Below are 132,627 nucleotides of genomic sequence, written 5' to 3'. Positions count from 1 at the left end.
GACTTTAGCCCAACCAAACTTCTGATCTTTATAGACAAGGAAACTAAAATCCAGAGAGGACAGGTAACAGCTCTTCCTCCCTGCTGCATAAAAACTAGAGGATTTTAGTGCATAACATTGATGACAAATCTTTCTCTTTTGAGAGGGGCTTTTCTTTCACTCATTTGGGTTGGTGATTTGGAATAGAATGTTTTAAGAAAGCAAACTTCTGGTTTTAGGGGCATTAGAGTTAGGAAAGTTTTTCAGGAAGTATGGCTCCAAATTAGATAAGCAGTTTGTAAACAGTTTTCAGGAAGAAGAATGCATATTATTAAAAAAATAAAATGCTCCAAATAATTAATAATGAGAAAACTACAAATAAAAGCATCTCTGAGGTTTCATCTCATGACCATCAAATTGGCAATGATGATAAATGACGGAGATTGTCAGCAATAGTGCATCCTAATACACCATTGGTGGAACTGTAAATTGGTCCTAACCATTTTGTAAAACAACTTGGAATATGCAAGAAAAGTCATTAATGTGTTCATACCCTTTGATCTAGAACCCTACAAGGGATATATCCCAGGGAAGTTAAAGACAGAGGGAAAGTTCTCCCACATACAAAATACTAATAGCAGTTTGGGGATAGCAAAAATATGGAAATAAAGTATATACCCATTGATTGGAAATGGCAGAAAAAATTAAGACATCTGAGCACAATAGAATCTGACCATGATATAAGAAATGACAAATATGAGGAATTCAGAGAAACGTGGCAAGACTTTTATGAACTGATAAAGAGCAAAGTAATCAGAGCTAAGAGAATATGTCCATAGACTATAATAGCAGTTGAAAGCAAGACTAAAAGGTAGCAGAAATCAGGTCAATTGCAATGACAAATTTTGACTCCAAAAACCAGAAGATAAAACATATATCCCTCCTCTCAGTCAAGAGGTGAAGGACTACAAGTGAAAAGCATTTGCTTTCCAATAAAGTTGCTTTATGGCCCAGTTTTGCTGAATTGTTTTTCTGTTCCAAGAAAGACAGGGATTAGATATATCATGAAGTAATTGTGATATTTTTAAAAACATAAAATACAACAACAAGAAAGAATAAGTATGAACATAGTCCCATTTCAGAAAAAGTCTTCAGAAAATAGAGATGCTAGCTGACAACTGTATTCGAACCACAAGTGATGTTAGCAATACTCTAAGGAGCCTTCTGAATAACATAATTGATATGCAAATGGAAGAATGGGTGACATTTCTGAGCCTCGTCACATTTAGAGTGGATACAGTGCTGGACCTGGAGTTAGGAGGACCTGAGTTCAAATCCAGCCTCAGATGCTTACTAGCTGTATGACCCTGGGCAAGTCCCTTAATTCTGCCTCAGTTTCCTCATCTGTAAAATGAGCTGGAGAAGGAAATGGCAAACCACTCTAGTACCTTTGCCAAGGAAACCCCAAATGGGATCACAAAGAGCTGGACACAACTAAAACAACTGAACAACAACAACAAAATGAATATTCCACTAATAATATAGGTGAAAGAGAAATAAATGAATAGGTAATTTTGGCTGGCTTCCTGGCCAGATAAAAGGCTTACTGATGATTCAGCTCAAGTTTCAACTGTTCCATGAAATCTTCCTTGGCCGTTTTAGTCCTCACTAATCTTTCTGTCCCCCATTTTACAATCTGTGCCATACAATTTAGCTCTTGGTTACACTGTCTTGTTTGCTTTTTTTTTTTTTTTCTGTTTTCCTAACTAGTCTGTAAATTTCTTGAGGGCAAAGAACATGTCATTTCCTCACTGTGAGTCTTGGTTTCTTCACTTCTAAAATGAAAGCTGAATTAAATGATGACTAAGGTCCTTTCCAGCTCTGACATTGCGAGTTCCAAGGTCCCTTCCAGTTCTAATATTTTGTATTCTACACTTGGTTCTATGTCAATGTCAGTCCATTAAACTATGACTGATCACCATTGCCTTCCTTAACCACCATTCCTCTTTATGTGTCCCTTTTCCCTATTACAACGTTGGCTCCTTGAGGGCAAGGGCTGTCTTTCTTGCTTATTTTTGTATCACTAATACTAAGTGATACCTCTTAAGTGCTTAAAAATGCTCCCTCCTTCCCCATTCACTGACTCTAAGCACATTCCTCACTCGAGTGTATTATTTCTATGTTCTCTGTTCTCTGTTCTAAGGACCCATTTTATGATTCTATGAGAAGAGTTCTTAACCTGGGGTTCATGAACTTTTAAAAATATTTTGCTAACTGTATTCAATATAATTGCAATCCCATGTACTTTATGTACTTAAAAACATAATTCTGAGAAGGGCACCATAGACTTCACCAGACTGTTAGAAGAGGCCATAACACAAAAAAAGATGAAGATCCTCTGCTCTATGATCTAAAGTCTTTTCTAACTCTAACACTGTATTTTTTATATTTCTTTTTAATGATACCCACACTGTTGAACATACTAAATACTCAACATAGACTTAAGAGAATCATAGAACCTTAGATTTAGAAGAGAAAATTAGAAGTTCTCTATTCCAAACCCCTGTCTGAAGCAGGAACTTCCTTAAATCATTTCTAATAAGTGCTACAGGGCTACTGCTAAAACATCTTAAATAACAAGAAACTCACTACATACCAAGGCAATCCATGTTAATGTAGGACAATTCTTAACTCTAAGGAAGTTTTCCTTTATATTGAACAGAAATCTGCCTCCCAATTCTACACACTCATCCTTGTTCTGCCCTTTGAGGCCAAAGTGGGAGGACACATCTAATATTTTGTAGCTAATGCTGTGATTATTTCTGCATGACTTTCTGAAATGGATCTTGTCAAATAACTGAGATTTAGTCCATATTCTATTTCTAAGAGACAAGTAGATAACCACAATGCTGCAATATGTAGCATAGTAATAATAACAACTAGCATCTATATCATGTTTTGAAGTTTGCAAAATGATTTACAAATGTTATCTCATTTTATCCTCAAAATAACCCCAGAAGGTAAATGCTATAATTATTCCCATTTTAGAGATGAGGATAAATCATGATACTTTGAGCAGGACTAGAGGTATAAAAATTCAACTCAAAAAACATTTCTTTCTTTCTTTTTTCTCCCAAAAACATTTAATAAAGGGCAGCAAAGGAGGGAATTTAAAATTGGGTGTCAACCACTTTCTGGCAAATCTAGAAATCTAGATGTCTCACATTCTTTTCCTGTGCCTCACTTTGTATCTTAGCTTCCAGATCAGGCTCACATCAGCTTAAACAACTGCAAAACACCTGACAAAAAGTCACAGACTTATTTGTCCTGAATTTAACCTTTAGTAGCAAACCTTCCTTACATAAGATTAAATTAAAATTCAAATAGAAACTGCCCATTCAGTTTCCTACTGCCTCAAGAAGGAGCTAACGTAACTTATTCACAGTAATAGCATTTTGGAGATGAAATAGATTTTTTTATTAATTTATTTTGATGTATCAACAATCACTTCCATAAGCTTTTGAGTTTTAAATTTGATATGGGCTATACATACACATTCCTATTAAAAATATTTTCACATTAGTCATGTTGTAAGGAAGAATTAGAACCAATAGGAGGAACCCCCAAGAAAGAGGAAACAAAACAAAACGAGAAAAAAAAATAGCAAATAGTGTGCTTCGATCTGCATTCAAACTCCATAGTTCTTTCTTTGGATGTGGATAGCATTTTCCATCATAACAATTTAGGAGATGTCTTAGATCCTTGCATTGCTGAGGAGGGCTAAGTCTATCAAAATTAGTCATGGCACAATGTGGCTGTTACTGTGTACAACATTCTCCTGGTTCTGCTTACTTCACTCAGCATCAGTCCATACAAGTCATTCCAGGTTTTTCTGAAATCCACCTGCTCATCATTTCTTATAGCACAATAGTGTTCCATTACATTCATATACCACAAGTTGTTCAGCCATTCTCCCAATTGATGGGCATCCCCTCAATTTCCAATTCTTTGCCACCACAAAAAGAGCTGCTATGAATATTTTTGTACATGTGGGTCCTTTTCCCATTTTTATGATCTCTTTGGGATACAGCCCTAGAAGTGCTATTGCTGGGTCAAAGGGTATGCACATTTTTATAGCTCTTTGGGCATAGTTCCAAATTGCTCTCCAAAATGGTTAGATCATTTCACAACTCCACCAACAATGCACTAGTGTTCCAATTTTCTCATATCTTCTCCAACATTAACCTGTTTTGTCATGTTGGCCAATCTGATAGGTGTGATGTGGTAGTTCAGAGTTGTTTTGATTTGCATTTCTCTAATTAATAGTGATTTAGAGCATTTTTTCACATGACTATAGATGGCTTTAATTTCTTCATCTGAGAACCATCTGTTCATATCCTTTTACCATTTATCAATTGAGAAATGACTTATATTCTTATAAATTTGACTTAGTTCTCTATATATTTTAGAAATGAGGTCCTTATAAGAGACACTGGTTGTAAAAATTCTTTCCCAGTTTTCTGCTGATGGAATTGATTTTTGAGATCATTGGATTATCCAGAGGTTTCCAAACTTATTTGGCCTACTGCCCTCTTTTCAAAAAAAATTTACTCAGCAACCCCCTGGGAATCTACTTTCTTTAACCCTTTCAGGTTTTTTTTTTGTTTTTTATTTTTTAATATGTGTCATTTCAAACTACTACTGCCCTTCTCGATTGTTGTAGCACCTAGTAGGAGGCAGTATTTCTCACTTTGGGAACCTATGAATCTGATTCACTGATTTTACAGAGGAGGAAACTGAGTGCTATAAAGTTTAAATGCCTTGGCCAAGGTCATGCAGAGAGCCAATGGAACTCATATGCTCTCAATCCCAGTCTGCTACTATGCAGTGTAAAGATTGATAGATTCAGAGTTAGAAAACCCAGGTTCAAATTGCAGTGATGCTGCTTTCTCGATGTTACTCTGGACAAAGTCCTTTGGTCGCAGACCTTGAGTTTCCTCATCTGTAAAATGAGGAGGTTGGGCCAGATGACCTCTATATTCCAGTTCTAAATTCTCAGCCTAGCTACATCAAAGCGCACAACCTGGGGGTTTGTTGTTCAGTCGTTTGGGTCATGTCCGAAAACCTATTTGGGGTTTTCTTGGCAAAAATATTGGAGTGATTTGCCATTTCCCTCTCCAGTTCATTTTACAGATGGGGAAACTGAGCCAAACAGGGGTAAGTGATTTGCCCACAGTCACACAGTTAGTATCTGAGGCCAGATTTAAACTCATAAAGATGAGTTTTCCTGACTCCAGATCCAACACTCTATCCACTATGCCACCTGGTTGCCCCAAGCTGGGGTTAAGATGTTCTATTAATTTTTTCCCATTTGGGAATTTTGCTGTTAGAAGCAAAACTCACTAAGAGCAACATCTTACTTTTTAAATGATGCCACAGTGAATATACTTAACTTTCACAGTACCTCAATAGGTAAAAGGGAGAAATTGGTATTTTCCATTTATCCATGGGGTCAAAAAAGGTCAAATTACCTGTCAAAAGTCACAGTATTTAAATGAGTCACCTGCTTTCCTGTTCCTGTGGAATACCACACTTCAGCTCTCATGGGGTTTATTCACATAAGTACTGCAGTGGTATTGAAGGAAGAAGCTAAGCTTTTTGCTGAAGTAGGCAATGTGAAGCTGATAGTAGGTATTTAAGGATTTGATAATGACAAAAGTAGTTGCTATTATTGACATAGATAAGAATAGCTCACATTTCTGTAATATTTTAAGGATTAAAAATGTTTTCATCACAATAACAGTACTATCCTCATTTTACAGATAATGGCTCAGGGAAGTTCAATGGCAAGGCAGCCTATGTAATGTAAAAGAACACTAGATTGAAGAAAGGTCTGAGTTTTAATTTCATCCCCACAGTTACTGTGATATAACCTTGGGAGGTCACTTCATCTCTCTAAACCCTAGTTCCCACACCTATAAACTAAAGGGCTTGGAGTAGATTGGGGAACACAAAACGATTTACTCAGATGAGTTCGAAGTTACCAAGGTATTCAATTCAATTTCAAATAAACAAATATTTGTTAAGCATATGCAAGGCATTGTACTTTATGCTAGGGATAAGCACCCATCCTGCTTTCAAGGAGTTCATAATCTAATAGATGAGAAAGACCTATGAAATTATGGTACAAGGTAGAGTGAAATAAATGAAAACTGATATGAGAAATTTATGAAAGAACACTTTCAACTGGGGGTAGGAGTTATGAAAGGGAGGAGTCAGAGAAGATACCTGAGTTAGGGTTTGAAGGAAAGGCCTTTAATAGACAGTTATGGGAGGGGAGCAGAGCCAATAAGTCCATTACAGAAATGGGGATGCCATTAGCAAAGTTACAGAGATGGAGGAAAACAAGATGAGAACAGAGGATAGCTAGCCTACCTAAGTAGGATTTTAAATATGTGAAGAGGAATAGCGTCAGACAATGCTGGACAGATAAATTAGTCAATCAACAAGTCTTTATCAAGACCTACTAAGCGCCAGGAACTCACCTATGTGAGGCAGCTAGGTGGCTCAGGGAATAAGGCTCTGGGCCTGAAGTCAGGAAGATAAATTAAGATAACTAAAAGATAATTTATATTCTATTTTTAAAACTACATTTTATTTTTTTAATTAACAAAAATCAATTTCTCTTCCTCTTACTCCAACCTCCATTAAAAAAGAAAGAAAAATACAATTCTTGTAAAATATGCACAGTCATGAAAAATGAATTCAAGCCCTGACCATATTTTTAAAAATCTGTTCTGTACCTTAAGTCCATCACCACTCTGTCAAGATGCAGAGAGCATGCTTTCTCATTGATCCTCTGGAATCATGGTTGGTCTTTAGATTGGTCAGAGTTCTTAAGTTGTTCATAGTTTTTTTTGTTTTTGTAGTATTGCTGTCATTGCATAACTTATTCTTGTTCTACTATGCTCTCCCTGGCCACCCACTCCACTCTCTTAGTAGAAAGCTTGATATATCTTTTCCAGAAGCAGTGGTTGTATTAATTTGCTTACTAAGTTGAAGGCAAGAGATGAAAGGCTATGGTTGGGGGTGGGGAGAGCAAATGGCGTGGGTCTGGATGGCTAGATGGGTGGGATATTGGTATGGTCTGGAGTCAGCTAGACACCGTAGACTTGTAAGTTTGCACTCAATCACCCAAACAGCTCAATTAAAAGGCATCCCAAAACTGAATGGATTAATTGCCCCAAGGACTAGGAATATTGTTTTTAAAGCTCTGGTAGAAAGGGTGTTGCTATTTCACATGGAGAGAAGTGGGGACAGTGGCAAGGCAGATGGTAGAATGGTGGATGGTGGATGGATGGCTTTTTTCCCCCAGTTTTGTAAACAAAGCAAAAGGAGTTTCCTTTTTTCTTTTTTTGGATTATACATGTTCAATAATGCAAAATATATTACCATATTAGTTATGTCCTGAAAGAAGATACAGACCCAAATGAAAAAAAAAATTATGAAAAAATACAGAAAGTGAAAAATAGTATGCTTTGATCTTCATTCAGACTCCACCAGTTCTTTCTCTGGAGGTGGACAGCATTTCTTACAGAGTCCTTTGGAGCTGTCTTGGATTCATTGTATTTCTGAGAATAGCTAAATCATTCACACTTAATCATCATACAATATTGCTGTTTCTGTGTACAATGTTCTCCTGGTTCTGGTCACTTCACTTTGCATCAGTTCATATCAGTCTTTCCAGGTTTTTCTGAAATCTGCCTGCTCATCATTTCTTACAACACAGTAATATTCCATTATAGTCATATACCACAACTTGTTCTGCCATTCCCCATCGCCTCAATTTCCAGTTCTTTGGATGGATGGCTTTTGATGTTATTTTTCCTTCAAGGCTTTGTTAAGGTACCACCTCTTCCATGAAGTCTTTCCTGATCACTGTAGCTGAGAGTTTTCTCCCACTTTGAATTTCTCAAAAGCAGTTTGAATGGATGTCAATGTCGATCCATCATAATCTATACTGATTCCTATCCCCTTGGGTAAACTGTAAACTCCTTGAAGTCAGGGGCTGTATTGATTTTCACACTTGAATTCTGAGAAACTAGAATAATGATTTGAACATTGTAAACATCTAAGAGACATTTCTTGAATTTAATTATGATAGTGCAAGTAAGTAGTAATGAGGGCCTAAATTGAGATGCTGGCAGTGGGAATGGCAAAGAAGAAATAAGAGAGAAATATTGTCAAGGTAGAACGAGCAGGATTTGGCAATATGTGAATGAGAGAGAAGGGAAAGTTACAGTTGACTCCAGGATTAGGAGAATGGGAGAATTTCAACAAAAATAGGAGAGTTGGGGGAGGGGCAGAATTTGTTAGAAAGATAAAGAGTTCAGTTTGGACGTGCTGAGTTGGAGTTTCCAGTGGAATATCCAAATACAGATGCCTAAGTAGACAATTGGAAATATGAGAATGAAGCTCAGGGGAGAAAGTAGAGATATATACATTTGGAGATAATAAAAATGATAATAAAAGCCCTGGGAGTGGATAAAATCACCAATGAGAGTGCTGACAGAGAAGAGTCAAGGACAGATCCGTGAGGGTACATTTCCATTTAAAGAATCAGAGGATTATGAGGAACCAGTTAGGAAGACTCAGAAGGAACAGTCAGAAAGCTAGGCTCAAACTAACAAGACTGTAGCATCACAGAAACCAAGGGAAAAGAGGGCATCAAGGAAAATGGAGGGAGGTAGTAGACAGTTTTTATACCACCAAGAAGAGATCAAGGGAGATAACAGAAAAAAGGATTTTGTTCTACTTTTTATTTAATAATTATTTTCATTTTTTCAATGAAGAAGCATTTTAAATCTGTCTTACTATCCCTCATAGAACAATTTTTTAAAAATCAAAGAAGCAAAGCCCTCAATGTGCAATTGCATAGTACAGCAAAACAAATTCCCACATTAGCCACATTCTGAAAATGTATATCTCTTTCTACATTTTCAATTTATTCACTTCTCTGTCATGAGGTCAGTGGCATGTTTCATCTTTACTCTCTGTTTATCATGCATTCATCAGAGATTTAAAGTTTTTCAAAGTTTTTTTCTCTATAATGTTAACATTGTATAAATCATTTTAATTCTGCTCACTTCATTTTGCCTGAGTGCCTAGAGATTTTCCCAGTCTCCTCTGAAATTATACATTCCATCATTTCTCATAGCACAATAATATTCCATTAAATTCATATGCCATAATTTGTTTAGCTCCAATAGGAGCACATCTCCTTAGTTTCCAATTTTTGGCTACCATGAAAAGAGCTGATATAAATTTTTTGCATGTATACATCCTTTTTCTCTTTGATTTCTTTGAAATATAGATAGGCCTACTAGTAGTAGTATAGTTGAGTCAAGGGTATACACAGTTTGGTAACATTCTGGGCATAGTTCCAAATTGCTTTCCAGAATGGCTCGATTAATTTACAGCTCCACCAACTTTTGTAGTTATTTGAATGAAAATTTGTAGTTTTGTAGTTATTTGAATGAAATTTCTCTTTCTAGCTCTTCCTGCTGTTGTTTATATATAAGAATACTAATGATTTATATGGATGTTCTGATATTAATCAGATTAACAAATCTGTGTAGTGAAATGAAGATTTAGACAGTAGTAGAAAAAGTATTGTAGGAAGAGTAGTAGCAATAGGAGGAGTAGCAGCAGCAGTAGCAGCAGCAGTAGTACAAAGAGTTTAGTGCTATAAACTCAACTCAGGGAATTTTAGTTTGAGACAACTTAGTTGGTTATATCTCAAGTCTCTTACACTACTGTCATTCTATGGGTCTAGCAGGTGGTAATGCTAAGTGTTGCTTGACAGTATCAAGGCTCACTCAGTTAAGCCAAAATGCCAATGGTCACTGCTCTCCTGACAAAATTACCACTACCTTTATATTTCAGAGGCACAATGGACATGCTTACCTCTTAAACAACGGGTATTTATCAAATGCAGTTGTTCTAAATATTCCTCCATCTTAAAGCCCCTAATCCTACCCCTCTTTCCCAAAGTCAATAATAGCAGATGATCTTATCTCCTACATAATGTGCCCTTACTCATCTCTCTTCTCTCTCCCCCATTCCTCCCATAAATATTTCTAATGTCATCTTATTTTATGAATGCCTTTTGTTTTTACATCACATTTATTTCTGAATATATCCCTTCCTCTTCCTCTACCCAATGATCCATGTCTTGTAAGAAGAAAGAAGAAAAAAGCACAATTCATCAAAACTAACCAATACTTTAAATATTACTGTCACCATAGTCAACAGGCAAGAAGGTAGCACAGTGGATAGAACGCTGGACATGGAGCCAGGAAGACCTGGATTCAAATCTGGCCCAAGACAGTAATTGGGTGGCCCTGGGCAAGTTGTTTAACCACTGTCTGCCTCAGTTTCCCCATCTGTAAGATGTGGGATAATAATAGCACTTGACTTGCAGGATTGTTATTAGAATCAAATGAGACAATTTTTGGAAAAGCCTTAGCAAACCTTAAAGTACCATATAAATGCTAGCTATTATTGTACACACACAGTCTCCTCTCCCATCTCCACAATATACCCCTCACAAATATTTATTAAACTCTTATTATGTGAAGAGCACTGTGCTAGGCACTTGGAAAAAGATAAAGATAAGCATGATATAGTTCCTGACCTTTAGGAGCTTAAAATATTAAACACATATAAAACACATATACCAAACAAAACGTAATATAACTATAGAACATGATAAACGCATAAGGAAGAATGTGAAAGAGATGGAGGAGGGCCAGACAAAATGGTACACACTCACACACACCTTGAAAAGGGAGAGATCACTTTCCCTGCAGAAGAACAGAGAAGGCTTCATGAAGAAGGTGGCAGCTGGGCTGGAACTTCAAGGAAAAGAAAGTCCAACAGGTAGAGATGAGCAGACTGCTTATTGAGACATAGGAGGTGATAGGGCAAAAGTGGTGAAAAAAAAATTAGTCCAGTTTGGATTGGCATGTGCATGTGAAGACCTATAATGTAAAGAAGGTTGGCTAGAGCCAGATTTTGGAACGCTTTAAATGCCAGGCTAAGGACTGTGTATTTACTCCTAGAAGCAATAAGCCACAGCAGGTTTTTCCCCTGTCAGGCAGACTTATGCATTATAAAGATTAATTTGGCAGATATGTCAGTCAATAAACACCTGCCATGTGACAGGAACTGTGCTAAGTAACGGGGATATAAGATTTGGCAACTGATTATGAGGGGCAGGGGAGGGAGGGACAGGAGAGTGAATTCATCTTCCTTATCACTCACATGTGTCTCTTCCCAACCACTCATAAAGCTACCACCCTCGTTCAGGCCCTTATCTCTTGGCCCCTGGAATACTACTACAGTAGCCTTCTAATTGCTTCCAGTCTCTTCTTTCTCCAATCCTTCCTCTGCACAGCTGCCAAACTAACATTTCTAAAGCACAGGTCTCAATATTGTCACTCCCTTGCTGAGGAAGTCTCAGTGGCTCCCTTTTGCCTACAGGATAAAACACAAGCTACTACGTCTAGCATTTCAAGCCACAGTCGGAATTTTTTCAGACTTATTTCACATTATTCTCTGTCACGCACTTTAGGTTCTAGCCAAACTGACCAAGTTGCTGTTCTTTGCCCACAACAACCCTTCTTGCACTTCTGGACCCTTTGCAGAGGCTATCACTCCCTGGAATGCTCTCCCTCCTCTCTTCTATCCCCTGGAATGCCTAGCTTCATTTAAGAGTCAGCTCAAGAGCCGCCTTCAACATGGGGCCTTTCCTGAATCCCTTCCCAAGTTGTTAATGCTTCCTCCCAAATTATATGGTATTTACTATGTATATATTTTGTTATTATCTAAATCTATGGGCACACTATTTCTCTCTCCCTTCCTTGAATGTAAAGTTTTGACAGTAGGAACTGTCTTTTTTTGTAGGGGGGGGTGGAGGTGGGCCCAAGGTCTTTGTTTCCCTAGGACCTTGCATAATGTTTGGCACAGCAATGAGGCCAGGGTCACTGGATTGATGAGTACACACAGCAGGGGACGGGGGAAGAAGGGGCTGGATCATGAGGGACACTGAAAGCCAAACAGAGAATTTCATATTTGATCCTAGAGGTAATAGGAGCCGCTGGAGTTTGTTGAAGAGAAGGAAGACATGGTCAGACCTACATGTTAGGAAGAGAACTCCGGCAGCTGAGCAAAGGATAGACTGGAGTAGGGAAAGACTCATGGCAGGGAGACCGCTCACAGATTATTGTGAGAGACCAGGCATGAGGCGATGATGAGGGCCTGCACTAGGCTGGTGGTAGTGTCTGAGGAGGGAAGGAAATATATGTGAAAGATGTTCTGAAAGCAGAAGAGACAAAACTTGACAATGGATTGGATATGAGGGCAGGGGCAGGGTGAGAGAGAAGCTGAAGACAAAACAAAACAAAAGTTGTGAGCCTGAGGTTCTGGAAGGATAGCAGCACATTTAACAATGACAGGGAAGTTAGGAAGAGGGGAAGACTTGGTGGGGAAAGAAAATGAATTCAGTTTTGGACATACTGAGTTTAAAATTTCTCCTTTGAGATGTCCAACAGGCAGTTGGAGATATGACACTGGAATGTAGGTTAGGACCATATATGTAGATATGAAAATCATTAGTAGGCAGATAACTGAATCCATGGAAGCTAATGAGAAGAAAAGAGGGCCTAGGACAGAGCCCAGTGGGACAGCCACAATTAGTGGGCATGACTGGGATAAAGAGTCAGTAAAGGAGACTGAGGAGTGGTCAGGAAGCTAGGAGGAGAACCAGGACAGTAGTGTCATGAAAACTTTGTGAGAAAAGAGCATCAAGGAGGAGAGGGTGATTGACAGTGTCACAGACTGCAGAGGTAAAAAAAAAATATGGATTGAGAAAAGGCCATTAGATTTGGTGATTAAGACACAACTGGCAATGTGGGAGAGAGAAGTTTCAGGTAAATGATGAAATCAAAAGCCAAACGGCAGAAGGCTAAGTAAGAAGAGAATGGAGGGACTAATGTATAGTCTTCTCAAAGAGTTGACCTGAGGAAGGGAAGAAAGCTACAGAATAACTAAGAGGAATGGTGAGGGCAAGAGGTTATTTTTTTGGTCTCTACTCCATGTACTCATGACACTGACTTCCTCGTTGTGCCAGACATTATGCAAGATCCTAGGGAAACACACAGACACAGACACACATATACACACAATTCCTGCTGTCAAAACCTTACATTCAAGGAAAGGAAAGTGAGGGAAATAGTGTGTCCACAGATTGAAATAATACTAAATATATACAAAGCAAATACCATGTAATTTAGGAGTTAGAATTAACAACTTGGGGGGGGGGATCAAGAAAGGCTCCATGCTGAAGCTGGCACTTAAGCTGACCTTTGAATGGGGCTAGGCATTCCAAGAGATGGAAGAAAGGAGGGAGAGCATTCCAAGAAGGGAGTGTCTTTGCAAAGGGCCCAGAGGCACAGCAAGGGTTGTGGACAAACAACCCTCAAGTGAGGTTTTTTTTGAGGATAGGGAAGTATAGGTATGTTTGTAGGTAATAGGGAAGCAGCCAGTAGACAGGGAGAGACTGAAGATCAGTAAAGAGGAGAGTGATGATAGGGCAGCTAGGTGGTACCGTGGATAGAGTGTTGGGCCTGGAGTTAGGAAGACTCATCTTCATAAGCTCAAATCTTGCCTCAGACACTTACTAGTGCTGTGACCCTGGACAAGTCACTTGCCCCTATTTGCCTCAGTTTCTTCACCTGTAAAATGAGCTGGAGAAGGAAATGGCAAGCCACTCTAGTATCTTTGCCGAGAAAACCCCAAACGGGGTCACAAAGTGTCAGACACAATTGAAACAACAGAACAACAACAGCAGTGATGATAGAGGCAACAATATGCTGGAGAATATGGGATGAAATGGGATGCTTTGTGCATGCTCTGGTAAGGAGGATCCCCTCATGTGAGATATGGTTGGAGGAGTTAGTAACAGAAGGTATCTGAGTACTATGTGAGGAGGAGGGGAGCTCTTGGTGAATTTTTAAGTGAAATATGAGGCGAGGTACTCAGCTGAGAGGGTAGGGGGAAGGGGAAGTCACAGGAGATTTGAAGAGGAATGAAAGAGATTTGAAAAAGCCACTGAAGTTATAGTGAATTAATCAGGGTATAAAAGGATTCCCTAGCAGCAGTGAGGGCCAGTGGAGATTATAGGGCATAAATCTGTCATGGACCCAGTCAACACAGTTTGATGATTTTCTTCAGCTTTGCTCAGTAGACCATAAGTAGGAACAAAGACAGAGGATGGAGGGAGTGATCTAAGGTTGAGCCTTGGAAGGGTAGATCAGTGATAGGGCAAGGGGACAAGGGACTTGAGGACAGTATATAGTTGAACTGGTTTATTAAGGAGTCAGATGGGTAAGGGAGGAGTGTGGCCAGTACAAGTGGGATGGCCTCTGAAAAGAACTGAAAAATGGAGGAATTAGAGGTCATGGTGAGAACACCATGGTTAGGGCTAAGAGTTGCAAAGCAAAGAGAGAGATGGAATGACAAGAGATTATGATCAAATAAAAGAATTTCAGAGTTCATAATCATGGAATTAGAACATTTGTGGATGATGGCAAGATCAAGACCATCTTTGTGTGTAGCTGTGGTGGGGTGGAAAAATACTAGGTCATGGGAAATAAGTAAGGTGAGGAACTGGGAGATTGGGGTGTTTGAGGGAGTATCAATACATATGTTGAAGTCTCCTAGTATGAGGGCAGAAGTTGGGGAGGTGAGAAAGACTGTGAGCCAGGCACTGAATGCATTAAGGAAGAGTGTCTCGTAGGTTGATAGAGAACAGCCACCAGAATTTTGATTTAGTAACAAATACCAATTGAATGAACCTCAAAAAGGAGAAGTTACTGAGTGACGGTGATAAAGGGGAGAGCCTGGAAATGGCAATGGGGAGCAAGATATATTCCAACTCCACCTCCTCCTTCCAGACCATTGAATCACAGGTGACTAAATGTACAAATCTGCTGGAAAAGAGTGGCCAGGAAAGTAAGTCATCCAGTTCATAACTCAAATTGTTCCAAAAGGGAAAAAGTGCTGAGACACGTAGTAGGTTTTTCACTTATAAGTAAATAAAAGTACTTTTCTGTAAACTTTTTTCAGACATGAGTATGTTGTCATCTAAGTCTGGCTCTAAAATCATGAAGACATAACACTAGATCCTTGACTACATTTTACAAATACTTGATATTGTAAGAATTAACTGAAAAAAAATTTTTTTTTTTGCTTTTTTAGTGAGGCAATTAGGGTTAAGTGACTTGCCCAGGGTCACACAGCTAGTAAGTCTCAAGCGTCTGATGCCAGATTTGAACTCAGGTCATCCTGACTCCAGGACCGATGGTCTATCCTGAATTAACTGAACTTTCAAGGATAAAAAATTGTATTTTATTTTTTAAAATTTATTTATTTTTAGTTTTCAACATTCATTTCCATAAGATTTTGAGTTTTAAATTTTCTCCTCCTTCCATTTCTTCCCTCTCACCCTGAGAAAAAACGGTATTTTAAAACAAATATTTTACTGGTTTGGACATACTTGAGAAAAATGGGTTATTAGCAACCTGTATTTTATGACAATAATTCACAGAACTTTTAGCAAGACTCCTAAACAGGAATCTATATTCACATTCTTCTCTATGCTTCAGAAAATTCCTCTTCTCTTTTTTTAGTTAATGTACTGTTTTCTGTAAATTCAGGGTTGAAGAAGAGTGTTTTTTATTAAAAAAAAAAAGGAGGGGAAAACTGTGCAGGTAACAAAAAATAAATTAAATGCAAGGCTGCCATTAGTAGATACTAGTAGACTCCCTAGCCTTATCTAACCTTGCTTTGAGGCAGGGCTCTATGTGCAGTGTAGCAATGCTGAGTTTCCAGAGAAAAAGCCACTGAAGATAAGGCACTAGATGGCTCTTACTTAACTATTATTATAGTCATACAATAATGCTGAATGACAAAACTGCTGGAGGATCAAACAAATCAGGGACTCTTTTTCAAGTCTAATTTTCAAGTCTAATTGAGCATATAGGGATCCAAACTGCCTAAAGAAAGAATACAAAAATTACTGAAGCACAAAACAACCACAAAAAGGAAGACCATATTTTTAGGCTTTTCCCTTTGACTGACATTGATGAAATATTCTTTGTAAAATGGAAATGGCATTTGCTGTTATCTACAGTGTTGTGAGAAAAATCAGAACACAGCACAGAAATGGGAGCTACTATTCTCCATTCTTTCTTGCTCTAATACTAAAGCTCAGAATTGTAGTTCTCCATTTACCAAAATGCAGCTAAGAAAAATTTCAGCTCTCCAGCGTTGTGCAATGGAAAGAGAATGCATTTGGAATCAGGGCTCATCTTTAAATATTGGGTGTGTGAACTTACACAACTACGTTTACAGATCTGCACCTCAGTTTCTTAATTTGTAAAAAGGTTGTTGGAATAGACAACCACTAAAGTCTCTTCCTACTCTAATTCTTCTGATCTATGATTTTAAGGTACTTTGGGCTTCTGATGGTTTCAAAGTAATTATACGCACATATGCCTCTTTGTGATGGTATGAGTTGGCCATGGGAAGGAGACTGAGAAAATATATTATTACTAATCAAAGCTCACATTTTTATTGATTTTTACAGTTTACAATGGGCTTTATGCACAACTCTATGAGATGAATGAATAAAGCATTGTTTATTTTACTGATGAAGAAACAGGCACAGAGAAGTTAAGTAACTTGCCCATCAGAATAAAATTAGTAAGTGGCATAGCTTACTTTCAAATCCCAACCAGAGAATTATAGGATTTCAGTTAGAAGGGACTTGAAGGCTATTTAGTCTAACCCATATTAAAAAAAAATGAATACCTTTTACAACATAACTGACAAGTTGTCATCTAATTTTTGTTTGAAGATCTCCAGTAAGGAAGAAACCAAGACATGCCAAGGCAGACCATTTGACCTTTTAAAGAGCTGAAGTTTTCTTTTTTTAATATATTTTATTGATACGTGTTTTTGAAATATTTATGTATATATGTGATATACACAGATACATTAATATATCCCTTCTCCTCCCAAAGAGCCATCTGATATAACAAGGAATTTTTTTAAAAAGGGGAAAAATCAGCATAACTGATCAATACATAAATAAAATATGAAAATATGCACAATGTTCCTGGCCTCCTTATCATCTTGGATTCCTTGCTGTCTCTCAATTCCCCATGTTTCCATGCTGTTGCCAAGGTTTGTTCATTTCACCTTTGCAACATCGTTTGAATACACATCGCTTGAATACACCTCTTTCTCTCCTCTGACAATGCCACCACTCTGGTGCCAGTCCTTATCATCACATACCTCAATTACTGTAGTAGCCTGCTGGTGAATCTGTCTACCTCAAGTCTTTCTCCCCACTTCAATCCATCCTCCATCTAGCCACTAAAGTGATTTTCCTAAGGTACAGGTCCAATCATGTCATCCTCCTACTCAAGAAACTCCAGTGGTTTCCTATTGCCTCCATGAACAATACAAAATGCTTTGTTTGGTATTCAAAGCCCTTCATGACCTAGCCAACTCCTCCCTTTCCAGTCTTCTTACACCTTCCTCTCAGACAGGTATTCCTCAATCAAGTGACTTTGGTCTCCTTGTCATTTTATGAATAAAACACTCCATCGCTTGGCTCTGGACATTTTCTCTGACTGTTCCCCCATGACTGGAACACTCTCCCTCCTCCACTCTGACATCTGACCTCCCTGGCTTCCTTTAAGCCCCAACTAAAATTCCCCTCAACAGGAAGCCTTCCCCAACCCTTCTTAATTCCAGTGCCTACCCTTTGTTAACTATTTCCTATTTATTCTGTATATAGCTTGCTATGTATATATTTGCATGTTGTTTCCTCCCATTACATTGTAAGCTCCTTGAGGGCAGGAACTGTCTTTCCCAGTGCTTAGAAATGCCTGGCACATAGTAGGTACTTAATAAATGTTTATTGGACCCTTCCACCTCAGCAAAGGAGTAGGAGAGATTTCTTCTCATACTTTAAAGTTAATCAGATTTACTTAGTTTAGTTGGGAAAAATCAGTGTTAGGCATTCAAAAGAGGATATTATACCTTAATTACACAATAAGGACCACTTAATAAGCCATTTTTCATTTTGAAGAAACAAACTTCTAAGCATTACTGACAACTCACTATATCTGATGTTTCAAGGATTTTAAGTCTTTGCTTTTAAAGCTTTACATTAAAACTCTTTCCACACCAAAAACAGAAAATACTCCTGTCCTTTACAAAATAGAACTGCGAAATTAACGAAAAACCATTTTCATATTTTTTTCTAATAACCTGAAATATCCATGATATTTCTTATTCAGACTAGTTTTTGGAATTTGGGATGATGCCAGCAAACACTTTGCCCTGGTTGCTATTTCATCTACCATCATTTACACCACTTTGGAAAAATGTTATTAATATTACTTTGTAGTCACTGTTCCTACTTTGTCTGAAATATGTAGTATTATGAGATTATCATTTGGCTAACGGTACAGATTTTGTTGAGATGAATATTGTCTCATTGAAGCACTCCTCTTGATGTTTCTGATAGTAAGTGAGTCCAAGCTCTTAAGATGCAATATGTTTTCCTAAGACCCTAAGTCTATCACATCTGCCATAACCTTTAGCTGAAAGATCATAAAAGTTGTTTATAACGTTAACTCTTTATTCAGACATATCAATCTGTATACATGCACATACATGAACATTACATAACTAGAATCATTTATTTTCTAATCCATGAAATCCCTGACCATATTTTTTTCCCCCACAGCTCTTCATGCTGCCTGTTCACATGGGTATGTGGAAATGCAACAGGCTCTAATTTGGCCCCAACCTGCTTTTCCAACACTATCTCACAATCTTTCCCTTCAGGCACCATAACTAGATTTGGTATTTCTTCATTTACCTGAACAAACCCTAAGTTTTCTCATTTTTATGCCTTCTGTTCACTGTTTACCATGTCCCCAAATACCCCCTACAACTCTAACCCACCTCCCGATTCCATGCTCCAAAACCTAGTTCAAATGCTACCTCCTCCTCCCTGCCCCATACCAGAAGTAATTGTTTCTTCCTTGAATTACCATAAAACTTCATTTTCATTGGACTTTAAAATTTTGCCTTATACAATTGTTTGGACATGCATTTTATTGCCATTAGATTATAAACTCTTTGGGAAAAGGAACCATATTTTTCTTATTTACTTTGTATCCCCCACTCTTTGCCACCTCTGACTCTACCTACATAGTAGATATTCAATAACTATCAGATAAATGATTGAAAATCATATAAAATTTCATTAGGTTCTAATTTCCTCCTGTATAAAATACATGTCTGTTTTGCCTTAAACTTGCAGACAGTACCAACATTTGAATTATAAAATCATACTTCATGACAGTAAAAGATGTTATCAGAAACAAACAAGACTTCAGAAAAGAGATTCCTATATAAATCACTAAATATGACATGTCACAAGTGGCAAGATGATACTTTTCAATCATTAAATTCTTGGAAAATTGAAAATCACTTTTTAGAAAAATCAATCTAGAAAAAACTTCATTCCTTTCTAGTCTTATCTAGTCCATCCACCTTTGACTGCCTATTTCATAGATTAGGAAACAGAAACTTAAAAAACATGACTTGTTGGAAGTCACACAGCTCATTAGAGTAGACCTGGAACTAGACTACAGGGGACCTTGCTTCCCAATCAAGTGTTCTTTTCCCGATATTATATTGTCTTCTACATGGAACTTTTAATTACTGTTAAAAAAAAATCCAAAAAATTATTACAGACAACTTTAAGCAAGGTTAAGACCAAATAAACATTTTAAAAATAAACATTTATTTTTTTCAAACTAAAATTCAACTTTCTCCCTCAAACTCCTTCCCTCCCTTTCCTCACCTCCTTACTCCACACTGAGAAAGCAAGAAAAACAAAACCCCTGTTACAAGCATGTATAATCAAGCAAAACAAATCCCCACATTCACCTGTCTAAAAAACTGTCTTAATGTGTACTTTGAGTCCATCCAGGAGGTGGTTTCATTATTATTTATTATATATATTATATACATATTATATGTATTATAGTATGTTTCATTATTAGTCCTCTGGAATTGTGGTTATTCATTATTGAGTTGATCAGAGTTCCTAAGTCTTTCAAAGCTGTTTGTCTTTACAGTATTATTGTAACTCAGACCTGCACAACTTGTAAACTTCTTCAGGCCACAGATAGCTTGAGACAGAGTGATGATGGTTGGTGGCTGTCACATGACAACCACCTGAAATCCTCTGGCAGGCTGCAAGCAGATCTGTGAGCCATATGTTATGCAGACCTATTGTAACTGGATATAGTTTTCCTGGTTCTGCTTACTTCTCTCTATATCAGCTCATATAAGTCTTCCAAGGTTTCTCTGAAACCATCCCCTCTATAATGTCTTACAGCACAATATTATTCCACCACAGTAAATAGACATTTGTAACTATTGCGTAGGATGTCCCACATGCCTGGAATGATCTCCCGTTTCCCCTTGGCCTACAGCACCCTTGGTTCTTTCAAGGTTCAGTTTAGGGGCCATATATAAGGTCTTTACTGATTCCTTCAGTTAATGCTCTCCCCCAATCCCAAGTTAGTTTGTATTTACTTGTTCATGTGTTATTGGCGCCCTGCCCCCCCCCCCCCCCGAGTAAAGTATGACCTTGAGGGCAGGGATTATTTTGTTTTTGTCTTTGTACTCTCAGCACCTTATACATTATCTTTTCTTTCTTAATATCTTTCCTTAATTTCTTTTATTTTTACAATTAATAAGCATTTATTTTCTCTCCCTCCAACTCCCAAACATCATGACCTGTGGTACTGCTAGGCCACCTTCTTTCCCTTCCATTATTTCCCTTGAGATTTATTCTCTTTTATTTCTCCAGATGAATTTCATTATTATTTTTTCCTAGCTTCATAAAGTAATCCTTTTGTGATTTGATTGGTATGGCACTGACTAAATAAATTAATTTAGGTAGTTTTGCCAGAGCAACTAATATTCCTCCATTACTTAGATCTGTATTTCCATAAAAAGTGTTTTTTAGTGGTATTTATAAAATTGCTGTTTATGCATCATGGTAAGAAATCTCAATTATTTTATATATTCCGTAATTATTTTTCAACAAAACTTATCATTCCTTTTTTAAATATGCAGAAATGCTAATGATTTATATGCATTTATTTTTTATCCTACAACTTTGAAGTTATCGTTTCAATTACTTTTTAGTTGATTCTTTAGCATTCTTTAAGTAAAACATTGTGTCATCTACAAAAAGCAACAGTTGTTTCCTCTTTGCCTATGTTTATTTCCTTAATTACTTTTTCTTGCTTTATGGACATTGCTAGCATTTCTACCACCATGTTTAATAATATTAGTGATAATGTACATCCTTGCTTTACCCTGATCTAACTGCAAAGGTCTTTTTAAAAATTTTAACTCCATTATATATAATGCTGGTTCTTTGTTTTAGATAGAAACTACTATGCAAAGGGAAAATCCACTTATTCCTATTATCTAATTGTTTTAAAAAATAGAAATGGATATTGGATTTTGTCAAGACTTTTCAGCATGCACTGATATAATCATTATGTTTTTATTCTTTTTGTTATCAAAATGGCCTATTATCTAACAGTTTTCCTTATACCAAACCAACCCTGTTTTCCTGGTATAAATCTAACCTGGTCATAATGTATAGTCTTTTTAATATTTGCAGTATTCATTAGGGATAGTAGTTTATGACAGATAGTTTTCCTTCTATATTTCATTTCTCCCTGGTTTAAGTATCAAGAACATATGTATATCATAGAAAGGGTTTGGAAGCATTCCTCCTATTTTAAAAACATTTTATATAATACTGGAATTAACTATTCATTGAATATTGCTTAAAATTTGCTTTAACATTTATCTGACACTGAGGTTTTGTTTTAGGGATCTCATTTATGGCTTGTCAATTTACTTTCTCCAATATTGAGCATTTAAATATTTCATTTTCTGTTAATCTGGATATTTTATATTTTTTAAGCATTCATTAATTTCATCTAAATTACCAGTTTTGCTGTCATATGACTGGGGAAAATACTTCCCTTTATTTCCTTTTCAATTGTAATGAATTATTTTAAATGAAAATTTTGATTTTCCTCTTTATTAAATTAGACTAGCTACTTATTTATTTCATTAATTTTTGACAAAACTCTGTTCTTAGTTTTACTTCTCAACATCAAGACTTTGTTTTGAGCTGTCAATTTTATTAATCTTTTCTTTGATTTTTTTCTGAATTTCTACTTTGGTGTTTATTTGGGGGTTTTGATTTGTTGCTTTTCCAGTTGTCTTTTTGGTAAGGAACTAAGAAACAAATGTCTTCTCATAACCCTAATGTCTTCAATAAGTTAACACAGGCAGAGGGCCCGGGAGTGTTTTTGTTCTATATTGATGATTTTTAAGAGAAGGAAATTAGAGGAATGAGAGAATATTCTGGGGAAGAATGGAGTAGGATGCCCCTCAATTTCTTATTTTCTTTTCTTGAAGAAAGCACTAGATATGAGTTCTCCCTTAAGGGCTGCTTTAGCTGTATCCCTTAAGTCTCAATATGCTGCCTTCTGGGTATAATGTTGATGAAATTTCCTATTGTTTCCATGACTTATTCTTTGATCCACTAATTCAAGATTAAGCGATTTAGTCTCCATTTATTTTTTAATTTTTTAAAAGATCTTTTAAAAATATAATTTTAAATTGCATCATGGCCAGAAAAGGATGCAGTTAGTATTTCTGCTTTTCTGCATTTGTGAGATGTGTATGCCTCTAATTCATGGTCAATTATTGTAGTGGTGCCATGCACAGTGAGGAAGCATGCAAATTCTTTTCTGTTCCCATTTAGTAATCACTAGGGAACTATCATCTTTAATTTTTCAAAAATATTATTTATATCCTTAAATTTGTTCTTGTTTGTCTAGGTCTGAAATGGCTTCATCATTATGCTTCTCTGCTATAGTTTGACTATAATCACTACTGTCTAGTCTTCCCAACAATTTGATATATATTTTCTTTAAGTATTTAGATGCAATACTATTTGATGCATACATGCATATATATATAGACATATGTATATGTATGTGTAGAGAGAGATACATATGATGCCTTTAAGGATAAGTAGTTTTCCAGATGATCTTTTATTGTCTATTTTTACTTCAGGTTGTCAAAAATTAAGATTGCTATCACTTTTTTGAGTTCAACCGTATCATAATAGATTCGGCTCCAGCTCCTCATTTTAATGTTATGTGAATCTTTGTTTCAAGTGTGTTTCTTATAACAAACACATTGCTCAATTTTACTTTCTAATCCATTCTGCTACTCTCTTCTTTCTTTAACAGGTGAATTCATCCTATTCACATTGTTATAACTGTTCATTGTATATTGCCCTCTATTCTTATCCTATTTTACTTTTTTCTCTCTTTGCCCCCCCTTTACAAAGGAAGTGTTTAAGCATTTACCTAATATTTGTGATCTATAAATGATAGTATCTTTTTCTCTGTTCTTTGTTTCATACTCAATCACAGATTCTTACTATTTTTTTTCCTTTTAATCCTCCTTTCATGCCTCCAACTCTAATACAGGGAGGATTTTTTTGGGGGGAGGGGGCTATTCCCTCATATTTCTTGCCCTTCTTTTGAACTCTCCCCTTTCCTCTCCTCCATTAGGTTTAATTGTATTTACGCACTTCACTTTGTATATACTCAACCCTCCTTTATTTAGTCAAGATGAAAGTGAAATTCATAGAAATCTGGTTCCCCCTATCCTTTCCTCCATGTCTGCATATGCTTCATTTCATGTTCTACTATAAGCTGAGACAGTGAATTCTCCTCCTTTTCTCCTATTTTCTTCCCCAGCTATTTTCCCATTTTTCTGATTTTTCTCTTTAAACTATCAATGCAGAGCAAAAATACCACCAGGCCCTCTTCCTGTGTTAATTTTCTATATGTCCTTTGAAGACATTAGGGTTCTGAGAATATATTTGTTTCTTAATATTCTACTAGGATGTGAAAAATGTATCCTCACAGTCTCTCCTTCTAATTCATCAAACTGTATACATCTCTTATTTTTCTTGTCACTTATGTTTACATTTCAAAGTGTTTATTCAATTCTGATCTTTTCATCAGGAATGCTTAAAAATCTCCTATTCGTTACTGTAGAATTACAGTGAGTTTTGCTGGACACATTATTCTTGGTCATAAGCTTTAGATTTTATCTTTTGCAATACATTTTTTACAAGCTCTCTTCTCCTTCATAAAGCAACTGCTAAGTCTTGTGTGATCCTAATTTTGGCTCTTTGGTATTCAATTTCCTGCTTTCTGGATGTTTGCAGTATTTTTTTTTTTGGGGGGGGTGAGGCAACTGGGGTTAAGTGACTTGCCCAGCATCACACAGCTAGTAAGTGTCAAATTTCTGAGGTCACATTTGAACTCAGGCCCTCCCGACTACAGGGCCAGTGCTCTATCAACTGTGCCATCTAGCTGTTTCCATTTGCAGTTTTTTTTCCCTTTTAACTGGAAGCTTTGTATTTTGGCTCTGACGTTCCTAGGATTATTCATTTTCAAATTTCTTTCAGAAGTGAACAGTGTATTCTTTTCATTTTCACTTTGCCTTCTGATTCTAAGAGACGTGGACAGTTTACATATATGATTTCCGGAAATATGGTATCCAAAGTTGGTGGTTGTTTTTTTTTGGGGGGGGGGAAGGAGAAATTACGATTTTCAGATAGTCTGAGGATTTTATTTATCCTTAATTTGTTTCATAACATCTTATATTTTCTTCTATTCTTTTAATTTTTTGATTTATCTTATTGCTTATTATCTCAGGGAGTCACTGATTTGTTTGGACCAACTCTTCTAATTTTTAGGAGTTAATTTCTTTGATAAGGTTTATCACCATCTTTTCTAAGTTATTAATTCTCCTTGCCATTCTTTCCTCTTTAGCTATTTCTATTTTATATCTCATTTCATTTCTTCCAGGTACTCTTGTAATCCTTGTGGCTAGGATATTCTTTTTTCCAAGTCTCTACTTGGACTCGTGGAATTAACTCTCTTCTACTAAGTTTAACCACTGGGTATTTCAGTCCAGGGGATTTCTCCATTGGGTTTGGTATTTTCCTTCATTAATTTCCAGTTTCTGCTTCTGGAATTGTGGTTTTGTGTCTGGGTCAAACTCTATTTCCATCCTTCTGAATGGTGCAGGCAGGTCCTTCTTGCTCCTAAGTACAGTGGCTAAGAATAGGGCCTACATTTTGTAGGAACTGTCTATCTTTGTCTTCCATTGTGGTTCAGGGCCAAGCTACCTGGATGCCAAATAGGCATTCTGCACAGGCTGCTTGGATGAATCAGGTGTAGGTTTGCCTGGATCCTGGTCCGGCCCTATTTCTTGCTGGTGCTGGAACTCTAGGGTTGTTCCATGTTGGGCACTGTTCTAAGTTGCTCCATCTCCTGCTGGTCTCTAGGGTCACCCTGAACCCAATGTTCCTATGGTCTGGCTTCCTGCTATGCCTGAGCCTCTCTGGGGTTGCCCTTAGCTGGGCATCGCTCCCGTTGTGGAGTCTGGCTGCTTTCACCTACTGTGGCTTAGCTTGATTATATTAGTCTTTTGATGTAACCCTGTATTGAATGGAAGAGTTTTACAGTTAAATTTCTGACTTTCTTTTTCATTATTCCTTCTGGGGCATTTTTAGAATTTAACTTGGGTTTTTGTGGGGGATCTGGGCTATTCCAGAACCTATCACACTGCCATCTTTCCACAATCTTCACCAGTGCTCCTTCAAGGAGAGAAATGATATGCTGGTTAGGTAAAGAGGAATTATAATTATATACATTTACTATCACATCCTCTAAAGTCTTCCTCTGCCTCCTCCTGGGGTAGAGGAGACTTTATGTTCTGAAAGGTTATGTCAACTGAATACAAGGCCTGGCAGGTCCTATATAAAGCTGGAGAGCTTCTAACATGAGCCCAATGATGTACTGTGTATCTGTTATCTGAGGACCTACTAGTAGCAATGAGATTACTGAGTGAAAGTGTAAAAATTTCTCACTTTTGTTGTGTATATTTTATTGCCCTCTACAAACTAAATCTTCTGGCAATGTATGGGCATATGTATTTTTCTAGGAACTATCTACTACTGAGTTTTGTCACTTTTAGTTATTTATGTCAGTGTAATCAAGTATGAAATGGTAACTCAGAGTTGTTTTAATTTATGCTTACTAAGGTTGAAGATTTTTTAGTGATTCAATTTGACATTTTAAAAATGTCTATGCTTTTCCTCTCTTGTACACTGCCTATTCATACTCTTTCACTACTTATCCAGTAATAACTGAGTAATGCTTTATTTGTATGCATTCTTTATAAATTTTATATGTAAAGTTTTATTGTATTTGCTGGATATTTTATGCAAACTTATTTTTTTTATATTATGTTTTTGTTGTATAGAATTTAAATTTTTTTTGCAATCAAATCCATCTGCACACCTTTAATTAGTAATTAATATAGTAAATAGTAAAGCACAGAATCTGCATACTAAGGGACTACCAACTGATCAATCAATTGCAGCCTACATTTAGATGACAAAATCAGGTACAGAAGACACCGGTTAAAAAAAATTGCAACTACTTGAGATTTCTTTTTATCAATGTGAACTAGAAAATACCTGATATCCACTTACAGACCGACAGGTCCCAAGCTACCAAAATGAACATACTGCCTGAATAAATCACAATTAAAAGACTGAAAGATAAATGAAGCTTAAAAAACAGTCTCATTTCAAGGGTCAGCTCTCCGAGAACCAAAGAATCTCAGAGCTAACAGGGATCTCTAAGGCTTTTCAGTCCAACTGAGATACCTTTCAAGTGAAAGCTGAGAAAAGATATGCAGAAAAGCTGTGGGAGACAGGAGAGTATTTTGGCATCTCTTTTACAGTTAAGAGAAAACACTTAAAAATCAAGCAATGCCTTTTACAAATATGAAAAGTGTCAATTACTGGAAAGTTAATACTGTATTCCTGATATTCCTTTACCAAGCTTATAAACAGGTTTATATGAATTCAACTGGATTCTAGAAACATCTCCAAAGTTTTTCTTTATTCTCTTCTTTTCCAATTACATTCATTCTCCAATTCATAGTCAAAGAAATGTGGCTATCAAGATTGACTCAAGATACAACAATAGTTTTCTCACATTCTTAAGAGGCCTGCTTTGGACTAGAGCTCCATAAATGCAAAGACTATATAGAAGCCAGTTGTATGCCTCCCTTATGCTTCATATAATACTTCATACTATTTCATAATACCTAGATTCAAATGAAAGTTTTCTATTTTAATTCTTTAACAATTTTAATTTTGCTTAAAAATGAATACAATTTTTAGATATAGTCTTTATATGACTCCTGTGGCACTCATTTCCTGAAAGAACATTTCTAAATAGTTCAAATTAGACACAGGTTTTTTTTTAATACAGTACAACTGTTATTCCAATACATAAGTCTGTGAGCACTGTCAATCAGTCAAGTCAACAAGCATTTATAAATCAGTACTTCCTATGCGTGAGGCACTGAGCAAAGCCCTGGTAATTTTAAAAAAAGCAAAAATATGGTCCCTGCTCTCAAAGACCTCATAGACTAATAGAGGAGAATGCAAATAATTATGTTATTTTAAAGACTACCTATAATTTCATCGGTATAGGGAGTCTCAGTGAGGAAATTCACCAATGCAGACCATGATTTGCTCTGCAACTCAGAGTCTTAGTTCCAGAGGCACTAAGACATTAAGTGACTTCACATAACTAGGATGTATCAGAAAAGGGACTTTAACTCAGGTTTTTCTGACTTCAAAGATGGCCCTCTATCCACTACACCACAGCTATATGTGCATGAGTGCACATGTATACACATATACAAAGATATTAATGTAACACTATGTTACATATGTACATTTGTATACATACATGCATATATAAATGGATTTTTAAAAATCTTTCTTACGTTAATTCAACACATGATTAAGTTACAAGTCACAATAATTTTCCCCCATCTGTTTTAATTTGGTTCAACAAACATTTATTAAGGTGCAAGCTAAGCACTAGAGGAAATACAGAGGTAAGACATTCTTAATGTTTGCTTCACAGGTGAATAAAAACATAATCTCACTAATATTTTGCTATTCCTCAATAATTTATTTAAATTTTTAACATAAAGACTTTATAACAATATTATTTCCATTAAGTCCTTCTTGATGCTTCTTCGTGGTGTAGAGGTGACTCTGAATTCTCTCTGACAGCAGAATACCAGCTCTGGCAGGTAATATCAAGCTGACAACACTTCAAGGATGGGCCTGGCAGCAGGCCTAAGGATCATCCTGGCTAAGTTTGAAGATGTTTATCACAGGAATGCTGGGTACCAGGATTTACTTTTGACTTACAGCAACTCATGAAAATGTCTAAGATACATACAACTTGTCATCTGCAGTAATGAATGGAGTGTGTACACTGAAACAATAAATCTTTTGAAGTAATAAAGTACAGTTTTGTGGCAAAAACACTGTGAAGATATGTAGAAGCAAATTTCTCAAAATCATTTCCACTTCTGTCTTAAGATCTTCTTGCTTTTTTGGATTTAGAGGCTTTACTTTTATTCTCATATTTTTTGTAAAAAAGTCTCTTTTCAATTAAGCTTACCTCTTCATGAAGAAGTGAAGTCTTTATTCTCAGTAGGAAGGAGAAAAAATTTAGTACAAACTGGTAGCTCACAGAAAAATTTGATTCTTCATAGGTAGTTACATGTTTACAGTAACTAGGAAAACAAAAGAAAACACGATTTAAATGGTAATATGTTCCTTTAAAATCAGAGGGAAAGATGAATAATAATAGATCTAAAAGAGTAAAACTCCTTGAAATAAAAATTGCAAGACAAAGGAAATTGAATTAATACCTGATAAAAGTATAGTAAACCCCATGGTTTCCCAAGAAAGAATGGAATGGCAGCAGGATGTTCCAAAATGGTTCAAGAGAGAAATCAGAACCTTGGGAGAATTTAAATGAGAACTGGTAGAATTTAGGACCTGAACAGCTTAACAGAATAGGAAAACCTGAATCCATGGCGGTGAGTTTCTCCAAGGAAGCGAGAGAACATAAGACTGGAATGTGAGAGAGTGCTGAATGAGGTCATGTAGTTGTGTTGTAGACAAATTCATGATTATCTATAGCAGGGGAGAGTGGGACACAACCCATCTTCCCACCCTGATGACTCCCCACTTTCGGTCAAGCCATGGCATGTTTGGGGTCAGTTCCACACATATCCAACAACCCAGTGAATCAACAGCCTCCACTTAGAGACTACTGCTGTAGATGGGAATCAGAGATCCCCATTTTTTTTCCTATTCATAGATTTTTAGGGACTTATATCTGAAATTCTCAAGAGTGCTGAGGATCAGTGATTTTGTTACATGAAAATGATATTATTAAACTATTTTGGTCAAGAGGCAAAAAACTTTTCCACGTATAGACAGGAGCCATGCAAAACCTTTAGCACAGTTTACTCTTGTTGCAGATAAACAACTCAGATAAAAAATAAAAAATTCCCCCCAAGTAAGGAATAGTTCTTGCTAATTCTTCAAAGTCAAGTTCTCAAATGTGAATGTACCTCATAAATATTAATACAACAAAACACTACCTATCTGAAACCCACAGGAGGCATTCTGTACAACTGTTTTCCAAAAAGCCACGGGTTTATTCCTTTTAGGTACCCAAAGTATTTTGCATGGTAATATTTCCAGGTAGTATTATATACTTTACCTTCTTAAATATAGGATACTGAACATAATTTAACACTACTTGTTGATTCAGGGTCCTTAAGATGAACATCAATTATTGAGCTATGTAGTAATAGCCCTTTCAGGACTACTGGTTGTGGAGGGCTATCTACCTCAGACAGTTACATTTTCTGAATTTTTGTGATGGCTTCTTGTGATCCCCTTTTTTGTTTGGGTGGGAGTTAAATTTTTTTTTTTGCTGCTGTCAGTGTGCCTGCCTCTAAGTAGTAATTCTTAAGAGTTTAGAACCCAAATATGCAAGACTTTAAAAACTGCCATATAAAATGAGTAAACAGATTATGAATGATGAAATTGGGGGTGGGGAGGTGAGGGAGGGATTAGTCATCTATGAGTAAAGTATAATAGTTCTAGCATATGGATCATAAGCTCAAAGATTTAGAGTTGGAAGGGATCTCAGGGACAATCTAGTACAATTTCCTCATTTTATAGATGAGAAAACAGAGGCCCACCAAGATAAAGTTGACTTACCCAAGTCTATAAAGCAAGTAAGTAGCATAGCTGAAATTCCAACCCACATCTTCTGACTCTATCTCTAATGGTCTTTCAATATTATATCATAATATAAAAATTCTGAAAGTCTTCATAACTAATTTTTTTTGTACATAAACTTGAGACCTACCACTACCATCACTTGGTCAAAGAGTGTGTATGTGAAATATAAGTTAAGTTTTGAAAAACATAAACCGAAGTATTAAAATACAAAACCCAATGTGGAATTAACATCACTAATATCCTAATGCCTTAAATACAATCGATATGGTTTACAGACTTAGTCTATCACAAATAACTGGCCATCCTGGTGAAAAATTATTTAGGTAGAATATTGATCAAGACATTGATAAGACACTGATCAAAAATAAGGAAAAAGAAATATTGGGGAAGCTGCAGGAAAACTGGCACTTGTTACACTGTTGTTCAACTTTGGAAAGCAATCTGAAACGAAATCCAAAAAGTTACTAGACTGTGCAAAACCTTTGACCCAGCAATACCACTACTGATAAAAAAAAAAGAGCAAAAGATCTTATATGTATGAAAATATTTGTAGTAGCTCTTTTTATATTAGCAAAAAAAATGAAAACTAAGGTACAATCCATCAATTAGGAAATAGCTGATTAAATTATGGTATAATGAACATACTGGAATATTATTTTGCTATAAGGAATGAAGAAAGAGATGGTTCCAAAGAAACCTGGTTAGAACTTGTATAAACTGATGAATGAAGTGAGCATAATCAGGAGAATCATTTCCACTACAACAACAACACTGTAACAATAACATTTTTTAAATCTGACCAATTCAATGATCAATCATGATTCCAAAGGACTAAAGATGAAACATGTCACTGAGCCCCTGATGGACTAATATGCAGAATGAGACACACATGGCTGGACATGGCCAATATGGGAATTTGTTTTGCTTGACTATGTTAAGGGATTTTGTCTTCCTTTACTGTCTCTGTATACCAAGTGCATAAACACCTTCTCAGAACTCCCAAAGCATTTTGCAGCTTTCTCAAGAAACTTACAAGTACTATTATACTTCTTTTTCCCACTGTAATTTTCAAGAGGGCACAGACTGAGTCATGTTCAGTTTTATATTTCCCACTACACCTAGCACAATGTCGTATATGTAGTGGGTCCTCCAGTAAAGATGTGTTGAACGAATGAAAGAACACATGGCATTAAGGAAAAAAATATGGACATGATTCAAAACTGTAGTCTCTAAACCTAGTTAAGCTGGATCTTGACCAAAGGACACACAGTCCATCACTAGCCTTCCCAGAATTGTAGGACTTTTCAGACCTATTCTTTCTTTGGCATTGACTTTGAGAACCAGAGATCACTTCCATCACAGCAGATTGGAAGATTATATACATACCATTTTTGGGGTCTAAAACCATGATTTCATCAGTGTAGAGAACTCCCAAAATGAAAATTCCCTCCATAGATGCAGATCAACATCTCCTCTGTAACTTATAATCTTAGATTTAGGCACTGAGAAGATTAGTAGTGACTTGCCCCTGGTCACACAGATAATATTTCAGTTCAGGTCAGGAAAACCTAATCTATCATATGTGTATGTTTGTAAAACACACACAGACACACACACATGTATATGTGTATTGTATAGATATATATGTGTACTGATATGCAAATATGTGTGTATTAACTATAGAGGTTTATCTTAAACACAAAAATAAATTATTTGGTTAATTTTAGAAAACCATATGCACACCAGAGAGTTCCTTTCCTCTACTACTTATATGAAAATTTCTTATTCTTATAAAAAGGAGACTCAAGAGGCATCATTACCAAAGAAGCACTTGAAGAATGCTGTAAAGCTGGTTTAATCTAAACCAATTAAAATCTCACATACACTTTTATACTTTTTTGTGGTGGGAGGGAGGGAGATTTGGATTATACTATTTCCTCTATAGATAATTTGCTCCAATTGAATCCTTTTACTTCCACTTTTCCGATATCAAGAATATTTACCTCCTTAGAAACAATATATTTCCAATGAATGAATATGAAAAGAAACTATGTCATGAAATGAAGAAAGGAGAAACATAATATAATAGTTGTGCCAAAATTTTTTGTATGAAAATATTAGTGGCACTTAGAACTAAATTATCCCAAAATTTTCATAGAGATATTTAGTTCTGAAAAGCAATTCTTTGTAGCACTAAGGGCACCAAACTTGGAGCCAGGCAAGACCTTGGGTCCAGTTCTACAACATTGACAAGCTGTGTTCCTTGGCAAGTTAATTTCTTTAAATTTCAGTCTCTCCATTTGTAAAATCTGGATAATGATGGTTATAAAGAATATGCTTTGGAAAATTTCAAGCATTATATGTGAGATATTATTGTTGTTATAACTGGCTTTTCAATTAACTTCTCAGGAACTCGGACAACTCTTTAAGTCTATAAGTTGCAGAGACGGTGCCAGACTGTATGGGTAGAGGGAGTTTCCCTCATCTGGAAGTTCCCTGTCCCAATTAAATCATAGGTCTAGTTCCTATCCCTTACTTAGTACATGTACATACTTGTCTTCCTCAATTAGAATGTTAGCTCCTTGAAAAGAGAGATTATTTCAATCTATGTACTTGTATCCCCAGTCCCTTGCACAGAAGCTTAATAACTACATGTAGAATGATTATTGTTTTTGCTCTAGATCTGTTACATTACATTGTTTTGCACAGAAACTTCCATCATCAAGGCAGATCAGCAACTGAGAGGTTAAGTGACTTCCCATGGTCACACATCTAGTATGTATTAAAGGTAATTATTTGAACCTAGGTCTTCCTGCCTCTCAGCCCAGCACTTTATCCATTATAAGCCATACAGCCTCTTTTGTCATAGCCTCACTGTTCTTATGTTTTTGATGAAGTTCAGGTATCAAGTTCCTAGGACAAGTGTCTTTCCTGCTATTATTCTTTTATATATTCAAAGAACAATTATACAGGCAGATAAAATAACTACTTTTTGTTGTTGAAAAAAGATATTAGGATGTAAGCTCATCCACTACAGGTTTATTACTGTTTCTACTCTATTCCTTCTTTCCTGCAGACTCATTTCAAAGAACTCAGAGTACTCAAATGGTTCTGTGATCTCATTGATGTGAATGTTTTCTCCAGTGATAGAATAATGTTATTTCCATGAGACATTTAGTCATTTCCTACTGTAGTGCTTATAATATTTACAGAAAGGCAAGCATCAAGATAACTGAAGTTTATGCATCAACATCAACTGCAAAGGATGATAAAGTAGAGAAATTCTACAAACTGGATAAAACTTGCCAAAATAAATCAGTATACAGTCTAATATTCAAATATAAAGTAGGTAAAGAAAAAGCTAGCAGTTCACTGGATCATTTCCTAAACCTCACCAGGCAATTATTCAGATTTGAACTTCTCCATCAATATGACTTCATTTCAAAATATAATATGAATATCACTGTAGATTCAGATGTCTCAGAAAAAAATATTATGTAGTATTCTCACTGACATGGTTGGTTACATTTATATATGGAATACCAACTACCAAAAAATTGTATGATGCAAGTGGGCATGCATCTCTCAGCTCCGTTCATTAATTCAACAAACATCTATTAAATGCCTACTATGTGCTAGGCACTGTGCTAGATGGTAGAGATACAAAGGCAAAAATGCAACAGTCTCTCCTCTCAAAGAGCTTACATTTTACTGGGGGAGGGGAAAAAAAGCAACACGTACACAGATAAATACAAAGCACATACAAAATAAACATAGAGTAGTTTTGCTTGATGAATGATTGCTATGGGAGAGAGACAAACAACTCGGGGAATTAAGAACAGGCCTCTTGTAGGAAGTGACATGAATAGAAGTAGGAGTTTCAAGACGTGGAGGTGAGGAAAAAGCATTCCAGGAAAGAAGGAAAGTTTATGCAGTAATGTATGAGTACGAGAAACTGTAGATAGGCTAATTTGGCCATAATACAAGAATGAGTTAAGTGATAGGGAGTTAAGAATGTGAAAAAAGCCTAGAGAGATTAGCTGGAGTCAGGAAGTGAAGAACTTACAATGTCAAAGAGAAGAGTTTGTATTTTATTCTAAGGCAAAAGGAAGCCACTGAAACTTCTAGAGCAGGAAAGTGATGTAATCAGACATATGCTTCAGGAACAACAATTTGGCAGCTGTATGAGGATGGATTGGACAGAAGAAAAGCAGGCTGTAGGAAAACCAATTAGGACATTATTTCAATAGTCTAGTAACAAAGGCTCAATCAGGACAGTGGCTACTGAGAGGAGAGAAGGGAAGACATGATAATTGATTGGTTATGTGGAGTGAGTAAAAGTATAGAGTTGAGGATAATTCCTAGGTTACAAACTTTAATTATTGAAAGAATAGTGATTTCCTTGACAGATCTAGTTATTTGCTCACACTGATCCCCTATGCCCAGGATGCCCTCTCTCTCTAACCTTCTTCCTTGGTGAATTCCTACCCATCTTTAAAAATCTAACTCAAATGCTACCTCCTTCTGGAAAATCTGAGTTCTCTAGTTTGGAAAACCACATATCATTTGTTTTGCAGGTTTTTAATGCACTTATGAGGTAATCTTATGTATTTGTATTATCTTATCCCCCTAGCAGACTTTAATAGCCTTGATGACAGAAATCATGCTTTATCTAAATTTTGTCTCCCTAGGGGACAGAATAGTACTTTGCATACAGTGGGTGCTTATTAAATATTTCTTAAATGGTTAGTGAGTAAATGGCTACCAATATTTATTTCAGAATTTAAGTCAGACTACCTTTACTGAGTCCAAATAGAATCTGCAATAACTTCCCTAATAAGAAAATGCAAAGATTCTCCACATGGTATGGCTGAATATTGTTGTGGTTTTGCTTGTTTAAAAGACTACTTTTGTTTCAGAAGAGGGGTCATTTCTTCTTATAAGAAAAATTTCCCCTCAGTCTTATCACAGTGTCATTTTAAGAAAAGTGTTCATTGCTCTGGAAAGAGTAACAGGAAACTGAACCCTTTTTACTGTAGTGCTGCTGTTTTAAGGTTTTCTAAAATACATGGTATAAGGGACTATCTGTGCAATATGCTTTCAAGAAACAGGTTCTAACATTGATCAATATTTATCTGCATTATGATTAGTTCATCTACTTTGCTGTAGACTGATTTAGGTGAACCAAAAAGTTCTATAATTCTATATCACCTCCCTTTTAAAATCTCTCTGTTTTTGTTTTATACAACACAAGGAAATGATACACTGTACATCTTTGGACTTTTAGCCCCTCAATCTTCCAGTCGCATCAATCTTGCTGTAACTGACTAATATGCCAAATTCCACATTAAGAATTTTATGTTAAAATACTTATGTTACAACTATTTTAGCAAAAGGGCAAACACTTCATTCCTTTTGGCCTCTTCCCTCAACGTGCCACTTACCTCTTACAGAACTTCTGAGTGCTAAGCCAATACTGTGAGTTCAAGGTTGTTAATGATTTTCCTTTCTTTTGTAGGATTTTCTGAAGACTGTGTCCATGGAAGCAAGTTGTATTCTGGTCTTCTGCCCAGTTCAACTGGAAACTTGATGGTTTTTTCTTTTCTGGATTTGGTGCTGAATCAACCAATATGCTAAATTGTTTTTGGAGGTTCGCTACCATTCCTAGAAATAGATGGAAGAAGAACATGACAAAAAGCAGTGCTTAACTCACAACAATACAAAGTATACAATATGACGATGATACCAATTATTTAAAAAGGCATCTTAGAGTACTGCTCCCCTTTGAAGTAATCCCTTTCGATGGCTACAGACACGAAGTCCAAAAAATGATGCTATTCTCCAAAATATTTTGAGGAATCTTCCTTTTAAATTACATTTCTAGCTTGTGGGACACAAAGAAAATAGTAACTTTTTGTTACAATCCCATTTTGTTTCTGAAACAAAATGATACTGCCCATTTTAACCATTCACCATATTCACCAGGTTCAAATGATTTCTAACCAACAGGACAATGTTTTTTCCTGCTCCCAAAATGCAAGCCTTCTGTTAAAGGATGAGGGTAGAGAGATTTCAACAGACTTGGGCTATAGTCCCAGATCAGACACTAATTTACTATGCAATCTTAGACAAACCACTTAACTTCCTCTAAGGCTCTTCCACAGTAAAGTGAGGGAAGAGGGATGAATTACATGATTTCTAAGTTTACTTCTTTGTGTTCAGAATATTATGATTTTACTTAAAGACTTACACTCATTGAAGATATTAAAAAAGGAAATGTGAAGGAATGTAAAGGCCATTTCAAAAGATGTTTCAACTATCCATATAGTCTTAAGGTTTTCAGCTGCAAAGACATTTAAAGCTCAGTTTTTAATAATGGCAGCAATGCTGGACAAAGTGTATTTGATGATTAAAATACTTATTTTGAGGGGGACAATACTTATTTACGTGTGTGCATTATGGCATTTTAAAAACATCAGTTATAACATAATCACACCCTGTATATTCACAATTTAAAAAAACACAGATTTTACTCCTATATAAACGGTGGCCTGGTATAGTGGCAAGAATAGCAGACTTGAGTCAAGAGACCTGGATTTGAGTCCCATCTCTGAAACTTCCTAACTATGTTTCTCTGTGGCAAGATACTCTAACTTTATGGTTTTAGTCTCCTCATGTGTAAGATGACCAAATAAGATGTGCACTGCTAACTTCACAGGGTTGTTGTAAGGAAAGAACCTTATAAATCAGATGAATATAAGATATGATTTCTATAATCATCATTACTGTCATTGTTATTATCAGAAAACATATTATTGCCAACGTAATTGAGCAGTTTTGGTCACATACTAAATCCTGCAGATAAGGAAAATGACAAGATAAAACTGTGTAAGTACATAGTAAGAAAGTGAAAACAATACTTGAGAAAAATTCAACTCACGTCGTCTTTTGTAAACTACTGATCTGTCTACTGATGAATAATACAGTGGCTTTTTACTTTTCCACAGATACCTATAAATGGAAAAAAAATATAACATGATGGAAAAGAAATGATGAAGGAGAGACCCCTTTCAGCTGAAGGCAGTGAAGTAAAAGAATGCTACATCTTTGGACTTTTAGCCCCTCAATCTTCCAGTCACATCAATCTTGCTGTAATTGACTAATATGCCAAATTCCACATTAAGAATTTTATGTTAAAATACTTATGTTACAACTGGTTTAGCAAAAGGGCAAACACTTCATTCCTTTTGGCCTCTTCCCTCAACGTGCCACATACCTCTTACACAACTTCTAGTGCTAAGCCAATACTGTGAGTTCAAGGCTCAAGGAAAGAACCTTATAAATTAGATGAATATAAGATACCCATTAGTCCTTGAAGGAAAGGACAGTTTCTTTTAAAGCTTAGCTTAAGCACATATGATGTCACACTTAGTTCACCACCACTCCCACTTCTAGTGTCCCCCTAAAATTATCTTGTATCTATTTTGTGTGTGTGTATATGTGTGTGTGTATATATACAAATATACATATATACACATATATGTGTACAAACATATGTTTTATGTAAACTTATAGATATACTTATTCTTTCCCCTGATATAATATAAAGCTCCTTGAGGGCAGAGATTACTTTTTTTTTTTTGTCTTCATATATCTAGCACCTAGGACAATGCCAGGAATACAGTAGGAACTCGATAAATGTTTGAGACTGATTCAACAGATGGAGATGGTGATGGTCCATTTTAGGTATGGGGGTGGTAAGGGCAAAGGCACTGTGACAAAAAAACGCAGGCAAGAACAAGATATAGAAAACATTTCAATTTGGTTGAAAATAAGTTTGTGGAGAGGAGTAATGAGATAAGCCTGAGAAGGTGGTTTGAAATCAGAACGTAGAGGGCGTTAAATGACAAAATCAAGAATTTTTACTTTATTCTATATATACTAAGTAGTCACTGAAGGTTTCTGAGTAAAGGAATGATGTGATTAGAGCAATAAATTGGGAAAATTACTAAAATAGCCATGAAAAGGATGAATTAAGAGACACAATGGGGAGGAAGACAATTTATGAAAGTATTTGCATAATCTATGTGAGAAGAGATAAACACCTGAACTCTTGTAGGAGTTGAAAGGAAGGGAAGACTGATAATATAGTATAGTGAGTTAATGAACATTTATTAAGTGAGCTCACAATTTAGTAGTATAGGTGTAAATCCTGCCAAAGAAGCCTTGCCATTTCAGAGGGAGATCATAAAATACATGGCTTCCTCTCCAATGTTTATTATGTAACAAAAGGTCAAAAGAGTCATTTTTTGAAAATGTTGCTTTAGAATCCATAAACTTTAACTAGTTCCAATTTATGTGGAATAAAAATAATACAGGTTGTCTGAAAAGTCTTAGTTCAGTTTTAAGTTATTAACGTTTAGGCTTTTGGGATACCCTGCATATATTTACTTCAATTTCATATCTTTCTGAAATACTTCAGTATCATATTGCCACAAAATAAAATTAAAGAAATTTTGTCAGATCAAAAAATATTTTCACCAATCATTCTTGATCACATATGACTAAAAAGATCAGTACATGGCCAAAAGACTGATGATCCAGGACAGGGATGGTGAATCCCTGAGGTCACATGTGGCCCTCTAAGTCCTCAAGTGTGGCTCTTTGATTGAATCCAAACTTCACAGAACAAATCCTTTAATAAAAGGACTGACAGAGTATGTTTTGGACTAGTTGATTTTGATGTCCCTTCCTGAGATGTTTCTGAGATCATAGGAACATAGTTCTGGATCTGTAAGAGACCTCAAACTCCATGTAGATCAACTCTCTTACTTACTGAGGGAAAAACTGAGGTCTGGGGAATTAAGTGACTTGCCTGATACCACACAAGTAGTAAGCATCAGAGACAGGTTTTCCCACTGTTCTATACTTCCTTTTAGATCAGAGGTGGCAAACCTGCAACCTCAAGGCCACATGTGCTCTTCTAGGTCTTTAAGTGCCGCCCTTTGACTGAATCCATACTTCACAGAACAAATCCTTTTATTAAAAGATTTCAACCACTTCCCATATGGCATGGTCTCCAATACTGTCACCATACTGGCTGCCTATGTCTAGATGTACTCCAGCTTATACTATGAATGCAATATGCCTATGTGAGATCTGGAGTGAGTTTCTTCTAGCTCTCAAGTTCTATGCTCTGTCAAATCAGGTTGGTTCTATATAAAATCATTCTGGGGGCCCAACAAGAATCAGCCAAACTAAAGATAAAATAGTCTACATCTCCCTTCTTTTCCTTTGACTTGGTTTTAATGGCAGTTTCTCTCTATTAAGGAAACAGGATAATTGCTGGTGGCTTTCACTTTGGTTTTCTGTAGTACTGGGAACAGTAGGATGAGGAAGGAACTTTAGAAAAGGGGTGGTGTTAGTCAATTGAGGGGAAGGTAGTGCAAACCACACAAGACAAACAGAATGTGGCCTAATGTTCAAAAGATGGTTTTATATATAGGTGAAACCTGTAAATTTATTGTACTTCAGCTTTTAAGTATCTAGGATGATTTGAGAATATCTAAGTGATTTAGAAATACAAATGATTCAAACTGGAGTAGTAAAAAATAAAATACTTTGCTCTGAATTCCTCTTGTTTTTGCTGTTTCTCATCAATTATTTTCTTCATAATCTGATACCACTTTCTGAAGTCAAAACATGGCTTACCTGAAAGAAAAGAAACTTAGTTATGAACCATATAAAAACAGGAATAACATACATAACCCAAATGATACCTCATTTACTGATAACAGAATTAAGGAATCATAGATTTACAGACAGACAAAACCAAAGGATCATCTAGTTCACTCCCCTGTTTTTAAGCATTTTAATAACAAATCTTGGTAAACATATAGAACCAACATTCCACACTTAACTGAAATACTAACTTGCCAGTCTTAGTATGGGGGTTAGGTGCAAATACCTACAAGTAGTTCAAAAAAACAAGGTTGAGAATCTCAATTAGTATAGAAAATAATGCAAATACTTCAGTGTTTCCACTGAAAGTTTAATATTTTATTTTCTGCCACACCCAAATAACTGATGTATATGTTCCAAGTTGTAGGCTGGTCTCCCTCCTAAGGTGAGGGCGTCTCCATAATATTCCTTTAAAACAAAACAAAAGAAACAACAACAAAAGAAAACGCCCAAGTCCTAGCTTTAATGGAAAAAAAACACCAAAGGATATAAAGTAGCACAGGAGAAATAACTTTTTTGGAAAGATGGAGGGTAGAAAAATATCACACAAAGGGGGATGGAGAAGAAAAAGACAACTGTATAACTTGGAGCTTAAAACAAAAAAAGGCTCTTCCTGAAGAGAAGGGAGGTAGATCCTTTCAGAATGAAAAGGCTCCTATGCTCTAAGGAATGCTATAGTAGATCCACAGAAACCGGCACCATGAAGACCTACTAGTTCCACATTACAACAACTCTCACATCTGCCCTCACTTTTTTATTTCCGCTACCATCACTCTATTTAAAAAGTTATTACCATATTATCATGTGCTCAGACTATTGCAATAGCCTTTAAATAGTTCCTCTAACACCCTCTCCATTCCTCTAATTCTTCATACCAGTTATTTGTCTGCTCAAAAATCTTTGGTGAGTTCCTATTGCCCTAAAGAAAGTTCATATTCCTTTGACATTCCCACCACTATCTGGTCTCAACCTACTTTTTCAACATGAAGTTACTAGGCCTCAGTCTAGGGCCATGAATATAAAAAGCATTTTCCTAGGCATCTTGGTATTAAGAATACCACTAACCCCAGATAAAATACGAAAACTCAAAATATGCTTTAAGCATAAACTCAAATGGCCTATAAACATAAAACACAACTTGGAGGGGGCACAATTTAGAAATTAGATTTTATACTGAATAATATTAATAGAGACATTCAAGTACCTTCATGGTTGTTTTCGTTATTTTCTTGAGCAAGGCTAGAAAGGGACCTACAAATAATAATAAGTAAATTATCAACTAATTTGAAAACAATCACAACCTGAATTCTTCTACTTCACACATACAAATAATTGAAGCCAAATTTTTGGCAGGAAAAAATGAATCATTTGACCTGTTTAGATACTATAAATTCTGTCAAATTCTGTCTAAGGAGAAGTAGCACTAAAAATCTTGCTCTCTCAAGCCAATCTTAAAAAGAATATATACACTATCAAAATCTGAGGACAAACAAATAAAGTCCTACTATGAATATCAAACAAGTAATGCCAAGAAAGAATCTAGTACATTATAAACCATTTAGTAAGTCATAGTAAATATTCTGAAATTAATTGAGACATAAATGTACTGGTATAAACAACAGTTAGGGCTGCGGAATGTTTTATGGCAATTGAGACTTTCCTACGTAAAAAATTTAACAGAAATTTCTTCACTCAAAATAACTAGTAAAGTCAGTAACAATGTTATTACTTTAGTTTACTTAATATAATTACCATTATAAAATGTGACTCCCTACTAAATTAAGACATGAACCACATATTTACCATTCGACATTGTCATTCAATAAAAAGAGTAGTTTCAGCACCACAACAATGGTAGCTACAGCCTGAACATCATATTTAACTGTCTTTGTCTTTTGAGTTATTGGATCAAATGTCAGGAAATCCACTTCTCCCATGCCAGTTATTCTAGTCACTTGACAAGTCAGGCTATGCATTTCATCTGTAGAAGTATAAAATAGGAAAATATGAATAGAATTTTCCTAAAAATTTTAACATTCCAGTGTTTGTATATCATGGATGCATTTAGATGCACTTTGAAACATTTAAGAAAAATGGCATTTTATGATGTTTCAGGAAAAATAAAATAACACCTCAAAGTTATTTTCAACAAAACTGGCTAATTTATTAAAATTCATTGTTATATATTTCATTTTCTAAACAAATTCAATGAGAATATATGTATGAAGATATTATTTATTACATCATCAAAATATTTTTTAAAAACAAGTCCATAGAACACAGGTTAAGAACGCCAATTCCCCCTTAATACTTAGTACCTTCCAAGATTATCTACAATTTATTGTTTATATCTTGTTCATAGTTATTTTCATGTTGTCTCCCCCATTAGACTCTGTGCTCCTCAAGAACATGGACTATTTTTTGCCTTTTTTGTTTTCCTAGTGCTTAGCACAGTGCCTGGCACACAATAATCACTCAATAAATGTTCGTTGATTTGACTTTTACATCTAACTACACTGGACACATTAACATCTGTAACATCATACTGCTGGAATGTTCAATAGAATAAAAACTATTTTATTGCATATCTTTCTTTGTTGTGATCTATTAAAGCATTTTTTGTGTTTATCACACATTTGGAAACCTAATCATGCTTTGTGTCATTTCTAAATGAAAAATCGTAGTGATTTATTAGTAAAAAACGTTCACTAACAACAAAAAGCTGAAATATTAGTTTCAAAGTAACTAGAAAATACTTAGCCAAGAAAACTTGTAAGTTTGTTTTAAGATATTCCAACATATAGTGAAGTTGTAAACTGATCCAACAATTCTGGAGAACAATTTGGAACTATGCTCAAAGGGCTAGAAAACTGCACATAGCCTTTGACTCAACAATAGCACTTCTAGGGCTGTATCCCCAAAGAGATCACAAAGATGGGAAAAGGACCCACATGTACAAAAAAAATATTTATAGCAAGCAGTTCTTTCTATGGTGGCAAAGAATTGGAAATTGAAGGGATGACCATCAACTGGGGAACAGTTGGACAAGTTGGGGGATGTGAATGTAATGGAATACTACTGTTCCATAACAAATGATGAGCTGGCTGACTTCAGGAAAACCTGGAAAGACTTACATGAACTGATACTCAGTGAAGTGAGCAGAACCAGAAGGACACTGTACAAAGTAACAGCAACACTGTGTGATGACTAACTTTGACAGACCTACCTCTTCTTAGCAATGCAAGGATCTACTATAACTCCAGAAGACTCCTAATGGAAAATGCTATCCATATCCAGAGAAAGAACTATGGAGTCTGAATGCAGAGCAAAGCATACTATTTGCTCTCTTTTTTTGTTTTGTTTCTTCTTTCTCATGGTTCCTCCCATTGGTTCTAATTCTTCTTTACAACATGACTAATGTGAAAATATGTTTAATAGGAATGTATATGTAGAGCCTGTATCAGATTGCACGCTGTCTTGGAGTAGAGAGAGGGGGAGAAAATTTGGAACTCAAAATCTTATGAAAGTGAATGTTGAAAACTAAATAAATTTTAGAAAAAGATATTCCAACAGAAAACTTAAATATAAATATCTATTATATTGAAAGACTTCGATATTTAGACTTTACTCTTACAATCAAGATAGTTTTCAGATATTTTAAGAAAGATTTACAAAAAGATTTGCTAAATTTGCATATTATTTGCATCAACCTCGAGGGAAGTATACAGCTTCCTCTTGGGCAATTTGTAAGTTAGAACTGTATTATTACTATTTGTCACTGCGATTTCTTGACTCTCCAACATAAGAAATACATAGTAGGAAAAAGAGAGGGGACAGAGATGAAGAGGTAGCACTGATAGTAATTAGAAAGTGAGAGGGAAGACATACCACTTTAGTTTTTATATCTCTGTACTGTGATATAATACTGCATATTGTAGTTATGTCACCTTTGATCAGTATCACAGAATGTAAACTCTGATAGTCAGGGACTATGTTTTTTTCTGGGATCATAGCTTTGTACCCTCAGAAATTATCCAGTTCAGCCCCTTTTTTTTATAGCTGAGAAATGTGAAGCCCAGAAAGGTTAAGTGAGTTACCCTAAGACCCAACAGGCAGCATGCAGCGGAGCCAGTCTTCAATAAGCCCACCTTTTGAGGCCAGGGTCAGAGTACCTAATATATACTAGATGACAGCAGTGACCTCTCTCCCATTATACAGCCCTTGACTCAACCTGAAACAGGAAGTGGGTAGTCAGGCAAGGAAGGATCATTAAACTAGCCAAGTGAGCCAAACTGACCCTCCTGCCACTCCCATTCCCACCACAGAACTGGTATTTCAGATGGAAGCCTGCTATAAAGTTGTGATTTTACCAATGGGAAAATGGACGCCATTTCTGATGCCTAGAATCATCCTTATCTAGCTCAAGACTGAAGCATATTTGGGGGAGCTAAAGGTTCCCTTTCCTCCAGTGATAGAAGGCTTTTTAACCTCTATTCATTGAAAGAAAATCAAAGGAAAAAGTAATTTAAACATAAGACCACTGATAAATCTCACAAGAAGAGCAGAAATCTGATCTTCTAAATAACAAAACGTTAGACTAGCCACTGTGGTGTAAGAACCATCAAGAAAAATGTATAAAGTACTTGTTTTACTGTCAGTTAGCTTAATATGGCCAATTTGTCTGATTTATTTTGCTCCTATAAAAAAAACCCCTCACATCTTTGAAATTACTATTGCATCAGTATGGTCACCATATTTGTATTTTCTCACAAGTATAAATCTCCCGAATTTCTCACACTTCCAGTTTAGCAAGAATTTCAGGAACTGATTATATCAGCAGATTCCAACTAGGTTACCTGTAGCTTAGTGTATTTTAAGCTATGTCTAATGCAAATCCTTTTATGCTCTGTATTTCACTACACTGAATTCAAGGAGTTAAGTGTTATTCTTGTTATACCAGATTTTATTCTCCATCTTCTGACGGAAAAAGAAACTGGCAAATATGAATTTCAAGCTAGTAGAAAGAACACTGAACTTAAGAGTCAGAAAAATCTAAATTCAGATTTGACTTCTGACATTTATTAGCTATGTGGTCTTGGGCAAGTCACATAATCTCCTTTTGCCTCTATTTCCTCATCTCTAAAATAAGAATAATAAAGCATCTACCTATGAGGGATGTTATGAAAATGAAATGAGATATTTGTAAAGTGCTGTGCAAACCTTAAATAGCTGTGGCTAGTTATTATTATCATTAAATCATTTTTGGAAGATTTTGTTTTTTCTTATCTAATAAACATGTATTGAAGAACAGGTGATGCTAATGTTTGAAAACTTCACGTATCATAAATGTTCTAATAGTTGACTCAATTATCTGGAGAGAACTTACCTTTACTCCTGGAAGAAAGAATAGAGACATGATTATCATTGTGGGGTAGGTATAAGACTTGTTCTGTTTGACCTTAGAGGAAAGAACTAAGTGCTATGGGTAGAAGTTGAACAGATGCAAATTTAGTTTTGATATAAGGAAGAACTTCCTAACAATCAGAGCTATCCAAAAGTAGAAGGGGATGACTTGAGAAGTGGTGGGTTCCTTCTCCTCAGAGGTGCTCAAGAAGAGTCTGGAAACCACTTGGCCCAAACCTTATTATAGTGGGGATTACTTTTGTGTATAGGTTGGATGAGCAGGCTGTTAAGATCCATTCCAACTCTTGAATTCTGTGAACTTAGGCACTTAAGCCTAAATTCAAACGAGTAATAATTAAAAGCAAAATAGGGTAGAAAAAGACTACCTTTTCAAAGAATATTTTTTAGGTGCAATAATTTGAAACATTTCTGGGCTAAAATTCTCCTTTCAAAAGATGTGCAAAAAAGTTTTGCCAAATAAATTGATGGTACAAATAAGAATATGACTTTTAAATCTTTTCCAGAACAAAATATTTTGGGTGCTTTAGAAATATTAGGTTGTATAATATAATAAACTTCCTAATTACAAATCATTCTTTCTATTTAGCAAGACTCCTAAAGAACAGTTTCCCTTCATGCAACCCTAATTTTTACATGTAGTTGAAATAACACTGAATTTCTTTACAAAGATTCTCTAATTCAGACTCCTTATTAATTCAGATTGGCCTTCCTCATAACCACACAGAATCAGTAATATACTGAAAGTCAGGGTAGCAGAGTGTTCAGATGCAAGCTCTTCAAGTCAGAACAACCCAGGTTCAAGACCTACCTTACGTGTACTAGCTCTGAAACTGGGCAAGTCACTAACTTCTCAAATACCTCTTAGGACAGGAGACAGAGCAGCTACTGACTTGCATTGGTAGAGGGAGTTTCTTCACTGGGAGTTCTACATACACCAATGAAATCATAGGTCCAGTGAAAAACAAATGCTTTACTGTAATGATGAAATTTAAAATTTTTAAAATAAACATATATTCTTTTTCCTAAAACTAATTTTTCATGGATTCACTTTATTTAAGCAGCACATTTTAAATTCACTTAAAATCCCCACTTCTTGTTTTAAATTATTTAGGTTCTTACTTATGTGCTATTGCTATTTTCATTTTTTTGTTTTGTTTTGGTTAGGCAACGGAGTTAAGTGACTTGCTCAGGGTCACACAACTAGTATGTGTTATGTGTCTGAGATCGGATTTGAACTCAGGTCCTCCTGACTCCAGGGCCAGTGCTCTGTTCACTGTGTCACCTAGCTGTCCCCGATTTACTTTATTTAGACAGAGTAGACAATTCCCAAACATCTAAACAGTTCCCTCAACGAAATACAGTACCAAAAAACAGTTAAGCAAAACCATCTAATTGTGATTGTCACTAACAGACATGCCACTTTTCATTAAGCTGAAAATTCTAAAACCTTTCTAGGAACCACCTGATTTCTAGAATAATTCTTTTCTGATCTGAAGCTACACATATGCATGTTTGTTGATAGTCAAGACAGAGCTGTCATATTAGTCTGATAAATCAATAAAAAAAGCATTTGTTAAACACCTACCTAGGTGATACATGCTTAGGACACAAAGTAAAAAACAGTTCCTGCTCTCAAGGATGCTACATTCTTTCTGTTATATTCTATCATTCTGGTGCTCTAATGGTGACAACATCAAGTGGCCTTAGATTTCCTATCATAATATTCTATTGACGATAATAAGTTTAATATGTATTATATAAATATAAAAACATTTCCTAAGCACACATACACGGACATGCACCCATACACACATTATATATATAATTATACAGATATAGATATATAGTCTACTTACCAGGTAAATTGGCTTCCATCAGGTACTTCATACACAACATATCTGGATGGAGAAAACAATTCTCAGTTATATCTGGAAAACGAGGTAAGTCTAAAAATTTTCCAAGTTCAATCATTTTTTCATATATATCTTCATAGACAGGCCAAGACTAAAATAAAATGGAGAAATTCAAGGTAAAGACATATCACTTTTGCATTTGGTTTTTAAAACTTTAGGATATGACAAAAGATAAAAGGATATGGACGAGACTTCCATGAATGTGCTACCTGAATGGGAGACAAGCTGCCCAGATCCCATAAACCTTCTTTAGCAAAACCCTGAAGTTTGCACCAGTCTGAATGATGAACAAGAAATCAAATGAGAAACTATAGTGACATTTTCTACCTCAGAACTGAAGAAAAAAGAAAGGTAGGCTCTCAAGCAAAGTAAGGAACAGGGTAACCATAGAAAGAAACTTGTAGCTTACAACAAGGCTGTGTCTAGAGAGGCAAGAAAGTAGAAGGGTCTCCAGAGAAAGTTCTAGGATGCTCAGAAAATCCCAGGGCAGGGACTCTGGAAATGCTGAGGATTAACAGCTCATAGCTAAGTGCTGACCAGTGCACAGACTAAGAAAGTCCAGGACCAGGGGCTCTGAGGTCCTTAACACTCTTTCCTGAGATGCCAGAGATGATCCTGAAGACTTAGCACTCTGAACCTTAAAGACTGGTGGAGAAGGTAGGTGAACCCAGGGAGGAAAAGGTCATTACAAGAATATAAGGTGCCCAGGGTGACACCAAGTAAGGTTGACCACCCCACCCAAATATTATGGCTGGGAAAGGAGGAGATGGAGAACAAAGCTCTAATTCATGAACTAAAGCTGGAGAGATAAGCAAGTCACAGAAAACACCAAGCGATATAAGCAACTATTGGCAATTTAACTCAATGAGAACTGCAAGCAGAGAGTCAGCAGAGAAAGTGGATTTTCCACATGAATGCACATAGAAGAAATGAAGTAAGAGGGGGAAAATGAAATATAAGCTTTGGAGGAAAGAATAAGAAGGAAAATATGTAGCTTAGAAGAGAAAATGGTAAATCTTATCCAAGAAATGGAACCCTAAAAACTAGAGTAGGCCAAACAGAAATCAATGATTCCATGAAATAGCAAGAAATTTAACAAAATCAAAAGACTGAAACAAAAAAGAAAACGTAAGATAGCTGATATAAAAGACAACTGATTTTTGTAACATAAGGAGAGAGAATTTAAGAATCACTCAAATTGGGGCAGCTAGGTAACGCAGTGGATAGTGTTCCAGCCTTAGAGTCAGGAGGACCTAAGTTCAAATCCGGCCTCAGACACTTGACACTTACTAGCTTTGTGACTCTAGACAAGTCACTTAATCCTGATTGCCTCACCACCCCCCTCTTCAAAAATAAGAATAATTCAAATTCCCTGAAAACAATGATTTTTTAAAAAGATCTATATTTAAACAAATAATGAATGAAAACTGCTCAGTTCTATCAGAATAGGAGGACACAGTGAAGATAGAAAGAATCTATTAGTCAACTCCTGGAAAAAAAATTTAAAGTCCCACATAATATCATAGCTAAAACCCAGAACTTCCACATTAAACAAATGGGAAAAAATATGCAATCCAGAAAGAAAAGCAATTCAAGTTTCAAGGAACCACACAGTTAGGATCACACAAGGCTGGCAGTTTCACTTCTACATGAGGGTAGATCACAGATACAATATTCCAAAGAGCAAAAGATAAGAGAATTATAATCAAGATTAACTTATGCTGCAAATTGAGTGTAATCCTACAGGGGGAAAAAACAGTCCTTTAATGAAAAAGAGGACTTTCAGGTATTTCTGATGAAAATAACAAAGCTGAGAAAAAACTCTGAAATAAAACACAAGAGTCCAGAGAAACATAGAAAAGTAAGTTTATTTAGCAGTTAGAAGGAGCTACTAGATGACATGGCACCAACATTCTAAAAAAAAAAGGGAAGAAGCAAGTGTCCTCTCAGATCTTTAATGTCATCACAGCTAACATCTAACAGTCATACAGCATTTGTGATGTTCTAGGCACTATGCTAAATGCTTTTAAGTCACAACTAAAATCCCACCTTCTACAGGAAGCTTCTTCCAGTCCCTCTTAATTCTAGTGCCTTCCCTCTTAATTATTTCCTATTTATCCTGTATATAGCTCGCTTTGTATACATTTGTTTGCATGTTATCTTCTCCATTAGATTGGTTTTTTAAAAATTCATTTTATTTTAACTTATGGAATAAAAGAAGCATTTGATTGCTCATGAAATGGCAAATATACTATGTACAACTTGCTGTTCCTTTCAAATATACAACAAAATTATCATGCAAATTTCTTTTCTTTTCTTCCCTCCATCCCAACGCCTGACCTAGAGACGGCTACCATTAGACACAAATAGGTATATATTTGTAAAATTATTCTATATGTATTTCTACTTATTTCTTTCTCTGGATGCAGATAGTATCTTTGTTCACATGTCCGTTATAGTTAATTTGGGTATTTATAATAGTTAAACTAACTTATTTACTCAAAGTCATTCTTAAAACAATATTGCTATTACTGTATACAATGTCCTCTTGGTTCTACTCATTTTATTCTTCATCATTTCATGCAAGTTTTTCCATGTTTTTCTAAGATTACTGAGCTCATCATTTCTTATAGCACAACAGTATTCTATCACAATCACATACCACAACTTGTTCAGCCATTCCCCAATTGATGGGCATCCCTGTAATTTCTAGTTCTTTGCCACCACAAAGAGAGCTGCTATAAACATTTTAGAATCTATTAAAAACAATTGAAAATATTGGTATAAATGGATTATTCCTTAAATTGATAAAAAAAAAAGCATTTACCTAAAACTATCAACAAACGTTATTTGTAATGGGGATAAACTAGAAGCCTTTTCAGTAAGATTAGGTGTGAAACAAGGATGTCCACTGTCACCTATATTATTCAATATTGTATTGGAAATCCTATCAATAGCAATAAAGAAGAAAAAGAAAAAGAAGGAATCAGAATAAGAAATGAGGTAATAAAACTCTCTCTTTTAAAAAAAGATATGATGATATACTTGGAAAATCCTAAATACTTAACATCACAAACAAAACTCTTCAAGAACAAAATAGTAAAAGATACCCATTTAAAACAACTCTAGATAGTATAAATTACTTCAAGTACACCTGCCAAAACAAATCCAGGAACTATATAAACAAAATTATAAAAAACTTTTTATGCAAATAAAATCAGATTTAAATAATTAGAGAAATATTTATCATTCATGGGTAGGCAGGACCAATATAATAGAAATGACAATTTTACCTAAACTAATTTATATATTCAACATCATCCCAATTAAATTGCCAAAAATTTTTTTACTGAATTAGAAAAAATAAAAAAATTCATTTGGAAGAACAAAAAGTCAAGAATATCAAAGGAAATAATGAAAAAAAATGTAAAAGAAGGACGTTTAGCAGTACCAGATCTTAAACTGTGTTACAATATATGTATTATAATATAATTATATTATCAAAATTATCTGGCTAACTATCTAAATTGGCTAAGAAATAGAAAGGTAGATCAATGGAATAGAGAGACAATAAGACAGCAAATAAACATAATAACCCTGTATTTGGCAAATGTAAAGACTTAAGATTTTGGGATAAGAATTCATTATTTGGTAAAACTTGTGGGGAAAACTGAAAAGCAGTATGGCAGAAACTGGGCACAGACCAATATCTACATTGGGTTATAAGCTCCTTGAGAGCAGGGACAGTTTTTCTGCCTTTTTTTGGGATCTCAGCACTTAGCACAGTGCCTGGCACATATTAGGTGCTTAATAAATGTTTACTGATTGAATGACTACAATTATTATCTCACTTGATCCTCACAATAACCCTCAAAGTAGGTGCTATTATTATCTCCATTTTACAGATGAGGAAACAGAAGCTGAATGACTTGCCTATGGTCACACAGTTAATAAGTGTCTAGGGCTGAATTTGAACTCAGGCTTCCTGATTCCAGATCTAGCATTCTTCTATCCAATGGACCACCTAATACACAAATGAAGCTAAATAAGAAAAAACAGAGATCGAATAAATGTAATAGTTCTGTTCTGAGGGTTGTAAGATAGGAGAGAGAAGGGAGGATAAAATAAGGAATATACTAATGTAGAAAGGAGGAAGAATGGGGAAGAACTGGCTGTTTCTCATAACTGAAGGACATGAGAATATACAAACATGGAGGAAAGGATAGGAGTGGCAGGCATCAGATGAACCTTACTCTTAAATGAAATGGACAAAAGATGACTAAACACATACACTGAGTTCAAAACAGAAATATATCAAACTCAACAGGGAAATAAGCTGGGATGGGAAGAATTTAAGAGAGAAAGAAGAGACTCTAGCAAAACAAATGTCCTAATCCAGGAAGAGGTATTGAAAAGTGGTGCTGGGAAGAATTAGAATCTGGATGGTGTTAGATTGCCTTTTACACAATTTAAAGGATTAATAACAAATCATAGTAATGTGAATACAATCTTATTGCACCTTAAGAAATAATTAAAGCGATGATTTCAGAGAATCATGGTTAGTGTAAACTGACTCAGAGTAAAGTGAAAAGAATCAGGGGAACAATTTATACAAAAACAACAATATAAAGAAAAGCAACTTTGAAGCACTTAAGAACTTCATCAAGGAAATGAATAACAATGTCCCTACAGGACCTATGATGAAACATGTCACCCACCTCCAAACAAAGAAGGAATGGGCACAAGTTAAAGACACATCTTTTTGGACGTGGTTACTATATGGATATGCTTTGCCTGACTGCACTAATTTGTTCAAGGCATTCTCTCCTCTTTTTCTCTCCTGGCTAATGGGAAGAAAGAAATCAGAAAGTAGAAGAGGTTAGCAACAGGGATGCAAAAAAAAAAAAGTGGACTATTGTAACTTTTTTTTTAAATACACGTAAGAGAAGTGAAGGAAGTTTAGAAGGAAGTATAGACCAGCAGCAGAGTTTTAAAAATAACATGCAGAATTACATACTTTTCAAAAAATAGCTGTGTGAAATAGAGATTCATCCTTTTTGTGTTCTGCTGTGCATATATATGAAAATGTACTTTTTGGGTGATGATCACTTAACTGTCAAATCCAACGGCCTTTTGTCAATACTCACTCTCCTTGACCTCTCTGTGGCCTTTGACACTGGGTAACTCTCTCCTTCATACTCTCTTCTCTCCAGGTTTTTGGGACACCACTCTCTCCTGGTTTTCCTACCTATCTGGACACTAATTCTCTGTCTCTTTTACTGGATCCTCCAGATCACTCCCTCTAACCTTAGGAGTCCCTCAGGCTTCCATCTTGGGCCTTTTCTTCTCTCTATATACAACTACTCTTGGTGAACTCACCAGTTCCCGTAAATTTAATAACTGTCTCTATGCTGATGATTCTCATACCTACCTACCCTGCCCTAACCTCTCTGCTGACCTCCAATCTCCTTTCCAAATGCATTTCAGACATTTCAAACTGGATGTCCAGTAGACATCTTAAACTCAGGATGTCCAAAACAGAACTCATTATCTTTCCTCCAAACCCTCCCCCCTCTTACCTTCTCTGTTGCTGTAGAGGGCAGCACCATCCTCCCAGTCCCTCAGGCTCACAACCCAGGAGTCATCCTTAATTCATTATCTCTCACCCTCCATAACCAAGCTGTGGCCAAGGCCTGCTGATCTCATCTTTGCAATGTCTCTCTAATATGCCCCCTTCTCTCCTCTGACACAACCGCCACTCTAGGGCAGGCCCTCATCGCCTGACACCTTGATTACTGCAAGCACCTGCTGGTGGGGTCTGCCTGTCTCTGGTCTGTCCCCAGTCCAATCCACTTTGGTTCAGCTACCAAAGTGATTTTCCTAAAGCACGGGTCTGATCACATCACATACATCTCCTCCCTCCCCCATATATTCCAGTGACTCACTATTACCTCCGGGGTCAAATACAAAATTCTCTGGCATTCAAAGCCCTATTAAAACCTAGTCCCCTCCCATCTTTTCAGTCCTCTTACCTCCTATTTCCCACTTTGTACTCCTTGATCCAGTAACACTGACCTCTCTGCTGTTTCAGGAACAAGATAATCCATCTTTCTGCTCTGCGCCTTATCTCTGGTTGTTTCCTATGCCTGGAATACACTCCCTCCTCATTTCTGCTTACTGCCTACCCTGGCTTGGAATCTCAATTAAAATCCCACCTTCTACAGGAAGCCTTTCCCAACTGCTCAATTCTAGTGCCTTACCTCTCTGCCTGACACATAGTCTCCTTTATAAATGTTTAATGACTACTATTGTTTAAGTTCAGAATAAAAAAAAATTATAAACAGTTCTCTACAGAATTACAAACTACCAATAACCACGAAAGACTGTCTTGTTTTTTTTGTATTCTCAGCCCTTAGCACAGTGCCTTGCACATAGTAAGCACTTAATAAATGTTTATTGATTAACTGTAAAAGAAAATCAAAATGATTCTGAAGTGTTACCTCATACTCAGCAAGTTAGCAAAGATGTCAAAAGATAGAATTCATGTGATTAAGGTTGTTAAAATACAAGAGAGTCAGTGTACTGTTGTTGAAACTGTGAACTAGCCTATTCATTCTGGAAAGCAACTGGGAATTAATGTCAAGAAACTGACTAAAATGTCCATTCTTTTTAGGCAGAGATCCTACTACTAGTATTTATCACAAAGAAATAAATGATTCAAGTATTTATAACAATACTTTTTGTGACAACAATGAAGAAATGGGCAATTAGGGAATAGCCAATGAGGTGTGGAACATGAATGCAATGGAATATTATTGTGTTGTACAAAATAATATGAAGAATAGAGAAGGAGTGCAAGTTTTATAAAAGGAAGGAAGGTAGGCATAGATGTATCAAATGAGGGTTTTGTGAGGATGAGGGAGACATGTTTGTAGACCACAGGAATAGGAACCAGTAAACAAAGAGATATTAAAGATAAGTCAGAGAATGGGGATATTAGAGGGGCAATCTCTTGGAGGAGATGGGATGGAATAGGATGGCCTGTATATGCAGCAGGGTTAGAGAAGGGACATCTCATCATGTGAGACAGAAGTGAAGGAAGAGAGTGGCAGAAGGCAGCTAGGTGATGTGATATGGGGGGGGGGGAGAGGGAGCTCTTGGACAAAGGCCTTATTTTTTTCAGTAAAATCTGAAGCAGGATTCTCAATCGAAAGGCTGAGGAAGGAAATACAATTTCTAATTAATGCTACCATTCACCCATATCTGACATCTACATTTTGATATTTCAAGGATCCATGATTTTATTGGTATAAGGCTCCTTCTACTCACAGATCACCATTCTCTGTATCACAATGTATGTTTCCTACTGTCTAAAACATCTAGTGGACAATCTGATGAGCTTCTCTGAAATGTAACAGGCTGATCTTGTACAACAGACATACAATACATGACTGGATTTGTATTCAAACTTTTTCCAGCCTAATAGGACCTGTTAGAAATTATCCTCTGTTGCCTTTGAGCCCCCAGAACCACCTCCATGGCATAATGAAGTATCATAACAGGACTTTGATGGATGGTTTCAAATCCATAAACATCTAAAACCCACTATTAGCTGATTATATATATACATTTATATATGTATATATATCCACATACAATAATATTAAAGAACAGTTGAATGCCTTAGATAACTTTTTAAAATGAATTAGATTTACAAATACCCAAAAGAAGTACCTCCTGGAAGCAATTTGTGTTTTCTTAGTGTATTTCCAAATATCATCTGGATAGTTTTTATTGTTTTTAACAGTCACTTTAAGCTATTATATTAATAGCCATATTGTTATTATTATCATCATCATCATCATCATCATCATCATCACAACTACTACATAGCAACCACCTCATTAATGGTGAGATTGTTTAAAGAGCCACAAAGACCTGACTTGAGAGATGGTGACATGATGGGAAACATGGAAGCAGGAAAACATCAGTTGAATTCCTTTCATCTCATCCTACAGCAATGTCTAGAACAGGGGTGGGGAACCTGCAGCCTTGTGGCCACATGTGGCCCTCTAGGTCCTCAAGTGCGGCCCTTTGACTGAATCCAAACTTCACAGAACAAATCCCCTTAATAAAAGGATTTGTTCTGTAAAATTGGACTCAGTCAAAAGACCACACCCAAGGACCTAGACGGCCACATGTGGCCTTGAGGCCACAGGTTCCCCACCCCTGGTCTAGGAGATAAGGAGTGGGAGTAATGAGAGAATACCTGCTAAACAGTCCTTAATTCCCCTCATGTAGTTTTAAAATATGTCAAATATATATTATGGTGACAAAAATGTCCTAAGGGCTATATAAAGGCATATAAAGTAAGATGGCAAACAGACTTACAGTAGAATAAGAAAACATAATGAAAGGAAGGGAATAAGCATTTGTGTAGCACTAGGTTAAGTGCTTTACAAATATTATTTCATTTGATTCTCGTAACGATCTTGAAAGGTAATGCTATTATTATCTTCTATTCATAGTAGAGGAAACTGAAGAAGCAGAGGTAACGTGACTTACCCAGAGTCACATACACAGAGCTAATAAATGTGTGAGGTCAGATCTGAACTCAGGTCTTACTCAGTAACTAGTAAGCCCTTCATTTGGTGGACTTAAGAAATAACTGAATGCTCTCTTCGAGACATTTTCCTCCTTTAGCTAATAATGACCAGGTTTTACAATGAGTGTTAAATTTTTTCCAAGTCAAAATGAATCATCATGGCAAAATGCCAAGTAGTTGATTTGGCTGAACCAGCATTACATCTTTTCTTACTAGTCATTTAAAGAGTAGATCAGAATGCTGTTAATCAACATTCAAAAAACTGGAGAGCTACTGTTTCTGATTGGATTCCTACTTTTTTCTTTATTCATTTTGCTAAAAGTCCCATAATAGACGATGAAACTATTAATTGTTAAGGAGGATTATAGAAATACTGTCAAGGATTATAATAGTTTGACTTTGTAAAGTGTAAATTACCTAAATTTAAGAGCCTGAAATCTATTAAAAAAAATCATAGCTGACAACATACTACTAAATATTGCTACCAAAATTTCATTAACAGAACAAATTGCCAGTGAATGAAATCAACAATTACTAACAATTGTTCCATGCTTTCACTGGTAACAGTATCCTTGAAATAGATCTAGATTCATTGCCTATTTAGCTAAACAGAAAAATTTCAGCTAGAAATAATATGGCTTCAAATCAGAACACCATGCTCTAGAAACTTGAGTCAGATACAAAGGTTATTTGCCTGAGGGGGAAAATGACAGTGCATCAAGATGAATGGAAATACTAAAATGTAAAGAGCACACCTACCTCAAATCCTAAGCTTAACTCTAAAATCAGACTGATGGTAGGAACTCAATCCCTGCTCCCAAAAAGAAACGAAACCACTCTGACACTATTTCTTAGATACACTCTCCTATATAAACCCAGGATCTGAATTCCTGACCTGAAATAGACATTAGAGATTATCAAAAACCACACTGCTTCTTTTTCAAGTGAGCAAAGAAACCAAGACCCACAGAGGGGAATTGACTTATTTAAGGCTACTCAGTAGTGTCCAGAATCTGGTAACTTTCTTGATATTTGAAGTAGTTCATTAAGACTATCTGGACAAACCTAATGGGGGGAAAAATCTCATGACTAGGATTGAAGCTGAAGAAAAACATCAAGAATTTTTTTCATTCTTCCATTTCCCCTTCCCCTTTTAAAAAAAAAGTTTGCTCGGTTTCTGGAATAACAAAAACAAAACAAAAACCAAACACAGAAGAAAAACAGTCCTTAGCAGCCCACACAAAAAACTCCACTGGCACTATCTCCATCTCCATCTCTTAAAACAATCGCACCTTTTGTCATTTCTGGTGGAGGTACTGCTGCTGAAGAAGCCAAGACTTAGTGGAGAAAGCTAAGACATGGAAAGAGGGAAGAAAATGCTTTCTTTGTTAATGAAAAGCCTTTTCCATTTAAAGTTTCAACATACACTATTAGAACAGTGAATGCACTTTTGTGAGCAAATGCAAAGTACACAATAAAGAATGGCTGCCTGTCAATTAAACAAACAGTCATTTGAAGATATCCCAAACCTTCATCTTTTTCCTGCAAAGAGGAAAATTCAGTATACATGGAATATTACTATACTTGAATGAAAAATGCCTAAAAGGTACTATGTGAACAAAGCATATAAACTAATTTGAGCGACATGGATTAGTTTAACTACAATAGTAAGGGATCCCTAAGTTTAACATGTTTTTAGAAGCTACAAAGCTATTATAAGTTATCCTAACAAGCATTAAAACTTAATGTTTGCGAAGATAATTTATTGAATTTCACAAATATTCCAGTGGGTTTATTTTCCTCCATGAAGCAATGCTTCCAGGCAGGTAAGGACAAGCTAGAGTTTCTGTTACCCAACAGCAGGCTCCTATGATAACCATGATTACAACACCCCTGTCAGAGGTGAACTTCCTGCTTAGCTATTTAAAAAAAGGCAGTGCCTCACCCTTACTTATTCTTATTGTTGTTTTGAAATTAAGTTTCAGGTGAGAAAAAATATCTAATGCTGCATGCACCTGCTAATCCATAGGCCTTTCTATATAAATAAATGAAAATGAGTAAGAAAATAAAAATAATAAAAGTAATGAGTAAAGCTTGTTTATAGGTTGCATCTTAGAGAAAAAGGAAAATAAACAAGTCCATGATTCTAAGGGAATTGGACAGGATCGCCAAAATTATTTTTTTCCAGTTCTGAAAAAATGATATCAAAAAGATAATCCACAAAATATATGAAATGTGGCCCCCTCCACCTTCAGGCATTCTTAACCTCAGGCATTCTAACCTGGGGCCATGGGCCCCCAAGAAGTCCATAGATAAATTTCAGGGATTTCATGAACTAGGATGGAAAAAATTATATTTTTATTTTTATTAACCTCTAACTGAAATTTACAATGTCCTTTAATTATGAACACAGACAAAAAACATTATTCAAGAAGGGGTCCAAAGGCTTCTTCACCAAACTGCCAAAGGGGTCCTTGACATAAAAAAGGTTAAGAGCCCTTGATTTAGCTGGATATGAACGTAGCTGGATGTTTTCTGGACTGCAAACTCAGTATGAATCAGCAGTATGTTGTGGTAGCCAGAAGAGCTAAGACAATGTTAGGAAGCATCAACAGAAGCATGATATCCAAAATAAGGGAGGTGATAAGACTACATATAAAGTATTGTGTTAAACTCTCAGCACTACATTAGGAAAGCCAATGACCAAGCTAGAAGATATGGATGGCATGATTATCAAATATGCAGATGACACAAAACTGGGAGGGACAGCTAACACACTGGGTTTATGACCAAAAAAAAAATCTTAAAAGGCTAGAGCATTAGGGTGAATCTAATAAGATTAAATTCAATAGGGATAAATGTTAAAAACTAGATTTGTGTTTAAAAATATCAACTTTACAAATACAAGATGGGGGGAATGGTCAGATAGTAGTTTCTGTGACAGATGGGGGGGGCGTAGTTAGTGGACTGAAAACTCAATCAGTATGATGTGGCAGCCAAAAAAAATTAATGTAATCGGGCCAAAATTAAGAGGCATAGCTTCCAGGAACCTCATTAGGTGATAGTCCTGACTGTACTCTGCTCTAATCAACTAATGCTGGAATATAATGCTCAGGTCTGAGCCTCACAGTTTGGGAAGGACATTGGAAAGCTGAAGAATATCCAAAGGGCAAGCAGGATGGTTAATGGCCTTAAGTTCCTGTCACAGGAAGACCAGTTGAAGAAAATGAAGATGTTTAGCCTGAAGAAGAGAAAACCTGAGGGCAAGAAAGCTATCTTCCTATACCTACAGGGCTGTCCTGTGTGAGAGAGATTAGATGTGTCCTGGGTTTTAGGAGCAACATTAGGAAGTTGCAAAGGGACAAATTTAGGCTTGATGACAAGGAAATCTTCCTAGCAAATGGAGTTATTCAAAAGTGGAATAGGCTGCCTCTGGAAATAGTGCTAATGACCTCTGAAGGTCATCAAGCAAAGAATCTAGATAACTACTTGGCAGTCATATCATAACAGGAATTCCTTTTTGGATATGGATTGGACTAAATAGTATTAAGGATGCTTACAAATCTAAAAATTCTGTAATTCTGTGAACGGACAGTACAGTGAGAGATCTTGAAACCCTCATGGGGACTACACAAAAGAAATAAGAATGTTTAGACTGGAGAAGAGACTCAGACATGGTCATTCAGGCTAGTCATGGGTGATAAGATCGCCATCTTCAAACATCTGAAAGACTGTCACATGTAAGAAGGATTGGATTATTTGGTTTGGCCCCAGAGGATGGAACTGAGAGCAATGGAATGGTAGTTGTGAAAGGCAAATTTCATCTCAATACAAGATAAAGCTTCTTAATGGTCAGAGCTATCCAAAAAAGGAACAAGTCTGCTATAAGAGGTAGCAAGTTTCCTATCACTGGAAGTCTTCAAAAGACTGAATGACAACTAATCAGTGACATTACAGAGGACAATGGATTGGGTATGGTTTAGAACAAAGAAATTCTGAGGTCTGAGATGCTATGATTCTATGGAAAAGATAGCACCAAGAAATAACTTCTGTTCTCAAAACTGTCTTCAGGGAAGCTATTGTACAGTGGTTACTGATTTGGAGATAAATCATTATTTTAGGAATGTTTGCTTATATGTGAAGTGTGATAATTGTACAGACCTTACTAGGAGTCAAGAACTAGGCACCAATGGTAGACTGCATATGGTATCAGCAGGCAAATTAAACATTAGATTTTAAGGTGTTTTAACCACTGGATCAAGCCTGGGAAATACTCACCTATGTGTATGGTTCTTTATTTAAAGATTCATGAGCTCTTAGTAAAGCTATTTTCATACTGCCTTTCCCATTAGATTGTGAGTTCTTTGAAAGCAAGGTCCATCTTCTGCTTCTCTTTGTATTCTCAGTGTTTAGCACAGTGCCTAGCACATGGCAGGTGCTTAACAAATGTTTACTGACAGACTGAAATTCTGTTTTTATTTTTTCTCTTTGTTTTTATATCTCCTCTATTTCCAAATGCATACCTTCCCCTTCATTCTTCAGAAAGCCATTGCTTATAATAATGAAGAAAAAGGAAAGAAAAAGCAGTTCAGTAAAACTAACCAAATATCAACCAAGTCTGACAGTATATACAGTGTTTCATAATTCATGTTCCCCAACGTTTCCAAAGAAAGAAGAGCTGACACTGTATTTCACACAGCTACAGGCAATTCTTAGGGACCTGCCCTAATGGAGATTAGGGGTAAAATTCAAAAATGCGTGTAACAGATAGGTTATTCACCTTGGCTCTGTTATGCATTTCATGTTTATTTTTTTGAAGCACTTTGCCCATTACCTTTTGCTTAGTCTAGTGTAAAAATGTCACTGCACTCTCTCCTCAGGCAGCAAAACTAGAGGGTGTTTGTCACTGAAGAGAAAGTGGTCTGAGATTTAAAATGTTGCAGATAAATCACAAGACTGATAACTCACATAATGATCACTGAAGGCTCGCAATATTGATCTAAGGCTACATCTAGAAAATGAGTCATAAAAGAAATATTAATAGTCTTGCATATACATTTTCTTACCTAAGTAAAACACTAGTAGTTTTAATACAATACATAAGTCTAGTACAACCTATATATGTAAGGAATCCCCAGAAAGCAGCCAATGAACAATCTTGCATGGGAAGTAACAAAACTTAATCACTATGTAAGAAATATTACTCTGACAGTGGTATGAAGAATGGATTAATAACTCACACTGAAGTCAGTGAAGGGATTTCCTCATAAAACTCTATGAAATTTGTCAAGTAAGCATTATCCCTGTTTTATAGATAAAGAAACTGACACTCTGAGAAGTTAAATGATTTGCCTATTCTCATATACCTAGTAACTGAAGAAAGACTGAAAAAAGACCCAGCTCTCCTGACTCCATGCTGCTTCTTGAAAAAGGAGTGATCTGTAAAGGATTTACTGCAGTAGTCCATGTCTTGGGGAACAATAAGTAATAACTAATAGTTTTCATCATCTAACATTAGTCATCTTATGTTTTTATCTTATATTTTAAAATTTCCTTTCCCTTAAACGTAGGATATGTCTTGGAACTTAGTAAAATAAAACAAATTTTACTGAAATTCATTTTACAAAAGGCTAGGCATATATTAAGATCAGAAGTAATCAAAAAGCTATCTATTAACACAAGCCTTAACTTCAGATACTTCCCCCAAAAAGTTCAAGTCAAACTTTCTGAGAGCCTTTAAACCAATTCCATTCAGCCTGCATCAAAACACTTATTTAGCATCTAGTCCAGATTGAAGGCAAAAAGAGAAGGGGACAGGAAAGGATGAGATAGATAGACAGTGTCACACGAAAGCAATGAACATGATTTGGACTTGACTTGGGGAAACAGTAAAGGAGAGAAGGGCCTGGTGTGATATGGTACAAAGGGCCAAGAAGAGTCAAACACAACTGAACGACAACAACATATCCAGTAGTTTGTTAAGATACTATAGGTATACAAAAACATAAGACAGGTCCTCCTCTTCAAGGAGTGAACAATCTAGTTAAGAAGGTAAGATACATACAAAATGGATCTATTCATATTCCATATGCCGATAAGCTCCAAACTGTCCAAAATATACCATCCAAGTGTTTTTCCTTATCTCTCTAGTCATCCTTTTTGGCTATTCTCCAGCTTCTTAACCACAAAGTAAGAAAAAAGGAGGAGCCTTCCTCTATTAATCCACTTATCACCCATTAATAGATTAATGGATCAATATCAACCTAGAGAAAGATCTACAAGGCTTTGCCCTATGCTATCCAACATATCAATCAATGACTTGGATAAAAGCACAGCTGACAAACATATCAGCTTTGTAGATGATATAAAGTTGAGAAGAATAGCTAATATAGTAATAGATTTGGAATCCAAACAAATCTCAACAAACTGGAATGACAGGCCAAATTTAATATTATGAAATTTAATATAAAGTCATTGGGTTTAAAAAGAAAAACCAACAGTACAAGGTAGACAACAGTTCAAATGAAGAAGACCAGTTTTTGGCAGACTGTGCAAGCCCAATCAGACATTTAAAGACTTAAAACTGGAAGAGATTTTAGACTTTAAACCCATCACTCTCTTTATTATAAATTAGAAACACTTAGTAACTTGCCTAAGGTGCACATTGGTAGTATGAAGGAGAGCTGAGTTTTGAACCTAGAAGCTTCCACTTCTGCTTCCACTGTCTTTATAAAAGTACAAAAAATGAGAGTATAGTACCAGTGCTATACTCTTCCCTGTTCTGACCACATCTGAAGTACTGAATGCAGTACAGAGAAGAAAAAATTACTTGCACCAAGATACTTATAGCGGCATCATAAATAACATTGAAAAATGGAAAAAACTTTAAAGTTGGTGGGCACCTAAAGGAGTATATATCAATAACAAAAAAGATACTATATGACCAAAGAGAATGAGAGATATAAAAAATTATTCAGAAGTATGGGGAAAAGTCTAAACAAGACAACGAAAAGTACAAAAAGTCTATGTAAATATATACACAAAATATATCTACCTACATGAATATATAATTGATTGATCAACAAGAATTTATTAAGTCTCTACTATGTGCCAAGCATTGTGCTAAGGACTGGAAATACAATGACAAAATTGAAATAATTCTTGCCTTCAAGGAGCTTACACAGGGTAGACAACATGTACATGTATTTGTATACAGAATATGTGTGTGTGTGTGTGTGTGTGTAAAGAGAGAGAACATGAGGTAGTTTGGGGAAAGAAAACACTAGCAATTGGGGGGGCAAAGGAATGAGGGGAGATGAAAGGAGTCATGCAGAAAGTGTTACTTGCGCTGAGTTTTGAAGAAAACTAGGGATTTCAAAAAGTGGAGGTGAAGAAGGAAAGGATTCTAAGCATGATGGAATCAGTGTAAAGACATAGAGATGGAAGACACTGTCATATGATGAGGAGCAAGTAGACCAGTACAGAGTTAGTGAAGAGAAGAAAAGTATAAGAAGAATAGAAAGGTAGGGAGGGCCTATTAATGCTAAAAAAGAGTAATTCACATTACATTTGTATAATATATACTTATATATATATATATGTGTGTGTGTATATATATATATAGACATATATATATATACATACACACACACACATACACACACACACACACACACACACACACACACACACACACACATATATTTAAAACCTAAAAGTAATAAAGAGCCACTGGTGTTTATTGGGGATGGGAGTGGAACCATAGTTAGACTTACACTTTAGGAAAATTACTTTGTGGCTATGTGGAAGACAGTTGGAATAGGAAGAAATTTGAGGCAGAAGACCAAACAGTGTGATATTGCAATAGTCCAGGTGACAGATGATGAGGGCCTAAACTAGGGCTGTGTGAGTGAGGAGAAGAGGATATATCCAAGAGATGTTATGGTCATAGAAATGACACGATTTGACAATTAACTGGTTATGTAGTATGAGAATAAGAAGTTGAGGATGCCACCAAGGTTATCAACCTGGGTAAATAAAAAGATAGTAGTGAATGGGTAGGGGAAGGGGTAGAGAGAAGGAGAGAATTTGGAACTAAGAATAAAAATAAATTTTTTTTTAAAGGTCATTGTGTCTTTGATAGTAGAAAGTAGTAATAATAGGATTATTCAGAAGAGAGGTGGGTTGGAAAGAATGGAATGAGTTGTGTTTTAGACATGCAAGAGTTTAAGATTCCTGTAAGACAGCCAGTTCAATCAAAAGAGGCTACAGATAGATTAACTTATAAACTGCAACCAATATCTGCATGTTTGTGTACTTTTCATTGTAAAAATGATTAAAGACAAAAATAAAAGGAAAAAATTACCTTTAAAAAAAGGCCAGGAAATCAAAACACCTTTATACAGCTCTTTCCAATGCATTATTCATCCACTTTCCCACCGTCTAGAAATGTCTACATTGAACCAATTTCTTCTGAAAATCCTGTCATTTGGAATACCTTTTCTTCTTATCTAATTTTAAATGCTGCTTTCAGACATTTTTTCTCTCACACACTAGTTTTCAACACCTGACCCTGTAAGTCCTTTTGGACACAGTGCGCAGAAAAGAAAAGAGGTTTTCTTAAACCAACATCAATTAAAGAACTCTTGAAGAATAGTTGCCTTTCCTAGCGTCTGGACACTTCCCACTTTATCCAATGTTGTACCTGTAGTATGGTAACCTGGGAATGAGGCCAGCATTGGCTACCAGACCTGTACGGCAACATTTTATTCTTTCCCCAAGACATAATCCCAGATTATTTGTTTCTATATAATTTTTTTTCACCCTTAATCTCTAAATAGAATTCTCATTTGCTTTTTCTACTCCCTGACCCCTCCCTTGGTTAATTTAGAAAACCCACAGCACATGAAAAAACTATACGGGCAAGGAGTTAACGCTAAAAACAGGTTTGTTATTATATACTTCCCCATACATACTCCTGACCATCCGAAGTAAAAAATGGTTAAATAAAGATCACATATTTCATTACTAAAGAGCACATTCTTTATTAATAATGATTTTCTAAAATCAGACTGCAATTTTAAAAATATTAATAATTAATTAGCAACAAGAGAAAGTTTAAAGCAAAAACAATGTTTTGCCAACACTCCAAAATTTAAGAAAATCTAATGTTATATCTTTGATTTCCAACTGTAATTTATTGGAATGCTTTCTATGGTAATACGACAGCAAGCAAAAATAAAATGACCCACTTAATGTGTTAATTTACAAGACCCAAGTCTCTGGAACAATATTTAAAATTAACTAAACATAAAAATGTCAGGGTGTGGAACAGTCAAGATTCAAAAGATAAAACACTGAGAACATTGTATTTTAAGCTAAAACCTCAAGTCATCTTTAGTGAGGCTACAAACACTGTAGATTAATGTGTTTTACAAGTTGCGTTAAAACAAATGCATTTCCTTTCAACACTGTCCATTGGAGGGCAGTACACATCATAACTAAAGGCTTAGGCTTAAGCTTATAGAATATTTAAACAATGGAAATGTCAGGAACGGTCATATGGAGTTTTCAATATTCCTTATTACATGCCACACACACAATCACTTAAAAATTCTGCAATACTGGGTCTACCACTATATGTAAGGGTAAACAAAGATTACTCATTGAGAATAATCACTGTTGTACTATGTATTTTGAGGATGGTTATGTTGCTGCCATCAAATGACTTTAAAATCATTTTCCCAACTTTTTTCAACGGCTTTACCACCTGACTCAGGGTCATCCTCTTTGACCTACCTATCCTTTAAAGACCAATACAAATGCTACCTCTTCCATGAAACCTTTCCTTATTGTCCTGACCAAAAATGACTTTTCTCCTTAGATACTACATAGCACTTTGATTCCAACTTTCTGCACACTTTTTACATAATACTGTGTATCATAGTTATGCTGGTGTCTTCTATCATTACTAATCAAGGCAACTAGGTGACACTGTGGATAAGAACACGGGGCATCTGAGTTTAAAACCCACCTTAGACACTTATTAGCTATGTGACCCCAGACAAGTCACTTTAACTTCTATTTGCCTCAGTTTCCTCAACTGTAAAATGAGGATAATAATAGTATCTACCTTCCCATGGTTGTTGTGAGGATCAAATGAGATATTTGTAGAGCAGCTGCCACAGAGTAGACATTTAATAAATGCTTATTTCCTTTCTTCCGTAATTACTAGACTATAAGCCTATTGAGGGGAGGGGACATCTTATCTGAACTTTGCATTTTCTCTGGGTCCCAGCACAATGCTCTCTATAGAATGGACACTTGATAAAAAATTTTGGGTTACTGTTGCTATGTACAGTATGTAATAAAGCAAACTAAATTTCATAATACAGTAGGAAATTACAGATCACTGACATCAGTGCAAAAAACAATAGCATACCCTCCAAAATGATATAATGGAGGCCATTCTTCATTTACTATATGTAAATGAAATCCTCCTACCTTTGGGGATACATTTATGGAGGTCTTCCCAATTTGGGTTCACATTATCCTAAGCCTTCACCCTATTCTGGCTAACAAGGGGGCTTAATGACCTTTAGCATGTCACTTCTATCTAGGCTTCCATTTCTTTATCAACAAAATTGAGGTTATACTACACAATCTCAAAGACAACTTCCTAATAGCCTGATTCTAAGTATAAGACAGAGTGTCTGTCTTTGAAGAATTTCCAATCTAGTCAGAGTGGAATATATTAAATAAGTAAGAATACAATTAAAGACTCTAACAAAATTCTCTCTTCTGAGAAAGGCCAAGTAAATGAATGTGAAACTCCAAAACGATGTCAACATCACTTATGTGGTAAATATGTTTAAAAATCTGGGCTAAAATTCCAGCAAGCATCTGATATAAGACATGGAACAATGGAGATTTAAAAAAGAACTTCACTTCTTTCAGTCAAGACAAAGTCACTAACTAATGATCAAAAACTACAGTGATTCACTTCCATCAGCCCCTCCCAGAAATTGCACTATAATTAGGAAGAAGAGATACACACCTAGTATTACCAAACCAAAGCTACGCTACTTTCTGTATTATAACTTAAATGCTGGACACACAGCGACTAGCTAGGAGCAAGTTTAGCTACTAAACTTAAAAGACTAACAACATGTAATAGAGATACTTCAAGGAATCATGATTTCATCTATGTGAGTTCCTTCCCCATTATGCAAATCACAACCCCTTTACAACTTACTACATAGCTTTGTGAATTATTGTGGCCAATAAAACTCCCTGTGAATTTGGAGTCAAGAGATCTAGGCATGAATCTTGGCTGTGATACTTACTAGCTATATGACCACAGGCAAAACACTTCACTTCTGAGTGTTTTCACCTGTCAAATGGGTCTCAACTCCAAATCCAGAGCTCTATCAACTATGAAATATTTCCCTTCCTCACTATAGGAAGGCCAGTTTCCAGCCTCATAGAATTTCCTAAAACTTGCATTCCACTGGCAAAGTCTTTAATAACTATGCCATGAAGAGGAGCAAGATAAAGGAGATTGAAGATTTATTTTTTAAATACTTCTAATAAAAGCACAATAAATACTAGATTATCAAATAATATGATGGCCTGTTAATAAATAAATAACACAATACTGTACATTATCTGCATTAAAAGGGTCAGACAAATCTTGATAATTAGCAGAGGATTTTTAAAGGACCAGTGATAGATACTTTGTCTCTTAGAAAAAGGTCAGAACAAACAGCATTAGTCAAGGCACGTTCTCCCATCTTTTACATAATCATCCAGAGAATAAGAATTTGGAGCTAAAATAGTTACACTTGGCCTCCAAGAGCCAAAACAGGCCTAACTGGTGGAAGTTACAGAATCTGAGTTTGAAAAGGAACTAAGACCTCATCTGTATCTGATCAAGAATCACTTCTACCACGTTACCACCAAGTGGTCACCTAGTCTTTAGTGGAAATGGTAGAATGGAGGTGGTACTTACTATCTCCTGAGGGATGCAATTCTGATTTTGAATAGCTCTATTAGGAAGTTTTCCCTTATATCAAGAAGGAATCTGCTTTTCTGCCACTTTCACTTCCTAGCTTTGCTCTCTAGGACCAAGGAGAACAAGTCTAGACCCCCTTCAAATACTCTAAAACAGTTATAGTTAAATGTCTAAGTTATCTTTCCTTGAAGCTAGACATCACAAGTTACTTCAACAAGTTCTCATCTGGCATAATCTTCAGGATTCTCACTATCCTGAGTCGCCCTCCTTTGGACACATTCTAGTTTATGAAATTTCTTCTCTTTAGTTTGGTATCCATAATACTGAACACAATATTATGAATGCATTCTGAATAAAAGCTCAGTGGTACTCTTAGCCTCCTCATTTTATACACTATTTCTCTCAATTAACATAAAACTGCATTACTGGTTTTTGCTTCCATATCACAACTAATATTTAACTTGCAGCCCACTAAAACCCCTAGAATTGTTTTGGATGAACTGCTATCTAGCTACATTTCCTCCATCTTGTACTGCTGAAACTGATATTTGAACACAAGCATATAACTTTATTAAAGTGTATTTGTTATCAGATTCATTAGATTCAGCTCAGCATTCTAGCTTGTTGAGGTCTTTTTGGATCCTGACTTTGTCATCCAATGCGTTATCTCTCCAGTTTTGTGTTATGTGCACATTTAATAAGCATGTCACCTATGCCTTTGTTTTGTATGTATAATATACATATATTATGTGCATATATGTATGCACACATATGGATGCAAATGTATACGAAAATGTGCATATGTATGTGTACATTATAGAGGCAGCTAGATGGTTCAGTGGATAAACCACTGGGCAACAAGAGACAAGAAGACTTTGAGTTCAAATCCAGCCTCAGACATGTCTTAGCTGTCTGACCCCAGGTAAGTCACTTAACATCTATTTGCCTCGGTTTCCTCAACTATAAAACAAGGATAATAACAGTACCTACCTTGTAGAATTGTTGTGAGGATCAAATGGGATAATATTTTTACTAAGCACTATATAAATGCTTATTCCTTTCCACTCTCTTATTTAAGCAATTGATAAAAATGTTAAATACCCAAGCTAAATATGAACCACTTAAGTACCTCCACTAAAGAACATCCAAGTTGACACAGAGAAATCACTGGAGTGTTCAAAGGAGAATAAGAATTTGTCAGTGTTACTGAAGAATTATTGATAATTCAGGTAGGTATTGGATGAGATAAATCTCCAGCTCTAACATTCTATGATTCCCTTTTTTTTAAACTCAATCCCTTTGGGCTGCAGGATTATAAATGGAGAAAGAAACGAAGGGAGGGATAGAAAATGTTGCAAATAGAAGAGAAATACATAGAAAGTAGCAGTTAATAACTAAACAACTGCAGTGTATTTTGTATAAGGAATGAGCACACTCACACTCCTGTCTCTTTCTGTACAACCAAGTTTGGGTAGTGGTTATAACTTCTTCCTCATTAGGCTGTCCATTGTGTGCTACAATATAATACTCAGCAGTTTTATGGCTCCTGTAATTAGAACAAACACCAATGCTCTAGGCTTTTGGTTTTGGTATATAGAGAAATTGCAATGTTGAGAATCCATTTCAAGGTTTCATTTGGCTTGTCCCATTTACCAAAGGAACCACTGCCATATATGATGACATAGTTGTTCTATAATAGTAGGGTGTTCTCCAGTTTTAAAAATATCTTTACAAATCATTTGTTTTATAAATAAGTATGCATACAGGAATCCTTTAGGCTTTTTTCTTAATAGAAGCTGGTATAAAATTGAATGGCAGAATAACAATATAGAAAAATGAGTGCCTCATGAAGTAATTAAAATTATTATTCTTTCAATTCAACAATTATTTATTAAGCTCAAACTATGTAGTGAGAACTGTGCTAGGGGTGATACACAGTTCAGAGCAAACATAATTTTTGTTCGGATAGAGGTTACTGACACACTAATAAGACATAAGGGTATAACAGATGTGCAAATAAAGTCATAAGTAAAGTCTGAGGAAGGAATAATCATTATTCTGGGAGAATCAAGGAAGGCTTAATACAATAAAAGTAGCATTTGGGCTGAACTTAAATGGTTAGAAAGGACTGAAATAACTAGGGGTGACAAGGCAGGGACAGGCAGAGAAAATAGTGTGAAAAAGATATTAAGTCCAGGAAGCAGGAGTATGGATAAGCATATAGTTTGAGCAGCCTACTGTGTTTGGTAAGGCAAGCAACAGGGACACACCAATGAGTTTTGAATATGATGAGATACTTGCTCTAAGCAACCATAAATTGCAGAAAATATACCAACCATCACTGATAGGAATTTTCTTATCCCAGAGTTTCCTAAAGCAACAAAATAAATGGCAGCTAGGTGGCATAGTGGAAAATATGCTGGCCCTGGAGTCAGGAAGACCTGAGTTCAAATCCTGATTCAGACACCTAATAGCTACATGACCCTAGGCAAGTAACTTAACTTGTGTGTGCTTCAGTTTCCTCATCTGTAAAATGTGGACAATAATAGCACCTACCTCCTAGAGTTACTAAGAAGATAAAATGAGATAATATTTGTAAGTACTTTGAAAACCTTAAAATGTCAATAGTCAATACTCATAATAATTGGCTGCTATGTGCCAAGCACTATGCTAAACTCTTGGGATACAAATGCAAATAAAAAAGAAAGCCAGTCCCTGCCTTCAATGAGTTTACAATCTAAGTGAGGAAGATAACATAAAAAAGGAAGCTGAAAAAGGATGAGGATAGGAGGAGGGTTATATTGTGCCAGGGCATGATGAAGAAGTACAAAGGAAGTGCATCTACCGGGAAATGGGGAGAAAATTGTGCTGGGTCCCCTTCTTAAATGGAAGTTTTGGAGATCATGGCTCTGCTCTCCAGTCAGAGAGGAACAGAGTTATCAAAGAGATGTAAGCACCAAGGATTTTTCTATCTTGAAGGATGATGAGATTTCCCAATGATGAGTTTTCTGGGGCACGAAGGCATGATGGAGCAACCCAAAGAAGTTCAAAAGCAGTGCAGTTGCTGTACAAATGCTATTTATTATTATTAGGCAGGAGGTGGTACTGTAGATAAAGTGCTGGGATGGAGGTATGAAGATCTAGTTCAATTCCTGCTTCAGACACTTCATAGCTATGTAACTTTGGGCAAGTCACTTAACCTCTCTCATCTCCATTTTTCCCATGTATAAAATAGGGATAATAACATTATCTTCCAAGGTCGCTGAGAGGATCAAATAAGGTAATATGTACAATGCTTTGTAAACCTTAATACACTATAATAATGCTAATTATTAAATAAATTACAGGCCCAAACCCTATTCCTATTCCTTTCCTATCCTATCAATAAATTATGCATTTATTAATTATTTCTTCTTTGGCATGGTGTTAACTGTTGTTGATAAAAAGATCAATGTGAGCATTTCCTGCTCCTCAATGAGTTTTCATTCTGAAGGAAGAGACGGCACATACATACAGATTATATACAAAAGCATATACATAGTAGACAACGTAACTTTGGATGAGAAAGTACTAGCAGCCGGGTGTAAAGGGTAAGTCTTTGCAGAAGGTGACACCTAAAGTGAATCTTTAAGGAAACCAGAGATTCGAATCCAAGAAGCAAAGGCAAGAAAGAAGACCATGCTAGGCAAGGAGCCTTTACAGGAGATGAAGCTTCATGCGTAAGACACAGCAAGCAGGCCAGTGTGGCTGCACCACCAAGTGTAAGAAGAGAGTAATGTGTGAGAAAATTAGAAAGGTAGAAAAAAGTCGAGGTACAAAGAGCATTAAATGCCAAATAGAAGAGTTTATATGTGATCCTAATGGCAAAAGGGAACAGCAGGAGTTTACTTAGTTTAATAAGTAACACTGACAGACATGCACTTGAGGAAAGTCACTTTGTAATTGTCTGGAAAAATGGATGGGTCATAGACTCTGAAGGAGCCCTCTACCTGGTAGACTATAAGAAAAACTGAGGAGAAACACCTAACTCTCTCTTTTGAGACTTTGTCAGCATTTTCTCTCCCTTGGATTTCAAGGAGGCGGGAGTGGGAGGGAACTAAAGAATTTATCTCAATCTTCGTGACACTGGTGGTTACCACCATACAACAGCAAAATACAGATAGGAGCTTGTCTCCACAAGCCTATCTCAGAAGTCAAGAGTTTCTGAGTCAGATATCAGTTGTCCTAAGGGAGGTGATCCCTTAAACAGCACCTCTTCTCAGAGAAGTACCACCAGGAGGCTACCACAGTTGAAAGAAGTAAGAAAGGACTGGCTGTGCTCTGAATGGCTGTAAAACCTGAATCCTGGGAGTTGCTCACACAGTACAGATCTGAGGTGAAAGTCAAATGTCTATTTCAGATCCCACAAAGTTATTTTTACTTTTTGGGAGAGTATAATGCATATGACAGATTGATGTTTTATGTTTATTTGTTAATTCTTTTGTGTTTTAAGCATTTTTATTAGCACAGTGGTAGTGGCGAAGGAAATAAAACTGTTGCCCTATACCTGGTAATGTGCATATTTTACAATGAACACTTTGTCAAGAAGGGAGGAAATCCTAGAAACGAGCCACACTTCAATTCTGTTAGAGAGATTTCTCAGAGTTACTCCAGTCTAGGTGTAGCAACGTAGAGAGACAGATAAGTCTGATACCCCATCTTAGCCAGGATGAACCAGATCTTTGTGAATTCTGAGCAAGGGCTCTTTTGGGGAGAAGCCCTTCCACCCCAACTCCAGGCTTTAGGTCATACCTACAAACTAAGAAAGTAAAATGAAAGGGGATTAAGAGGAGGAATTCTCTGAATGTGACCTTCACAAATACTGAATAAGCAAGGGCAAGAGAAGGGGAGAGAGTGGCTAACCTTATATCTATATAAGATGGGGTGGGTAGGAGAAAGAAGTAAACACTGAAAAGGAATGAAAAGGAAATGACATGGAAATGAAAAATGAAAAAGTAAACCTACAGAATTTAGCCAATCTACTGGGTTAGTGCTGTGGTTTGTGGTGGGATGAGTGTGTATATTTATAAAGACTAGGACAGAACAGAATTCTGCCTGTGGTAGGTGGGTATCAGAGCAAATGTCTATGAATGACCATGTAAATGGGATTAAATTAACTAAAGGGAAGTAAGGTCTTTCTTATGTTTTACTGACAAAAACAATGTAGCTGAATATGACAGAGTGAAAAACTAAATTTAATAGTTATAACTTTGAACACTAGTGAAGCAAATTTACTTACATACAGAAAACAGGTCACAGGATGAATAAAAAGAAAAGACTTATCAATATGTTATCCATAAGACACATATTTAATACAGAAAGTCATATGTTGATTTAAAATGAGAAGTTGAGAAAAATTTACTATGCATCAACTGATACTAAAAAGGAGTCAAAGTCATTATTTCTGACAAAATAGAATTACAGGCAGAAAGCATTAGAAGCAAGAAATATGGCAACCATATTGTGATTGGAGGAAACACTGACAGACTATATTAATGTTAAATATAAATGTACTAAACAGCATAGCCATTAAATTTTTAAAGGAAAAGTTAATGTAATTACAAAAGACTCTAAATTAAAAAGGATTAAGAGTGAGAGATTTAATCAGCCTATTTTCAAAATACAGGTCAAAATAAAACAGAAAAAAAAATTTAAAAAAAGAAAAAAGGAAACAGAAAATCAGTTATATGATGAAACAATACTAGAAAAATTAGATTCGATATAATGAGACTGAATGAATTTATTAGATAATTTATTTTTTATTCAAATGTTCATGATACATTTACAAAAACTGATCACACCCCATGGCACAAAAATTTACAAATAAAAGCAAAAATTTTAAATAATATATTATAGGTAATACCATCGTAATATTAAATAAGAAAGGAAATGCAATAATATGCATGTCTAAATAGACTAAAAATGATTTTCTTAAGAATGACTAGATCAGTGACAATAAAAACAATAAAAATGCATCAAAGACAATGATAATAAATATATAAATATTTATAAGATTCAGTTAAAAGTGCTCTTAAAATAAAATTTATCTCCTTGAATGTTTATATTAATAAAAGTTTAAGAAAGATAATAATGAGTTGAGCTTCTGGTTAAAAAATTTTAAAAAAATAAATAAATACAAAATAAGCATCAACAAAGTTACTAAGAACAAAGGAAAATTAACAACTGAAAAAAGTGGAAAAAGAAAATAAAATGCAAAACTTTTTTTTCCAAAACACTGATAAAATTTTAAACCATTAAATAATCTAACCAAAAAAGAGAGGAAAATCAAATTACCAAAATTAAATGTGAGAAGGGACAAATTACAACTCATGAAAAGCTGAAGAATCTAAAGAAAAATATTAGAGAATATTAAGACAAATTTATATGCCAACAAAATTGACAATGTCATAGAAAGTGAAAAATATGAAAAGAGATAAAATATAACAAATGGTACAGACAAAATTGAGAATCTACATAAGCCAATATCAGAAAAAAGAAACTAAACAGGACATTAGTGAATTAGTATAGAAACATAAACACACACACACACATAAACAATTCTAGAATAAATACCAATGCTATGCAAAAAGTTTTCAAAAAAACAGCTTTCTACCCAACTGTTTCAATGAAAAAAAAATTATTTTAATCCCCAATTAAGATAGAAGGTAGAATAAGAAAACTATAGACATCTTCATGAATGAATACTGGCACAGTAGAAGGAAGCAATACAATGAACTCCACCACTCATGAAAACAAATAAAAACAAACAAACCTCTCCAAAAAGAATACTGATGGGGAAAGAAAAAGTAACAATGAGTCATTTTTCCAGCCCATGTTGGCACAGGGAAACAGAGAACACCCAGGGAGGGACTCCATACAAAGTGCCATGGCTGCAACTCCCCCTCTGTGCCACCTGCCCCTGGCTGACAACCCCACTACCGTGGAGGACTTCACTGAGGGGGGCTCCAAAATCAACGTGAGTAAGAACCAGTGGGATGACAGTAAAATGTTTATTGGAGGGCTAAGCTGGAATACAAGCAAGAAAGCTGTGACTGAAAACCTGTCTCATTTTGCAGAGGCTGTAGACCACACAACTGAAACAGATCCCATCATGGAAAGATCAAGGGGATTTGGATTTGTGTTTTTCAAATATGTTGCCAGTATCAATAAGGTTCTGGAACTTAAAGAACACAAGCTGGATGTCAAGCTGATAGACCCCCAAAGGGCTAAAGATTTAAAGGGAAAGGAGCCCCCACAAAAGGTATATGTTGGTGGGCTGAGCCCAGATACATCTGAAGAACAAATCAAAGAATATTTTGGAGCATTTGGAAAAATTGAGAGTATTGAACTTCCTATGAACATAAAAACAAAGGAAAGAAGAGGATTCTGTTTTATCACATCTACAGATGAAGAACCAATAAAGAAATTATTAGAAAGCAGATGTCATCAGATTGGTTCTGGGAAATGTGAAATCAAAGTTGCCCAACCCAAAGAGGTATATGGGCAGCAACAACAGAAAATTGGGAAGGGAGCTACAGCTGCTGGATGAGGTGGAACTGGGGGTCCTGGCTTTGGTCAACAAAGCACTTATGGCAAAGAATCCTGAGGGCGTGGTAATAACCAAAACAATTACCAAATGTATTAAAAGAGGACATGGAGGAAAGAGGTGCAGATGCTACAGCAATTTATCTTGCAAGATGATACACTGAATGGAGAGTGGTCTTCTATTGATCTGAGATGACAATTTTGTAAAAGACTTGTAGTGTACATGACACAGTTGTGTTCAATTGTATATAATGGCTGATATAGTTATCTTGTTTTCACTTTGTTTCTTGCCATCTGTGTTATGACAGATATGGATTTCTGTTTATACAAATTTAATTTGTATAACTTCATGTTAAATGATTCTCAAAAATAAATTACTTGTGATCATTAAAAAAACCCCAAAAAACCCTAGATATGACGAGTATCACTCATTAAAAGCCCAGAGTAAGAGATGACATGGTGAGTTGTAGATGGAAGCTGAAATGCAAGAGCATGGTTAGCATGAAGATGGCTGATGGACGGCAGCTAGGACTATATACCCTAAGGACCACAGAATTTCAGAGTTGAAAAGTATCTTAGAGAACAACTAGGTGGTGCAGTGAATACAGCCCCAGCCCTGGAGTCAAGAGGACCTGAGTTCAAATCCGTTATCAGACCACTTGACACTTACTAGCTGTGTGACCCTGGGCAAGTCACTTAACCCCAATTACCTCGCCAAAAAAAAAAGGAAAAAAAGTACCTTGGCAGCCAATTAATCCAACTTATAACAGAAAAAGAATCTTTGTTACAACATACCTGAGGAGAAGCTTAACGATCTATAAATAAAGAAAACCCACTGTCTTCCAAGGTAACCCATTCTACTTAGAAACAATTCTGACTGTTAAAGTTTTTCTTAACATCAACCCTAAATTTGCTTCTCTAAAACTTCTACCTATTACTCTTGGTTTTGCTCTTTGAGGTGAAAATAGAATAAATCTAATCTTTAATTCTTATTTAAGATAACAATCATCTGAGCATAAAACAACCAACCAATAAAACTGTTAAAACAATCAAATGACAGAAAGTGTAGTACACAGAGTGAAAGAGCACTGGTCTAGGAATCAGAAGATCACAGTTCAGGTTCTAACTCCAACGTTTGTCTGCTGTGTGATTGTGGATAAATCCATTTAACTTCTCTTGGCTTCAATTTTCTAACCTATAACATGTAGATAATAATATTGCACTGTTTCCATCACAAGGCTGTTGTGAGGGAAGGACTCTAAAAATCTTAAGTTTTTACATAAATCTGAGTTAATAAATATTTATGAAAATTACAATATATGATTCTGGTTTACAATCTACTAAAAAAGAAACTGAGAGAGGCAATGTTGTGCTGTCCTGGGTTTCAGTTCTGCCTTTACATATACTGGCTATGACACCCCGTACAAGTCACTTAACCTCTAAGTAGTGTAGGCAACTCTCTAAAACTATAAATTACAGAATGACTGCTAATCTGTATTAGTACAAGAGATTTCCTCGCTGGGAGCTCAATGCGGTGAGGAAATTATAGGACCAAACAAACAAAATGCAGAAATACAAACTGAACAATATCTAATTTTCCAAATTTATCAGTAAAATAATTCCAGTCAACAATTATAGTTTATAATCTATAAACTGTATTTCTATATATGATTTGAGTTTGATAATAGACTAGATCTAAAAAATCTACTGTTTATATATATTACCATTATAATTCTCTGTTTGAATGAATCCGGAGTTTTAAATAATGATAAGAAAACTTAAAAAAAAAGAACCATAGGTGGGTATGAGCAGGCTGCAACATAACATGAATATGAAAATATGTAATCAATAAGTATAAAAGATATCATAAAAAATTAGGAAAAAACAGATAGACACTGATCACATGGCAAGAGAGAGATGCAATCTGGCTTCCGTACCTACCAGTGAAAAGAAACGTTTTTTCCAAAGTTACCAACGATCTTTTCACAGCTAAATCCAAAGGCCTTTTTAGCCTTCACCCTTTTTGAACTTACTGTAATATATGATACTAGTGACTTCTTCCCTCTGGAAACTCTCTCCTCTTTGAGTTTTTAATGACACTGCTCCCTCCTGGGGTCTCCTGTTACCCATCTGGTCACCCCTCAGTCTCCTTTGCTATATCACCTGTTCCTTATCCAAGGCCTCTGTCCAGGGCTCTCTCTTCTTCTCTTTGTCTACTTTCCCTCAAGGGATCTCATCAGCTCCCATAGGCTCTACTATCACCTCTATGCAGGTGATACACAAATCTACATGTCTACTCCTTAGCTTGGTCCGAAGCTCCAGGCCAGTAACTCCCAAATGGCATCTCAAACTCAACATGTCCCAAACTAAATCCAATACTTAAAATCTCTATACTTCCTAATTTCCCTATTTATATCAAAAGTATTACCTTTTAGTCACAGAGGCTCAGATCTTAGAAGTCTTCCTCAAATCTTTTCTCACACCCATGCCCCCAGCCTCAATTAACCAATTAGTTTGCCAAGCATTATCAATTCTTTCTCTTCAACATCTCTCACACCTCACTTTTCTTTACTCACAACACAACGACCTTACATTATTGTAAAAGCCCGCTAATTAGACCCTCTGCCTCCAGCCTCTTCTCTTTCATGTCCCAGATAGCTACCAAACTGATATTCTCAAAGTCCAAGTCTGACCCTTGCTCAAGAAATGTCAGTGTCTCCACAATGCGTTTAGGATAAAGTACGAACACCTATGTTCTGCCGCAATCCGGCTCCACCCTTTCTTTCCAGGCTGATGACACATTACTCCCCATAGTGCACTCTGTGTTTCAGCCAAACTGATCTCTACATTAGGTTTTCCATTCCTCACCTTTATGCCTTTGCACAGGCTCTCCCCTATACCTGACATGCTCTCCATATGTTCACTTCTGTCTACTAGAATCTACCTCATTTCAAAGCTCAAGTCGAATGTCACATCAAATGAAAGGTCTTTCCAGATCCATCCTTACTCCCAACACTGTATTTATTTTGTACATATATCCCGTATTTGCTTATTTTCTAAAGTATTTCCCCAATAAAATATAAACTCCCTGAAGACAGGAACTATTTCATTTTTGTATTTGTATCCCCAGCACCTAGCACAGTTCCTGACATATAGTAGACACTTAATAAACACACGGTTGATTGATGATCAGTGTGTTGCAGTCTGCTTGCTCTAATGGTACCCACATGATGTTAAGAGAACAAAAAGAAAGCTCCCACCATATTGTGTGGAACCGCTCCAGCAATTTTATAGGAGGCTATGGATAAAAGCAGCTAGATGGCACAGTGGTAGGCCTGGTAGCGAAGACTCATCTTCCTGAGGTCAAATCTGGCTTCAGACACTTGCTAGCTATGTGACTCTGGGCAAGTCATTTAACCCAATGTTTTCCTCAGTTCCTCCTCATCAGTACAATGAGCTGGAGAAGGAAATGGCAAACCACTCCAGTATCTTTGCCAAGAGAACCCCAAGTGGGGTCCTGAACAGTCAGACGTGACTGAAATGACTGAATAACAAAAAATGGATGAGTTAATCAGAATAGGTAGGCTTGAATAGCTGTGATCTGCATCAATGGAGAGAAAACATATAATGAGATCACAAATCCAATGGAGTAAAATATCTCACCAAAAAGAAAAATAAGTCAAGCAAGGAATATCAAGTTATTTAACAGAATGATTTACCATTAACTTATATTATATTAGTGACCAAGAAAGAGACTCACCTCAATGGAAAAAAATTTTATGTCTTGTCCATATAACTTCATCTCCTCTGGAAAATTCTGGTAAGTGTTTATGTAGGGAATATGACCATCTTCTACAAATCTGAATTTTAAAAACTAGTATGAATCATAAATGAAAGTTATAGGTTTGTTTAAAAATAATTTTTTTCTGAAAATCTTTTATTTTGAAAAGTCAAGGTAAGATGCATTCTTACTTTACCTATGTGCAAACGTTTTAAAAGGCTAACCTATACCCACATGACTAATGAAAAAGAAAGTTCTTTATACCTTTTAATCAACTATATGATTGTGAAGGTATCTGCTGTAGAAAATCATCTGCAAAACTGTCTATTTCCTTCTCGTGTCTTTTTTAAAGACTAAATGTGACTTCTAAGTAGTACACATTTTATATTCCACACTTAAACATCCTACTTGTTTTCCCCAAATTATTCCTATGTCAAATTTATTCACCAACCAGAAGTGAGAAGTTCATTAGCATAAATCAGGAGTAAATACAGCTTCCAATAAAAATGAACACAGCAGCTAATATTTATACAGTGCTTTAGAGTTTGCACTTAGAAGACAGCTAGTGGTGCAGTTGACAGACCCGTGGGTCTAGTGTCAGGAAGATCGGAGTTAAAATCCATCCTCAGACACTAACTAGATGTATGACTATAGGCAAGTTACTTAACTTGTTTGCTTCAATTTCCTCAACTGTTAAATAGCACCTATGTTGCAGGACTGTTGTGAGGATCAAATGAAATAATATTTGTTTAAACAACAACAACAACAACAAAGCACTTAGCACAGTGCCTGGCACACAGAAGGTGCTACATACATGCTTATTTCCTCTTTCCCAATCCCCAAAGGCCATGACAACTACTGGACTAACAGGAGACACTGCCTCCAGTAGGGAAAGGAGAAACACGTTCTAAATAGACACAGGCACAGAGAGATAGATACTCAAGAAAGGAAGCAGGTTCAAGGAATGCCCTATTTGCTCATGAGTCTGGCACTGTGGAGAGGAACAGACTCTGGGAATTCAATATGAGGACTCTGCAAAGAGAGAAACAACTTCAAGCTCTGCAGTACATGGAGATGAGCTATATTTACCATATGCATAGTTCACACCTGTGCTTCACTACCACTTTATTCTAAATTTGAGCTATTTTTCCATCTGTGTATTTAGGGGAGAAGATATCCCAGGCATATGGTGATGAATGTAATGTTTTATAGGTATTGTTCTTTCCATGCTATTGTGCTTAAATGCCTTTGTTAAGAGCTAATTAATTCTGACTGTTACTGCAATCATACACGAGGGCTCATGATCTACAGTGTTAGGCATGCCGACCCACAGGGTTATCCCTTAGAACCCAAGGTAACAGCTGTCTTGTAGAGACCCCACTGAAAAATACAAATTGGAGGAACAGTCCCAAAGGGTATTACAATGATAAAATAAGGAAATCGATTTGTGTTTGCTATTATCTTCTTGGTCACTTTTTGGTGAGGAGAGCATAATAATTCTATCGGTGATTTTCTGTTCTTTGAAATATTCTCTGCTATGAACTGTCTTGAAAAGTATTTCTGCAATACATTCACAATTCTGAACCCTTCTGCCCCTAACCCTGGTATAATGTGAGGTTCTGCAGGCCTGGAACTATTTTCTGTTTTGTCCTTGTCCCTAGTGCCTAACACAATACCTTACACAGAGCAGTGGTTAATAAATTTTTGGACTGGTTAGACGTCTTCCACATGTATTTTGTCTGGTCAAGAAAAGCAAGTTAACATTTCCTCCTAGAGTATAAAAGGAATTATTATTAAAGTCCAAATGCAATGATTCCACTATAAGAAGAAATAGTCATGAAAATGCCAGCAACTGTTTCATTTATGACTACATGTTGTCCTCCTTCCAGCTTCATCTATAAATGCTAATGGGATAATCTGGTTTGGCTGGGTAAAATGACAAGCTTTCTGCAGAATCGTTTTCTCCCCTGCTGCTTTCTGTGGGTCTGATTAGTTTGTAATATTTAACCATTTTTCTCCATGTTTAGCAAATAAGTTTATACTGTAAATAAAGTTAACCCCAGATGACATATCTTTTTGTCTTGGCAAGGATATCATAAGCATTTGCTGGATAAAGTAGCTTAGCTGAAGCCCAACAGTACTGGACTACTGTGGTCTTCTTTTTTGTGGTTATTATTTTATATCATGTAAAATTCTCTAAGAAATAGTGCTTATAGAGTCAAAATCTTTATACTGACATATTTTTCATTTTGGGGAGTCAACAGTTCATTTATACAGTCTGGGAAAGAACTATTATAATTATTTTCATAACTTTCTTGTAGGTTGGTGTTCATTTTTTTACTTTTCCTCTGAATAGTCAATTTTCCAATTGCCCATAGACAGTTGATTCTGAAATAATACTCACATCACATAAAGAATAATTAGACATATCAGAGACTAATTAGAATCCAGATAAGCAAATGTTAAATTGGAAAGGACATGTACAAACACCTGTCTTTATGTATGTATTTATGTGTCTGTGAGGGTATGTGTGTATATACAAAGTGTCAACTAATATACATGCAGACATGTTTTAAACAAGCACATATATACATACATATATACATACATACTCATATAGGCGGCCATTTTCCTTGCCAAGACAAATCTCTCAATGATTACAATTGACTCTGTATCCCCACCATTTTCCCTCAAAGATTGCACCAACTATCATCCCAATACTCTCTAAAGTTCAATCTCTACTACCTACTGGTTCCTTCCCTGATGCCTACAAACATACTCACCCTGAAAAAATAGTCACTGACTCAAGCATCCCCATTAGTTATTGCTCTATGACTCTCCTCAGCTAAATTTCTTGAGCAAGTCATTTGTACTTGGGCACTACTTCCTTCCCTTTCACTCAGTTTTAAACTTTCTGCAATCTGGATTCTGCCCTCATCTCATCATTCAACTGAAACTGCTCTCTCCAAAGTTACCAATGATCTCTTAACTGCTAAACTGAATGGCCTTTTCTCAGTAGTTCTCATGTATATATTTTTTTATTTCTCTGATGCCTCTGACAATGTTGATCATTCACTTGGATATTCTCTCCTCCCTAGGTTTTAATGACACTACTTTCCATCCATCTAGAGAAGAGGTTCTCAAACTTTTTGTTCTCCGTACCCCTCTACTGAAATATTACCTAAAAAATTACTGAGGACCAGCAAAAGAACTGCTGCTAATGTGGATTATATTTGTTGTTATTTATCATATTAGAAATTAAAATGTCTTAGTATTATTATGAAAAAAGCTTTTGAATTCATGAATTCTGTAAAAAAGCTTTAGAGACCCTCAAGAGTTCCTAGACCACACTTTGAAAACCACTGATCTAGAGAATATAAAAACTGTTTGGGAGTATATCAACCAAGACAAACCCAGGAACTATGTGAACAAAACTATAAAATGTTCTTTACAGAAATAAAGACAAATGTAGGTAACTAGAGTAATATTAATTGCTTATGGGTAGTTCATGCTAAAATAATAAAAATAAAACTACCCAAATTAGTTTACTTATTCAGTGCTGTTCCAAACTACCAAAGAATTATTTTACAGACTTAGAAAATATAAGAATGAAATTCAACTGAAAGAACAAAAAGTCAAGAATTAAAAATCGGGAAAGAAGGGACCTACAACTAACAGATATAAAACTATACTACAAAGTAAAGTATATAAAGTAAAGCTCAAATTATTTGGGATTGGTTAAAAATTGAGAGATCTATTAGTAGAACAGATATAGAATATATAAGAGCAAACAAGCATAGTGGCATAACATTCAATAAACTCAAAGTTCCCAGTTACTGGAATAAGGACTCGCTGACAAAAAATACTAGGAAACATGAATAGCAATCCAAGAGAAATTAGGTATAAACCAACATCTCATATCATATATGAAGATACTCCAAATGGATACATGACACAGATATAAAAGGTCATATTACAGATGGAGCAAGGAAGAAATTACTTGTTAGATCTATGGATAGGGAAAGAGTTCATGATACAACAAGAGATAGAGGGCATCACAGAAGGTAAATGAATAACTGAGATTACATAAAATTAAGAAGGTTTTGCACAAACAAAACCAGTACAGCTATAAAGTTAGAAGAAGATTAAGCACTGTGGAAAAAAATTATTATAGCAAGTTTCTCTGATAAAGGTCTAATAACCAAGTTATATAAGGAACTGATCCAAATTTACAAAAATGAGAGCCATTACTTGATTGATAAATGATGAAATGATATAAATAGGCAAAGGGAAGAAATCAAAGCTATCAATAATCACATGAAAATATGTTTCAAATCAACAATAATTAAAGAAATAAAATTTAAATCAACTCAGAGGTTCTACTTCACTCACATCAGATTGATAAAGATGACAAAAGAGGAAAATGACAATTGTAGGAAGTAATGGGAAAATAGGGATATTAATGCATGATTGGTAGAGCAACACGGTGTGAAATGGTTCAGCTATTCTGGAAAAGCAATTTGGAAATATGCACAAAAAGCCATTATACTGTGCATAATCTTTGACCCCTAATATGCCTATGGATCTATCCAAAGAGACAGAAGGCCATACAGAGGTACATCCTGGGTGCAAGTGGCCTGCAACATATAACCAATGAGGAACTTCAAAGAAGAACAGGAGTAAAGGATATCTTTGAGAAGATATACAATAGGAAGAGATAAAAAGATACAAAAAGAATAACTATACAAAGTTATCAGTCAATAAAGAAACATTAAAATACATATGAAATAATTCAAAACTGCTATCAAAATGAGGCAAAAATAACATTACTACAGGCAACTCATCCTCTGAAACTGCTCAGGATTCTGTGCTTGGTGTCTAGACTGGTCCTTCTCTTTTGACCACGAAAGTGAGTATTTTAGCATGATTGCTGGGTGGGGTAAGGGAACCATCTGAAGCTTAAGGCAGAATAATGCATTTCTGGGGATCCCTCACTAGCTTTTGCTGTGTCTATATGTATTTATTTATGTGTCTCTTTCTGTGTGTGTCCCTGTAGAGAATCTCATACAGTGGACCATACCATAACTTATCAGAAGATATGCTGGCAGTTATATCATTATTATAATGTTAATGAAGAGCTGGGTTCTTGACCCCATCTTCTGAGCCTTTTTCTATTCTATAAGGCATGTCTACGCTCAAAGCTGTGACAACCTGACAAAAGTGAAAAAAGGAGAACTGGAAGAATAATATTTATAATGAGTTGGACTACACAAAAACAAAAAGTATATTTAGTGTCTGAACAAAGACATTGGGGAGAAAAAAATGATAAACAGTTATTCGAATGTCAAAATTCTTTTCAAATTTAGTTTTAAACATGTTTACTAGGTCTTGCTGAAGTTTCAAGTTCATATTTCTGGAAATTTTTAAAAAACATTAGATGTAATATCCAGTTCACTATGAAATTTTATAGGGAGAAGACTTTAGTTGGTATACAGCTCACATTACAGACCTTTATTATTCAGGGGGTTTCACAGGGAAATGGGCTTATATTTGTTTTACCTCATCCTAGGAAGCAGAATGAAGGTGTAAAGGATAGGTGTCTCAGAGAGGCAGACTTGTGTTTGAGATGAGGAAAAACTTTGTTAACTGTTATAGTTATTCTAATATTAAATGGGCTGCCTAAGGAGGGAATTGGTTCCATCTCACTTGAGGCCTTCAAATGAAAGCTGGATGATTGCTTGGTTGGTGATGACATAAGGGTAGTTTCAGTCACATACAAGTTAAAGCAGACGGCCTCTGAAGTTCTTCCAACTCTTGAGAGTCCATGATTCTGATCTTCATGACATATTTCACAGATTTCCATTTAATTGAATCATATAGTAAAGATTTTCTTTTAATCAACCATTTCACAGAGTGTTTCCAACAAGCAGAATCCACAATAATTTTAAAGAGAGAACTCCAACTCTGACTTTCCCTGTCTTCTTGGCTCAAGATTGGCACGGAGGGTGGAAAAATGAAAACTATCCTGAACAGGGAATAGCACTCTGGACTTGGATTAAGGAAGATCTGAGCTCTGATCTGAGCCCAGACATTTACTGAACTAGCTGTGTGACCTTGGGCAAGTTACTTAACCTCCCTGATCTATTTACTCTCTCATCTGTAAAACAGGAATAACAGCAGCAACTACTTCACAGGGTTGTGAGGATAATATATGTAAAACCCATCATAAACCTTAAAGTGCTACATTAGTGTAATTATTATTGTTGTTGTTGTTGTTATTATATATTGAAATAGGTCTTGATTTCCTAAAGTAAGGTGGTAACATGTTATGATATCTGGTATATCTGATACTTAAAGAGGCACTCCTATACATAATCCTGACATCTGCTCATCAAACGTAAAAACCTGCATGTTTTCTAAAAAATGTAAAAGCTGATTATACATTAGGTTTTCTCAATACTCTTATTTTCATCCCTGATATATATATATGACAATTTATTTACACTTTTTTAAGTTACTAATGATCACACAGAAAATCTGAAGACCATCTGCTCATTTTTTCTTTTATAAATTAAACTACTTAATAAAAATACTTAGCTACATAAGTGGCACTTATAATCTTCAAAGTACTTCAAATACATTAGTTAATTAATCTTTCAAACATGCCTATAAGGTAATTGTGATTATTTCCACTATATAAACAAAGAAACTAAGGAGAAGTTAGTTACTACTGCAGGAGTTAAGCCCCAGATTTAGAACTCAGGCCTCACTATCTCTTAGTCATTCATTCATACTAAGTCTCTAAGGTAAAATGGAAATGTGCAATAACTACCCCTCCCCCCAATTAGTGCTACTACAGGCAATACCAAGAATTTGTTTTTTCTTCTCTGAATATTCATCTTACCTCAAGAGATCTGAAAGGGTAATTGTTTCCCTCTGCCAAAGTAATGACATATAGCAGAATGCAAGTGTCATTGGCAGAGTCATCTTCAAAATTCCTTTTTCCCTCTGCCTTGAGTATTCAACTCCATCAACTGATCCAGAACATACAGAAGTAGTTTCTTTGAAGGGGGAAAAAAATAGAGATTATTTTAAAAACCCAAATTATTATGTTGCACAATAAAAGAAGAAATACATTAGTAATGCTTCCTCTCAGAAGTTCTCATTAGGATTTTAAATGAAAAAGTAGCATTTCTTTTACCCAGGATAACAATCTAGGACTCGTCATTAGCATTAACAGCCATGGATGAACAATCCAACATTTGTTTAAAAATTTTTTAAAAAGAACAGAAGGGATTACTTTTCATATCTATGGCTAGGGGGAGAATTCCTTACCAGAGATTGTGATTGCATGAAATTGAAAAGCTCTAATAAAAGTCTGATACCCAAGATAAATATGTATTTAACACAAATATATAAGAGCTAATTGTTAAAAAAAATAGGAACAGGAAAACTTTTTTTGATTCTATACAAATTTTCTTTTATTCTGAACACTAAATAAAATGAATGTTTCCACATACAAAGTAGAACAAAAGAAGACTGTAAATAAAATTAAAAATCTCTATTACGTACAATTCCTTTTTTTTCCTTTTAAGTATATAATAAATCCAACATGTAATATGGCTGCCCTGATTGGCTGTGTTTCCTTCTGGACTTCCTTCTAGTGTCCTGGGTGCTTTTTTGTTTTAAAAAACCTTCAATAATTCTGTTTTGGAAGTTAAACCTGTTACTAGTCCCCCTCCCCTTCCCAACTTCTTGCCCCACAATGGGAAAAAAAATGAAAACCAAAACTCTTTAAAAATGTGCATAGTCAAGTAAAACATATTCGCCCATTGGCCACATCTGAAAATGTCTGTCTTAATATGCACTTAAAGTACATTAACCCCTATTAAGGGGTAGGTAGAGTGCTTCTTCACCAAACCTCTTAAATTGTGGTTGGTAAGTGCACTGATCTGAGTTCTGAAGTCTTTCAAAATTGTTTTTCTTTACATATTGTTATTACGGTAGCTAGGTGGTATAGTGGATAGACTTGGAGTCAGGAAAATCTGGGTTCGAATCACGCTTCAGACACTTACAACCTAGCATCAACCTACTTTTCCAACTTTATTATATATTGCTCCCCTTTTTATACTGATTGGTTCAGTCAAACTGGCTTTTCTGCTCCTCTTCATGTAGCTTTCCACCTCTGTTCCTTTGTACTAGTTGTCCTCCATTCCTATAATGCATTCCCCTCCTCACTGTTGGCTTTTAGAATACTTTTTCTTTCAATATTCAATTTAAAAACACTATCTTCTACATGAAGCTTTTCTTAACACTGCCCTCCCTGCCTCCCCACCCTGATAACCCCTAGCCATTACTTTGTATTAATTTTGCATATGCTTACATATGTTCATATTGTCCCCTGCTAAAAGGTAAACTCCTTAAAGCCAGACACTGCTTAGTTTTCTTTCTTAAATTCTCAGAGGGTGATTAATAAATGCTTGCTAATTGGCTGGTAGCTCTTTAAGTGCTATCATTTACATCAGTAATGTATATTCTTTTTGTTTTTCTTTTCTCATTCTCAGTCACTTTATAAAATATTCCATGTTTCGCTGAATTCCTCTTATTTATTCTAACAGTATGGCAATAAATCATTACATCTATAATCACAATTGTATAATTTGTTCAGCTTTCCTTAACTGAAGGGTTGAACTATTTTATTTCCTTTTTTTCTTCAGAAAAAGAACACTACTATAAATGTTTTGTTATAGACAAGACCTTTCTGTCACTGACCTTGGAGGATACATACCCCAACTACTTCTTCTCCACCCCTCCATTACCTAGTATTCTATAAATATATACTTATGTATACGTCTCTCCTGATAGAATGTAAACTCTTACAGAGCAAGAACTATTGGGAGTACATAGGGGCTGAGCCAAGATGGCAGAGTAAAAGCAGTGACTTGCTTGAGCTGTCCTCCAAACCCCTCCAAATACCCGTAAAAAAATGGCTCTAAACAAATTCTAGAGTACCAGGATCCACAAAAAGACAGAATGAAACAAATTTCCACAGCCCAAGACAACCCGGAGGGTCGGCAGGAAAGGTCTCTTGCGCCAGGCTGGGAGAGGAAGACAGTTCAGTATGGGCATGCGTACAGGCAAAGATTAGGCCTCAGTGAACCTGAAGCAGGACGCAGGAGACTAAATCACGGGCAGCTGCAGCAGTTTCCAGACTTCTCAACCCACAAACACCAAAGATAACTTAGAAGATCAGCAGGAAAGGTCTATGAATCCGACCACGGTGAGAGAGGAGCTCAATCCAGCCCCAGTCCCAGCACAGCCCTGGGGTGGCAGCTGTTTCCAAAGCTCTTGACCCATAGACAGAGGGCGGATCAAGTGGCTGATCAAAGGGGGATTGTAGGGATCTTTTCGCTGCAACTGAGGGAGGATTCTCTTGCTTTGCCTGTGCTCAGATCTGGGTTGCAGTTCTAGGTGGCTGTTCTGGGGCGAGTAGGAGCATTGGCCTAGTGGAGCTTATGGTGGCAGTGCAGAGAGAATCACCCTAACAGTTCCAAGCCAGAAAAGCGTACTTGTGGTCAATCACAGACCAGAGCACAGGCCAGGAAAGGAGTAAACACCTCACCCCTTATCATACCACCTTGGATGAACTGAAAATTTACAAGTCCCTAGGTGTATCTCTGAAAACAGCTGCACAAAATCCCTGAAGACTGGGACACTACATTCTCCACACTGGAAGCAGATCCCTACCTTAACAAAGAGTAACGCAAGTACTTGGCTGGGATCATGAGCAAACCTCGCAAAAAAAGTCAGACCATAGAATCTTTCTTTGGTGACAAAGAAGATCAAAACATACAACCAGAAGAAGACAACAAAGTCAAAGCTCCTATATCCAAAGCTTCCAAGAAAAATATGAATCAGTCCTAGGCCATGGAAGGGCTCAAAAAGGATTTTGAGAAGCAAGTAAGAGAAGTAGAGGAAAAACTGGGAAGAGAAATGAGAGTGATGCAAGAAAAACAAGTTAATAGCTTACTAAAGGAGACCCCAAAAAATACTGAAGAAAATAACACCTTAAAAAATAGACTAACCCAGGGGGCAGCTAGGTGATGCAGTGATAGAGCACCAGCCCTGCAGTCAGGAGGACCCGAGTTCAAATCTGGCCCCAAACACTTGACACTTACTAGTTGTGTGACCCTGGGCAAGTCCCTCAACCCCACTGCCTACTTAAAAAAAAAAATAGACTAACCCAAATGGCAAAAGAGGTCCAAAAAGCCAATGAAGAGAAGAATGCCTTAAAAAGAAGAACTGGCCAAATGGAAAAGGAAGTCCAAAAGTTCACTGAAGAAAATACTTCCTTAAAAAATAGAATGGAGCAAATGGAAGTTAGTGACTTTATGAGAAAATAAGAAATTGTAAAACAAAACCAAAAGAATGAAAAAATAGAAAACAATGTGAAATATCTCACTGGAAAAACACTGACCTGGAAAATAGATCCAGGAGAGATAATTTAAAAATTACTGGACTGAAATCCATGCTCAAAAAAAGAGTCTAGACATCACCTTTTAAGAAATTATCAAGGAAAACTGCCCTGATATTCTCAAAATAGAGGGTAAAATAGAAGTGGAAAGAATCCACTGATCACCTCCTAAAAGAGATCCCCAAAGGAAAACTCCTAGGAATATTACAGCCAAATTCCAGAATTCCCAGGTCAAAGAGAAAATATTGCAAGCAGTCAGAAAGAAACAATTCAAGTATTGTGGAAACACAATCAGGATAACACAAGATTTAGCAGCTTCTACATTAAGGGATTAGAGGGCTTGGAATATGATATTCTGGAGGTCAAAGGAAATAGAATTATAAGAAGAATCACCTACCTAGCAAAACTGAGCATAATCCTTCAGGGGAAAAAAAATGGATATTCAATGACATAGAGGACTTTCAAGCATTCTTGATGAAAAGACCAGAGCTGAATAGAAAATGTGACTTTCAAATACAAGACTCGAGGAACATGAAGAGGTAAACAGGAAAGAGAAATCATAAGGGACTTATTAAGGTTGAACTATTTACATTCCTGCATGGAAAGATGATATTTGTAACTCATGAGACCTTTGTCAGTATTAGGGTAGTTGGAAGGAAAAAATTATATGTATGTATGTATGTAGATAGATAGATAGATAGATAGATAGATAGATAGATAGATAGATAGATAGATAGAGGGCACAGGGTGAGTTGAAGATGAAGGGGTGATATCTGGAAAATAAAATTAATGGGTGAGAGAGGATTATACTGGGAGAAGGAGAAAGGGAGAGGTAGAATGGGGTATATTATCTCACATAAAACAGACAAGAAAAGGCTTTTACAGTGGAGGGGAAGCAGGGGAAGGTGAGAGGGAATGAGTGAATCTTATTCTCATCAGATTTAGCTCAAGGAGGGAATAACATACCACTCAATTGGGTATGGAAATCTATCTTACCGTACAGGAAAAGAGGCAGGAAGGGACAAGACAGCAGAAGGATGATAGAGAGGAGGGCAGACTGGGAGAAGAGGTAATCAGAAGCAAACACTTCTAAGGAGGGACAGGGTCAAAAGAGAGAATAGAATAAATGGGGGTGGGATAGGATGAAGGGAAATATACTTAGTTTTTCACAACATGACCACTATGTAAGTGTTTTGCATGACTACACATGTATAACTAGTATCAAGTTGCTTGCCTTCTCAATGAAGGTGGGCAGGGAGGGAAGAAGGGAGAAAATTTGGAACCCAAAGTTTTAAAAACAAATGTTAAAAACTGTTTTCACATGCAACTGGGAAATAAGATATACAGGCAATGGGATATAGAAATCTATCCTGCCCTACGGGAAAATTGAAGGGGAAGGGGTTAAAGAAGCGGGAGAGAGATAGAAGGGAGCGCAGATTAAGGGAAGAGGTATTCAGAATGCATGCCGTCTTGGGTTGGGGGGAGGGGCGAGATTGGTAGAAAATTTGGAACTCAAAATCTTGTGGAAGTGAATGCTGAAAACTAAAAATAAATATTTAAATAAATTTTTTAAAAGAACCATTTCATTTTTTTCTTTATATATTCTGTGACCAGCACATTATCTACAAAATGGACACTTAATATACAATTCTTGGATGGCTGACTAGATGGATTGTTAGATCAAAGGGTATGAAGAATTTAGTGATTTGTGTAATTCCAAACTGACTACCAGAATCACCGGACCAATTCACAGCTCCATCTTCAGTGTATTATTGTTTCTGTCTTACCCCTGATGTTTACTGCTTCTTTTTCTTTACTATTTTTTTAATCCATTTGATGAGTATAAGGTGAAACTTAAAATTATTTTAATTTGCATTTCTCTTATTAGTGATTTGCATGGAGTTGTTAAATCATTTGTTTTTGTTTTTTTTTTCCTTTTAAAATCTGTCAGTTCTTAGGGTGTCCATCACTTGAGAAATAGATAAACACATCATATATATGAATGTAATGGAATATTATCATGCCATTAAGAAATAATGAAAGGGATGGACTCAGAGAAGTATAGGAAGCTTTGTATGAACTGATACAGAATGAAGTGAGTAGAACTCAGAGAACAATTCATATAATAATAGCTAGCATTTATATAGTGCCTTAAGGCATGTAAAGTGCTTTATATGTTATATAATTTTGGTCCTTATAATCACTCTGTGAGACAGATGCTTTTATTATCCTCATTTTACAGACCAGGAAATGGAGGACGACTTTAAATTAAGTGACTTTTCCAGGTTCGCATAAATCCACTAAATGCCATCATCTTCAGTAACTCATCTTTCAACAAGATTGAATCAACTTTGAAATTCATTCCTCCTCAGTCATACCCCCTGGGCCTGGGATCCCTCTCTCCCTCTCATTGGAGAGAGTGGAGGGTAGGTATCAGAGAATTCCTCCCAGATGCTCCATTTAAGGAAGAGGCCTAGTACAGCCACTTCAACATCTCCTACCCTAATGCAGGTCTTCATTATACCCCCAAGCTGGGAACTTTCCCCTCTCTGTGCCTCACCCCTACCAGCTATTAAGCTTCTTTTTATGTATTGTCTTCTCCCATTAGATTGAGGCAAAATATATCCCGTACCCTTAAAGAGCTCACAATCTAATGGGGGAGACAATATATATACAGCTTTATACAAATAGGCTAACAGGACAAATAGCAAATTATCAATAGAGGAAAGGCACTAGAATTAAGAGGATTTAGGAAAGTATTCCTAAGGAGGTAGGATTTTAACTAGGATTTGAAGGAAACCAAGAGAAGGCAAAAATGAAAAGGGAGAGAAACTGGACTCAGCCACTATCAGCCAATTAGGAAAGCTCCACTGGTTCAGAAGTGAGGGCCCTCCTTTGCACAATGTGACTTCTTATGTCACCACTCAATGAAACTGTTCTCTCCAAGGTTACAAATGGTCTCTTAAAACATAAGTCCACTGGCCTTGGCTCATTCCTCATCTTACCTGACAGTCCCTGACACTATTAACCACATCCTTCTCCTATATACAATCTCCTCCATTAGCTTCCTTTGACCCTTATCTCTGTGGGGTCTCCCATCTTTCTAACGACTTCTTAGTTTCTTCTACTAGATTATCATTCATATAGTGTTCATTAATGACAGATCCTCCAACATTCTGTTCTGGGTCTTTTTCTCTTCTCTCTCTAATATTCTCAGTGATCTCATAAGCTCCCTTAAGTTCAATTATCATATCTATACAGCTGACTCCTAATCACTTTTCCTGAATGTTCCTCCCAAATATCCCATTAGCATCTTATATCTAACATACCAAATATCGAACTCATTCTTTCCATCCAAAACCAACATTCCTACAACTTCCCTATTTTTACAGGAGTGACAAAATTATTCTTCCAGAACCCCAGGCCTATAAGCTCAGTCATCACTGAAACTCCCCACTACCTTATTTCCCTCATATTCAATTATCTGCCAAGTCTTGTCCATTTTACCTCCACATCTGTCACAGTTTTCCAAACCCACCACTGTTCTCCATTTCCCCATTTCTTTGGATACTGCCTTCATTCTTCCAGTATTCAGGTTCATAAATACTCAATTTCTTACTCTCAAGACAACTCACCTATGCAATCTGTTGACAGATCTTGTCATTTCTATCTTCACAACATTTTGTAAACACATCCCCTTCTCTCTATTCACACAGCCACCATCTTAAATCAGGCCTTTATTACTTGTCACTGGACCGTTACAACAGCATCTTATTTGGTTTCCCTAATTCAATCTTCTCCCTATTCTAGTCTATCCTACATACTGTTGTCAGAGTGATTTTCCTTACATACAATTCTACTGGTTCCCTAATTGCCCTTAGAATAAAATACAAGGGGTCTCAAAAGGCTTAGTGTACTTTTAAGCTTTAATAACGTCAGAGGTATAAATGCAAGCTTTAAAAAACAGTTTTTAAGCTTAATTATTTAAATTTCTCTTTTAGTTTTGTAAATTTCAAATAATAAAGTTGATAAATTTTTTTCTCAGTTCCTCTTAAGATCAGGGTCTTAAATCTAGGATTACAAATTCAATCCTATCAGTGACTGAGAAGAAGCTAATAAAAGTTTTTACAAAGTTCTAAAATTGACTAGGGTGACGGATAAATAGCATAAGGTGGTGGTCATGTTAAATTTCAATAATAAATATATCACTATCTTAAAATTTAAATAATTAACCTTTCATAAGTTTTTATAAGTTTGTATAAGTTTAAAACTATGCTAAACCTTTAGGATACCTTGAATAAACTCTTCTATTTAGCTTTTTAAGCTTTTCACAACCCGTCCCCAACCTATCTTTCTAGTTTCATCGGACATTCCTCCCCACTCAACCCCAACACTGTGGTCTAGTCAATCTGGCCTTGTCTCTATTTCTAACACATGACACTTTACCTTTCCCTCTGTGCCTTTGTGCTGGCCATCCTCCAAGCAAGGAATGCACTCCCTTCTTACCTCCATTTAATAGAATCCCTCTCTTCCATCAAGACACAGCTCAAGCACCATCATCTAACATAAAGCTCTTCCTGATCCTTCTCAATAGTAATCCTCCCTCCCTCTCTAACTAGACTGCATTTAACTACTTTGTTTTTACTCTCTTTAAATGTATCCTATACATACTCAGATACATATTTCTTGTCTCTCATGCTTGAACAGAAGCTCCTTCAAAACAGAAATTGTTTTCTTCTTTGAATTTGTATTCCCAGAACCTAGCAAAGTACTTGGCATATAGTAGTCATTTAATAATTGTTTGTTGCTTGATTAATCTTTCCCCTCTTTCCACTCACATAGCCACTACCCCACTTCTGATCCTCATCAGCTCTAGAGCTCTAGCTCAGAATACTCTTAATAGCTTTCTAATTAATATCACTGTTTCCAGCCCCAATTTAGCCTATGTACAGCCATCCAATAATGTTACAAAGAAAAAGACTCCCATCAATACCATACTCAAAAACCTTCAGCAGCTTCTTATTGTTTCTAGGATAAAAGACACACCACTCAATCTGGTACTTCAATTGCTCTACAATCTGGCTTTCACTTACCTTTTGAGGCTTATTTTATACTAATCCTTTTCACATACTCTGTGTTCCAGTCAAATCAATCAATCAATAAACATTTATTTAGCACAGGCAGAGGTAAGTCAGGGAGAGGTAGCTACTGCACAGTGGACTGAACTAGACTTGGTGTCAAGAAGGCCTGGGTTCAAGTCCTATCTCTGACACAGAGGCTGTGTTATCTTGGGTAAGTCATTTAACTTCTTGGTACCCAAGGCAACTCTTAATATATGTTGCAGAGTAAATGCCAATCAGCATTAGTAAAAGGAATTTCTTTACCAATAATCCTCATTACCAGTGAAATCACTGGTCTGGACCAAAAAACATAATATAAAATAAAATAAAGTACCAGCCTACATTTTATCACAGGAGACATAGATACAAATAAAAGTATATATAAAATTAATATGAGGTAATTCTTAGGGGCAGCTTAGGTGGTGCCATGCATAGAGCACAGGGTCTGGAGTCAGGAAGATCTAAGTTCAAATTCAGCCTCAGACACTTACTAGCTGTGTGATCCTTGGCAAGTCACTTAATCCCTATTTGCCTCAGTTCCTCATCTATAAAATGTGGACACACTGGAGAAAGAAATGGCAAAACACTCCAGTATCTTTGCCAAGAAAACCCACGGACTTTTGGGATCATATAGAGTCAAACACAATTGAACGGCTGAACAATAAATTCTTAGGGGGAGGCACTATTACCTGGAAGGATTAGGAAAGATCTTTGAAGGTAACTAAATATTTTCAAACATGAAGATCAGGAAGGAGCACAATTCAGGGATAGGTCCAACCCGTGAAAAGGCATAGAAACATGTGTGAGGAATAACAGCAAGAAGGTCTGTTTAGCTGGAACATTTAGTGTATGGAAGTGAATACTGCATCTTAAATCTGAAAAATAGGCTGAAGCTAAATTGTGAAAGGCTTTAAATGCCCAAGAGAGGAGTCTGTTTGATTCTAGAGGTAACAGGGAATTTACTCCCTGAAACAACTGGAGTTTACTAATCAGGAGAACAACAGGGTCATACCTGGGCTTTAGGAAAATTACTTTAGCAGCTGTGAGGAAGATGGATTAGAGAGAGAAGAGGGACCTGAAGCATACAGGACAATTAAAAGGCTATTGCAATAATCTGCCATATTGTTCAACAACCTATCTCTCAAACCTGACATTCCATCTTTGATCTCAGTAAGTATGCACAAGGGGTTGACTCCTTTCTTAGAATGCTCTCCGTCTGGGAATAATAAAGAGACCTAGAATGTTCTACTTCTTTCATAATACCACTAACTTTCTTCAAGGATCCCAATCATTTGCCAGCTCCTATTCAAAAACTTTATTTATTTCCCCATTCTTAGTGTTCCCTCTCCTAAAATTTAATTGTATTTACTGCTACATCCCTTACAAGCCTGAGCAAAAGGGCAGCTTCATATCCCAGTGCCCATCACAAGGCAGGTGCTTTATGAAATACATGTCGTAATTTTTACAGCCAGCGTCTCTGATAAAGACTTCATTTCTAAAATATTTCAAGAACTGAGTCAAATTTATAAGAATCCAAATCATTCCCCAATTGACAGATGGTCAAAGAATATGAACAGGCAATTTTCAGATGAAGAAATTAAAGCTATCTATAGTCATATGAAAAAAATGCTCTAAATAACTATTGATTCAAGAAATGCAAATTAAAACAACTCAGGTACTATCTCACACCTATCAGGCTGGTTAATGTGACAAAAAAGGAAAATGATAAATGTTGGAGAAGATGTGGAATAATTGGAACACTAATGCATTGTTGGTGGAGTTGTGAGCTGATGCAATCATTCTGGAGAGCAAATCTGGAACTATGCCCAAAAGGCTATAAAACTGTGCATATCCTTTGATCTTGGGGAAGGGTGAGGGGAGGGGGAAAAAAAATTTAGAACTCAAAATCTTATAAAAATGAATGTTGAAAACTATTTTTACATGTAATTGGAAAAAATAAAATGCTATTAAGTGGAAAAAAACTGATTTCCATCAGAAAAAAAAAAGAAATATTTGTTGAATTGAAGTGAATTACTCAACAGAGTAATTTAGTCTATAAAGGTGTGCACAGATCTACTTCTTGGCCTCAGTTGATCTCCTATGGGAGAAGGAGAGGGAATAAGCTTTTATTAAGTATCTATTGTGCACCAGGCACTGTGCTAAGCTATTTACAAATATTATTTTCATTCACCTTCACAACCAGGCTGGAAGGAAGGCCCCATTTTACAGCTGAGGTTAAGCTAGAATGACATAGTAAGTGGCTAAGACTGTATTTGAATTCAGGTCTTCCTAACTCCAGGCCCAGGGCTCTATCCCGGGCCACTCAGTTATTATGGTTCTTAAGACACCAAAACTGTTTTGCTTCTTTAGCATAGCTCCTAAGACTCTGTACCTGTTTTGATGTGCTAAAATCTCCATGAGAATTAAGAATACCATTTGTAGTGTTATGGTTCTTCTTCATTCCCAAGTCATATCACATATTCTCTGCCAACATATACCATTTTAAAACAAATAAGTAATGTAGCAGTTACAAAATATTGTGGTACAGTAGGGTGAATACTGGGATGAGAATTAGGAATCTAAGTTTTGCCATGCGACCTTGGGCAAGAAACCTACTTAGACCTCAGATACCTGATATACAAAATTGAGGGGCTGGACAAGATGACCTCATTGGTCCCTTCCAGTTCTAAAATCCTATGATTCTATATGGTTTGAATGTTCACTTACCACATTGTATAGTTTTGATGTTGGGAAGAATCAGTCCACTGCTGACATCAGACTGAGATCCTGCTTCACCTTCTGAGGAAGGGCAGCTACGAATACTAAGCAGCTCAGGCTCACTATCCAAGCCTGAAAGACTCAGACAGCTGTCAGATGCCTATTTTCAAAATCAAAAAAAAAAAATTACTGCCTAGAAAACAGTGAAGAACACAACTTCTATAAACTTTAAATGATTCATGTCTTTTGCACAAAAGCACAAAACATATTCATTTGGCAACACAACCACCATATGTTCTTTTCAAACTAAAGATAACAAGGATCATTAATTCCTTGAGGACAGAGAACATGACTATTCATTAATATTCATTAAGATGGCAAATATTATTGAGTGCCTACTGTGTACAGATCATTATGAACAAGCATTCTAAGTCCCTATAGTACTATTGCCATTAAGCAAGCTTGAAGGTATTCAAATGATTTTCAACTCAATGTATCAATAATTAAGTACCTATATGCCAGGTACTGTACTAAACTGGGGATACAAAGAAAAATTTAAAAACAGTTCTGGCTTTCTTCCTAATGAGGAAGATAATGTATATATATAAATACAAGACATATACATACATAAAAAATAGATGGAAGGTAACCTCAGAAGAAAAGACCCTAAAAGCTGGACACCAGAAAAGACCTCTCACAGAAGGTGACACTTGCCTGATTCTTAAAGGAAGGCAGGGTGGGGAGAGGGGAACAAGATTTATTAAGGACCTATTATGTGCCAGGTACTGAGCTATGCATTTTACAAATGTTATCTCACTTGATCTTTACAACAACCCTGGGAGATTGATGCTACTATGATCCCTGTTTTACAGTTAAGAAAAATGAGGAAGACAGAGGTTAGTTAAGTGACTTAGCTAGGGTCATCCAACTAGGAAGTGTCTGAGGTCAGATTTGAACTCAAATCTTCCTGACTCCAGGCCTAGTGCTCTATCCATTTTGACAAATAGCTGCCTGAATTCTAAAAGGCAGAGTTAAGGAGGGAGAGCAATACAGATGTGGGAGACAGGAAATGCAAAGGCATAAAAATGGAGCATTTTGTGTAGGGAACCAGAGAAGTAATATGTAAGAAGACTAGAAAAGTTGGAAGGGGCCAGGTTGCGAAGAGCTTTAAATGCCAAATAATAATTTATATTTGACCTCAGAGGCAACTAGAGGCTACTGAAATTTATTGAGTGGGAATGGAACATGGTCAGAGCTAAGAATTAGGAAAATCATTTTAGTAACTATGTAGAGGATGGATTAGAAGAGAGGCAATTTGATTTACAAAGTAGAGAATTTCTTTTCCCTTAGTCCAACAGTATCTCTAGAATATACAAAGAAGCCACAGGCAACTAACTTCAGGCAGATCCTGTTAGTAGTTTCTCCTCGGCACCCAACATTCTTCCCCCTAAAAAACAACCCTGTACTTATTTTTAGGCTGTTCTGCATACTGTTTTATGGCAGAATGATCAACACAGATCATGACTGCCAAAAATATTGGGCTGCACAAAATAGTATGTGTCTGTCTGTCTGTCTGTGACAGACACACACACATATGCATATACATACATATACACTCACATATTTAAATATAAATTGTAGATATATTTCTTATTTGTTTTAAATAAATACTTAAACATAAATTTATGATCCTATACAAAAATATTTAAACTAGATGGTCTATGCTGATCTAAATCCTTGGACCCACAGCAACTGTTACTTTCACAAAACCAATAAAATCATTATCATGAATCATCAATTCCATCATACGAATAACGGATCACAACAAATGAGTCTCCTTTTCTAAAGGCTTTACCTGGATTCTCTATAAACATGATCTGGCCTGGTTAAAGACAACAGTTATTTCTTGCAGGTTAATGGTTCAAAATGTTAAGTATGGTTAAGTATCCTACATAATTTATATTTACTGTTTCCACTTTTAGATAGGATATACTTAGATTCTATTTTCTTCAATTCATCATATAGGACAAGCACAAAAGATCAAACACTGCTTTTAAAAAAAAAAACAGGACTAGGTACTCCTGAAAAATGCTTTTCCACCTTTGTCTTTAGCAGTCTTTCCCCCAGCAATCAATTATCCTAGTGTAAGTGACATCAGTTCCTTTGTTCCCTACAGACTACATCATCACATCATCATTCACTGCTTTACTATATCAGAGGGATAAGAGGAGACCAACCACATCTGCAATAGCAGTCACTGACTGTATAATTATTCAACTTAAAACATGCATGTTCTTGTGATCTAGGAGCCAACCTTTGGCTACAGTATAGCTCCCAAAGTAGGCTGCTCTATAGATGATAATGCCCTGGACAGAGATATTGAAACCTTGACACAAAACATGAATTCCATCGGACTTGGTTATTTTCACAAGATAGTCTCCAACACCTTTGAATTCCCCTCTCATTGCCAGACCTCCAAGTATCAGTTGAAAACTACAGACTAACATCCCTAATGAACATGAAGCAAAAAATTACAAATAAAACATTAGCAAAGATGCTACAGTAACATATCAAAAAGATTATACACTATCATTAGGTTGGCTTTATATAAAAAATGCAGGGTTGGTTTAATAATAGGAAAACTATAAAAATAAATGACCATATTATAACAAAAATTTTTAAATAATATGATTACATCAACTGACATAGGAAAAGCTTTTGGCAAAATACATCTACTTCTGCTCAAACACTAAAAATACAAGAATAAACAAATCTTTCCTTCACATGGTAAACAGAATTTATATGATATTAAGAGCAGCCAGCATTATTGGTTGTCTTTTGTTCTCAAAGAGGACCAAAACGACATCACTATGCTAGAGTCAAGTTCAGCGTATCCTAGTGTGGCTGATCAGACCAATAGCTCGGAATGTTCTACCACAGGTTGGGCACAAATAGTCCATCTGAGTATTTAGGATGGATTCTCTAAATCTGATATTAAGAGCAGCCAGCATTATATGTAAAAGAGATATAACAGAGTCTTTTCCAATAAGATCCAAGATAAAGTAAGGATGTCCACTGCCACTACTTTTATTTGATAGTGCTAGAAATGCTAGTTATAGCAACAAGACAAGAAAATGAAACTGAGAGAACAAGCATAGTCAAAAAAGAAACAAAATTATCACTTTTTATAGATGATATAAAGGCTTAAGGAAGCCTAGAAAATCAACTAAAAATAAACTGAAACAAGACTTTCAGTGAAATGGCAAGCTATAAAATAAATCTATATATGTCATAAGTATTTCTACATGTTACCAATGAAACTCAGTAATAAGAGATAAGAAGAAAAATTCCATTTAAAAGAATTATAGTGGATAGAGCACCAGCCCTGAAGTCAGGAGGACCTGAGTTCAAATCTGGCCTTAGACCAAACATTTGACACTTACTAGCTGTGTGACCCTGGGCAAGTCACTTAACCCCAACTGCCTAAAAACAAAACAAAATAGAACAAAAAAAAAAGAATTATAGAATGTATAAAATACTTGGGAATCTACCTACCAGGATATATATAACAACTATAGCAATAAAATTATAAATCCCTGCTTACAAAGATAAAAACAGACAAATAATTAGAGAAACATTAATTGCTCATGGGTAGGTTGAGCCAATATAATAAAAATGATACTGCTATTTAAACTAATTTATTGCTAGACCAATCAAACTGCCAAAGGATTACTTTATAGTGCTGGAAAAAAAAACAATGAAATTCATTTGGAGGATCAAAAATGTCAGGAATCTCAAGAGTAATAATGAAAAAGGTGGAACAGTATCAAATCCCAAACTATTTGGTACTGGCTTAAAAAAATAGAAAGTTCATCACTGGACTGTGTACAAAACAGACTGAGTATACAATATATAGAAGTAAATGAACCCACTAGCTAGTGTTTGATAAATTGAAAGATCCCAGCTACTGGGGTAAGGATTCACTATTTAAGAAAGCAGTCCTGCAGAAATTAGGCTTAGATAAATACATGACATTACATAAACCAAAATAAGTCCTAAATGGATAGATACACAACCCAGATATAAAAAGCCAGATATAGACAAATTAGAACCAGGCAAAATATTACCTTTCAAATCTATGGATAGGGAAAGAGTTCACAAATAAGTGACAGAGTAGATCAAAGATGATAAATTAACAATCTGATTACATAAAATTAATTTTACACAAACAAATCCAATGAAGCTATGATTAGAAAAGAAACAGTTAATTGTTAGGAAAATCTTTGCAGCAAGGCTGTCTGATAAATGTCTCATTTCCAAGGTAGAAAAGGAACTGATTCAAGGCGTAAAAATAAAGAGGCATTCCCCCAAGTCAAAAGATATGATGATGCAATTTTTAAGGAAAGAAGCCTAAATAATCTATAGACATATGAAAAAATGTTCAAATAACTATTAGAAAAATGAAAGTTAAACTAACTCTGAAATTCCACCTATCAGATTGGCAAAGCTGACCACCGCCCTCAAAAAAATGACAAATGCTACAAGAAGGGTTTCGGGAAAATAGGCACATATATGTACTGCTGGTGGAAGTCAGAACCGGTCCAAGCATTCTGGAAAGCAACTTGGACCTATGACCAAAAAGTTACTAACTACAAGCCCCTTGATTAAGTGATACCACTACTAGGCCTATACACCAGAGAGATCACAGAAACAGGAAAAGGTACTGTATGTGCAAAAATATTTAATAGCAGCTCTTTTTTGCAGTGGCAAAGAACTGGAAACTAAGAGGGTATCCATCAACTGGGGGAGGGTTGAACAGATTATGGTATATTAATTAATGGAATAGTACTACTGTAAGCTATGAAGAAAGAGAACAGTTTCAGGATGGATGGATGGACAGACAGACAAGACAGGTAGAAAGTAGAATTTGTTAAATTCTTACTCTAGGCCAGGCACTGTGCTAAGTGCTAGAAACACAAACACAAACAAAAACACAGGCCTAACCATCAAGGAGCTTGTATTCAACCTCTAAGATGGAGCAGAAGAGGTAAGTGGAAAAATAGTCCAACGACTTATGGGCTGAGTGAGACCTGAAGTGAGCATAGCTAGTTAGGATACTTTGTCAAACAGAGGTTCTGGGAAAGAATTCACTAATTGGAGGAAGCAGCCATAGGGGCAGAATTACTGCCAAAATGAGGTCATGGGGCTGAGGTCAAGTGAGTCATAAGATAGCTGGGTATGGAGTGAAATGAAGTGAACATCAACTGAACATACAACTGGGTCCCAATTAGTATGAAAAATGAATCCCCTGAAGTAATCACATTATTCCAAATTTGCACTGCATATTTCCACTGGGCTAGAACCAATTACCATGTTTTACACAATTATAACTTCAAATGGTATGAATTTGAATACATGGGACCTCAAGAAATTAATGATTCACTCTTTTCGGGACTTAACAACTCTGACTGCTGTAATGATCAATTATGATTGCAGAGGGCAGACAACGAAAAATGCTAACCACTTTATAACAGGGAGAAGATACACATTTTTGGACATGGCCAATGTAGCAATTTGTTTTACTTGACCACAATTATGTGTTAGAAGGGTTTTATATTTCTTTTTAATCCCAGGGGTGGAAATAAAAAATAAATTCAATGAAAAAAAGTACAAGGTAAATTCAACATATTGCTTTTAAAGTTGTCCTGCTTGTCTGTGTTTCCTTCAACCTTTTAACTTCTTACTTAGTTAATTAACTAACTAGTTATTTTATGAACTTGAAACTTACTGCAGATTTATTATCATTGGAATATACTGGCTTCCTGCAATATGCCTGCTTGCTCTTCTGAAGGTAACGCTTCCAAAAATTATGTAATACTTCATCCTAACGAGAAAAAAAATAGCTCAATTTATGACAGATATGCTTTTATGTCCACAATACAACAATATCATATTCTTATGTGATACTCTGTTTTGTTTTTCCAAAAAAGTTATTAACAGTACTAGGCACATATTAATTACTCAATAATTATAAGATCATTGATTTACAGCTGGAAGGAAACTATAAAGGTTATTGAGTCCAAATCCTTCATTTTAAAGATGATGAAACTGAGACTCAGAAAGCTAAGTAACTTGCTCAGATCCACACAGCTAATATCTGAGGCAAGATCTGAAGCCAGGTCTAACTAGACTCCAAGTTCAGCACTCTCTCTATACTACAGGATATTATTAATTGATTTTACCTAGAGGTATGTCCCCATGTCAATTATAAATAAAGAAAATACTTTCAGAGTCATCCTGGCTGTAATGAAATGTATTGACCAGGATAGAATGATATTTTGCATTACTGCAAGTCAGAATGAAAATGCACAGCAACTATGCAAAATAATCTTCTACTACACAGTTATTACAGTAGAGAAAAACTATGTTTATGATAACTAAAGGTAATTAGCTCTTCTGTCTAAACTTTTTCTTCTGTTGTGATCCAGTCATTATTATTATATGTAGGGAGGTTTCTAGTAGTTCAAAGATTTAAATAAATGTCCTTTAAAATTTTACTTCCATAAAATGTATTCAAAGAATAGACTACTATCTATCTACTCAACCAAAGTTCAAGACATTTTTTGCTGAAATTTCTCCTTGTTTATCCTTATCAAAGACTGGTTTGTTTTTGGCAAGTACCTCTACAGTTTTCTTTGACCACTTAAGCCCATATGGATCTTTCTTAATTCCTTTTGCAATCACTTTTTAAATACCTAATTATATATCATCTTACTATCATTTCATGTGTACTTGTTCTCTCACTAATACTGTAGACTCCTTGTTGGCCCATAGCACTAAGCAATGCAAGGCATGTAGATTTACTATTAATGACAAATATCTGTTGAGTGAAAGACAACTACAAAGAAATTAATTTAACTACTCTAAATACTAAAAATTAGAGAATATGAAAATTAAGTAAAAGTGAAACTTTTATATATCACTGCTATATATATCACTCCAGGGAAAAAGTATAGTTTAATAGACTACTACAGTAGTCCTAGATCTTTAGTTCCACTCTGAATACTATTGTGCTAGAAACAACAAAATGTAAAGTTATCATATGCATTCTATTGCACTTACCTTTAATTTGGGGCACACTCCTAGGGATAGCAGAGCCTCAGCTTGCTGATAAAGTACATACTGAAAACCTTCACAGACATACCACTCCCAGCCTTTCTCTATATGACAAAGAGCATATTTCAATTAGTTGTACTCTTAACTTAATGGTTAACATTTGACAAAGAAGCAGTTCTACCAATATTACAGTACAATTAAAAACTGTGATTCACTCTTTTCAAATCTATTTCCTTTATACCTCATAATGTAGGTCTTATTCTTTCCACATTACATTTTTTCAAGTCAACATTTGTTTCCTCTCTATCAAGTATATATACAAAACAGTGATTTACCTTTAAAAATCAGTTTTATAATGATCACTTTAACACTGTCGAGAGGAAAATATTTTTCTTAAAAGTGGTCTGTAATTTTTTTGTATTCTAATATGAAATACACCAGAGAAAAGAATTTCATTTTCTGCATAAAACTAAAGTTAATGAAAAATTCATACTTTCTAATGGATGACTGCCATCTAAAAGTTGAATATAAAGCACCCAACCCCTGTTTCTACACTTATCTGCTGAACTAGAAGACAGTGTGAATAATGTCAAGAGCAGATGAATGTGAAGGAATATAAAAGGGAGCCAAGAGTTAAGGATATAGAAGTCTAGTCTTATGAAAACAGTAATCAGATGCTGGGAAAAAGCCAAGGAAAGATGATATCAAATGCAAGTGGCATACTATAGGTGAGTATTACCTCTTTTTATTAGCACTGATACTCTGGATCTTAATTTCACCTTCTCTCCAATGCAGATTGCAACCCTTCTCATAACTTAGTAAATGGTCTTAGAGAATTTCTGAAGCTGAAAAAGTGATCCATCTGTGGCAAACCTGGTAATCAGACTCAGAATTTAACCAGGTTAGTTCTCAGGCAAAAGACTTGGGTCCATCACTTGAAACCCTTCAGTTTGATAAAACTACCACAGATTATGATCCAGTGGCATAACCTTTGAGAATTAAGGGTTATGTCCATAACAGGAATCACGAGAGAAGGTCTTTAGCAGAAAAAACATGTATTCATTAATTTCACAGTGTGGATGATGAAGCTTAAAAACATACCATTAAAAATTCACTAACAGACTAACTGGGGTAAAGGACTACACATAATACATATTTTTAATAAATATTTGCTGAACTGAGTTAATGAACTTTTAAAAAAGCAATGTTATTTATCACACTTAAGTGTGAACACATGGATTCTTAGTTTGACTAATAAAACTGTCATCTGGTAGATGCTCATTAGTTCACCTGCTCAAATGAGCAGATATGAATAACTTAGATTAGTATAGGTGTTTCTTGGATAATAACTGACATTTATAGAACATTTTAAAGTTTGCAAAGTACTTAAAATACATTACTTAATTTAAGCCTCCTAACAACTCTGTGAAATACATTATTTAGGCATTATTATTTCCGTTTTACAAATGAGGAGACTGAAGCTCAGAAAGATTAAGTTACTTGGAACACAAAGCTTAAGTGTCAGATGCAAAATCTGAGCCTAGGTCTTCTTGACTCCCATGTTCAACACTCATGTTATATTACCTTAAGAGTTTGTTCTAAATATTGTATGTATCTCTCTAAAATCTCAGATTTAGAGTATTACTTTGCATTATGAATAATTTATAACATACAAATTAATGAAATTTTAACATAGCCATAATTACTACTCTATTTACATAAAATAAAATACATATACATATATTCTGTTATATCCAAATGCATAGAGATAGCATAGATACTGTTTAATTCTTTCTCTACCCAATGTACGTATCCCCTCTAGAATATTCCTGACAAGTAGTCATCGACTCTCTGACAGAACAATACCAGTAATGGTTAACTCACTAACCTTATGAAGGAGCTCATTTATTTTTCAGACAGCATTGTTTAAAAAAATTCTTTCTTATAGAATACATATCAAAATATTCATAACAGCTCTTTTTGCGGTAACCAAGAACTAGAAATAAAGTGGATGCTGAATGTGGAGAATGAATACACAAACTGGAGTATACAAGTGTAATTACATATTACTGTGCAGTAGTAAGACAGGACAGAAATAAGGAATTCAACAAAAAGTGGAAGGACTTGTAGGAAGTGACACAGTAAAATAAAAACTAGAAGCACAACACACAACAACAACTATAATGACATAAATGAAAAGAAGTAGAGCATTCAACAATAACTACAATGATGTAAATGAACTGAATAACTGAAAAGACAAAACTGTCTCAGAGAACACAATGAAATTTACCTCTCTCTTCTAAGCAAAGAAACCAGGTGATTATAAGGGAATAATGCAAATTACACTGTCAGACACTGTTTTTGTGTTGGCTGTTTTTGCTTAATTTTTTTTGGGTTGATGATATTATGAGGGAAGTATGTGCAGAAATGATTGTGATATAAAAACTAAAGGCAGCACTGGCCCTGGAGTCAGGAAGACCTGAATTCAAATCCAGCCTCAGATACTTACTAGCGTATACCCCTGGGCAAGTCACTTCATGTTTGTCTACCTCAATTTTCTCATTTATAAAATGAAGATAATGGGCAGCTAGGTGGTGCAGTGGATAGAGTACTGGCCCTGGATTTAGGAAGACCTGAGTTCAAATCTGGCCTCAAACACATAACACTTACTAGCTGTTTGACCCTAGGCAAGTCACTTAACCCCATTGCCTAGCCCAAAAAAAAAAAATAAATAAAATGAAGAAAACACTAGCACCTATCTTCTAGGGTTATTGTGAAGATAAAATGAGATATCTGTAAAGCACTTTGCAAACCTTAAAATATTATACAAATTCAATATGATATAGTGGATAGAGAGAGCCTCAGAGCCAGGAAGATCTCAGTTCAATTTCCACATCTGAATACATATTAGTTATGTGACTAGGGGGCAAGTAACTTAACCTCTCAGCCCTCTAAGCAACTTTTTAAAGACTACATGTTGCCAAGAAGGAAGTTTTTTCACCTAGGGGGTTCTTCATACTAATGAAATTGTAGAAAGAAATCTGGTATTTAAACCATTGTCCTAGAAATGTAGTTAAGTGAAAAGGACCAAGGATATCCAAGCCAATCTCTTGACTTGCACATGAATTGGATTTAAGTGAGGTAGAGTTGCACAGTTCTCTCTCTCTCTCTCTCTTCCAGAGTCATCAGAAGTCCAGTGGCAAGACAAAAAGTAAAGACAACTAAAGATGGCCCAGCATGCAGCAGATAAACTTTGGTATCTTTGACGTCTGACCAAGCTCTAAGTGCTCCACAGTGCCTGCTTGGACCACCTTCATGGCAGTTGGAACAAACTGTTCTCATATGCCCATTCTGCCGGGGGAAGTCTTCACGTGCTTAGGGCGGACATCCCCCTAACTCACTGATGGATCTGAGGCCTATTACCCTTAACCTGATTTAACCCTGGTTTAATCCATCTGCCAGGGTGTGGCTGCTGCAAATGCTACAGCTTCTTGTAGCCACATGTGAGAGTTTGGTAAATGAGGTGAACACCTAAGGTAGATAAGCAGCTCCGAAAAGGGGTCTATAAGCCCTCACACCAGAGGTGCTAGTCCTCACAATCCATATACCTCTAAATGAAAACTAAAAAGATGATAATATATATGTTTAAAAAGAGTGCTGATGAGTATATCAAGAGTATACATACCAAGTTTCCTTTTTTTTTTAAGTCCTCTACTGATGGCTTGGATCTTTGTGTTAGGTGTAAAGTCCACAATACTTTCAACCTCCTTACACCTCTGAGAAAAGCAGATACAGACCATTATAAAGATAGAAACTGATACTTAACCTCATCAGAACATATAGGAGTTTGTAGGACTGCTCATTAGGACTTTTACATTTCACCCTGGCTCTATATTACCCAAACAAAAGGCAACTTGGATAGAGAGGCTGAATTTCTAGACAGGCCTGGGTTAGGACTAGCTCGATACTTGTTGGAGCCAGCAAAGGTTGATTTACAATGGCTTTGTAATTAAATTCATTTTTTTTAAGTGTCAGAAGATTGTTATGAAAGAACAGTAGCCTGGGTAATCAGGCAGACCATGGTTTCCTTTAGCTAACATGTTTTTTGGAGTATATAGGGAGTTCAGAGGGATAAGAAAACCCCAAAGTGTGGGGTTAGTGTGATGAATGATTGGGGAACTTGATAGGGATGATAAAAATGTTCCTAGGATAATACCTCCTAGGACCGAGGGAACGACTTCCTCTAGTGGGGAGTCAAAATTCATACTAGCTTTCATCATCAAATAAACTGGGTGTTTGCAGGAGAAATTTAAAGAGTAAACTAATAAATAATTAAAACAATGGCTAATGAGGGGTATGGTCTAACGTGGGAGTTTTTGTCAGTTGCAGAGTTCCACAGGCTGAGAGAGGATTTGCTCTTGCAAATTCAGCTGAAGAATATGGAAAGATGGTGGAGTATTAGGACACCCAGATGTCTCATATCCACCCCAGAAGCAGTTCCTGCTACATAGCTGCTTAAATAGGACGCAGATCAACCAGCTGCCACTATTCCAGCAAAACCTTGAAAGATAAAGAAATCCAACGGGAAAATACAGTAACTGACAGCTTCCACAACAGAATTGCACAAAAAGTCAACCAGAATCTAAAGTATAATAGGAAAGGAGGCTCTCAAGCAAAATAAGCTTCAACATGACTCAAGGTGGAATACATGTAGCCTACAAGGCTCTGCATCCAAAGGCAGCAAGACCAGAGGAATCCCCAGGGAATGCCCCAGAGTGTTCAAAAGCCCCTAGGGCAGGAACTTTGGAAGCCCTGGAGAGATCAGTAAAGTGCTGCTCAGCATAGTGACTCACAGCTCAGACCAAGACAACTTAGGCCCAGGAGCTCTGAGGTCACCTGTCCTGAGATACCACAGATGGCCCTGAAGATCCAGTGCTCAGAAACTCAAAGATCCACTGGAGGGAGGGGTTAACTCAAGACAGCACAAGAACCCAGAGGGTCCAGAATGAAACCAAAAAAGGCCTACTACTCTACCCAAAAATAAGCAGGGAGTAGAGCCTGACCTTTGCATAACAATCTGATCCAGCTGAACAAGTATTTTATTTAATAGATGCCAACTAGTAACAAAAACCATTGCAAATCTAATGAATTGCAAACAGTGAGAAGTCTTAAATGGATAAAAAAGATGGATACTTCACAAAGACTACATGAATAAACTAGAAAAAAATTGGCAAGAACTAAACAGCAAAATGAAAGCCCTGAAGAAAGAATTTAAAAGAGTGTAAGTAGCTTAAAAGAGAAAGTAGTAAATCTCATCTAAGAAACAGAAACTCTGAAAATCATAATAGACCAAATAGAAATCAATGACTCCACAAGACAGCAAAAAATATTAGGACCAAACCAAGAGACTAAAAAATAGATTAAGATATCTGATATAAAAAACAACTGACCTTTCTTTGTAACAGGTCAAAGAGAGAGAATTTAAGAATCACTGGTGCCACATAATTAAAAATGCCTAGATACTAACATCTTAAGAAATTATAAATGAAAATTGTCCAGATCTAGTAGACTCAGAAGGCAAAGTAAAGACAGAAATAATCCAATGATTATCTCCTGAAAGGAACCCTAAAAGGAGGAGTCCCAAGAAAATCATAACCAAAAATCAGAGCTCCTATATCAAAGAAAAAAATACTGTGAAGATCCATAAAGAAGAAGTCTAAGTACCAAGTAACTACAATCAGGACCACACAAGGCCTGAATGGTTCTACTAAAACCAAGAGGAGACCACAGAACACAATTGTAAGATTCCAACCAAGAATTACTTACCCTGCAAAAGAGGGTATAATCCAACAGGAGAGAAAACACAGACCTTTAAAGAAGAGAGGATTTTCAAGCATTTTTGATGAAAAAGTCAAAGCTGAGTAGGAGCTTTGAAATAGAAACACAAGAGAAAAACCTGGAAAAGTAAATCTGAATAATTAAAAGAAAGCTATAAGATGACATAGTACTAACAGTCTAATGGGGGAAGAAGAAAAAACAAGAGGTTCTAGGCACTCTCAAGTTCTGGGAATGCTGTTCAGAGGATTTTAAGAGGGAAAGAAAAGGTAGTGTAGAAAAGAGGAAAAAGGGGGTAGAATTCATTATTTCTCAAAATCAGGTGCAGGACAAAAAGAGTATATAAACACGGAAGAAGAGCAGTAGTAGGCATCAGATGAACCTCTCCTCATCTGAAACAGACAAAGAAGGGTGGTACGTATGTACACCCCCCCACACACACACACAGAGTTTGATGGAGAAATACATTATGCTCAACAAGGAAAGAAGCGGGGGAGCAAATGGTTAGTAAGGAGCATAACATGAGAAAGGATATATATCGGAGAGGAGCATAATGCTAGAAAGGAATAGTCACAAGTAAACACCCTCCTGATCCTGAAGGAGGAATATTATGAGGGAAAGAAAAAAGAAAAGAAAACATATAGAAACTAAAGATGTGCCTTAAATTGCCTCTTAAGATAGTTAGGGAACAGCTGAACAAACTGTGGTATATGAATGTAATGGAATATACTGAGCTATAAAAAATGACAAAAGAGATGATTTCAGAGAATATTGGGCAATGCGAGCTGATGAAAAATGAAGTAGAACCAAGAAAACAATTTATTAAATAACAATATTGAAAAGAAAAATAATTCAAAAGATTTATCTCCGACCAACACAATGACCAAACATGACTCCAGAGGATCTATGATGAAACATGTTACTATGAACATAAGATCCTGAGACATTAATTTCTGGACGTCGCTAGAGTATGGCTTCATTTTGCTTAACTATGCTTATTTTATTACAGAGTTGTCTTTTATCTTTCTTTTTCGCAGTTGCTGGGGAGGTAAGGCAGTTAGTAGTAGTCATGAAAAAATGAGAGACCCATTATAACATGTTTTAAAATGCACAGAACAGAAAAAAACAAAGACAAAAAGGGTAGTTCTGAAAAGTACTATGTAGAATTTATTATATGGGTTTTTTTTTTCAAAAAGCAAGCATTATAAAATGAAGATTCAGGGCCTTATATAAAATTCTTTTTGTGATCTGCTACTTTACGAAAATGCACTTCTTTTAGGGTTTAAATCATAATTTTAAAAAATCTAAAAACAAATAAATACCTCAGAAAAGTTATAAAAATACACCAAAAAAGACAATGATAAAGAAAGCCAAAGAGAAGCAGCTTTAAGCTCCTCCATGTAGGCCAGGATTTCACAAAAATACTGCAAGAGCCCTACAGAGAGCTGAAGTGGAAACAACCCCAGATAGGCATGAGCCAAAGAAAGCAATTAGGTACAGCAGAAGATGGGCCATATCAGTTACCAGGAAGCACAGAGCACAGAGCAGCTCAGCACCCTACAGCTAGGCAATCCCAAGAGGAGCACAGCATTCATTTTACCTCTTACCCTGACTACTACAAAAGCCTCCTAATTAGTCTACCTGATCCAAGTCTCTCCCCTCTCCAATCAATCTTCCATAAAGTTGCCAAAGAGTTACTTCTAAAGAACCATTCTGACCATGTCACTTCCTAACTCAATAAACTCCAGTGACTCCTTAATACTGAAAAGGATCAAACTCCTTTGTTGGGCACTTAAAAGTCCTTCACAACCTGGCTCCAAACTACCTCTCCAGACTTATTATACATTGCTCCCCTTCCTACATTCTATGAGCCAGCCAAAGTGGCTTTCTTGTCCTCCTCAAAGATCACAATCATCTCCTTTATGTCTTAGAAGTCCTACTTTCCTTGAAGTTTAAACTCAAGTTGTTTCTATACACAGCCTTTCCTTATTCCTGATTTACATCCCCACCCAAAAAAGTATAATTATTATTACATACATACACACACACACACACACACACACACACACACACATTGTTTCTTCCCAATAGAATATAAGCTATTTGAAGACATGGGCTGTCTAATTTCTATCCCAGAACCTAGGACAGTACTAACACATATTAAACACTTAATAAATGCTTGTTTGAAGGAGGCAGTAAGGAGGGAAGGGGAGTTCATGTAGACATTTGGCCACGCGATTAGGACATCAGTTTCCTAATGGTTACACATGTTGGGATCTGCTTATATTTTGTTTCCAATATTCTTATAGATTCTACCCAGTATTTTGGGAGTCTTTTTCACTACTACAGCAAATTCAGCTATGCATGCAGGGAGCAATCTAGAGTAACACTTAAAACCTTTAACAATATTAATAACAAGAGTTAAATAATCCTAAAGTACAAAATGTCTTTTTTTCCCCCAGAGATTAATTCCAAGAATACTAAAATAAACATTTATTAAGTATGTGCTATGTACAAAAGCAGTGTGGCACCATGGATAGAGGGCCAGCTTTCAAGTCATGAAGGCCTAGGTTCAAGTCTATACTTTGAAAAACTAGCTGTATGATCCCATGGTCATGTAATCTTTCACTGACTCAGGCAAACTTGCTATCAATATATATTACAGATGATTTGCTGATCTGCTTCAGTGCAGGGAACTTCCACAACAGCTATTCCCCCACAACAATAAAATCATAGGTCTTTGACCAAAACAACATCAAATCACAAATCAGGTTAGGAGATTTAAAGTCTCTTCCTTGAAGGAAGCTAAGATAATTTCTTCCTTGAAGCCTAATGTTTAGTAGTTAAGCAGAACCATTTCAAACATCTGGCAGAATTAATATAAAGACAGCATCCTAAGTCTAAATTTTTGCGAAGATATATTTTCGAGTGACATGACTGAAGAAGATATAAACAAATAAATTTGGATGTTCAACTATAAAACTTTGCAAACTATATTTCAGCATTTTACATTCATGACAGAAATTTTTAAATGTAAGCAAACTTATTTCCTAAAATATCTAATACTCACTTCTGTAACATTGAGGCAAGATGTACAAAAATATGTTCCTTCATCAGTAATTCCCCAGGAAACAGCAGCACACTGTGTACATCGTTCATTAAAGTCTCTCTGTAAGAGAAGAGGAAAAATATGCATTCAATATATTTAACTCAAATATACATCTAGATAGTGCATTTTTTATTACTGTATATTCAGTTAGCTATTCAGAGAGTGTGTAGCTAGGTAGGAGGATGTGAGTTAGAGGCCTGACAAAGAAAGGGGGACTGAGAGGTTAGCAGATTTGGGAAGATTATCTTCAGGGTACTGTCCTAAGAGATGCCACTGTAAATCTAGAGTGAGGCATGAAAATTCAGATGCTAAAGAGGTTCATTCTAGAGATGTCAGGAAAAACTTCCTAAAAAATTAGACCTATACATAAAAAGTGAGATGAGTTGCCCCTTCATAAGTAGTGTTTCCCCCACTTGGGAGCTCTTCAGGCAGAGGCTGGAACACTTTTTGGTATATCATAGCCCAGATTCCTTTCATGTGTGGGTTGGACTGGATGGCTGTTAGGGTCCCTTGTACTCTCAAATTCTGTGAGACTGTGAAATTATCAAGTATTGGACAGATGATTTGGAAAGCTGCAGTCTTCTCTTTCAGGTGACTAACATGATCCTGATAATGGAATTACTGAAGAAAACTATTACAAGAATGCTGGGAAAAGTCTGACAGAAAATTAGATATAAACATCTTATACCACAATAAGCTCAAAATGTATACGTAACCTGATTAAAGGTTACACCATTTAAAAAGTCAGAAGAGAATAATAGGCACCTTTTACAATTTTGGCTGGGAGAAAAATTCTCAACTAAAGGATAGAGGTGATCAAAAAAAGAAAAAAAATAGGTAATTCCAATTACACAAAGTTGGAAAGCTTTTACAATAACAAAATTAATCAATCAATAAACACTTATTAAGTGTCTACTATGTGCCAGGCACTGTGCTAACTGATGAGGATACAAAAAGAGACAACACACACACACACACACACACACACACACACACACACACACACACACACTCCTCAACTCCTCTCAATTCCAACCCGACTTACTTATCTACCTAAAGTTATTTTCTTCCAGCAGAATGTAAGCTATTTAGGGAAGGGTCTCTGTCTCACCCAGTGTCTTTATCTCCCCTCCCCTCCACCATCCCCCTCCTCCAGAGATCAGCGGAGTTTTGAACTCCTTAGGTGCTTAAAAAAATGTTTGCCGAGGGGCAGCTAGGTGGAGCAGTGCCTAGCGCTCTGGCCTTGGAGTCAAGAGGACCTGAGTTCAAATCCGACCTCAGATACTTCACACTTACCAGCTGTGTGACCCTGAGCAAGTCACTTAACCCCAATTACCTCACCAAAAAGAAAAGGAAAAAAAAAGTTTGTTGAACTTGTGTACACACTTACCTCTAACACTTGCAGCAACGGACCGTACCTCTTTAAATACACACACACGCACACACGCGCACGTATACACACACCCCGACACCACATAACGGTAGATAGCTCTTCAAATATGTACACAGACACAAACACACACACACACACACACACACACACACACACACACACAAACCCCTCATTCACGGGAGTACCGAGTGTACGCTGAACACTCCATGCACCACATAAAAAGTGCCCGAGCCCTCCGCAATTCTTCCCCCGAGTCAGCACCTCCCAGCCCCGCCTCGAGGCCCTCAGTGCACTGACTGGTCCCTGCACTCTCCTGGGGGGCTTGACGAGGCCCCGTCTCTCCCTCCATCTCCATCCCAGCCCGACCCGAGTCCTCACCGCCTCCTCAAACTCCATCGCGGAACCGACGACTCCCGTTACTCAGAGAAGCCAAGTTTCCGCAGGGTGAGATTCACGGAAGTTCTCAGAGGCACGAGTGAGAATAGCGCCGGCCGGAAACCAACTGCAGGAACCTCTGGTTCCGGTATAGTTGCGTTCCTATGCGTCCCTGTTATCGCAGCCGGGAGAGGAGCGCTTGGGAATGGGGCAGCAGCAGCAGCAGCAGCAGCAGCAGCAGCAGCAGCAGCAGCAGCAGCGCAGCAGCAGCAGCAGCAGCAGCAGCAGCAGCAGCAGCAGCAGCAGCAGCAGCAGCAGCTCGGTTACAGCCGCTGGCGTTTTTGCAGAGCTTTAAGTTTCCAAATCATCTGCCTGGCAACAGACGTGAGCGGTCAGGATGTTGGTGCCTTCCTTCTGAGGCTACCCCCAGATTATACTGTCTATTGCTTCTTTTGTACCTAATTGTCTGCCTGTTTTCTCTCCCATTAAACTGTAAGTTTGGGGGCGGGGACTATCTTTTGCCCTTTTTTTGGTATCCTTAGTACAGTGATGGGGCATAGATGCTAGTTGACTGATCGAATCTAATCAGATGCAATTTAATAGGCACTCAACTCAATTCTACAAGTACTTATGGAGAGCCAGCTGTGGTAGGTGTTGGAGATACAGAGACAAAACCAAAACACCTTTGTCCACAACAAGCTTCCATTCTGTTGGGCGAAACGTGTACATATAAAGGGCTGGATTTGGAAAAAGGAAGACCAGAGTTGTAATTTTGCCTCAGATGTTTTAACTAGCTGTGTAACCCAGGGCAAGTCAAGTCAAATCAAGTCAGCAAAAATTTTCAAACGCTTGCTGTGCCAAACACTGGAGATCAAAGAAGGGCAAAAAAATAGTTCCTGCTCTCAAGGAGCTCACAGTCTATGGGAAGATAATAGTGGGAAAATATATACAGGATAAATTGGAGAAAATCCCAAAGGGAAGGCACTAGTACACTTGGGGGAATCTGGAAAGGTTTCTTGCAGTGAGACTTTAGCTAATACTTCTGAGGGTCTTCACTTCACCGTTTTTTAAAAATCATTATTATTATTATTATTATTATTATATTATTATTATTATTATTATTATTTTATTAAAGGGGCCATCCCTTGACTGACTTCTTAAACAGGCCTAATCACTGAATGGCTGTTGCCTCAGTCAAAGTGAGAACTCTCTCCCACTGCATCCTGGGCTGTCTCCAGTTGTCTTGAACTATATCTGGCAACTGGACCCAGATGTCTCTGGAGGAGAAAGTGAGCCTGGTGACTTTGCACAGCCCTCCCTCCCTCAAATCCAATTCAATTGCAAGTCATGGCATCATCTTCCTGATGTCATGGTCCTCTTCCAGAATGAAGGATAGACCACAACCACAGCTGAGACTTAAAGGAATCCAGGGAAGCCAATAAGGAGGTGAAGGTGAGGAGGTAGAGAGTTCTAGACCTTGAGGTCAGCCAGTAAGAATGCCGGGAGATGGACTGTAGGGCACACTTAGGAATAGCAAGGAGACAGGGTCATTTAATCACAGAGCATATGGAGGGGAATGAGGTGTAAGACTAGATATGTAGGAAGAGACAGTTTTTGAAGGGCTTTAAAAGCCAAACAGGTTTTTATATTTGATCCTAGAGGTAATGGGAAGTCTGTTGAATGGAGGGGTTTAAGCAGGGAGGGCGGTGACTTGATCAGACCTGTGCTTTAGGAAGATCACTTTGATAGCTGAGTGGAGGCTGGATTGTAATGAGGTGAAATTTTCAGCAGGAGGGCCTTCACCAGGATAGCAGCACTGTCAGAAGAAAAAACAGTGTTAATACGAGACATGTTATGACTGTAGACAGGATTTGGTAACAGATTGAATGAGAGGGGCAGGTGAGAGGCAGAATGAGAGACAGAGTGAGGAGTTGAAGGTGGCATCTAGGTTGTGTGACTGGGAGGATAGTTAGGAAGAGGGGAGAGTTTAGGGGAGAAAAATAATAAGTTCAGCTTTTTTATATGTTGAATGTATTTTATCTATAGGACATCCAGTTTGGATGTCCACATAGGCAGTTGGAAATGTGAGACTATTGAGGTCAGGAGAGATATTAGGGGTGGATAAATAGATCTGAGAATCATCTACATAGAGATGATAATTGAATCTATGAAATCTGATAAGATCACCAAGTAAAATGAGAGAGAGAGAGAGAGGAAGAGACAGGAGGAGGGAGAGACAGGGAGAGATGAAAGCCCAGGACAGAGCCTTGGTACAAACAAACTAAATACAGAATAAATAGAAAATAATTAAGAGAGGGAAAAAGCACTAGAATTATGACTGATTGGGAAAGTCTTCCTGTAGAAGTTAGAATTTTAGTTGGGACTTAAAGAAATCCAGGGAAGCCAGTAGGTAGAGATGAGGGAGAAAAGTATTCCAGGCATGGGAAACATCCAGAGAAAATACCCATAGCCAAAATATATACCAAGTAAATACAAATTTGTTTCTGAGGAAGGATAATAAATATAAAGTCTTACCCTGATATTTAAAAAATCAGCTTCACAGGTAAGTCTTCCTTTGGGGGGGGGCAAGCAGCTGGGATCCAGGGATTTTAATGGACTCCAAACTGAAAATGAGTAAGGAGTACAACATGGTAGCCCAAAATACTGAGATCTTAGGCTACATTGAAAGGTTGAGGATCATGAAGATGATAATCCCTCATCCTCTGTCCTAATCAGACCACATTTAGAGTATCATATTAAATTCTGGTAAGCACATTTTAAACTGGAAGACAATCAATATAAGATGGTTCACAAGACTGTGAGAAGGTTTGATAACTGTGTCACAGGAAGATCCTCAATCCTCAAAGGAATTGAGAAAGTTTGATGTGGACAGAAGATTGGGGATATGTTAATTTCCTTCCAGTATTTGAAGGGCTATGATGGAGGGTGGGGGGAGACAAGGGAGAGAGATCAGACGTGTTCTCCTTGGCTTCAGTGTCAGAACTGGCACTAGTTCTTAGATTCCAGGCCTCTGTAAGCACTCAGGAAAAGGGAAGAAAGCACTGGGGCCAACAATAATAAATAATCTACAAGAGGTAACAAAGTTTCCAACAACAAAATATATTAATGTAGGTATTTTTAAATGGCTGAGGTTAAACTACCACTCTAACTGTCCTTGCTACATTCCATCAGTTCAGCACAAATTTGTGAGTTGTATTTCCAAGGGAAAGTACTGTCATCAAATGCCAAAGCAGTCATTTAATCCAGCTACACCTTAGATTTCTTTCTCTAATATAAAAGAGAGATACTTCCTTATTCAATAAGAGCCCAATTACCATTTAATTAATGGGAATTGTGCATTACAAGATCATTAGATGAAATGTACAGTAGAAACCTATTATTAACCTCAGAGCTTTTTGGAGACCTGTTAAATGCTAGCTGATATATTCTAAGGAACAGTCAATATTCTTGACACTGAAGTAATTTTTCCCCTGATTCTCCCTTTGTCTGCCCTTGGGAATTTCCACTGGAAAATGCCAGTCTGGGGAGAAGAGAAGAAGCCCTGGGAATCACACTTTTCTTCCACCGCCCCCTCAGGATGGAATCTTTCCTCTTTTGATTCCTGATTTACCGGTCATGCAACTTTTGCTAGAAGGAAATTGGCAAATCCCAAAGAGTTGAAGGGAAAGACTTTTGTTTTGCTTCGATTAAGGTTGTATAGAATGTTCACTATGTAACTGGAACTCATGGTTTATTTGCTAGCCCTGTTTCATACATTCATTTATTTTTCCAAGAAGTCATTATTGAATACAATATTTAAGGGGCCCTTCCCTCTTTAGCTAGTCGTAATGAGGGATACAAAGATGTGTAATATTAAGTATATGATATATTTCTGTAGGTCTTCCCTTACAACAACCTAATGAGGATTATTGCAAGCCTTATTATCATCCCTGTTTTACAAATGATGAAAATAAGACTTAGAGCAGTTAACTCAAGATGATGCAACTGGTAATTATTTGTGGCTGGGACTTGAATTTGGGACTCCTGATTCCAAGCCTGGTATTCTTTCTACTGTACCACATTGCTGCCCAACAAAACTGCAGAATCTGCCTTTAATGAACTTATTGGCTAGTAGAGGAACTAAACCATGCACATAAATAACTATAAAAGTTATTTCTTAACTTTTATAAAGGTAATTTTTAAAAAGAATAAGAGGGGCTCAGTGTACTGTGAAAGTTCACAGGAGAGATTTTTCCTGGAAGGAGTAATAAGGAGATTTCATGAAGGATGTGAAAGTTGAGCTAGGCTTTGAAGGATGGTTAGATTTCAATAGTTAGGGATGATAAAGATAAGCACTCTAGGAATAGGGTATGGCTTAGTACCGAGCAAAAGTGTGGATTCAAGAAAACATACTGTTAGCCTATTACTACTGTGGACAAATGATGTAATGTTTTTTTCCTAAATGAATGCATAAATTAGAAGAAGATGTTTATCTAGGGCCAGTCTTTTTTTAAACTAAATTTATTTATTTTTAGTTTTCAACATTCACTTTTGTAAGATTTTGAGTTCTAAAATTTTCCCCTTCCTTTGCCTTCTCCCTCCCTAAGATGGCATGCAATATGATGTAGGCTATACATGTACAACCATATTAAACATATTTCCACATTAGTCATGTTGTAAAGAAGACTCAAAACCAAAGTGAAAAACTACAAGAAAGAAAAAAAAGAGAAAAATAACATGCTTCAATCTGCATTCCATAGTTCTTTCTCTGGATATGGATAGCATTTTCCATCATGAGCTTTTTGGAATTGTCTTAGATCCTTGGATTGCTGAGAAGAGCTAAGTCTATCAAAGTTAGTCATTGCACAATGTGCCTGTTACTGTGTACAATGGTCTCCTGGTTCTGCTCACTTCACTCAGCATCACTTCATGTAAGTCTTTCCAGGTTTTTCTAAAACCTGTAGGGCCAGTCGTTCTAAAGAAAAGTGTTAAGTTAGAGGTTTGTCTTTTTTTCTCTCACCTCCCTTTTTTGCCAAAGACAGCCCTCTCGCCTTTAGTCTCCTTTACCTCTATTCCCATACATTTATTGCCACTAGTCCATTTCCCTTTCAAAACAATCCATTAAATTTATTCACAGTAAGGTGTAAAAATTTGTAATAGTATATTTTATCCTTATAAGTAATATTTGCATTTTTGAAGAAGACATCTGAGGTAGGAATGGAGAGTAATAGCTTAACCCCCCAAATAAATAATAATGATGACAGCAACAAGAATAATTTAGGCTTCACTTTTAGTTTTATAAAACAGTTCCCTCTTAAAATAATCTTTATTAGTTTAAAAAAAAAAAAAACAATTCCCTCCCAAAAACTCTGTGAGGCAGATAGTAGTACAAGATAATGGATGGTAAGTGCGAGGTTCAAAGAGTTGTCTTACTATGGAAAAAACACTAGACTGGGAGTCAGGGGACCTGTGTTCTAGTGCTGACCATAACGAATAAATTGATTGACGGCTCAAGCAGCTAATGCCTGGGGAAACGGTATTACTGGAGATTATTGCTTTTATTCTCTTCCCTTCCCTCCCATTCACTGATGTAAGATAGTAGATTTGTAAGTGGAAGGAACTTCAGAAGCCATCTGTTCTAACCCCATAATACATATGAGAAAACTGAGACCCAGAAAAGTGATCTAGCCAAGATTCAAACCAAATTTCTGCAACTCTAGAGCCAGAGTGATTGCCACTATACTATACTGCCCCTCCAATAAGAGAAGAAAGATCAAAGTAGCCATGTGATGAGGTGAAGTATTTGTGATCCTGGAAATGCCAGGGCAATGGCAGAGGTTAACAAATCTTTCCATTCCTTCTCTTCCAACTCCTTATTGCTCCAAGTCTCCCTCACCAACCACTTCAAAAGGAACCATCTGGGAGGAAGTACCAGATGGTGCCTAAGGGCAATTCCCCCCTTGCTAGAATGATTTAAAGAAGTAGTAAGCCCTCTTCGATGTTGAAGAAAACAAGCTTCACTCGGCGCTTTAGCTAAAATCTATTAGTCACTTGTATTAATTTTACAAGCAATTAAAGGGAGAAAGATTCCTATGATGTGAGTTTCTCCTGATAACCAAAGAACTCTACTTAGAGCAAATTCAAAGGAACTTAGTAAAAAGCATTAACAGAAAAAAGAAAAGAAATCCAATGGGAAGGACAAAGCATGAAGTCTTCATGGCTTTTAATTAGCTGACCTCACTTTACAGATGAGGAAACTGAGGCACAGGTTTTTTTAAGTGACTTTCCCTAGGTCTCATAGATATAAGTGTCTGAGACAGGATTTTAACTCAGATCTTCTTGACTCCAAGTGCGATACTTTGCCACCTTATATTATCAAATCATGTACACCTGTGCTCAAAATTCTTGTCTTTCTCTATTGCCTGTTGAATAAAGTTCTCTGCCTAGAATGCAGTATCATCTACAATTTTAGATTATTCTGTTTTTCCAGCTTTCTTACATATTATTTCCCCTCCATGCATTCTGTTCCTAACCTCTTCTACCTTTGTCTTTGCTCACACTGCTACATATGCCTGCAAGACCTTCCCTGCTGTTCTTTGCCAATTGAATTCCCAACCATCCAATCTCAACTCAAATGCTTCCTCTTTCAGGGAAACCTTCCCTGGTCACCCCAGTTAGTAATAACCTTTCACTGAGTATAGACCTTTATTGGCAATGGGGGCTGATGGAAAACATAGTTTTTGCATCTGGAAGGAGAGGCTGAAGGAACATGGAAGGCAAAAGCCTTGTAAGACCCAAGGAACTTTTGCTCTTTTTAGAGAGTAGAGTATGCTCAAGGAAAGTTACTGCTATCCCCAACTGAATATAATGGTAAGATATAGATATAGAAATGTGGTTGCTGTCTACGCATATGTGGCATACATAGATATGACCTGAGATCTAGCCCATTTTGTCTCCAAGGGAGACTGAATAGATAAAATTGGCCCCTGGTTGGCCTAAATAGATATGATCTGGGATCTGGCTCAGTTGTCTCCAAGGAAGACCACATTTGCCAAGCTTTCAAGGAGTGGGAAGAGGAGGCTTGCTGGCACTAGCAGCAGCAGAGTAGCAGAGGGGCACGCAGGATCCAGGACCCCCATGGCTGGGTAATGTCTTCATCATTCTCCTATGTTCAAGAGGAATGTTTGACTAGAATCTTATCTATTTACAAATTATCTAATATTAGATATTAGAGGTAGTATAGGGGTAGGGGCATAATATGTTGGGGCTTGGGCTAACAGCCACTTTCCTGATCACTTTCAAGAAAAGTATACTCTTAACTTCCTTTCACCAGCTTAGTTCCCTCTCTCTATAACTTACAGAAAAGATGATCATGAATAGCTAGTAAACCTCCTTATTAAAGCTAGCATTAAACAAAAACTGGAGGAGTGTGTATATACACACATATATATATATATATATATATATATATATATATAAAATGTATGTGTGTATGTGTGTACATGCACATACATATACATACTACACACACACATGTGTGTGTATACAAACACACATATATTAGAGTAGACAATATAATACCAAGGAGTAAATGAGCTCTTTGGCTTGGGAGTAAAATAAAAACCTCAACTAAACAGCATCATGGGCTCAGAGATCTCTCAACCAATCAGGAGTCAGCTCTCCTTACATATCTGTAGTACTCAGTCACAAGGCCGTCCACGGTACTGAACAACCAGAGTGTGTGTAGGTGTTACATAATCATGAGCAGTTAGTAGCTTGTCAGGCTTACTGACCCACCTGAGTGTTCTGCCTGCACAGAATGTGCTGTTTGCCTTGATGACCCTATTCTCCACACTGTGAGATATCCACTCCCTCCCTACTGCCTCATTGCTGCCTGATTAACTGGCATTGCTATCCTCTGGGGTTTTCCTGCTCTATTTAAACCTTGTTTATTTGATGTCTGTACTTTAATAAGGGGTTTTATCTGTATTTTTGTTGCATATATTAGTGAGCACTTGTTATAAAAGAGTGAACCAGGCAAGGTAGGGAAGGCCAAAAGGGAACCTGACACTATTTGCTTTAGACTTAACCATGTGCCTGTATTAAGCTTCCTTATTGACCATACAAAGAGAGACTTCATCAATAAGTATTTATTAAGTGTCTACTGTGAGCTAGGTGCTGGAAATATAAAGACAAAACAAAACAAATTTTAAAAACCCAGCTCTGCCCCCAAGGAAACAGCATTTTGTTTTGCTTATTTTGAATACGTTCCTGATATGATATTGTGTACTATAACTATCTGTGTTGGTATATTATTCCCCTTATTAGACTGTGAGCAATTTATAGGCAAGGATCATGCATTATTTCTCTCAGTGCCTAGCACAGTATTCTGCACACAGTAGGTATTTAACAAATTTGTTCAGTGAAAGAATATAACCTATTACTTTCTCTTCCATGAAGTCTTCTGTCATTTCTTCTTCCTCACTCACCTTGGTAATGAGCTTACCTCTGTGATCACATTGTTTTGCATTGTTTCTTTGATGCATCTAAGGTAAAGGAGGCAAGTGGGGCAAGGGAGGGGGAACCGCTGACAAGTCAGAAGACCTGACTTCAGATCTCCCCTCTGATACTCTGGGCCTCAATTTCTACATATGTAAAATGGGAAGGTTAGACCAGATAGTTTCTGAATTCCCTTACAACTCCAGGATTCAATACACTGTGACTTTAATGAAGTCAGGAACTCCATCTTATCTGAACTATGTAACTCTCTTAGTAGCTAGTACAGTGCTCCACAGGGTTGGGGCTTGAATAAATGTTTGTTGAATGAATGAAACATGAACTTGCAGGAGACCAGAGTCTTCCCAAGAGAATTGTGAGGTTTTCAGGCATCAGCAGAAGTGGAGACAAGATCTCAATCGAGTCATAGGACCTGTTGGTGACCGGTTTTCCCATTTCATAAAACTAGAGCAAATCTTCCCCACTCTCTATCTCACACAGTCTTGTTAAGATTATTACTGTACTTGTGTCTTCGGCCAGAGGGCTTACTGTCCTCAAAAAATTGCTCCTAGATTGGGCAGATGCTACATAGCTCAAGGTAGAGTACTGGGTTGTGAGTAAGAGTGACAAACTTCTAGCAAACAAAGAGACTAATCAGTCATAAAGGTTGGGTCAAATGGGCAATACTTAGAACTTCCTGGTACCTTGGGGCAAAACCTGTTCTCCCCTCCCTAGATAGTGCTCTGATCAACTGGTATGTCTTTGATTCATTCTTTCATTCACATATTCATCAACAGCTATTTATTAAGTGCCTGCTTAATGTAGGACACTGTACTAGACATTGTAAAAGTTATAAAGATGGACAAGATAGGGCTCAAGAGCGGTGGAAAGGATGAATGGGCATCTCAGGGTCTCTGAGCCATCAATTATCAATCAAGCAATATACTAATATTTAGTAAAGACCTATTCTGTATAATGCCATGTTCTAGAGGCTGATGAGATGTAAAGATGAATAAAACATGTTCCCTTTCCTCGAGGAGCTTAGAAATGAGTAGGGCTGTAATTCTGAATATTAATCAACAAGTAATCAATGAATCACAAAGTACTTATTAATGCCTACTATGTTTCTAGTACTAAAGTCAAAATTAATAAATACTCTGAGAAGGAAAAGGAGGAGAGGAAGAAGAGAAGAGGAGAAGGAGGAGAAAAAGGAAAAGGAGAAAGAGGAGGAAAAGGAGGAGAAAAAGAAGAAAAAAAGAGAAGAAAAGGAGGAGGAGGAGAAGAAGAGAAATGAAGAGAGAGAAGAAAGAAAGGGAAGTAAAGAGAGAAAAGGAGAGGGAGAGAGGAGTGGAATTGAAGAGCAAGTGGGATAGAGAGGAAAAAGGAAATGTAGGTTGAGATAGAGATGGAGGTATAGTAGAAAGATAAGGAAGTAGAAATAGGGAAGGACATACACTGTTTTGTTATTCAGATTTTGTGTGGGGATTTTTATGTTTTTGGTTAAATGAAATACTAATTGTTTTCTGTTCTTTTTTTCTTTTTCCTAAAAATTAGGCATATTAAAGCTCATACTAAAGTTTATTGAGAGTTTTAGTTAATTAGGTAGCAACTGAAAATTTAACTATATAGGTATCTTCCTGTATGTCCTCTCATTTCTAGACCTTCCTGAACAGAAGAAAAAGCATTAGTTTTTCTGCATCCTAAAATGTAGCTCATAAACTTAAAATTAAATAGGTCTCATGACCCAATGTTCTTAGAATTTGTGTCCCAAATGAGATAATCCCTTTACAGATGAGAAGTCAGTGCATTGTCAGGACAGAGCTGAGACACATCGCCTTGTGTCTCAGAAGACTGAAGTCTAATAGACAATTATACTAAAATGGTACCAAGCCTGTCCTGAAGTCTCCAAATATCTGGTATTTATTCACTACTTTACTCAACAAGATATATCAGCTTTAAAAAGAATACAAGTGTAAGTTGTCTCAAGAAAAAATATTAATTATTCATTATATTTTAGAATATGAAATTGAAAAGGACATTATAGGTCAGTGAGTTTAATTCTCTAATTTCTTTTTTTTACAGCAATTTTTCTTTATTATACAATGTTAGTAATTAAATAACATTCCTTACAAAGAAAAAAGAAGGGGAAAAAATAAAAATATGGTTACAAATATTTTAAAATTCAGTAATTTCTAAACTTTTTGTCTGTATATATTTCCCAGAATTGATTATAAGTTCACACATTCTTTTTTTGCCCATAAAACCTTTTTTATTTTTTAAAATTGATTGATTGATTGATTTTGATTTATCAACAATCACTTCCATATGCTTTTGAGTTTAAAATTTTTCTCCCCCTTCCTCCCCACCACCCTCCCCAAGATAGTGCACGATCTCATATAGGCTATATATATTTACATTCTTGTTAAACATATTTTCAGATTAGTGATGTTGTAAGTAAAACTTAGAACCAGTAGGAGGAACCACCAGAAAGAGGAAACAAAATTCAACAGAAGAGAAAAAAAAAAAAGCAAATAGTATGCTTTGATCTGCATTCAAATTCCATAGTTTTTTCTTTGGATGTGGATAGCATTTTCCATCACGAGGCCTTTGGAGATGTCTTAGATCCTTGTATTGCTGGGAAGGGTTAAGTTTATCAATATTAGTCATCACACAATGTGGCTGTTATTGTGTACAACGTTCTCTTGGTTCTGCTCACTTCACACAGCATCAGACTATACAAGTCTTTCCACGTTTTTCTGAAGTCAGCCTGTTCATCATTTCTTGTAGCATACCATTACATTCATATACCACAACTTGTTCAGCCATTCCCCAATTGATGGGCATCCTCTCAATTTCCAATTCTTTGCCACCACAAAAAGAGCTGCTGTGAATAATTTTGTGCATGTGGATCCTTTTCCCATTTGTATGATCTGTTTGGGATGTAGCCCTAGTTAATTCTCTGATTTCAAAGATGAGAAACCTGAAGCCCAGAGAGATTAAGTGGTTTGCTATATGTCGCAGAGTATTTTAGTGTTCAACTCAGTTCAGATCTTTAAGGATACAATGCAACTTCTAATCTATTTATTTGGTTTCACATTGCCACCAATTCTTTCCCATTCAGCTCCAGTAGGACTGGAGATGATGTCTTCTCAGTGCTGCTGCTGCTGCTCAGCTTTTGCAATCCCCACCCGGTCTCTCTCTTGAAGACTGGATGGTTCTCTTTACAAACTCCTAGGCATGACTCACATTCATCTTATAGTTCAAAGATCAAGACAATCCCAGATCAATCTACTAATCCTGGGAGGGAATATTTATCTCTCTGAAATATAAATTACAGGATGCTAGTTTGTTCTCAAATCCCCATTGTACTTAAATCTGCTAAATAAAAATCTAGCAGTAATTTGTTGGGGCTGGCTTGCCAATCTTATGCATATAACTTAGTGCTAAATTTAGTTCACTTTGAGGTAATGAGGCAATTTTAGCAGGTAGGCAGTCTGCTTACTATGTGCTAGGCATTGTGCTAAGTGATAGGGCACAAATACATGCAAAAAGAAATAGTCCCAGCCCTCAGTGGGCTCACAATCTAGTTAGGGAAGACAATACATAAAAGAAAACTGAAAGAAAGAGAGGAGAAGGTACCCTCATGGGGACATAGGGGCAAAGTCCAGAGAATCAGAACAGCTGTGAATATGGCTATCCTGGGCCCACTCCCAAATGGAGGCCTTGGAAGGAGCCCACTCAATGGAAAGGGGGGCCATCATGACAAAGGGATGTTCTCGGGTGAGAAGAACATCAAAAGTTGTTTTGTGCAAGTCCTGTGTAACCCCTGGTTACAAAAATAAAGCTAAGAAATAGGCTATGAGAATAGTATTAGTGAAAAAGTAATAATAATCACCATATCATGTGTTAAAAATCATGAAGCAATTTTGTCACAGCCCTATAAGGTAGTTGGGGTAAATATTATTCTCATTTTATAAATGAGGCCCTCAGAGAGTTGAAATAACTTTTTCAACCTTACCTGGATAGTCTGACTGCAAGGCTAATGGTCTTTCTACTATACCACATTGCCTGTCTAGGAAGACAAGATAAAGGAACCAAGAGTGTTTAACCTAGAGAAGAGAAGACTGAGGGGAAGCCTAGCTGCTGTCTTCAAATATATGCAGGACCAGTATGTAGAGGTTATGTTGGAAAGCAAATGTGGAGGAAGAAGTAATGTGATATTAATTGATATGATAATATGATAATTGATAGTGTTGGACTTGGAATCAGGAAGAGTCACATTCCAAATCCTGTCTCTGACACTTAGTAGATATGTGACCATGAGCAAATCACTGAAGCTATTTGAGCCTGAGGCAACTCTCTAAGACTGTAAGTTAAAGGTTAGGTGGCAATCTCTATCTTCTCACACTGATGAAATCATGGGTCCTTGGAGGACTGACCTAAGTAAGAAGTCACAGCAGCCTCTTGGGCCCTGGGCCAAGCCCAGTTTCCTATATTAAGCACGTGTTCTACAAGTATTTGCTGATGGGGGTGATAACTTCCTCACTGTCAGTGTATTAAACCACTGGAATGAATGATCAAGGGAATGTGGGCTATTTCAGATATGGACTCTTTCGATGGAAATCTTTGATAAAAGCATAGGCAAGGATTAGCCTAGGATAATTCGACATTCATTCATCTGCCTAAAGGTAGGAGGCTAGACAATATGATCCCTACAGGTCCATTAAAGCCTGATGATTCTATGAGTCTAATGCCTAGGTCAGATGACACCTTCTTCATGAAGTCTTCCCTGATAACTCCAGGTAAGTTATCCCTTCCCCCTCTGAATTCCCATAGCACCCTATATTTGTACCTCTTTTATGGGCTTATCATAGCCTACTGTATTGTAGTTATTTGTGTTCCCAGAACTATAACCAGTAATTTTTATATCCAGAGCAAGTAGGATAAAACATGCTGGGGCAAGCAACATAGAATGTCCTGTCAGACACTGCTGGTGAGGCCACTACAAGGTAGATAGACTGGGGGTGGAGGGGGCTGGGGAAGAGATCAACTGGATGTAGCCAGGATTGACCTCTAGGATAGCCTGTTTTAACTTTTTTTTAAAAATTAGCTAATTAGGTGCTAAGATCAGTTGTTGCTAAGCAAGTGCTGTCAGTGCCTTCTAAATTATGGCACCCTGAGGCAAAGTTCTCAGTGCCTTGCCCTAATTGTGGTTCTCTTTTTTTTTTTTTAATTACTAGACTGTGAGCTCCTTGATGGAAAGGACTCTGTCTCTCCCCTAGCACGGGGGCTTTGCACATAGTAGTTACTCAAGAAATATTTGTGGAGTTGAACTCAATGTATAGTCATAGCAATTATGTTCTTGACCTTTGCTATCCTGAATTAAAAGCTATAAATGATTACTCATTGATACATGTGAGTGTGTATCTCTATTATGAACATACCCTAAATGGAAACTATACACATTAATATCCTGTGTTTCGCCAATATAATGTGGTATAGTGGAGAGATCAGGGGAGTGGTGATTGAGAGACCTGAGTTTTAGTCCTTATTCTTTTTCTATTTTTATTTTTTTAGGCAACTGGGGTTAAGTGACTTGCCCAGGGTCACACAGCTAGTAATTGTCAAGTGTTTGGTCTGAGGCCAGATTTCAACTGAGGTCCTCCTGACTTCAGGGCCGGTGCTCTATCCACTGTGCCACCTAGCTGCCCTTTAGTTCTTATTCTGCTACTAACTTGCCACGTGGCCTTGGACAAGTCACTTTCCCTCTCTTGGTCAGTGGGAATATTCCACCAGAGGTCTGTGCTTCTAAATCAACAATAATCCCCAACAAACAGATTTTGAGAAGAGACCAACATGTTCATTTGATGACCGGATCTGACATTTTAGGAAAACAGATATTTCTTTCCAGCACAAAGATAACACAGCTGACTTTTGGCTTTCCTGGGGACTGGAACCTGAAATTGACAAAGTGTCTTTCAGTTGTGATCCATGTCCAGCCCAGCTCCTCACTGATCAGACTATCATCTATGAGATGGAAAATCTCCAGTTTGAGGAAGCCGATTTAGCAACTTGTTGAAAATAATTGAGCACTGACATGTTTATAACCAGCACCCCTACATGTAAAATTATGTGCAGTCTTTGTCCCTAATTACAAGTTACCCAAGCGTGCCGAAACCCTGATAGGGATACAGCAGCAGCTTCTATACTGGCAGACATATGGATTGCCAGCTTGTCTTGGCTTCTCTAATTAAGGCCAGACCGACAGAAGAGGAAGATACATGCAAAAAGGAGAAGGGCTCAGTAGGAGCGTGTGAAATAGCTGCTTGGGTGTTCATTCATTCATTCAACAAACATTTAACGAGGGCTTCCTCTGTGCAAGGCACCAAAATGATGAATAAAGCACATCCCCTGTCTCCACAAAGTACATATTCTAGGAGTCAGTATGGTATAATGGAAAGAGTATTGGGCACAGAATTAGAAGAGCTGGATTTGAATCCCAGTTCTGATATTTACTAGCTGTGTGATTGTGGGCTTCAGTATCAACACTAGAGACAAGGTATTAATACTTCTACATGTCTCGCTAGGTCATTGTGAGAAAAGCCAGCAAGCATTTATTAAGTGCTTACTATGTGCTGTGTGCACTGTGCTAAGCAATGTAAATACAGAAAAAGGCAAAAATGCAAAACCAGCCTCTGCCTTCAAGGAGCTTACATTCCTTTTTTTTTTTTTAGGCAATTGGGGTTTAAGTGACTTGCCCAGGGTCACACAGCTAGTAAGTGTTATGTGTCTGAGGCTGGATTTGAACTCAGGTCTTCCTGAATCCAGGGCCAGTACTCTATCCACTGCGCCACCTAGCTGCCCCAAGGAGCTTACATTCTAATGAATGCTTTAAAGTATTCTGTAAGCTTTACAATGCTGTAGAAATGTGAGTTATCATTATGCCATTATCTAACAAAGTGACGCAATAATGAGTGCCTAAGAGAAGCACAAACAGGATGCTATGTGATAGGTCAAAGAAGGAAGATAGCATTTCCTGCTGGGGAATTCAAGGAAAAAAGTAGCATTGGTTCTGGACCTTGAAGAGTGGATAGATTTCAACAGGAAAAAAAAAAAGAAATGATGGAGATGAACACCATGAACAAAGTCATAGAAAAGTGTGGTTTATTCAACAAATGGTAAGCAATCAGATCTGGCTAGAAAACAGGATATATGAAATGAAGGAAGCATGGAATGAAGCTGGAAAGGTAGCTGAATGAAACCAGATTGTGTGAATACTAAAACTGGAAACCCTTAAAGGTTCTTCAGATGGTTAGTAATGAGGTCAGAGCCCTGTATGTTACTAAATTTGTTTAGAATGGGTTATCCAAAAGGGAATTGGTGGGGATGGGGGAGAGGGAAGGGGACTGCAATAGGGAAATTAAGCACTTTGTATAGGCTGTAACCTCTATTGTATGCAGCCAATGGGAAAACAGGGGAGGGAAATTCAAATCCGGAATAGGGAAGAAAAAGGTGTATATCTGTCAACACATGTGTTTCCACATGTGGGATACCTGGCCTTCCCAGGCCATTAATAAAGCTTTATCCTGGTTCAACAATGACTTTGTGGAATTTGTGGTAAACCCTACAGATGGGGGATCGTCTGGGTTTTGGAAAAAAAACCTCCTGAATGGGGGAAGGGAGGAAAAGGGAGACCACCAAGGAACGAGAAGACGTGTCCATTGATTTCAACAATCCCATGTATCCTTGGTGGGTGTCCCAGTTTACGGATAATTCAAGATCCTAGAACCAAGTTAATGAGTGAAGCCATGACCAAACCAGGAACAAAAAAAGGAAAAGGGAAATAAGCATATGCATGGCAACCAGGTAACCCTATGCATAGATCAAAGCGAGAAAAATTGGACTATTAATTATTGCTTTGATGGTTGTAGTTATCCTACAGGATCTAAGACTGTGTGTGTGTGTGTGTGTGAAATGTGCCTGGAATGGCATGAAACGAGTATGGAGCCCAGATCCACAGTTCTGTTTGTCCTTTGAGGGAAACAGCCAGAGAAGGGCAAAGTTAAAGTAATCATGAGTGACCAGAGTCTCAGAAGGAAATAGTTGGATGGGGAAGATGGTATCAGGGCAACCGGGGGGTGGGGGTGGGGGATAATGAGACCCTTGTAGGCACTCATCTAGATAGTCCCGAGGGAGGATGAGAAACAGAAGGATAAGAAAAAGGATCAGCACTGGTGTCAGTGAACTAAGAAGAGCCCCAAGTTATGTGGGCTACAATGGGGGTCTTTTGACTGGTCAGGGTTACTTTAAAAAGCCAAAAAGAAAATTAGATTTGCCTGCACTTTGTCTTGTCCAGTTGTCTCTGTCTGTGTGTATGTTTGTAAATGTTTCATGTTTGTGGTGAAAGTTCTAACATGCAGCCAGAAAAACCTCTAAGAAACTGCTAAGGTCTGTC

General features: G+C 36.5%; 1 protein-coding gene and 1 pseudogene across 2 annotated transcripts; one reads left to right on the top strand and one right to left on the bottom strand.

Annotated features, from left to right (window-relative positions):
* Positions 1 to 27,218: 27,218 nt before the first annotated feature.
* On the bottom strand, positions 27,219 to 115,787 carry TAF1B (TATA-box binding protein associated factor, RNA polymerase I subunit B). 2 transcript variants are annotated; one of them, XM_020992676.2, is made up of 15 exons: positions 115,680 to 115,787; positions 113,870 to 113,968; positions 108,650 to 108,740; positions 104,971 to 105,068; positions 103,637 to 103,732; positions 97,858 to 98,008; positions 86,441 to 86,597; positions 79,516 to 79,615; positions 47,497 to 47,644; positions 42,020 to 42,197; positions 41,421 to 41,467; positions 40,096 to 40,186; positions 37,416 to 37,486; positions 35,920 to 36,139; positions 27,219 to 28,944 (listed from the first exon to the last, which is right to left on the bottom strand). In XM_020992676.2, exons 1-15 carry the CDS (start codon positions 115,695 to 115,697, stop codon positions 28,743 to 28,745), a joined length of 1,767 nt encoding a protein of 588 aa, XP_020848335.1. In that variant the 5' UTR covers positions 115,698 to 115,787; the 3' UTR covers positions 27,219 to 28,742. The 2 variants fall into 2 exon arrangements, with proteins under 2 accessions (XP_020848335.1, XP_078005892.1); XM_078149766.1 differs by lacking the exons at positions 108,650 to 108,740; positions 113,870 to 113,968; positions 115,680 to 115,787 and adding an exon at positions 105,704 to 105,930.
* On the top strand, positions 75,116 to 75,855 carry LOC110212648 (heterogeneous nuclear ribonucleoprotein D-like pseudogene; annotated as a pseudogene).
* Positions 115,788 to 132,627: the final 16,840 nt, after the last annotated feature.

Source organism: Phascolarctos cinereus, unplaced genomic scaffold (genome assembly GCF_003287225.1).
Source record: "Phascolarctos cinereus isolate Bilbo 61053 unplaced genomic scaffold, phaCin_HiC Scaffold_2;HRSCAF=192, whole genome shotgun sequence".
Lineage (NCBI taxonomy): Eukaryota > Metazoa > Chordata > Mammalia > Diprotodontia > Phascolarctidae > Phascolarctos > Phascolarctos cinereus.
Note: the sequence above shows the minus strand (reverse complement) of the source record. Positions and strands in the feature narration are given on the sequence as shown.

Coding starts and splice junctions, on each gene's coding strand:
- TAF1B (XM_020992676.2), bottom strand. Junction 108,741..113,869: donor CTTGCCTCAATGTTACAGAA/GTGAGTATTAGA, acceptor TGCTTTTCTCAG/AGGTGTAAGGAGGTTGAAAG. Junction 42,198..47,496: donor GATGGAAGCCAATTTACCTG/GTAAGTAGACTA, acceptor ATACTTCTACAG/ATGAAATGCATAGCCTGACT.